Here is a 141,039-nt window from a genome sequence, read left to right as displayed (position 1 = left end):
ATGACTTCTTCTTCTTCTTCTTCTTATTTCGAGGACATGACTAAAATGAAATCGTTTGGTCTAAATGTGATTTTTAATACAAATTTCATTTAAATTAAATTTTAAAATATGGTAAATTCAAAAAAAAAGGATAAAGGGTTGCAAGCCTCACTGCCGGTGAGGTGGGGGACGATGGGCCACCCCGGTGGCTAGCGACTCTCACCGATTGGAGGCGAGAGATACATTTGGCATGAATGATTCTTGGTTTTAGGATTTAATTAGCTAAATTAAAATCTTATGATTGAATTGACATCTATATGATAAATTCAAAACATTCTTGGTCATTATCCCTGACATTGTGCATAGTTGTAAATGCTTAAATATTGTCGACACTCGAGCAATTATATATTCACATATGATAGACGACTTAGAAGCCACCTGGCTCCCATCAACGAAGTAGTTTAATTACTTAAGTTAAAAGATCCTCCTTCCTTTAGCATGTCTCGATCTGCTCTGCATGCGTAAAAGCGGGTATGCGTTAGCATCGGCACGGGACGCGCTTCGAGTCAAAGATCAGCATCTTGACGTAGAAGATCCACAGATTGCCTAACCACTCGGATCGAATCTTAAAGCTGATGGAGACAACAAGAAAAAAGAGAAAGAAGAAGTAAGAGAAATATTAGACGGAAGTACGCGAGTACAGCTTCCACAACTTTCTGGCGATCTCTTTCATTGTCAGGCTGAGAGACATCTTTGGGTGGTTGTGCCGACGGCATGAGTGATGGTCGCGGCCTACCATTTTCCGATTTCAGCTCTATCCTAGGAAGGTTCGAGGAAGGGGCACTTAAATAATAAAGACATATGTAGTATGAAACACTTTCGTTGTATATGTAAGGTTAATCACAACTCTATATTCGAATGATTTGACACTTTGGCTCATTCCTATATACTAGTTTGTTCACTCGTTTAGAATCGAGCATACTTCTAGATCCTAGGTCGACATTTTACATATTTCTCATGCGCTTGATATTTTTTAAAGACATCACTATAAATCTTTACCATTCTATCACATTGTTTTTGTTAGAATCCTATAGAGATCTGACCATCTAATTTTACCTTCACATGCTTGAGGAATATCATTGACAAGGGGCATTAGGAGTCTCCCATGAACCTCAAAAGGTTAGACTATTTAAAAGAAAAGCTCTCACTTCACCGCATCGTGTGAGGTCAATACTGACGCCTGTTGGCATTCCAGCTTTCTTTCTTTCGAAGCCATAGAAGAAAACAAAGAAAAGGTCTTGAATGGAAAGAGAATGTGTCGAATCATTCTAAAAGAAGAAAACACTATAAAAAATCTCAAATTATGTTCACTATCACACAAATATCTCATTTTTTTATCTCACAGAAATTTAAAATTTATATGTGTATAATATATACACCTTGTCACACTTGTATAAATTTGAGATTAAAATTAGGATATTTATATCACAATAAATAACTTTTTAAATTTTAGTGACATAAAAACATCTCAAGATATTGTGTTATAACGGACATGATTTGGGGTTTTTATTATTAATCCTTAAAAAAATATTTCCAATTTCAAGAGCTCTGTCACAACGATCGGGGTCAAACACTTGTCGTTGTGATTTTTTCCTTTTTTTTTTTTCCGTGGGCCCGCATTTCATTGCTAGATTGGACCCGGAACGACCACTTGGCATTGCAACGAAAGGTTTAGGTGTCGTGTACGTGCATGGAAACTGCAAGAACGCACCGTGGCCATTTATTAGTATGCGTCCAAGGGAAATATCTCTTCGTGGCCGTTCCTCGAAGCCTCATTGAATCAGCTTGTCTTCTTGTCAATAGCGAGACAAGACCAATGCCCTACTCAACGAACGTCGTGCCTAATCTTCATGTTTGAGGGAGATATATATGGCCCTTATGTTCATTTATTTATTTTATTTATTTGTTTCGTTATTTATTTTGGCCATCATGTAGGAAACTTCTTGGAAGCTCCCTTTCTGGCTCTCTTGACACATGGGGGTGGGTCGGTCCATTTTTTGTGTTCTTTTGTCTTACAACGTTATCTAAGACATGGCATGTGGCAGTAGGGCTTCCATGGAAAGCGAAGAAGCATTAGATGAGAATGCTGCGAATGCAGAAACGCATTAGGATTGTCAGGTCTGGTCTGATAAGGGTCTCGCCAGATCTGTTAATGATCCGATGCATATCGGTACATCCGATGAAGTCACCAAATAACTCCCCAACAAACCCTACTATTATAGGTTGTGAAGGATAAAAAAAGTCAAGTGGTCCTGAAATAGTTCATCTTTGGATGCGTTCATCACTTATGTTCTGCCGTGTAAGAAAATGAGACCGACCTTTTTGAGGTTTGAGAATCTTACGATATATGTTAATGGTGTCCGGATAACGATTTGTGAGTGATGAGCAATCCTAAAATAGATTATTTGAGTACGTGCGGTATGTTCTCATCCCTCATTAAAACTACATCCATGATCTAAAAAGTATAGATATGAATCAAAGGTGGACTCAACTCAACAATGCACATGCCTAATGGTTCCGCTTAAGAAGAGAGTCGTGATTACTATAGATTAAATGTGAATTTGTATCCTTAGCACGAATAAATTGTGACTAAAGAGACCCGCCAATGCATTGTACGCAGGAGTCCTTCCAAATCGAATGGAAAAATTCATCTAGGTTGGAACGAAAGTGATTGATTAGGGTTTTATGTCAAAATTATACAAATTTATGCGTTTACGCATCAAGAAAACGAAACTCAATTGAAGTTAAGACTCCTTGACAAGAGATCAGCAAATGTCACAGAGACAAATTATGCACACTAGTGTCTAATCAAGGAAATGAAGCTAACTGCACCTAAAGAACCTAAAACCTAAAGTGTTAATATTATGAAAAATCTCAAACTGATAAATTTGTGACAAATTTAGATCAAATTAACTATTGGACTATGAAAACCCTAAACTAGTATACATGTGAGAAATTTGCACTAAATTAATTTTTTGACTACCAAAAACTCCAAACTGTTATATTTGTGATAAATTTACTCTCTATTTTCTTTTTTTTTATACCAAGGATCTGCCCTAGCACACCTTATGGGTGCTCACGGCCCCTACTGGACAGCAGCCAATGAAGACCAACGACTATACCTCAAGGGGACTAGCACGAGACCCTACCACCCATGGACCCCACAAAATTTACCTCTATTAATTTTCATTAAATTTGATTAATTCCACAAAAACCCCAAACCTGCACATCCGTCAACCGACACGTGTCATTCAATTCGGCAATTTGACGAATAAAATTTAACAATAAGAAATGGAAGGTAAATTTGTCACAAGTGCACTCGTTTGGGATTTTTTGTGGTATTAAACTAAATATAAAACCATAAACCCTAAATGTCAAATTTTCTATGTGTAAACCAGGAACAACCATGGTCACTATAATTAATATGGCATGTACTCATGATTGTTGAGGTGTGGTTCATACTTTTTATCGACAAGAAAGTACAAATTCTCGTTCTCTGAGTGGATGGGAGTCTCAGGGGGAAGGGGCAATGCCCCAAGCCACGAGAGAGCTTTATAGTTTGGCCCCATATTTTATTAGTAATTTAGGGTTTTGCTCATTAGTAGGTACTATGTGGCCTAGGGCTTTTCAGCCCCTAGGGTTTTCTTGTTGCCTACATATGATTTCTTTCTCTTATAATTGGGAGTTGTAACAAAGAGATGAGAGGTGCTAATTATTAGAGGTGAGCAGTTCCAAGTGGGGTGAGGATTCCAGGTTCCACCTACAACCTGCTAGTTGGGATAGGTTTTTTAATTTTTAAAAACCCAGAACCTACTGTGCATACGTAAGAACTTGGCCTATCACAAGTTTCAAAGTCAGTTCCAAGGTCTACCTAAATTTGACTTGTATTCTTATTGAATAATTGCAGTAAATCATCATGTTTAATGACTATTATTTGTTATCATCCATTGATCACAACTCATATTTAAATATACGAAATTATGAAATATTAGCAAAATAAAAGTCTCAATCGTGGATATCGTCAAAAATAGAAACTCAAACTAGTGACTTCATACTACACACTCATTATTAAACACCATAGAATGCCCGCAAGATTGCACAAAACATACAACAAGAAAAATACAAAGGCTTGTTTCAATTTTCATATTCCTAATTCCTAATTCCACTGGAATCTAGAACTTCCCCATCAAAACAGGCTCCTAAATTTTGGAACTTGAATCTATCCTGCATATACTAGAATCTAGAACCAAATCTATTCCCACTGGTCCATTTCTCAAGTTCCCTAGTCCATCCTAGAACAATGCTCATCTTTACTAATTATAGTGGAATCATGTGTCAAATGCAGCTCTAGTTTAAGGGTGAATCAAGATAAATCCGGTGTCTTGATTTGTCTTTCTAGCCTTACTCTCTATATATCATTGTATTTGTGCACCTAATCCTAACAGTGATTGTATGCACATTGCAAATGTCATAGAAACAAATTATTCAAACCTATGTCTAATTAAGGAATGAAATCCACTATGCTTGAAAAAGCATAAACCTCAAATCCTAAACCGTATATTAGCAAACTAGGAACAATCATGGTCATAACTATGATTCGTATGAGCTGTAGTCGTGGTTGTACATACACACATTCTTCCTGCACGAAAAGGCAACGTTTAGTACTGTGCTTCAATGACATGATTTTGAAAGCTTAATGAGCAGTTCGTGCAAATATACACAAAGCAAAACCAACTTCAAAACAGCTCCTCGCGCATTATCTAAATGGAAACAAAAAGAAAACAAAGCAGAGTTTTCACTGAAATCCCAGTGAAGATTGAAGTCGAGGAGAACATGAAGAACATATATAGAGAGAGGCCCTAGAGATGCTTCTCTATAGTCACACCATTGCTGGAAATTTCACTATTTTTCCTTATTTTGTTACCTTGCACCACCAAGTTTATGTTATGGCCTTCACTGCCTCCAGACTGAAATTTCCCCATCGTATCGAGATTCTGGTAATAAGCATACGCTAACTTTGAGTGTAACTCGACTATATATATATATATATATATATATATATATATATAGACAGAACTAGCGCCACGCGCATGAATATCATTCACGCGCCGGAAATCGACGAAATCACACCTTGAGAAGTTATCGACTGTTTAATCAGCACATATGTAGCTCTCCACGCAATTGATAAGCACGTACATTCCGGAAATTCTGTGAGTGCTAGTATGAACAAAATAAAGGAGTTAGGGAAGAGAATAAGAACACAAGATTTATAGTGGTTCGGCTTAATCCAAGCCTACGTCCACTCTCCCACGCTAACAGCCTTCTTGGCTGGATTACACTATGCAATCAACAAGAGATTACAACTTCGAGTGCAAACACTTAGTAGTAGATCACACTATCTCACTAAGTCACTCTTTGGTATTTCTCTCATGATTACAAACGCAAACTCTCAAGAGACAAGTATATGATCGAAAGTCGCTTAGACTTTGGAATTATAAATTCTACGCTTCGTCTCTTACTTGCTCATCGGTCTTTCATCTCCTTAAATACTCCTCCACTTCCAAACTACCCGTTGGACAGTATCCTGGAGAATCGTCTTCCAATATACCCATTGGACAGCTCAGTATCTAGAATATTTGGTAGCCGTTGAGTGACAAAGGTAAAATCCCAAATTGATTCCGATCGCACATACAAACGGAATCTTGGTTTCCATAAGTAAAGCTTCTTCGTATAGAAAGATCTTGTCTTCAAGATCCAATTGTCAATCAATTAGATTGAATCAATCAAATCAATCTTGATGTGGAATCCAAACTAGATCACTAGCCTATATGATTGGGCTTGAGTTACGCTCGTTGAGTCCGGATGTAAAGTCGATAGCAATAGACTTTACAATCTGAGTCCGAGTGCGATAGACTTTGAAATCCGAGTCCGAAACATATTCGCTTTCGAACACATTTAGCTTTAAGGTTGGTACCGCCCGCTTCAGCATAGAGTCCGTCTTCCGGTTCATCATTCACGCTCAGTCTGGAATTTGTCGAATGAGCAGACATGTAGAACAGACTTTGATACTAAAGTCCGGCAGTTCTTCAGACTTTGACACGGCAGTCTTCGACTTTGACACAAAGGTTTGGAAATCTTCATAATATACTTTGGACATGTGTTACGTTCAGTCTTTTGGTCGTCTTCACACTTTGACAATATCCTTTACATGTTCTATTATCTGCATGGTCTATTACTTAACCATTAAACATGTTAGTAGCCTTTGATTTATTTTGTCATCTTCAAAACATCATAAGGATTTCTCTAACAATCTCCCCATTTTTGATGATGACAAAACAATCTCTGAATATGCAGATTTGTAAACACGCTTTTAAAGATATTAATTTAAATCAAAGGATATCGAAGATAGCAAATAAATTGAGTATATAGAAAATAATCTCAGCTCAATATTATGCCATAGATAAATAATATCAACCAATCAACACATATGCATATTCATATCTTCTCCCCTTTTGTCATAATCAAAAAGCGATAATAATGGATTCACATAGAGAATGATAACAAATATGTCTTGCATAATTTCTAAAGATCAGCTTTTATAAAGTAAATCGAATATTGAAGATATGCAATATAGCTCACTTCGATCATATATATCAGCAAATATCCAATAAAAATCACGGATGCATCATAAAATGCACGTACCTTTTGTCATAATAATATCAATAAGAGATTTGTTAATGACAAAAGGTAATAAAAAATGCGCTAACCGGATTTTTTAGAACAAATTCGGATACATTTACCTTTCCTTCTATTCATAATAAGATCACGATCAATCCAAAAGATTTTTCCATAATTGATCAATGCTCTCCCTCAATTTGTTGCCTTTTTTAGATGATCACGATTCTTTTCCTTTTCTTTGGATTTGCTTTCTCCCTGTAATCATGACAATATTTGCGAATAGAATTGTTGCTTGTGCACGTTGAACATAATATTTTTCCAGTATTTCCTTTGTAGCAACAACATCTGCAACGATCACTTGCATTTTGAAATTCGAGGCAAAAATTTATTTTCTTCAATTAAGCCTTTCTTGAATTCAACCTGCATCAACTTAACAAACTTCGTATGACGCATAAGGGATTTCCTCAATAAGCAAAAATTTTGCACAAGGAATGGAATCTTTGAACCTCCATAAGATAGTATAAAATCTTCACAAATTTCTGATCAAGCTTTCCAAAATTCATATGGAAGATTCTATTGTGACCTGCAAATTTATATAACAGATAATAATCTTTGCAAAATGTCACGTAATATCTTCCTTTGATTTGCGGATCAACCTTGCTAGATATAATATATCTTCTAAGAATATAGCAAGAATATCCATGAATATGCAGTAATATCTTTTAAGATCAAAGAGATTTCCTTGAGCATAAATTTCAGATATGCATTTTGCAAAAGGAAAATAGATATTTCTGTCACGTGCCAAAATTGCAATACCTTATATTTATGACAGAATATATTTGCAATATAATAAACAATCATCCAAAATCATGATAAATGCACGTAGAAATTTGTAAGGCAGGATGAAAAGAAATTTCTCTTACCCAGGTATATGTTTCAAATATACCATTTGATTAAAAAATCATTACCAATTGTCACAGGAGATATTTTCTGATTGCACCAAAATTTGCGTAGATTCGTAATCATCCTTCCCTTAAAGAATTTCCTGCAATCAACTCATTTCCTTGGTATCCATCAATTTGGATCCTTCCAACTTCTTCTTTCCTTTATTTCCTTGATTTCCTCATCGGATTCGAGTCCAGTTCAATCGACTTTGATTCTCAGTCCGTGTTCGAGCCGACTCAGATTCAATATGCCGTCAAGCATATATTTCTTGCACATCATCTTCTTTTCATTGTTCTTTTCTGGCCATTCTGCTTGTATTTTCTTCCATTGAAATATGGTGGCCTTGTGTTGCTTTGCCCTTCCATAAGTCCTAGTGCCAAGATACTAGCCATAAAGAATCTTTAACTTAAAAGTAAAACACTTTTATAAACCGAGCACTTGGCTCGATACCACCAGAGTGCTAGTATGAGCAAAATAAAGGAGTTAGGAAGAGAATAAGAACACAAGATTTATAGTGGTTCGGCTAATCCAAGCCTACGTCCACTCTCCTACGCCAACCTTCTTGGCTGGATTCCACTATGCAATCAACAAGAGATTACAACTTGAGTGCAAACACTTAGTAGTAGATCACACTATCTCACTAAGTCACTCTTTTAGTAATTCTCTCATGATTACAAACGTTTAAGCTCTCAAGAGACAAGTATATGATCGAAAGTCGCCGACTTTGGAATTATAAATTCTATGCTCCGTCTCTTACTTGCTCATCGGTCCTTCATCTCCTTAAATACTCCTCCACTTCCAAACTACCCGTTGGACAGTATCCCGGAGAATCGTCTTCCAATATACCCATTGGACAGCTCTGTATCTAGAATATTTGGTAGCCGTTGAGTGACAAAGGTAAAATCCCAAATTAATTCCGATCGCCCATACAAACGGAATCTTGGTTTCCATAAGTAAAGCTTCTTCGTATAGAAAGATCTTGTCTTCAAGATCCAATTGTCAATCAATTAGATTGAATCAATCAAATCAATCTTGATGTGGAATCCAAACCAGATCACTAGCCGTTATATGATTGGGCTTGAGTTACGTTCGTTGAGTTTGGATGTAAAGTCCGATAGCAATAGACTTCTAACGAGTGTAAGTGCGATAGACTTTGCAACTGGAGTAAACATATTTCGCTTCTAAGCAGATTTAGCTTTAAGGTCTCGACTAGCCTACTTCAAAGATAGAGTATGTCTTCGGTTCATCATTCACGTTCGGCCCAATTTGTCGAATGAGAAACTTACGATTAGAACGTACTTGACACTAAAGTCCGGCAGTTTCTTTGACAAGGTCTGGAAATCTTCGAATATACTTTGGACATGTGTTACGTTCAGTCTTTTGGTCGTCTTCACACTTTGACAATATCATTTACATGTTCTATCATCTGCATGGTCTATTACTTAACCATTAAATATGTTAGTAGCCTTTGATTTATTTTGTTATCTTCAAAACATCATAAGGGATTTCTAACAAATTCTGGTCCGCAAAGTGTCTGAAACTAAAGCCTGTGCATCCGTAATTCGCTGTTGTATCAGTTACAAAACTACACAGCTGAAGAACATGTATCGTAACCCCACACAGCAAGCAAGCATCACCACTGCGTTGTCGTAGTGTAATTTCTGGGAAGCTTCCTATGCGGTTTTGAGTAGGGTTGGCCTGTACGTTTCCACGATACGCATCTTTCATCTCGTGCACCGATGGTGTCACGTAGTGATGGCTGGTTGTCGCAAAAGACGAGATGGGGCTTCCCTCTCTTCTTCGCAATTCATGTGATCTTGATAGGCTTCAACTGAAGAAAGACGACGGATCGCAGATCAAACTGGGGGTGGGGGGGCACGAGATACATTTTCATTGTTAAAAAACGGAACAGATGTATGCATCATTGTCAGGTAAACGGTCCCCTGAAATTCGGTGCCAGAAGTTTCCATACGCAAGCACAAATTTTCTTGATGAGCATTCTTTAACATCTGTGGCCTTGAAGCAGGGTTGGAGTTCGGTGACTCTTGTCTCTTGCAAGTGACATTGACGGTGATGTTTGGATTCACTTGTAAAAAGCGGGGCGGTTCAGTCGGGAATGTCTAAATTAATATGTAAATACGTTTCGAGTTCATCATACCACGATGTTGTACTCGTACGGACTGTTGGAACCTCTTTAATACTCACCATCGCCGTGACGCCGTCATCTGTGGACTCCCGTACTGATTTTGACGGCTTGTTCAACATTTTAGAGAGCCATTCCTCATCCGGGGTTTAAGAATTACCTTTGCTCCTCTCTCGATTTTTGTTGGGGTGTGAAACCGAGCTAGTTCAATTCATGGAACCGGTCCGGCTTACAAGGTGACTGACCCAATTCCCAATTTCAAAAACTGAAAACTATCTTTGACCCATCGATAACGAATTATTCATAAGAGTGACAATGATTAAAAATATCAAGTTATGAAATCCTAATTCATGTTGATAGAAAGAAGAGACTCTTGTACGGTTCTCATTTCTATATCCTAAATCGGTCAATTCAAACCATGAACCTAAAACTTACAAGGCTAGTTCTAGGATAAAACCTGAAATCAAACCGATTTTGAATTGATTTACCTACAAATCTGAGTAAGTTCTTTTACTCTTTTTTAATAAAAATATTTGTTGATATTAAATATGTTAGACATATCATTTCAAGGAAATAATTGTTTTTTTGCTTGATACATACATATTACATATTTAGTAGATTGAAACAAAAAAAAATAGAAAGAAAAAAAGCCAAATGGGCTCCATGTTAACTGGGTCAAGTCCCAATTTCAAAATCTAAGAACTGACACTAACAGGTTAATTTCTAGATTTGAAGTCTATAACCTATGCACTTTAAAACTGATTACCCCTAGTTTTAATCAAAAAGAATAAAATTAGTGATTGTTCAGCGTGGTTTTTATTACTCAAATGCATTCCCCCTATAGAATATTTAAAGAATAAAATGAGTTAAATGTCCATATCACTTGTTTGTGAGATTTATATACACTTGACATGATTACTCTCCACATATCATTTCAAACTTATTATTTTAAACTTTTGAGTTGTACCTTCTAACATGATATTACAACTAATTATATTTTAACTTATTTCCCATGCTTGTACATGGGTTGATATGTCTTTTAAATAAAGACTTCCTCCTCAATAGCTCTACTATGAAAAATGCTAGGTTCATAGGATACTCGTTCTTAAGCAAACAATTTACGAAACTATGACCTCACAAATTTTGGTGTACTGATTTAAGATTTTTTATAACAAAAATGCAATTGGAATGTCACAAGCATACTGATATAGAATTTTTTATGGTATTATCTCTAATTATAAATTACTTTTCGTGCTAACGATATAATGAAGATTAATCTCTTGATACTAATATCGTGCAAGTAGCCAATCGACGTGTAAAAACATTTGGTATCTGCCTTATCCGACTCTGACTAAATTTCTCTTCAATCAAATGATGGTAACAGATTGGAGAAATTATTAAGCGCTTTGGAGCAAATGCCAACTCCCATTTTGACAGGTCTAGTAATCTCATTATGAAGTGTCAAATAATTATCATTTTCTGTGTTTTTTTCCAAAGTGATGCGTAATGATTGTCCAATAACATCATAGTTAAATTATCTCGATTCGGTTGGATAAACATCCAAATTTGACCGGGAGGAGATAAAAAGAAAAAAGAACAGGGAGTTGGGTTGCGGTTATAATAAAAGGAAGAAAAAAAACTTTCATTTGCTAAAGGACAAAAACTTTCATTTGCTAAAGGACACACTTCATTTGTGTGGGCAAAAAAGGTCAGAGCCAGAGAAAGAAACAAAAAGAGAAGCAGACTGGCGAAACAGTGGAGAAGCCGTGGGTTTCTCTCTCAGCTCTTGAAAAAGACCGCCTCTGGGTTTGTTGAAAATGAAGGGATGTCAAGCGTTCGCAGTGGTAATTTTTTCTTTTTTCTTTTTTGTCAAAAGAAATTTCTATTCATTACCAAAATAATATATGATAAAATCAATAAGAAATCTCAAAAGTTACCCTTATAAGGCAAACTGATAGTACTCTAAAACAACCCAAAAACCAGAAATCAAGGTGTATTATCATAACATAATTGGCAAAGATCATCATATGCTCATCCCTCGTGAACAAATCTATAACTACATCCAAGCGAAACGATTGGTAACCAATATCTAATGTGTGCTCATCGCAAAGTGGTAATTTGTGTGGTGAGTTTTACATATAAATTGAGTTGAGACTTGGGCATAATTTAATTGTGGAAAACACTTGAATGTGATGGTAACTCTAATTCTTCGATTATAATAAATTACTTGCTACTCACACTTTCCATAGATGTATGTATCAACACTTAGATCAAATTATGTAAATCTTTAGTATCCTTTTTATTGTTTATTATTTATTTCTCTAGCGATTTCGTATTGACTTAATTGCAAGATCCGTTAGCATTTCCTCGTTTATTTTTTATAACAATTCATATAAGAGTTTGAGGATAGGATTTTCTAGATTGTATTTTGAAGCTTTTGCTTATCTGATTATTATCAATTAATTATATTATTGCAATTATGTAAAGTAGAAATTGAGAAGTTTAACATGAGGAACAACTTTGGGTTGGAGCATTAAAATATATGCACTATTAACAACTAAAGATTCAGTTGAAGCATTGGAAGGGGAGGATAAGTTGTTGAAACAATGAAAGATGCCGAAAAGGATGCTAATGAGGAAGGCTAGAGTATAATCATTTGCTATTGAGTGGAAGACTCTTGAAGAAGTACGGTCCAGAAACCTATCGATTACTCGGATTATGAGTATTTGGATGTCCGAGTATTCTCATGCGAGTGATAGTAAGCTTGAATTGAGGGCGAAGAGACATAATTTTCGATGACTACAATACTTCGATAGAGGAGTCTTGAACACTACCATCACAGTAAATGGATTGTGGGGTCACTAGTGAGGTGGAGCTTTAGATGGAGATTTGAAGGTAACACAAATAGTGACTGCGATGAGGCCATGATTCTTGAGGTTGATGATACTGAACAACTGACATGGCTGCAGCATATTATAGTCACCGGGAAAATAAAACCACCAATGCATTATGGTTATATAAATGTTGTTGATGCATTGACTGCAGGTGATCAAGTGGAGACAAATGAGCTTTCACCTTACTCTAAAGCAATAGCTAGTACAGAGTCGTTGCAGTAGCTAAGGGTTATGAGCGAAAAGAATGCAATCAGACATGAGAGCTGGTCAAGGTACCTAAGAGTCCAAAGATTGTCAGAAGCAAATGAGTCTACAAATGGAAGGAGGGCATTCTTGGTGTTAAAGCAACAAGATATAGGACGAGACATATTGTGAAGGGATATACATACTGGAGGGTACTAACTACAGAGAGATGTTATCTCTTGTAACAAGACATACTTCTATTCGTTGTATTACTTGCTTTAGTAGCAACACAAGATCTTAAGCTTGAGCAATTAGATGTGAAAACGGCATTTTTTTTTCATGGTGAGTTGGAAGAGCGGATTTACATGAGACAACATAAGGGATATGCTATTCGAGTAAGGATCATGTTTTTGTTAAGTAATATTTATATGGGCTGAAACGGTCTCCTAGATAATGTATGAGTGTTTCAATGTTTTCATGGATAGTTAGGACTATCCATTTAGATAAATAGTTGTGTTTACTCTAGGAGATTGGAGGATGGATTTTTGATAGATCTATTATTATATGTCGATGACATGTTAATAGCAACAAAGAATATGTCTAATATTGATGTGCTGAAGAGGCAATTGAGTGTTGAGTTTATGATGAAAGATTTAGAGGTTGTAAAGAAAATATCAAGTGTAGAGATTTTTGCATGACAAGGTTGTAAGAGTTTTACATTTGTCATAAAAGAAATACATTTAGAAGATTATGGCACATTTTAATATGCAATCTACAAAATCCGTGAGTATATTTTAATGAAGCACTTTAAACTTTTGATAAGTTATCATCGTACACCGAGATGGAGAGAGAGCATATGTCCCATGTTCCTTACTTTCGTGGTAGTGGGTGTATTATGTACGCTATAATATCCATTCGATCTAAAATTTCACAAGCTATAAGCATAATTAGTTATATATAGCGTCTTGGTAGTAAAATCTGTGAGTACACATTTAACGAAGCACTTTAAACATTTTTATAACTTAACACCACAGACTAAGTTGGAGAAGGAACAAACGTCTCGTGTTTCTTATTATAGTGTCATGGGGTAGCATGTATGCTATGATGTGCATTAGGTCTGTCATTTCACAAAGTGTAAGCGTAGTTAGTTGTTATATGAAGCGTCCTAATAACTCATAAGAAGCTATGATGTAGATCCTCAAATATTTGAAAAAGATAACAAAAGTGGATATAGTGTACCGAATGGATAGCAGTTCCAATGAGACCAATGGGTATATGGATTTGGATCACACTGTTGACTCGGATGAGTGCAAGTTTTAGCATGGTATGTGTTTACACTGCAACTGATGCAATTTATTGGAAGCGTCTTTACAAGATCATATTGACTTGTCTTCAACTGAGGTGGAACACACAGCACCGACCTTTATAGCAAAGAAGACGATATGGCTAAAAGGTTTGCTCTCAAAATTTTGGTTGGAACAGAAAAGTGTTAATATACACTATGATAACGACTATGTAATTTATCTAGCAACGTCATGTATAATTTAATCCAGGATGTCAAGGGCAAAGTTGTGGTGAAGAAGATTGTTAATGTGGAGAACCCAGTAGACATGATGACCAAGCCTCTTCCTTTGGCCAAGCTCAAGCTTTGCTTGATCGCAATTGGCATATGTAGAGTAAGCGCTCGTTGGAGTGTTGAGAGATCAATATGGATAATGAATACTCTAACTTGACCTGAAATGTCAAGCTAAAGTAGAAATTTATTAAATTATCTCTAGTTTGAGCCGTTTACATACCTCAACCCAACTAGATAATATGTAAGCTTCAAGAAAGGTAGCTTGAGTTACGGTTAAAACAAAAGGAGCAAAAAGAAAAAATATCGTGAGCTAAAAGACAAAATAACATTAAGGGGCACCTTGTTTTGTAATATCTATTTCACTTCGTTTCTTTATTCACTAGCCTGCACCAGATGCGGATGGGTGAAATAAAGAATACATAGGTTTCTCTCTCAGCTCTTAAAAGGGCGGCCAAGAGGTTTCTTGAGTAGAAACCGCGCACGCAATGAAGGGATTTCGAGCGGCCGCACACCAGATCTGTGCTGTGAGTTTTAAATCCAAATTGGATTATTTATTTGTTAACAACTTTAAGCTTAGGTATAATTTAATTGTAGGAAATATTCGAGCGTGAGAGTGATTGTAACTCTAATTACTCGATTATAATTGATTATTTATCGATGGCTCTCCCCATGGATGGTAATGTGGGTACTGACACGTGAACCAAACCATGTAAATCTTTAATGTCTTTTATAATTTTTCGTTTATTTCTCTAGTGATTTCGCATTAACTTAATTGCAAAGTGCATTAGCGTTTCCATGTTAATTTTTACAACACACGTTTGGCTTCTCACACACCTAAAGTCCCTCAAGATATTTTCTTCTGCCTAGGGGTGATTGATTCTGACCAAGAAACTAATACTTATCTTGGATCCAAGCCAGCTTGGATCTATATTGATACTCGAGCCAAATCACATAAATTTTTTGTATCTTTTATTGCTCTTCGTTTATTTCTCTGATAATTTTACTTTTATTTAATTGCAAAGTCCGTTAGCGTTTCCGTGTTAATTTTTAAACGCACGCCATGCTTTGAATACGCGTAAAATCCCTTGAGATATTTTCTCCTGCCTAGGGACGATTGCTTCCAACCAAAACTAACACTTACCCTAGCAGATTCTAGTCCTTTAGGGATGCATGACAACCCAAAATTTATGTTCCAGAAATAATTTTTCATTTCACTGTTTTGTTGAGAAATCCGTTTGATAAACCTATTCAGTTTTTCTATTTCTGAATAGATTTCTATTCCAAAATAGGTTTGGAAGATAAATCCGAAGTTTAAAATTTTCTACTTCCGATTTCTCTCACTAAATCCTAATTTCAGTGAGTTCTCCCTCATCTCCTCTACGTCTTTGCCTTCTCCTCTTCCTCTGCCTCTCCTCATTTTATTAAAAATAATAATAAATAAAAATAAATATATTCATTTTATTCATTTAAAAATAAAAATAAATTTATTAAAATAAATAAATTATTTTTATTTATCATTTTATTTTTAGTTTATTAAAAATAAACTTATTAAATTTATTAAAAATAATTTATTTATGATAAATAAAAACATATTATTTTTATTAAAAATAAATTTATTATTATTTGCCTTGAGTGTTTTGCCAAATCAATTTTTTTAATTTTAATTTTTATTCATTTTAAAATAAATTTATTCATAAAATAAAATAAAATAGAAAAATAAAATAATTTTTATTTTTATTTTTTTTATTTTATTTTTTTATGATGTATTTGTATTTGTATTTTATTTTATTTTATTCATTACTTTTTTGTTACTAAATCATTTTTATTTTTATTTTTTATATTAAAGGTCGTCGTCGTCGCCGCCACCATCCGAAAAGAAGAAATTTTGTATTGTTATCAAACGAATTTCTATTTTTATAGTAGAAATTTTGTGTCGTTATCAAACTACATTTTTACTTAGAAACTCTTCTAGAAATAAATGAAAAATATATTTCTCTGAAACAATTTTGGAAGTAATGGTTGTCATCGCACGCCCTTAGAACCTGGCGATCCGAACCGGCCCTCTCCACAATTGATTGGGAACCGAGCCTAACTTGAAGTAATATGATTATAATTTTTAGAAAAATATAAAATGCGAACAATTGTGGCATAATTATTAAGGTATTATAAATTTCATAGTATTTCCAAGTTTGAAGCCCTTCTTGACATATCTAGCTTCTTTTAAGCAAAGCAAATACAAAAAAACCTTAAAACCGGGTGAAACTGGTTCTTTATATATAATTGGAAACTATGACTGGTTTTCACATTTTTTATTTAGATACCTACCATATTCCAATGTAAACGAACTTAGAAACCGACCAGGTAAGTCCAATTCGGTTCGAGTCCCAGATCGAACAGGCCGGTTCGCTCGACCTTGCTTCGACCCTTGCGTCGCCAACGAAAGAAGGAGCCAAAAACCCCATGAAACTTCCGGGAAGATTCATGTTCAGTACTGCAACAAGACAGAACATATATGTATATATACACACCACTCACAAGAGTCACACCGCACACAAACACAGACACAGAAAACGCTGTTTCATAGCCTATCCTCGAACAAGTCGAAATGGCGACCCATTCGTGCAACGAGGCATATGTCGTCGAGAATGGCGGCCTTAAGGGATCGAGCAAGGAGACGAGGCCCGCCGGACGGCGCACAACATGTCCTCATCGTCGCTGCGCAAGAAGTCCGACCTTGCCCTTGTCTCGAAGGTCCCGTGCCGGTGCCTGAGGATGCTTCTCGCCAACCTCCAGGAGGTCATCCTCGGGACCAAGCTCACAATCTCTTCCGGCCATCCCTCTCGCCGTTGTCGCTGAGTTTTACAGCTTCGGAAGAGTAAGTCTGACGAGAAAGAGAAAGGAAAAAGATTTTGATTTCTGTCTACTTTCGGAAATAAAACCATATAATCGGTTTTAGGGTGGATCACCCTGAACCAAAAGCAAACTGCGCAGGACAGTTTCCAGTTGGCGAAATTGGGAACCGGCCCCACTTGGTTCTGGAATCAGACTAAACCAACTGTTTTAGGGCGGTCCGGGAACCGGACTTGGGACCGATGCATACTTCTACTTGTAATATCTTTTTCTTTTTTTTGGAAAATAGTTTCATAACATTAAGTAGAACACAGTTTCTTAACAAAGACTTGCGGGGAGCTGAAACTTTCAAAATCCCAAACCCAGATAGAGAAACTTATCTTTTTAATTCCTTCTTTTTTACCTTACTTAATTTTTTAAAAGAAAAAATCGATAGATTGTAAATTATGTTCTCCAAACCTCATTGACAGGATAAAAAACTTTGAAAAGCCCGACCGACTGAAGAGAGTCAAATGTAAAAGAAAAAAATTTAAAATTAATAAGGAAAATGAAATGTTGGACACAAGAGTTGGCTCCATTAGAATACGAACTTCATTATGAATGGGCCTTAGTGATTTTAAAATACGTTGGCTCCATTCCACTGAATTCTTCAATTTCCTTGCCTGCCATATAAAGAAATTAGGTAATTTACTATTTTCAGAAGTTAGAAGTTCATTTGATGCGCTGACCGAAGTGAGTTTGTGCTGCGTTTGCATGCAGCCGTGGGTCTTCGCTTTGAGCCTTCTGGGACTCACCCCTCTTGCGGAACGCGTCAGCTTCTTGACAGAGTGAGTGTTCATACAAATTTATAGTCATTTAATCTCGACCTCACTCATATAATATACATGCAAATATGTCCATGTTTCTAGCGGCATCGATTCTGGATGCTGGAATTAGGTTTCCTGACGCGTGCCCTCTTTGCTTTTCTTGTCATCTTGCAGGCAGATCGCTTACTACACCGGCCCCACAGGTGATTTTCTTGAGGCAGTTCTCAACTTTTCATGCGAACGTCGCATATGTTTGTTGGTTAATTACAAGTATGCGTTAATTAACTAGGTAACCGATAATAGAGATGCGGTTCTGCGGATGTACTATGATATTCTCTTCAAGGACCGAGTATAATGGCAAATGGACAACGCTCTTGTACTGTCTCCACTTAATTTCTGTGGTCATTCTGTAGAGATGGACATTTGTGGGTCGAAAGGTTGGGACCTCAACAGTGACGGGTCAGGACCTCGACGGTGAATCGAGGATCGGAGACCGGTTACTTAGACATTTAGGAGTTTACCATTTCAAGCGCGGTGAAAGTTGGACCTAATCGGTTTTTTCCTTTTCAAGTGAATCTAATTGTGTATGCAATCTGCTTTTGATTGTTTTGCAGTGGAGGGCTTCTGAACGCAACCTGCGGCAATGCAACCGAGCTGATCATAGCCATATTTGCCCTAAGCCAGCGCAAGATTGAGGTAGTGAAGTACTCACTCTTGGGCTCCGTCCTGTCCAACCTCCTGCTCGTTCTTGGCACCTCGCTGCTGTGCGGTGGCCTCGCCAACCTCCGGAAAGAGCAGAAATACGACCGGGTAAGAAAAGATTAACCGCTCGGTCAAGTGCGAACATAGCAGCTTCTGTCGTTGCGATAATAAATGATAATTTCAATCTGGTCTTCGATTTCAACAGCGACAAGCCGACGTGAACTCTCATGCTGCTGCTGGCGTTGCTGTGCCACCTGCTGCCGATGCTGTTCCGGTACGCTGGCGCCCCCGCCACCCCGACAGCGGACCTGACGCTCAACCTGTCGAGGGCGAGTAGCATCGTCATGCTTCTGGCCTACGTCGTCTACATCTTCTTCCAGCTTGTCACACATCGACAATTGTTCGAAGCACAGGTTGGGTGAACCATTCGAATTTCATTTTCCTAATCTTACAGATTACAATTCCTTGATTTCCACTAGTCATTTGCACTTTTCACCAACATGCATGATGCTATTATTTAAGTCCTTGTTGCGGCAGGTGGGTAAGTTCGAATCTTGATCACTTATTTTTCTTCATATTCTATAAATTGCAATAAATAATTGTGAACCCAACTATAGGAATTGATTAATTATTTATTAATTTATGAGGCTAATATTGCACTAACCCTATAGTGGAGAAGATGGACTGTGACGTCATGTTTCCTATGATGGTGTAATAAATTGGTCAAATTACAGGAAGAGGGTGAAGAAGATGACAACACAGCTTCTGGGGAAGAGGCAGTGATAGGGTTTTGGAGTGGATTTGTTTGGCTGGTTGGGATGACCCTCGTCATAGCTTTACTATCCGAGTATGTTGTCGACACAATTGAGGTAATTATACTTTTAATTTAATTTTATTTACTTCCAAAGTGATTAAGAATACTTACCTTTTTCACTAATCACAAAATGTAATTAGTTATACATGTTTAATTGATAATCTCATCAGTCGGCGTCGGCTTCGTGGGGTCTGTCCGTGAGCTTCCTCAGCATAATCTTGTTGCCTATCGTCGGGAACGCAGCAGAGCACGCCGGGGCGATCATATTCGCTTTCAAGAACAAGCTGGTGAGGGTTTTAAATTGATTAAGGGGGTCCGCCAGTCCGGCGGTCCGGCGATGAACTATTGAGCTTTCTTAGTTTCGTGTCGAGGACATTTTCTTCGGGTAAATAACGTAAACTTCTCTCGACGTGATCGCAGGACATAACTTTAGGCGTCGCTTTGGGCTCAGCGACTCAGATCGCGATGTTCGTGGTGAGAATTTATGAATTTTACGTCGCTGATTAGACCCTTTTTTTTAATATTACATCAACAAGCTTTAATTAAACTTTGAATTTTTGATGATTTTCAGGTCCCTTTATGTGTGGTCGTTGCTTGGACAATGGGGATAAGGATGGACCTTAATTTCAACCTTCTTGAGACTTGCTCTCTTGCTCTATCAATCATTGTCATAGCTTTCACTTTGCAGGTTATTATTATAATTATTATAATTTATTTTATTAATATTGATATTTTAATTGTTATTATTAATCATTTATTTAACAGATTTCAATTTTTAATTTTACTTGACGCAGGATGGAACTTCCCACTACATGAAAGGATTTGTTCTCCTGCTTTGCTACGTAGTGATTGGAGCATGCTTTTTTGTCTTAAGAACGCCCCTGAGTGAGCACTATATTCTTTTATCTATTTATGTTCTTTTTAAAACTATTTTGAAAAATGAAAAAGACTAGCTTTTGTCAATTCTTATAACGCCAAAAATCTAAATCTAATTTGGATAAATATTTTATTTAGCAGATCAACCTAACATGAACAACTTGGAGCTCAAACTACCAACTGAAGCAGTTTTCAGAGCTTAATCCAGTAAGTGCAAATTTCACATTCAACTCTTCGTAAGTTACTGTTGAAAGAGACTGATCATGAGCCGATTTTAACGTAGAATTCAGGCACCTGATCGATGAAGGATACGAGGGATCAAATGAGAGAATATCTAAGAATTTGTCGAGAGACGAGGAGGATTTGTAATTCTTTCGATGGTGTTGATTGATTGGTCGGTTCAGTTTCGATCGGATTGATTGCTTGTGAGGAGTGACTTGGAATTTTGCGTTATAAAGCATTTTCCATCTAAGAGTTTGTTCATTCGCCTTGATGAGGGTGTGATCTGAAGGAAGATGGGATTCATGGCCTTTGGTATAGATATGTGTGTGAATCATTTAGGGTTTGGCTGAGTGAAATTTTTGTTCCTCACTTCGACTTGGAGTGATGTGGCAATGCCAAACCGGTGATACAATAAATAATAGTCAATAAAGGAAGTCTCTTCCTGCTTGTTATTTTATTTTAGTTTACCATGTCATTTTTAAAATTATTAATTACCCAAAAATCTTCTTATGTCTTATGCGCTCTAACTTTTCAATATGTGCCTTAATTTATTTTATTGCCTCTTGTGTGGTTTCTAATTCAGTTTGCACAAAAAATGAGATTTCAAAGTATCTAACTTAAGCTTTTGGGTAAATTATCTATCTTGGAATGTGGGAGAATTGAAGTACATTAGTGCCCCAATCGTAAGCCCAAATGAGACGGGTGGGATTGACAACGTGGAAATTAAGATTGAAAATAGATGGAATAGATGAATTTGTCTCCAATTTGGTTATCTTTTTGGAATGACATTACTATACATCCCCATTAAAATATACCCCATCATCTTAAGATAAAACAAATCAATCAAGTTCGGATTCTGAAGATTTCATTTTCAAGTAACCAAACAAGACCTAGTAATTCTGTATTATGGAGATAATTGTCCAAAAATCTCAAAATCTATTATATGACGGTCAATTAAATTATAAACTTTTCAATTCAATTCTAAATATTTTAAAGATTTACCAATATAGTCATTCTCATAAATAAAGGTTAAAAATCGCTTATCGGGCACTTTCTCATATGGCATGGTTGGAAATCACTAACATAAGCATCGACTTTCTTATGTAGCATGGCCAGCATTAACATGTATTCCTCACTTGTGCCTCGCCGACCATTGCCAATAGTCGGTGAACTGGTCAACCCCTTAAAGAAGATCAACAATAAAAATATATATAATTTAAAATTTTAAAATTTTAAAAAAAAAAGATAAAGAATTGCGAAAATCTTCTCATTAGTATCAAACTATCAATGGCTGCATCAACTATTTCAGACTAATTTTAGTCTAAATGACTATATTGAAAATCATCAAAAGGTTTAAAATTAAATTAAGGAGAAATTTCAATTAATGGCTCAAAATAAAGTCGTTTCTCATTAAGAAAAAAGGGCCCAAAGTGCACGCTCAAATAAAGGATGAAGTGGCTAGTTATTATCAAATAAGGGCTTGAACTTGATTTACAACCAAATCTTTACTAGATAGCTTTTTCCAGCAAGCGGGGTGTGGGCAATTTTGTCCAAAAAATTCAGCTAGGTAAAAATGCTTTAAAATCCTCAAACAAACAAAAATCCCAAATTAAACTCTCATTAGTTCTTTGAAATCGTCGAAGAAATCCCAAATTAAACTCTCATTAGTTCTATGAAATCGTCAAATCCGAAGCTTGAACTCTAAATCTGCGATTCTCGATTGTACCATGTTTTCTTCCTATCTTCAATGCTAGATGGAATGGATGCACTTACTGATGAGGACAAAGCTCGTGACAATGGGGCGAGGAGTTATTTTGGGTGGATGAAGGACTTGAGCTAGCATCGAAGAATCCAAGCCCCATCTAAACTCAGGAGGTGGAATTGACATTCCTCCTCCTCCAACCGATAATGGAGCTCGAGACAGTAGACTTTCAAGGGAGGATCGATTTGCTATTGGGGATTGACTTGAAGACTTGACGATTTCACGAAGAACCAATGAAATTTCAATTTGGGATTTTTGTTTGTTCAAGGATTTTAAAGCATTTTTACCTAGCTGAATTTTGGACAAATTGCCCACACCCTTCTCACTTAAAAAATCATCTGGAAGGTTTGGCCGAAAATAAGTTCAGACTTTATTTGATACTAACTTAACCACTTTAAGCCCTTATTTGAGACAACATTTATTATGAACCATTTTTTGAGAAAACGGCTCAACTGACTCTTATTTGAAATTCTCTTAAATTAACTAAATAGAAAAGTTTACAACTAAATTGATCAATGTACAATAAATTTAAAAAATTTGGACAATTATGTCATGTATCATGTGTAGCCAAAATAAAAATAATCTTTCACGATTGATTTGAGCACAATATGCTTCATGTACACTAATGCCCATTGTTGATGCCTCATTTCAAGGAAAACTTCTCATGCGATCTCGGTTTATATTTCAGTCACATAGAAACTAATATAATTACCCAAAAATGACTAAGCTGAAATGGCAATGTGCACGAAAAAATTTGGCGTGGCATGCAATAAGCTAAACAAGTAACAAAATTTTCTTTAAGGCATCAAATAAAATAGTCAGATGGTTCAAATTAAGCAGGTTCAACATTTGACCTAAGGATCAATTCAAACAAAGGTTGTTCCCTAATTTTAGAACTAGGAACTGACCTTATTAAGCTTAGGACCAAGGAATATACAGCCTTATGGGCAATCCATTTCAAGGTCAACTTAGGACCAATCGATTGTTTTTTTTTTTTCTAATTTCATTTTTTATATTCCTAAAATGACAAACATACTCCAAGCAATATGGCTTGGATAGAACATTCTCAAGGTTGACTGGCAATAACAAGATAATATGACAAGTAATTTCTAATGCATGGTACCCATATCAATCGTAAAGCCAACTATAAAGGTATCACTCCTACTTTCTCAATCCAAACAACACGTCACCCGAGCTCAAGAGGGTTAATCAACATTTTGAACACAACCGTAGTCATTTGAGTCAACCGCAACTCATTAGGTCGGTGCTCCACTCCGTCCAAGTCTATTGGGCAAATGTTTTCATTTTGCCAAGGCCTTTTGGATAAAATTGAGCAGATCCCAAACAATTCCTTTGAAAGGCCCGGACCTTGGCAATGTGGTGCTTAGGTTGCTTGGGATGATGTATGCCTCCTAAAGGTTAAAGGAGGCTTAGGAATTTGGAGACTTCAAGAAAGTAACTCTACAGCCATGCTTAAGCACATATGGTTTTTATTCACGTACAAGGAATATCCAGTGGTGTATGGATCCATTCCATTTTCCTGAAAAATAGAAACTACCGGTTGGGGCTAAACCTACTTTTTGCTCTTGGTTCGAAAGAAAATACTAGACCTTCGAGGCGACTTCCACAAGTCCTTTCCATGCGGGTAGGGAATGGTTGTTCCGTTTCCTTTTGGTTTGACAACTAGCATCCCGCAGGGCCGCTCAATCTTTTGTTCTCTAATGGACATCGCCAATCTCGTCTTCCTAGACAAGCCTCCGTTGCTCATTTTATATCTTTCTCTCGTCGATCCTCCGTGCCTGGACATAATAGCCTCTTGGGATGATCCCCTTGTGACATCCTGAATTTTTCAACATGTTTTCTACGAATTAATCGGGCATTTCATTAACGTTTATAGGGCTATTTTTAGAGTCGATCACTCTTAAGATAACTAGACCGTTAGGATAAGCCATTAAGAAATTTTAAGGCAATAGACTTGAAAATTCGATCATGAATCGGCTCGGTCCGTACTTATTTTAGAGGTCATTACGGCATAGTTAAAAATCGATTTGAGATCGAGAGATAGGTCTATTCAACTCGAGATGTGTGGTCAATCGTGGGTGACTCCACTAAATTGGAAAATTTCGTCAATCGATACTAATATGACTTTATTGTCGTTTTGGTACTTGTGTCGTATTTGGATCCTCAAGATTTTCATGACAATCGAGAGTCATCAATACGTCAAGTAGGTTCATTGTGGTCTGAAAATCAACCACGAGTCACTTACCCAAAAAGTTCTAAAAACTATTCGATAGCCTAGGTCACGCTAAAAACACACCGAATGAAAATTAACCGCGAATTCAAGTCCGATTTCAAAATTTGAAGATTCTATCATGTCACAATGAATTTTAGGAATGTCGACTCATCTTTCGAAGAATTTTCAGTGAGTCCAGAATTTTTAAAATAAAATCATGTCGGATGATTCGGAAAATGAACGAAAATTCGAATTGGCCAATTTAAAGGGATTTTTCGTATCCTCTGTGAGTAATTGATGAATGGAAGTTGTTTGGACTTTTTATGAATTCAAATGGACTTCAACTGAATTTGTTTGTTCAGAAAATCGGATTCGAAGAAATATGAATTAAAATTCGGAATTGAAGAAAATGGCCGTTTTGTTGCTCGAGATTTACTGTTCGAGGGAAATTTTGTGCAACAGCAAGTGAAGATCAAGTACTTGAGCCGAGGAATTTTCAGGACCAATTTGGACTAAACAAGAGCATCTGAGACTACCAACGTCCCCACGCCCACTACTCTCTCTCTCTCTCACAGGACCACCCCACCGATGTCTCTCTCCCTACCGTATTCCATTTCTCTTCCTTCTCTCAATTGCTTTGATTTTAGTCAAAGCCTATCCTTACTTTTTCTATTTCTTTTGACTGATGCCTTTGTCCCCACTTTTCTCTTCCTCCGCACGTCTCAGAGCCCTGTCTTTGCGTTGCCTTCGTTCTTTTTTAATTATTCCACCCAAAGTCTGCAGTGTCATAGAAGCAAACCGTTCAAGCTTTGTTCATTTTTTCGGGCCTGCCGCGGCCCCGTTGCCATCGCCGCTTTGGAGAGAATCAAACCCCATTACATCCCTCGTCACTTTGATCTTAGTGGATCATTAATCAAGTGAGTAATCTCACTAATCCTCGCTTAGTAGACTAATTATGCGTAAATGTTGATTAGTATTAATTAAATATGATTATGTGGTTAGATTATAATGGATTAGTGATTATTAGTCAATTGTATTACATATTAGTTAGGTGGTTAGTGTAATTAGCTCGAGGATACTTATATTATTTATTGAATGCATCTCATTTTTCCGACCCTTATCGGGCTTCAATTAGGCATGACAAGCCTAAATTAGATTTTTAGTATTTATTTATTAATTTTCAAAATTATTTATTTATTTATTTATTTATTTTTTCGAAAATTAGGTGGATAGCCACGACGAAATTTTGTGCTGATTGTCATAATGCAGTCCATTTATTTATTTGAGCTCTACATTGTGTTGAATTGAATTAATTGTGTAATTTGAGGAATTATTCCTAAATTGATTGTAATTTATTGTAATCGATTGAAATTGAATGATCGATTGGTAGATGGCCTAGTATGGTTATTTAGCATTAATAATGCTTTGATGAGTTGTAAAGTGGAGAGAATCGTGAGATTGATCTAGGACCTTTCCAAAGCTCCACGGGAGTAATTATTTTCCCAAGATTTAAGTATCATTTTTTGGGCGTGCACTTTTGGGAAGAGGATAGAAAATAAGCATTGGAAATGTGAAAAAGGAAAATAATGTATTTACTCATCATAAATTATTTTAAAAAATTTAAAATTTTAAGTATTTGGAAATAATTAATCAACAAAAAAACTATTTTTATTAACAAATAACAATTTGTATCTAATTATTTTTGTGTGTAATGGAAACGTTTCAGTTTATTCATTTTTATAAGTAATACAAATGATTATTCTTTAAAATATTTCTTTGAATTATTCATTCTTAATGAAATGCATTCTTAATTTCTTAATGATAAAATATTCAAATTTTGAGTAAGCATAAATAGCGACGTTTTTAGTCTTCGTCGCATCTCACGAGTAATGAGTAATCGCCAGCAAATTGTAAATGCATGTAAGCATACGTTTCTCGAGTGTTTTTGTTAAAAAATGCAATTTTTAAAAAGCACTTATTAGGTATTATTATACTTTCGACAGGAAAAAATAAAAATAAAAATATTCAAATGATTATTCATTTTTATAAGTCTGAAATAATTATTCTTTCAAATATATCTTTCGAATTATTCATTTCTTAATGAAATGCATACTTAATTTCTTAATAATAAAATATCCAAATCTTTCAAGTAAAGCATAGATAGCAACGTTTTTAGTTTTATGTCGCATCCCACAAGTAATGAGTAATCGTCGGTGAATTGTAAATGCATGTAAGCATACGTTTTGAGGGTTTTGTTTAAAGGGTGATTTTAAAAAGCACTTATTGGTATTATTATACTTTCGATAGGGAAAAAAAAATAAAACCACTTTGAAAACGAAAAAAAAAGGTTTGACCAAAAAGAAAGAACGAAAATGAAGGGGAAATGAAGTCGAAGGTGGATTGAAGGTGAAGCGACGACTCTGACCACAGAACGTGATTTTCGAGGTGGCCGGTTCGGACCACGAGAGGGATTCGGGTCTTGGGTTGGTGAGCGGGGCGCGATGGCGACGTGAACGTGTTGAATTTCGGCAATCGTGGATTCCATTGTTCGTCAGGTGGTCCTTTTTCTTTTTAACAACGCCAGGTGGTCCTTGGACCTCCATTTTTATAGGGTGTGCATTGGGGGAACCGCCCGAGCCCGGAAGCCGGGCCGGGCCGCCGAACCGGCAGTTGAACCGATCCCAGGTTACGGAGTCCGGTGTTGAAGCCGTGAGAAGCCGTCAGGTTGGGTTCCCGTGGGCGGATCGCCGCCGCCCGCCGGAGCCGGGCCGTCTTGGCCCATAATTAAAAAAAAAAAAAAGCAAAAAAAACAAAAGTCGCAGGCAAGCCCCTGCCCTAATTCGCGAAGCCCTAATCGCGTTTCTTCTTCTTCAACCTCCGACTCTCTCTGTAACTTCCTTTCCTTCTCTTCATCTTCGATTCCACGGTCCCATCAGGTTTCCTTCTCTTCGTCTTGATTCCACGGTCCCACGGTCCACCAGAGTATCACGCCGCCGCCGTACTGCTCCTCATTTATCCCCCCGTCGCGCCGGTCACCACTCGCCCGGTAACCCTTTTGCTCCTCCCTCTGCCAGGAGAACACTTGGTCGCCGGCGAGCCCCTTTCGTCACTCAACAAGGTAAAAGCCCTAATTTGCTTCTCATCTCTTGATTCTCTTAGATTTCTTCCTCGGTTTTTGATTATCTCTGTTTCTTCCTCAATCTCTTCTCCTCGTCTTCGATTCCTCACCAAGCATTCACACCTTGGCCTTTTGCTCCTCCTCATGCTGTCCCAGCTGTCCAGTCGCGCCTTTAGTCTCTCTCTCTCTCTCTTCGCGCGGGAGTGCGTGGGTGGGATGCGAAGGATCTTGATCGAGATGGAATAAAGTGAAAAGAAAGAAAAATTTTACGTTTTCATGTTCGTAGTGTGGGTATACGGGCTTTATCTTGGCAAAGGTTTTATCTTTTTGAGTTTTGGGTATGTGGGTTGCCACTGATCTTGGAATTTTAGAGCTCAAAACCGGACCGGTCAGAAACCAAATTGTTTCGCTCTTGAAAATCAGAATTTTGGCGTCAAAATCGGTTCCATGGATCCAGGCAGCCGGACCGGACAGCAGTCGGTTCCCGTGAGATCCACCCAACAACAGGTGGATCCCAGGTTCAGAAAAATCGGAACCGGTCCTTGCGATGGCGGTTCCGGTTCGTCGAAGCAGCCGCCCGCCGGGCATCTGCGCACACTAATTTTTATACCCTAGAACCCAACAACCCCCGGCCAGGAATGAATGCAATCATGAGGTCGATCCAAAAACCATTATTGCCGGGACGAGTTGGGCCGCTCATGGCGGCTTCGGCCCATCTCGGCTCTTCACTCGCGAGGGCCCGGTGGGCGAGGGCCTTGCCCGACTCACCTTTTGCTTTAAAGCTTTTCAGTATTGGCATCGAGGGGGTTATCCATCTCCGAGCTCCATCACACGACCGTCTTGAGGAGAGCCATGTGTGAGATTTTACAGGAGCTCGACCGACTTTCTAGTGATGACATGTATCTACTTAATGAAGCCAGGTGCCAATATGCAATTACTGTTTAGATGGGATGTTCGGGGCTCTTCAACCACTCGATGAGCTCTCATCCGAATTAGCAATGTCCGTGTTCCGCGGTCCACCAGTCAATTTCAAGCAAACAAATCTATTGTTCTCAAGAATAGGGGTGAGCCTAATTTCAGGGTAAAACCTAGAACGTGAGAACCAGAATCAATGGGAACTCGTTAATTTCCAAGTTTCAAGTTCCAACTCCTAAGATATACGGGGTAGGTTTCAGTTAAAAAATGATAAACAAATTTCGGCGGATGGATTCTAGGTTCTAGGTTGGTGGAACCTAGAACAATTTTTATTTTTTTTAGTCTATGAGTTCGCGATATCCTACGGTATTTCATGGAATTTGATGATATGTATATAATCTATAACTACTAGTTTAAATTTTCATTTTATGACTAAAACTTTTAGTTTGTTAATATTTCGAGATATTTTCGTGTGTTTAAATGTAAGTTATTATATGTGAAAATTTCACATGTCGATAAATTAATAGTATATATGAAATATGGGTAGACTCTAAAATCAACCTGACTAAGTTCTAAAGTATGCAAAATAGATTTCAAGTTTAAAAAAAAAAAAAGAACCTAGATAGGTTCCAGCTTAAACATGTACGGAATCCTGAACCGCTCGCTCCCCAACTCAAAGGTGGCTCCAAGCGAAATGCATGGGTGGGTTTCAAACTAAAAAAGACAAACATGCAATTTTTTTTTTTTTGTTTTTTCTTACCTATCCTACTTTAACTTTTAACTCACCCTCAGATTTTTTAGCGTATCTTTGAACCCCACACCTGCAACTAAACATCCTCACCTCCAACCTTTTGAAGAAATGGGAAATTGAACTCTCAATCTCTCCATTCTCATATGAGAGGAGTGGCCACTGAGACGACCTTAACGGTGGAAACATGCAAAATTGGGTATAGGCCATTATTGGGTGCTTTGGCAGGTTTCCTCTCTCTACTTTAGTACTTAGAATTGTGCGGGCATTGATCAGGGGTCGAGATGTCACATGCGTGGAACAGATTGGATCTAGCGGAGTGTCGAGGCGACGGTTTCGTGGGAATGGGAGAGCGGACCGTTTCAGGGTCCCTGTCCGTCCCTGTCCTCGAATGGATACAAACTCGCGTCCGTTGCCAAAAACGCCCAAAAACACGACGTGGGTTCTCTCTCTACTCGCGTGCCTCACGACCCGGCGTGTCGCACGATCGTCGCTCGCTCTACTGTTGCAAATTGCGACTTCTGAGTGCTCCTTAAAAACGGCGTCGCCCCTCAGTTTAGTTAGCTATTCATGTTCAAAGTACTTCGATATCTTAATGTGATGAACACTTTTTCCTCCGAAGTGACATCGACCTAACGGAACTTTCATAGTAGACGAGGGAAAAGTTTATAACAGAACAACTATATTATGGAGTGTTCTAAATTCCAAGGTGATGATATTGATCATGCCGTTATTGATTGTGCAAAATGTGTGTCGTTAAGAACGCTCGGATATTGATGTTGTAATACCAAATATCCACGTGACATATATCTTCTTAGTCCTTCCTTATATATGAGAGTGGATGATAAAATGAATGAGAGAAAATGACATAAATGATCCATAAATTTTAACTTAATATGCAATATAGTTCATTAACTTTTAAATTGTTCAATGTAATTTATGAACTTTAGATCAATGTGTAATTTGATCGCTAAATTTTAAATTTCTTCTAAGTAGTCCCTTAACTTTTGGTATACGTTTAACTTTTTTTTTTTTCGTGAAGGTAAGAAATATATTGACTTTAAACCAAAGAGCTATATAAAGTTATACAGCAAAAACTCGATCCCATAAACTTGCATTTCTGCGAACGGGCAAAGTCGAACGAGTGAAAGGGCGAGGATAAAAAAAACCAAGACAAGGCAAGGGAAGGAAAAAGGCCAAACAACGGCACAAAAACAAGCCTAAACCAACACAAGAGCAAAGAGACAGCTCTAATGTTGGTACACGTTTAATTTAGTCTCTAAACTATGTGAAAATATTTAATACTACCTTTAAACTTGAATTAATAAAATGACAACATTGAATACTTTCATATTATTTTGATCATGTACTACTAGTTAACTGATCATATTAAATAAATTAAAAATTGAGAGACCACATTGCATGTTAAGTACAGTTCACGTTTTAAACAAATTAAAAATTCAGGGACAACATTGCATGTCAAGCTAAAGTTCATGGATCATTTGTATTATCTTCGCCATGAATCAGAGCATCCCACCTAGATATTGACCAATCCCTTTATGAAATTTCTTTGTCTCGCTATTTCAAATCAAATTTAGGATCACGAGGTTGCAGATGCAATATTTTAAATCAAGTGGGAACCCACAAAAGGTATATCACAAAATTTGAGCCAGCAGAGGCGGGATTACAATGGCTATACATGACATTTCAAACAAAGTACAAACATAATTAATTAATAAAAAAATATCATACGTAGCGGTATCTCGGTCAAAAAGCAGCAGACATAATTAATTAATCAAAAAAATCGTACGTTGCGATATCTTAGTCAGGAGAATGGCGATTACCGCCCACGTTCCCCTTAAGTCTGCTTTTGGAATTTGCCTAATTTTCTTAATCTTAATCTCCTTCTTCTTCAAAACCAAAAAAAAAAAAAAAAATCTCCTTCTTCTTCTTTTGGTTACCAACACAAAACCGGTGGTAGGGACCATCTTCGGTAACAGCAAAATGGAAGATCTCTCGAACCGAGGAGAGAGAAAAAAGGGAAGCAAGCAAAAACCACGCAGCGCGACGTTGAATCAACGACCGTGTCGTCGAGAACGGACGATGATGCTTTGCTTCGCGACGAGGGCGAGAAGGTGAGGATTGGGGCCCCACGAATCCCCAACCCAAAAAAAGACAGACAATTTTACAAAACCCGATGAAAAGCAGAGGGGACATTAATATATAAATCAAAAAACGAGATTATTAAAAAAGAATAACTTAGTCTCCACTCCTCAGCTCCCTCGAAATCCGCGACGAAATATCGCCCCCACCCCCACGGTCCCTCATTGGCCCGCGTTCGCCCGTCGCCACGTGTCGCGCTGTCGGGTGGCGTCGGGGGAATCGGCCGGGGGGCGGGTCCGCCGGCCACCGACCAGGGCCGCCCCCGCGGGCCCCACTCCTGCCTCCTTCCTCCTCCACCTTGCGGCGCTTGCGTCTTTCCGTTCCAACTACCCGCCCTTCGCTTTTGCTAGGGTGGTAGGTGCTGCAGCCCTCGAAGATTCCCCTCCCCGCCCCGACCGATGTTCTTAACGAGGAAGGAAATGATATTATATAAAACGTTTTCAGGACAAAAACAGCATTAATAATCAATGATTTGTCTCGTGATGTGCTGAGGCTAGCCACGATGTTTTTGGTCTGATCTGGGGCGAGATACGAAGTAGATACGGATGGGAAAATCGAGCTCCATCGTGATCTCATCAAGCGCCCATTATCAAAAGTAGGCACTTCGTTTCTCTAAGTGGAAATGAAATCGAGTTAAGTTCGGGTGTACGAGTAATTGATTTTGTCCAAAATGAAAATGAAATGATTTAAAAATAATGGGAGGACTCTTAGAAGTTCCTCTTGTGTGCTTTGCCTTTTGATAGTCAAATCTGAACAGCGATGTCACGTAATTTGGAAGCACATTCCATGTCGAATCTCTCCTTTCATCGATCTAAAAAAAACTTATTTATTTGTGTAGGGTATCGAGAAGATTAAAAAGATTAATTTATGTTTTTATTCAATTGCTTAAAAATCTAGAATGAATAGCAGCGGTCCACAATAATTTTTTTTTTTTTACATCATATGAGAGTGAGAGGTCGAGTTTGAATCTGTTGAGCCCCTCTTTACCTTCCTTATTATTTATTTCCGCTTACTTTTCATCTAACAAATTCCGGTTAGTTGCACGCAAGCAATAATGGAGACAGTGCTGGAATATGGAGTCTCCATCATCAGTGCGGAGTCTCATGATCATAGATGGAGGAGATATCAGTAAAATCAAATAAAAAGGATACTAAGTGTAAAGAGAACAAAAAGAAACTTATGTTTTCAACTAACGAAATTAAGAAAATTATATTGAGGCAATGGATGGAATGTTTGGTATTTTTCTTGATAGCAAATCTTCCATCTATACAGTGTTGGCACTTCACATTGGATCAATATAAGAATAGTTTTATAAGTCGTCGTTTTCATTAGTTGATAATGTTTTATTTCATTTGATTTTAGAATATCTTTTCACCTTTTCCTCTACCAAGCCAAAAAAAGTATCTTGATTTTTGTATGACAGTCGGATAAACATCCGGTCTCCTTCAACTTATTATGCTAGAGGTATGATTTTACACTGGGAGAAGTAATCTTTGGTGAGTTTTGCAATGTTCGTACCTTTTTTGTCCCAATGTTCTTTTTTATCTCATTAAGTTTCATTCTTTTCAAGTAATTAATGTGATTGGCAAGTAAATACAAACCATGTTATTGAAAATTTAATTTGATACGTGTCATAGGTTCTTTTCCTAATAGGTAAACATTTTCAAATATATGATGATTTGATTTGGTATCAAATTAAAGTCAACGGTTTTAATCTTAACAATTTGTCCTCATATTTTTATTATTAACAGCAATTTATATCTAATTATTTTCATAGTCAATTAAAATAGTTTTGATTTATTCATTTTTATAAGTGATATAAACAATCATTTTTAGGAAATTTGTTTTTTTCAAATCATCCTTTCTGCAAAATAAACGAAGTCTTAGGCACAAAATTAGAACCTTGTTCAAGTCCCACAGGTTAAACTAAACCGGAAACGCCCAGCAAAAGATCGGGAACCAAGTTCCAATAGGCACACGAACAAGAAACACGCGAATTTCGTATCCACAGTTGCACACCAAGTGTCTGACAGCATGGCTCTGCATTTGCAGGGAATTTCCAACTTTTGCTGATATTCAAACCCACGGTACAAGTCTCATCATCCACAGATAGGTCCCCGATACATGTTTGGACACACCCAGATACGGATCACATGAAAAGACACCGACAGCGAGAGATGCAGCTCGGCCAATCGGGCCATTCTACATGCCAAAGACGGTCCCGAATTTGACCTCAGTCAAAGACCGCTCCCAACAGTCACACCTAACCGTTGTTTTCCATTTTCACATGCCATGCCACTGCCCGATACCAAAGCAACAACATATCGAGCGCTTGGCTCAGTCGCCTGGTCCTCGGCTCGCATGCCAATTCGCCTAGCCACACTAATAGCTTGATGCCTGCACATCCCAGGCCATGCTCATGACTTGCCCAGGTCATTAATGAGTCATGTTGATGCTGGTGACTCACCCTCACTTCTAGTCGTATGACTAGTCGAATCTTGGACTCGTGACCATGCACGAGTCATGCATTTGTTGTAATAGGAGCCTAATTACGACATGGTCACATGGGTCGAATATAAGCATGAATAAAATCATTGAGCTACTCTCGATTGTGAATCGTCTTTTCAAGTCGCCCCTTTCATAGGTTGGGCCACGACCCTTGCCGGTCATTCGATTCAAGTACAAACACATCGCCTAGTGAAGCATGACCTGCTCATGCTCAATGCTTAGCCGCAGTTTCAAGGCAACCAAAAACATTTCCAATAGAATCAAGGGTCCCATAGCAACCACCAGCATCGATCACACAACTATTAAACACAGTTGCACTATAATAGTTGTACAACGACAATGCTCTGCTTATTCGCGTGACATCTACCGTTATGACACAGAAGTGTATAGTAGTAACCGACATAATACATACATCAGTTTACATTGCTATTTTGTATGATTTAATTTAATTGTGCGATGACTTAGCTCCGACACTAGATTAGTACGCATTTCATGTGTGCACAAGCCTTACAACTTGCGTTCTATTGGATTCATGGGTAAGGCATCATGGTCGTCGGCAGCTGTACCATATACACAGCTGAAAACAAGATAAGATGGGGGCCATCGTTTTACATCATGTCCCTTCGCTTTCCTGACATTCTTGTACCCCGACCATTCAAACAAATTCCTGGTGGGCTAAGCAAAACCGGATGATTGATTCGATGTTTTCACACTGTTCTGGCGATGGGATTTAGCCTACCAAATCGCTTTTATAGGGCCACATAATTGCATGGCTATCATGGATTCTCTCGTCTAGCCAACATATAGAAAACGCCTATCACGCGCGCACACACTCTCTCTCTCTCTCTGAGAGAAGAATAAGATGCTTCATCTGTCCCTAGGGCACGGTTTTAGATGCCGCTTTTGCTTTAGACATCACTTCAAGGAACTAGTCGCTTTGACTGACACCAGTTTGACCGGTCAAAGGGACATGCCCCATCTGCCCCCACATTCCCAATCAGCGAGCCACCACGATGTCTCTGCAAACATCATATGCTGCCACCACTCAGAAAAGTACAGTCGTCGCTTGGAATGTACCGACGTTGAACGTCCCTGTTCTCGTTGTGGATCGAACCGGGCCGTTGTTAATTATGTAATCATTCCGGAGTTTTTATCTTTTCTTGAATCGGGGTCGATGGTGAAGGGCGGACATCGCGGTGCCCCGCTAGAATCCAAAGACGGATCAATGATTGCTTGCTTATTGTGGTTCCAAGTCCAACGACATGATGAGGTTCTTGGAATTGGAATTCGGATTGGTGCATTGGAGATCCCGCCATTCCGAGGGATCTGGCCCATAAGATATAGCAATTTGCGAATTTCATTGTTCGGAAATGTTAGTCGGACATTACCAAATTGGAGAGAGAGAAACCCCGGGACCCTATCAGTATAGGGTGCTTTACTCTTCCATTCCAAATCTAAATTTGGGAGTTTTACTTCCCGATCTTATGAATGTGAAAAGTTTATCTCTTGATCTTAGATCTGGGAGTTTTAGCGAATAAGTACTTTGTCTCTAGTATTGATGATGTTCAAAGTGGCTTCGATATTAGATCTATCATCGTTCAGGAAGTTCCGGCATCTCGCGCTTATTAAAATGCTCATTTTCACAAGTGCCAAATGCGAGCTCATTCAGCATGTTTTTGTTATCTATATGATAATAGTGTTGAGGAACCAAACTTGAGTGCAAACCAGCAAAAACGCAAAACCGTAATTACAAATAAAGATCCCAACATGTACTTATTATTGACGATGATGTGTAAATTAGAGATTAGGCATAAATCCTTTTGTTTGGATGCAATCACACGTCTATTTATTGAAAGATGAGCATGTGCTTACTTCTATGAACCATGCTATGATCATTCAATTTTCAAAGGTGAGCTTGTTTGAAGGCTATCAAATGCACAATCTACTAGTTTTTAGATGCTTAGCATGAAACTAGTTCCTGTTTGCACGGTGGATGTAAGTAGAAGATAAAGTCCGAGACGTAAAATTGCTATATCTCTCTCCATGTGACACCTCTATTGTGAAAAAACTTTGCATATAAATTAATAAATATACTGCATCAATGATGAAGTATGATTGAATTGAGATTGATGGAATTTCATTAACAACGTATGATTAAATGCAAGTTATTACATACTTGCATTTTATCCATTCTAAAGATTTCTTCTAGATATGTCAAGAGTATTTCTTTCAGTACATCTTGACCCATAAACTTTATGAGGTTGGAATACATAACCTGAGGCGTCATCTAAATGACTTCTTGGATCTTAACCATCATGATTAGCCACATAATCATCTAGCATCTCGCGGTAAAAATAAAAATAAAAAAATGAACAAGCTGAGCGGCAGGTGGGCCCATAGCTATTTAACAATGGCGAACTTTTCAATCTTTGAGAGACTATAATGAAAGTTCGAAGATTTTTCTAAAATGTCACTGTGATTCTTTCAGGCCACGGAGCTAGAAGACGACGAAATCGATGCTCTGAGACGACTAAACAGCAGCATCGCTTGCTTGAATCTTGATTTTGGCCAGACATAAGTTTGTTTGCGTTGAAATTTAGAGGACGTGTACTAAAAACATGCAAATCGTCAAGTCGGAGATATGTCTCCTTCCTTTTCTAACATGAGCAATCGGAATTCAACGACAATTCCAACAGCACCCACTTGTCATTTCCTTCGGACGTACGTAAGCTCTGTTCTAATTGCTATGTTATGGCTCGCGGCAATTATAGCGATGGCGATAGCACTCGGTCCAAGTGCGGGAGATTGAATGAGATTGATGGGAAAGCATACGTTCCTTGGAGGGACCATAGAAGCACAGCCACCAAAACCTAAGAAAAAGAAAATCGAGAAATTTTCCACAATGGGCCCTACCAAGATCGATCTTTTTTTTTTTTTTTTGGTCAGTCTATCAAGATCGATCTACAAAGTGAATTTTTTACCACGAACATTTGATTATTCAATTACCAGACATTTTTAATTGGAGAAATAAATGGGATCTACTAAAATTTGAATTTAGGATGTTTCGCTTTGATATCACGTGAGAATTGGTAAAATCGCCATTGACTATTTTAAAAATTAAGTTATTAATTGGAGATGTGATTTAATATTTAATTATTTTGTTAAATTTTGAATGATTAATATCATCAAAAATCTAAAATCGATATATTTTGTGACAAATTTACTTCAAACTAATATTTCGATTACAAAAAAAAAATTCAAACTAGTAAATTCATGATAAATTTATTCTTTATTAGTTTCCGTTAAATTGAATTAATATTATGAAAAATGTAGACATTTGACAAACAGAAGACGAAACTCCAAACTAGTAATTTAACAATTTAATTTAACGGAAATCGATGGAGAATATATTTGTGAAAAGTGTATAAATTTGAAATTTCTGATGTTTAAAAAATTAGTTTAAGGTAAAATTAATTTGAAATGTTTTATAATATGAATCTAATTTCAAAACAACACGCCTTTCGCTTTCGAAACAGTGGCTCCCATTGCTGCAACGAGTCCACATGATCAGGATTCAGCAGGGCCTTCGACGTCAGAACCGAATCGATCGGTCGACAAGCATGCTCGATTGCCGAGTGGCCCACCGAAAAAGCACCAAAAGGATGTGTAGGTGCCTCCTCAGACCTCACACCTACCTCTTTCCCTCCATTGTTTTTTTAATTGAAAAAAACTCCCCTATCACAAATCTCGGCAGCGCATTATTTTATTTGTTTTAAATAAAGTCGTGGATTTTGTTTCGGAACACGAGGAGATTGCGGGGGTGACTCTTTGTGTAAAGACAAAAATTTGAACTTATCGTGCATGACGGCAGGAAGCCAAGGCTAGAGTAAACACGAATGACGTCTTTACATTTGTAAATGATCGATTAGGGATCGAGAAAGACATGATCCTGATTCTAGCTATCGTGCTATTGTGAAAGTGTTTGTACCTAACTTTTATGCACCAAAAATAAGTCCAGATCTTTAAATTATCCATAAATCCTGATAGTATCTAAGTTTGCATGCACTTTTCTCTTGTAACACGTTGATGTGATATTGGGTGAGGTTGGAAATTAGATTTGAATAGAAATCACGATATCATGGAATCGGAATATGCTCGTAATTCCGAATCCTGATGATGTTCCTTGAATTTGGCTTCGCCCATCTTGTCATTATATGCTTCCTTACTATATGCGCCTCTACGTACACACCCTTACGCTAGCTGAGTGTTAAGAAATATTTTCGCTGTATAAGACGTGATTTTATGATCGATTTCATTATTTGTCTGTCAACTTGTCGTTTGGTTTACGTTGGGTCGCTTCGTTTATAAACTTAGGAAAAATGAGTCGATATGGAAAGCGATTGTGCCGAAAATATCCCGGGGGATGATCTCATAGTGTCTGAATCCAATCTACTAGACTCTAGAGCAAGTAAGTAAACTTGTCCGATGTGGGAGAGGGAAAGGGGAGGGGAGGAGGGGGTGGGGTGGGGTGGGGCCCTTTCGATAGTTGAATCCACGCAAGCGGACGACCGCGGTGGGCCCCACAGCCCTTCTAATATCTGAATCCCGCCTGGAATTCTCTATGCTCTCTCTCTCTCTCTCTCTCCCCGTGTCTCCCTCTCTCTCCTCTGGCTGGATTGCTTTATATATAGGGACGAGTTTTCTTGTTTGGCACACTTCGAACAACTGCGCCACACCTCTCTCTCTCTCTCTCTCTCTCTCTCTCTCTCTCTCTCTCTCGTTCCCGACAGATCAAGGTGACGAACTTGCTGTTACAGCTGAGATTGGCGTGTCGTTGCATGGATGGATTCTTCAGGTGTGCAACATCAGGTGAGGATGGAAGAAGCGTTTTCTTATGCACCCTTTTGATGATGATGATGGCGATTGTGTTGTTCTTTAGCGTTTTCTTATGCACTGTTTTGATGATGATGATGGGGGTGTTGCTGTTCTTTCTCTTTCTTCCGAGGAGAGCAAGCACTTTGCTGTTCATTTCGAGAACTAGCCGCGAGATTTTCCCCTCAGAGCCCGATTTGGGTTTCAGATAGAAACTTCACTTCACTGAAATGAATTTGGATGAGTCGACTGATTCAACAAGCTTCGCCCATTTGCTCAAAATTCAAACTTTTCTTTCCCTTAATCTGCTTGGTGTTCGAACTATTCTATTGACAGGAGACATGAATCAATTCAGTGGTGCTTAAAAACCGTGCTTTTCTTGAGCAGGAAATGTCCGGTTCGCTTGAAAGCATGCTGGTCTGCACGAAACCCCAGCAGGACAACAAGAAGCCCAGGCCTCAGCCAGAGCAAGCCCTAAAGTGCCCGAGATGCGACTCCACCAACACCAAGTTCTGCTACTACAACAACTACAGCCTCTCTCAGCCTCGCTACTTCTGCAAGTCCTGCCGGAGGTACTGGACTAAAGGCGGGACCCTCAGGAACGTCCCCGTCGGCGGCGGCTGTAGGAAGAACCGGAGGTCGTCGTCCTCCTCCTCTTCTTCCTCGAAGAGAGCCCAAGACCAGCAGCTCCTCACATCCAGTGCCAATTCGGTCCTCAATGGACTCCCCGGGTTGAGTACTTTCGACTCGAGCGATCTCACGCTCGCGTTCGCCAGACTCCAGAAGCAGGCCAGCGGGCAATTCGGGCTCGATGACCATGACCTTCCAATTCTAGGAAAACCCAACATCCACCCAAGCGATGTTTTGGGCAACCACGGCGGTTTCCTCGATTCTCTCCGGCACGGGTTTATCGAGAGCCATCAGGGCAATTTCCAGAATTTCTATTACGGCCATGGGGGCGCAAACGCCGGAGACCTGATGGAGAATGGCTGCAGCGCAGGAGAGATGGGACTCGGGTACGATCAAGAAATGAGCGGCCCCCAGACGACGGCGGCGGTGACGATGACGACGATGAAGCAAGAGCTGTGCTCCGGCGGGGAAGGTGAGAACAGGATCTTGTGGGGATTCCCATGGCAGCTCAATGCCAATTATGCAGATGGAGGGAACATGATGGGTGATCTTGATTCTGCAAGAGGAAGCGGCTGGAGCAATGGGCTCAGCTCCCCATGGCATGGCCTTCTTAATAGCCCTCTGATGTAGGAACTCAACAAGATTTTCCAAGTTGAAGTGTATGCAATTAGTTTAAGAAGTGGCCAGAGGGCATTAGGGGTTCCTCCTGTTCCAGAATGAATGAATCCATTGTCTTAAAGGAATTTGGTCCTCTGTGTGGTGTGCTAAGGGATGAGATTAGTCTAAAATCATCTCCAATTTTTCTTGGGGTTTTTCCTTTTCTTTTAAAATCTTTAATCTTTCCTTGTTTAATTTAATGAGAGAATGGAATTTCGATTTTCCTTTTCTAAGAGATTGTATTTGTACGGTGTGACTCCAATGGTGGTGGTCAATCAAGTGGTCCAAAACTCAATTTGCAAGTCCAAAGTCGCAAGTTCTGTTCTCCAGCCTACTCTTTAACTTGGAAAAATCTTTATTAGTCATTGAAAGACGAGTTTGTACTTAAGTGTACTCTCTATTTTGAGTAACCCACTAACATCATAATGGGGTAAGGATGATGAATTTGCGTAATAGCATTGTACATATATAAAATCCACAGTCTCAAATCGAAAATTCTACTAGGGGTGATTCATACCTTGTCAAATGCTAGGCATCCTTTTATGGGTTTAAAATTAGTATGTGAATGCATGAGCCAATTATATGTGACTGTTGTTTACGTTTCATGATCTAGGGAACGAAATTTCAAATTTGTCAATCTTAAACTAAAAATTCTACTAGAGGTGATTCATACCTTATTAAATGCTAGGCATCCTTTTATGGGTTCAACAATAATATGTGAATGCATGAGCCAATTACACATGATTTTTGTTCACGTTTCATGATCCAAGGAATGAAATTTCGAATTAGTCGTTACAGCGAAATCACAAGCAAAAACAGTAGATGTTGTTATGGAGAAGTAATTCAAAATTAAAGCTTGAAAAAGTTCTCACGAAATCTATTATGTAGAGATTGGCCGTCGATTCTCTATCCTGCCGAGCTCTTTCCGGGTTTTGGAGATAAGAGAAAAAGCAGGGACAACGAGTGACGTTACAGGCGTTTTGTGCAGCCTGGACTTTTGCTTTACGTACTCTTATCCCCCTGCAGGTCGTTCCAGAAGCGCATTAATGTTTTTCCCTTATAATGCGAGCGGGCAGTTCTCGAGATATTCCGTCATGATTGCCCTGGCTGTTCAGACAAGATTTCGAGAAGATCAAGAATTCGGATTATAATAAGGAAATAATTGTCCGATGATGGGGTCGATACAAGTCGCTCCTTTTCCGCCCGTCCTATTTCTTTTCTTTTAATATATCACGTTTTCTCCCCGCAAAGCATTTCGGGATTTCAGTGAAGCGTGAGCGCACCGATTCCGGAGAGGATTTGCAGTTCCTCCGCTTCCCTTCTTGCTCTTCTGCCCAGACAAGATCCAGCAACAAAGATTCGGGCGTGCCTGAGCGGGCAGCGCGATCTGGCGAGGACTGCTGACTCGAGAACGAGAGGAGGACAGAGTACGAGATTCCAAAGCGGGGGGAGGCAGCCCGAGATGTCAGAATCGGAGAGTGAAAAATAATGCGCAGGACATCTGCTCTGCTTGACTTCAGTGTCTGTCTCCGCTTCTTTTTTTGACTATCTGTCGTCCTCCTGGGTCCGGTCTCGTCTGGATGTGAATTGGGTTGGCTGGGATCGAGGAATGAGTTGCTTTCGATGGACTAATTGTCTGAAGCTGGATGAGCTTTAAAAAGCTCAAAGCTTGAATGAAATAGTACTTAGCTCAAAAATCAAACAGCTAAGCTAGATAGATCAATGTTGTGTGTAAACAGACGTACGTTGAGCTTTAGTACCAAGTGATTAATCCGTGACATGGGTACCGTAAAGAATGCCTCAGGTTGACCTATTGGTGATAAACATTGGCGGACTCGTGATCGATTTGTATCTATATCTGTTTCCATATCTATCTACACGGTTATCTAATTTTGCATAAATTCATGTTGGGCTCCACAATGATGATTGATATTTGGACTTCTTATGTGAGGGTCAGGTCTTTCTCCTTTCGAGGAGTACTTTCCTTGTGTTCTCCACTCATTTTACTTCTAAGTGAAATGTCTGCATGCTCCGTTCAACAAAAGAAACCATAAGTTTTGATTTGTTTTAGTGTTGCAAATTAGCAATTATGAAAATTCTAGCATTTCGCATGGCATTTTTATATGATAACGGTATATGCAGCCCATTTGTTACGCAATCCATCTTCATCACCATTGATATAGGTAGTTGTAGTTTGATACTCTGACAAATTATCTATACAAACGGTAATGGATTTAGGTTGTGTACAAAAATTTTTACCCGGGTTATGTATTTTAAAATTAATCCTTTCTTGTAGCTCTTCCTACTGAGTATTCCATTATTGCCCTTCCATAATCAATACCATGTCCTTTCCATTGGTGAGGAATCACATATAGAATTTCCCTAAAATAACACAGGCCGATTTACCAATAGAATTAGTCTAAAAGGATATAATTTCTTCTCATGTATTTGTAATAAAAAAATTAAATATATTTCATATTTGGATCTTCCAATTTTTTCACGTTTAATCTAGATTTAAAAGATCCATAAGTTATACAAGTTGCTTGATTTCCCTATGACGTCGTATTCGGAAGCTAATCTTAGAAACATTTTATATTTAGGTGGTGTTAGGGGTGAGTATAGTTCAACGGTATAATGTGGAACTTGAGAACCGAACGTATGGGAATTTCTAGGTTCTAGGTTCTAAAGTATACATGGTAAGTTCCGGGTTCCAAAAATAACGAACTTATTTCAACGGATAAGTTTCGGGTTCTTAGTTGGAATAATTTGTAACATGTGTCTGTAACCTAGGACTTGAACAAGTTTTAATGTTTTTTGGGTTCATGTCTTCGCACAATCTTATGATATTTCATGTCATTCATTAATGAGTGTATACTTTAAAAGCACTAATCAAAACTTCCATTTTATGACTGAGATTTTCACTTTATAAATGTTCATATTTTTCATATATCTTTATGGTTAGTGAATTGTAGCAGCAAATTGTGGATATTAAAGGTTTTAATTTACTGTAATCGTTCAATTAATCATATCAATGGAACTTAGATAGATCTTGAAATCGACTTTGAAACTTGTGACAGAGTAGCTTCCATGTTTTAGGATATGCAAAGTAGGTTTTAGGTTAAAAATGAGGAACTATTCTAATGGGTAGGTTCCGGGTTAAATGGAACCTGTATAGAACTTGGAACCGCTCACCCTTAGGTGGTCCCATGGTTCTTCCTATTAGCTAATTCCTTTCATTCCCTTTCCTTTCACGTCTTTTTTATTAGGTTTTATTAATTGATATTAATATATGAAATCTTGAACTTTTATGCGACGTGTCAACGTTTTTCACTTGATTGCCCCCATATTGCCTTTTTGTTGCCCCTAAAATGTTAGGAAGGCGATAATCTTTTAAAATAAGACTTTTGTTTTGTACATTGCTGGTGTAAGAAAATCATCATACAAGCATAGTTCAGGCACCAACACATGTACTAGAAATATATATATATATATATATATATTTACAGACACATGTACAATATTAAATTTTGATATTCCACAGCAAATTCATTTGTTCTTTTTTCTTGATTCTAGTTACATTTGATGTTGCCACTGTTAGCATTGTATCTAAAGAGGTTTCTTAGACTATAGTAATTTTATTTAGTAGCAATTTGAAATGATTTTCAATTGAAAAATATAATTCTCCATAATCCCGTTGTGGACTTCATGTTGATTGGAACCGAACATCAATCAACGTACTCGACGGGTTCCCATCAAACACGCCTTGGTCGTCTACAAAAACCCACAGGTAAGTTCAATTTTTATGGCGACGTACTTCAACTTTTTCACAAGGAAATATATATGAAAATTAAATTGAAAAGTGACAACCGACCACAAAGGCGATAATCCGCACATAAGTGAGGCATGTGCTGATATTTAAATAATATGAAAATTAAATTAGTAAATAAATAATCACATAAAAAGTTAAAAGTTTACTTAAATAAAAGATAACACATCCACAAGCGCGGAAATCTGCACTCAAGGAAAGTATATCTCGTGATCTAGGAACCAAGCGATACCTCTTTGGATGAGAAGAGACGGTTATTTATAGGGTGATGAATTGTAAAAGGCGTTAAAATGAAGGCACTATAGTGAAAGTGTTACAATAAGAAGGGTGGCTAGGGACACAATCTCTTTGATCAATGCAAGGTAACACCTTTTTTCTAATTCTATTTAATTCATATGATCTAAAATTAGTATGCAGATTCTTTTCAACTAAAACATACTTGAAATTCACAATTAAACTATTTTCGGATATTATCCCACTTATCCTGATTTCTTTTTCACCATATCTTTCATGATATCAACGACTAAATACCCGTTCATGTCCCATACCATAGTAGATTTTGTCCCATCGTTTGATTTTGTTAATTAAAGGAATTGCAGGTGGTGATAATCGATGGAGTTTGCCAATATATTTATGAAATAAACTGAAAAGAAATTTCTTCCAATTTTTTTAACTTTGGGGATTACATTCATGAAATTTTCACAACAGTAAGGCCAGTAGCTCTGAACTGAAAGTCACCTCCTTCCATATGGGGTCCGTTTGCCGGGAAGAGAACACGTTCAAAAACCAAAGCAAACTTCTTCTTTATGCGACAACATACGACGACATCAAAGAAGATCACGACATAACACTTGATACTTAAGAGAAACAAAGGGTTGTAGACAACCAAGGACCTGAAGGTTGATGTGGGTCACTTTGGTGTTTGCTGAGAGATTACACGAAAAGATTACTGACTGATTGATGAGGCTCGAAGTTGTCTATGGAAGTTGTCCATGGAAAAGATTTCCAACGACATGAAGAATCTTAGGTAATTGTGAAAGGTCCGGCCTAGGGTTACGAGTTGATATAACTTTCACTTAGTGTGTATTATTTAATTCCAATTTAATTGAACGTTCACTTTAGTCTGATTTGTTTATTACTTGTTCTTTTCAACCTTTGACGGATTGTAGCACTAGGAACAAGATGGATGTTGCTTTTCCTCTTGCATTCTCTTTCTTTGCGGGACCACCCAACAATTGTTTATTGCATTCAAATCTCCATTGAGCTGGTAAAAGTGCATCGCTTCCCGGATTCGTCTGTTATTGCCGGAAGACCGCCTCTCTCTCTCTCTCTCTCTTTTTTCTCTCTCTCTCTGCTATATATGTTTGGCAGGGATGCAATCCTGTCAAAACAAACGGGTGCATCTTCCCTCTTAGGCAACGGAAAGAACAGAGGAAGAAGGAGGAAAAGTTGAAGAGCATTTGAAGATGGGGACAAGGTTGATACCGAAGGCAAGAAGAAGAGGTGGGCATCTGGACATTTCTTTTCATCATTTTTGAGTTCGGTTCATTTATTTTGCGAAGTTCATCAACAGATTTCCTTTGGTGGGTCTCTATGATACATGAATGGTTTCGCAACTTTTCTGGTTGAGGTCATTTGGGCTTTGATTAACGTTCTGATGGTATTATTTGATCATGGGTTCTGGTTGTTAGGTGGCGATGAGGATTTTGCTGCAAGATCATTCAAAGTAGTGTATTGAACAATAGTTCAAGTCTGACGACCTCTGCTCTGCTAGTTGCCCTGATTCCTTGGCAATCGATGAATTTTTAGTACTCACAAGGCCGAGAATTTGCAGCCCTTTTAGCTTACCAAGAATGGCTACATCCTCTAATGAACAACCATCGAGACACGGCGCATAAGTTATTCAAGAACCGAAACGATGAAGGCAAAAGAGTAAGAGGTATCTCAGTAAGATTTAAGAGCACGAATTTTCTCATAGAATCGAAATATAAATCTAAGACTTTAAGAGAATTATTGTCTATGAACAGCAAAAATATGTGCAATTTAGGGCCAATCTAATCATTTGGGAAGCTCCTTCACATCAATATAGGGAAAGCATATTACCATACAAATTTTGAGCTTATCCTTGGACAACCGTGCTACCAGCTTATCTTTATCTTTCAACATGAGACGAGGCTGTTTTCTAGAAGTGACCCGAAGCAACAAACTCATGAACCAAGTCATGTAGATTGAAACCATCAGCATCTCCATTATCTAACAAAGGGAGGAGACTTAAAGTGTACAAATTGCGAGCTCAACCTATCTCTAGCTTCTTCCATGCTGCTATTTTCTTGAAATAACTCCAAACCTATGTCATACCTGGCCAAATTTTCAAGAGAGGACCCGAAGACATCATAAACAACACAGAGTGTAACAATGACTTCACCTCCTTGCCTTTTAAATGATCATAACTCAATTGCAACATCTTATTTATCACCTCACCGATTCCCTCATTTTTAGACATCTCAATTTGTTTCAAAACATTCTTCCATTCAGATAATCCAAAGTCCTCAAAAGGTTTTGCCATTATAAGAACTTGCACATTATAAAGACTTTGTTTTTATCTAAATGGAAGGATTCCTTAAAATAAATAGAGATGTCTAAAAATAAAGGAGTTAGTGAGGTGATAAATAAGATATTTTAATTAGGTTATGATCATTTATAAGGCAAGGTGGTGAAGTCATTGTTACGACTCTGTGTTGTTTATGGTGTCTTCAAGTCCTCTCTTGAAAATTTGGTGAGGTACAACATGGGTTTGGAATTATTTTGAGAAAATAGCAGCATGGAAGAACCTAGAGATAGGTTTAGCTCCCTAAGTTGTACTCTTCAAGTCTCCTCCCTTTTGTTAGATAATGGAGATGCTGATGGTTTCAAGCTAGATGACTCGGTTCATGAGTTTGTTGCTATGGTTGCTTCTAGAGAACATCTTCTCATGTTGAAAGATAAAGATAAGTTGGTAGCACAGTTGTCCAAGGACAAGCTCAAAATTTGTAGGGTGATATGCTTTCGCTATATTGACATAAAAGAGCTTCCCAAATGATTAGATTGGCCTTGAGCTGGACATTGTTTTGCTGTTCACAGACAATAATTATCTTAAAGTCTCATATTTATATTTCGATTCTATGGAAAAAAATTGTACTCTTAAATCTTATTGAGATATGTGTCACTCTTTCACCTTCATCGTTTTAGTTCTTGAATAACTTATGCACTTTGTGTCTTGATGGTTGTTCATTAGAGGATGTGGCCATTTTTGGCAAGCTATAAAGGCTGCAAATTCTCGGCGTTGTGAGTTCTAATAATTCATCGATTGCCAAGAAATCAGGGCAACTGATAGAGCTGGGGTCATCAGACTTGAACTATTCTTCACTGCGCTACTTTAGATGATTGAAACAGGTGTGCTTCAAAGTTTTGGCAAATTGGGAGAGTTGCAAACAGCGAATACCTTTGATCAATATTGGATGGATAAAGGAAAAACCAGGATAAACTGCCTAAGTTGATCAAGTATCTCCAATCTTTCCTCCAACCACTCATTTGGTCTTTTAACTTGCGACCTCAAATGTGCAACGAAGTTTCCTGTCATTTCAGTTGAAGAGGAAAAGCGGGTGGCCGAGATTGGTCTTCTTACCATGTTTTTTATGTGGCTATGACAAGGACCTGTCCAGACCGTTGCGTCGGTCGCTCAAATCCGCAGGTACACAAACGTATGGAAACAGTATGCAAACCAACTTGCGTTTTATCCTGTATGGATAGTAAGGCGAGGTGCTACAGACCAGCAACTCCGTTGGAGACCGGTTATAAGTTATAACAACACCTGAGAAAGTTCATGTAACATCCCAAGATTCACTTGACTCTAAAACCAGATTTGAAATGCCCCTAGAACACACTTCGATCTTCTATCTCCAAATCTAAACCAGCCTGCAAAGACCGACTCAACGCTGAGCGAGAAAACCACCGACTGAGCAAGAATTTGCCACCTATTTCAGAGAACAGAAATACTAAAAAAAAACCATAGATTACACAGGTACTATTCGCCGATGCTACACCATGCATCTGATCCTATCAATGCACTCATATGACGCCGCAAGTGGTTCGTGAGTTCAAGAGATGGCTCTCACAGTGTAACACTTGATCCCAGTGGCACTCAGCTCTAAGATTCCATCTGTTGCGATGCATGTGATGTCGACCCATTCACAGGCACGAAGTATACACTTTACACAATTGATCCAATTTGTGTGTGGAACATGAGATGTGGTCTACAAATACTTGAGAGAGGGGATGGACAACACTTACATGAGCTGCGAAGCTTCGTGGAGGGACATTCCACCTTGAACACTATTCAATTTTCTCCACTGTGATTCTCCTTCAATATGATCTCTCTCTCTCTCTCTCATTCATTCACTCAGTTGCTCTCGACATGACAATGATAAACGAACGAGCGGGCCTTAGCTTATATCAAGATGACCCAAGCTAAAGGCAGAAGCCTACTCACAAGCCCACGGGTAAGCATACATGATCTCCCTTCATGCATTCTCCCCGCGTAATACTCCGAAATTCACTAAGCTCTAATACCAAAATTGAAATATCTTAGCTTTCGCTCAGCTCTGATGCCATTTCTGTAATGCCCCGAAATACACTGTCCTCTCACCGTGCGCTTCAATGTCCCGGAAACTCGATTTTTTATCTCCCTACGAGCAAACATGCAAGCACTGTTCCTACTTCCAAGGCCTGCCTTAACGCTGCCGAGCAAATCGCCGGTTAAGCAAGTAATCCACCACCTCTTCTAAGGCCTAGGAATGCTAATATACGATGGCAGGACACAAATGATACCAATGATACGTGTTATGTAGCTAGTCCACTTGACATAAATAGATGGTAGCACGAGTAGGATTCTAGTGGCGTCTTCCTCGAATTCAAGAGGCGGGTATTATCACGTGGCACTTCTCTTCAGGTTTAAGAGGTGGCTTCCACTGTGTAGCGCTTTGTCGATTGCGGTACTTATTAGTTCTCGCCGTGTACAAATAGTAGTCAATATTCAATGCATGCGACTTCATTTGATCACGTATCTGATATTCGATATTAATCTAGTGTTTGAGTAAGTGCTTGGTAATAAAACATTGTTGAGCAGAAAACTCATTGCCACTGTATGTTGCAGATATAACGTAGCTGAAGGGTTATTGGGGTTGATTGACTTGAAGATTCATTGCCTACATGAACCGTGATAATGCATTCGGATGAAAGAGGATGTGCCTTTCTTCAATCCCAAAGTGTGGAATGTCTATATGGTGTTTGTCACGTGCACGTTAGTTCGATTTAAAAAATAATTTCTGAAAAGTAATTACTTGTATTGCTTACAAAAAGAATGAACAAAAATAACTTTTATGGTCTACATTATTGCTAATGAAGCATCTTTCCTTGGCTAATTATTTCAAGTTTATAACAAATCATTTTTAGGAAAATACTTTCTAAGTTATCAATTTTTCATTAAACAAATGGAGCTAAAAGTTTCATAATATATGAAGATGTTTTTTTTTTTTTATTTATGAAAATCATTTTAGAAGAAAATAATTAGTTTTCGTTTATCTAGTGGTTTAGGGAAAATGATTTACTTCTTGCAGAATGGGAGGTTGTTTTTCCACAATTTATTATTTTTTTCATTCCATTGAAAAAGTTTTTTTGTCGACCAATTGACTTTTAATCATCAAAATATCGGAAAGTCGGAAAATAATTAATTGAAATAGTTTTTTTATTAAACAAATGAATTCTAAGAGTAAATCTTTAGTGCGCTTTACAAGCAATGATGATTGTGCTTATTAGTAGTGCATTCTGCAAGCATGGATGGTAAGGTATGTTTAAGGGTACATTTGTTTAAGTAATACAACTTTTTCGAATTAATTTTCTAAGCTTTCTTTCGTTCAGTTTACTGAAAGTGATTAGTCAACTGAAAATCATTTTCAATTAAAGAAAATGCACATTTTTAAAACGATTTTCCTAAAAAATAATTTCTTCGAAAAGTATTTTCTTTTATTATGAAATTTTGCCTAAAATAAACACGCCTTTAGCGTGTTAGGAGAAGATGATAAAAGTGTGGGATACTCCGGTGGAAGATGCATTGTTTGTGAGAGAGAGGATATGAAAATTTCTTCTCTGAAGCCCGGTTTATTAGATCGGATGAATCGTAATGGTTGATTTTACGTGAAAAGCCCATGAAATCAACAGGCTGTAATTGATTTGACACTGAATATAGATTGAAGTACTTCCAGAAAATGTAGCCAGATATTTCTTTTCGGGATGTTGCTAAGAGAACGACACAACGGTGCCTTGTGGATCATTAATTCTCACTCAATTGGAATGGGCAAATGGTGGAACAAATTTGAAACAAATCTTGATAGAAAATTCTAAAATATCAATCATTATTTTTTTGTGTAAAGAAAATGAAAATTCCCCCTTGGACCATTAAATACTCTGTATAACTATTTAAATATAAAACTCAATTTTATTGCAAAGTACTTGCGACATCAATTTCACCAATTCTAGATGCAATAAAAATCAAATTAGCAACCCACACGTGTATTTTAATCTAATATGATGAGACTTTAAAGAATTATTAAAAAGTAAAAAATTTGAAAGTTGGCTAGTATGGAGAAAAAGTGTGGCAATACAACAAGGAAAAAGCATCGAGGTAAAACAAAATTAATTAAAAAAATTCAATATACTTAAATTTTTAAATAAAATCCATCTTTAGTTACTCACAAGATGATTATAATTTTGATTTTTGAGTTAACTAAGATTGCCATGGCTTGAGCAAAATTTATTAAAGTTTTAGATTATGTAAATTAGGCATTCGACTCTTTATTTTGACAATTGTGTTCATTGATGAATATTTTCATTCACTATCGCAAGTGTAAAAAATGTTTAATTTTAGAGGTGCTGTTAATAGAACATCCAACATTTTTTTGGTCTTACAATAAAGATGTTTAGACATCTTGTAAAGTGTTTACACACTCGCTATATAACAATTTTGTAGACATCGAGGGAAAAAATGAATATAACTTTTCAGAAAAAAATTACTACAATAAGAGAAGATTCATAGCACCAATAAGAAAAGTAAAAGGAAGGTGTAAGTGGAAATCGGATGAAAGAGTTTTCAGGTTTCTTTAAAGAAATTTGTGGCCTGAAATGGGCCGTAACTCTCACGGTAAATTTCCACCATTATTTCGTCATTTCTCTTCTTTTCCTGTTGAACTGTGAAAATGCGTCACCGGCCAGACTGGAAAAACTAGAAACGTGTGGAATTTCATGGGCAAGTTGACTTTTTTAACTTTCATTGACTTTTCTTTTTTGACGATTCATCGTTACGAAAATTTCGAATCATCAAATAATGAAAAATAATTGTTAATTAAATTTTCAAAGTTGGTTAAATTTCAAATAGCAAAGACATTCCATTGATACATCTAAATCGAGAATAATATATCCAAACCAAATTTGAATGTGGTTATAGTCTAACCAACCAAATTTACATTCCAAAAGAATTATATGATTGACTTATATTACACAAAATTAAAGGCCGTGATGCATTTGATCTTGAATTTGGATTAAAATAACGCAAAGCTGCCCAGGTGAGACTTCCTCTGTTATTAAACCCTTTTCTTCTTCTTTTTTGGCAATTCTTCATCATGAAAATCTCGAATCATCAAATAAAATAAAAAGTAATTGTTGGTTAAAATTTCAAAGAGCAAAGAGATCCTGCCGATAAACCTGGATAGAGAATAATATATCTTAAATTTGAATGCGGTTCTAGTCTAACTAACCCAATTTACATTTCAAAAGAATCGACATTAACTGAAGATATATGGAAAAGTAAAAAAGAAAAAGTTCGAAATCTTTAAAAAAGTAGGAGTTTTTCTTTACTCTAACGTAGTAATGTGTACGCATGTGCAGTCATATATATGTATTTTTTTTCCTTTTTTCGTCAACCCGCAAAATCACAAACTAACAAAGATGAACTCTTTAAAGTGCATTTGATAACGATTTTGTTCTCCGCATGGGAATAATTCGATAAAAAATGATTATTTTTTATTCTTTTTGTAAAAAAAAAATTCTAAGCATTTTACGCCGTTTGGTAATTGTCCAAAATTTCTGATTTTGGGATATAATTGCGTTTATCAAAACCGTGCTTTCATTGATTCTGCATTGGCTTCTCTTCCGGCAAAATTCCAAATCAATTTCTTTTAAATTTTAAATACTTTTCTTTTTCCTTTTCTCTCTTCCCTTCTTATTCTTCCGGTGGCTTGCGACCTCATCGGAGTGTTGTTAGCTCTCGGCAAGGCTAGCCCTTGTTGGCCAAGCCTTGTTGGCCAAGCTCGCCGGCTGGCTCGCCGCCACCGGTGGGGTTGGGCGAGCCTCGTTGGTGGTCGAGCTTGCCTCCCGCAAGCTCGTTGGATTGGTTCTTTGGCGACCAACAACGGACGCGGCCAACCACAAGATGGTGGTAGATGAAGAAGAAGAAGAGAAAATGGTAGAAGAAGAGAAATATGGTTTTGATTCTTAGATTTGTTCCGGAAGAATAATCAAACTTTCTTTTTTTTTTATTCTTGATTTTATTCTAAATCTAATTCTAGGAAACAAAAAAATACAAATTTATTCTCAGGAACAAAACTTTTACCAAATGCGATTCTGTTTCCAAACTATTTTTGGAAACAAAAAATCAAAACCAGACATTGTTTGGATTGTTACCAAATAGGGCTTTAGTTGCTCTTATGTAGAGAGAGCTTGTTTCAAGCACTCCCAACACATGTTGGCTATCAGCTTCGTGTGAAGTGGATTAACGTCTACCAGAAGATATTTCGATAATTTCTCCCATTTTGCTTGGAAAGAGGGTGAAAATCGAGGAGGAGAATTTTTTTATATTATTTTTTTTGGAAAAACCCTGCATTTTAAAGTTCCCTTTTTTATTCAATCAAAACCTATTGGCTATCGGCTTAGTGTGAAGTGGATTAAAACATAGGTGAGAAGGTATATCGATAATTTCTCCCATTTCGCTTGAAAAGGAGGTTGAAAATTGAAGAGGAGAAAAAAAAAACTATATATATTTTTAAGAAGAAAGTGCATTTTAAAGTTCCAATTTTTATTCAATCAAACAACATCCATTTACCTCCATAGGGGGAACGCTACTCCTCTCTTCCGTTTGTAACAGAGGCGACGAAAACGCGATCTTCCCTCCACCTCCGAGAAAATACACTGCTACTTTCCCGCACACTTTCCCGCAATCCGCCCGCGAGAAAACGCAGGAAAGTCTTTCGCCGGCTCGAGAAAATGGAAGGCGGAGACCTCGAGGCCGCCGTCGCCGAGCAGCGCCGGGAGATCGTCGCGTCCCGAGCCCTTGACTCCGACGCCGACTACGCCTTCCAACTCCAGATGATGGAAGCCGTCCGCGCTTCCTCTCGCCTTCCCGCCCCTCGGCGTCGGGGTCCCCCCCGGCGGCCGCAGACGGCGCCTGGTTGGTCGGAGGCGACGGCGACGGCGACGGCGACGGCGACGGTCGGTCGCTGGCGACCGCTCTGATGCTGGACGAGATGGAGAGGTACGCGCAGGAGCGCCAGGATCGCGAGCACTGCGAGGCGGAGTTCCGGCGGATGAGGCAGGACTTGGACCGTCGGGTTCACGACATGAGGTTCGCCGCCGAGATCGTCGGCATCCCTGAGGAAGAGTGGCGAAACTACGGCGACGAGTATCACAAGCCGTTCCAGGCCGGTTGCCTCTCCTCTGCTGCATCGTCGTCGTCGTCGTCCGCGAGTAGTGGCGAGTGTTTCAGGGTTCACGTCAAGGGTTTGGTGAGCGAGGAGTGGATTAAGGACGAGAAGGTCGTGGTGGCCGGGCTTGGGGTGGCTGTGTGCGATTTCAAGGACAACGTGATCATCGAGCTGAAGAAGCCTTTGATCAACGACGTTTTGGTCAGCGACTTGGAAGCTGAGATTGAGGCCTTAGTCCAAGGGCTTCATGCTGCGGTTTGCCTGGATTTGAAGAGGCTTAACGTATTGATCAGCGATGTTAGGCTGTATAACTACGTATGTTTCGACAACCCTTGGCATTGGAGTCTGTCTTTTCCCATGAAAAATCGCGTTTTGCTCATAGTTTTGGTGCATTCACTAAGCTGTCGGTTCATCCTGACTGGTTTGAGCATCTGATGCGTTGTTCTAACTTGTAATGCATGATTACTTAGGCTCGGTTTTTAGGGAAACGGAAATGGTCTGGTGATGCTGACTAGTATTTTTGTACAGTAATAGGCATTAAGCAAGGTATTAAAAGTTGCTAATAATTAAGTTGGTAAATTGTTACTGTTTGGTTGATGAGGGACTTTCATTTTTTATCCGACCATAGTTTTTCGCCCTATGTTGCAAAGGAGAAAAAGGCAGGGGTTGTAAACAAAGTGATCTTTCTGGTTCCAGAAATTGGAGTTTTGGCATGAGTTGTTTAGTATCCTCCATCCGAAGAAGAAGTATTCCCAAATGCGATGCATTTCTTGGTGAATCGTTAGAGCTAATTCTGCACAATTACCTTACTTTCCTCTAGACTGTTTCTAGTTCTTCCCTTAGTAATGATACTCTGAATGTTATTCTTATTGGTGGAATGCGAATATGCTAGACAAATATCTATAAGTATGGAACTATCTCAACTGGCTAATGTCATAAAGCTTGGTGCTTCATTGCTCCCTTCATCACTTTAAGATGGTTAGTTAAATACTTTGTTTTTGAAATGGGATATCTTATGGTGAGAAACTGACATCTGTTCTGCTAAGGAGAGCAATGATGCTCTATATTGCAAGGTAATAGCCTCTAGGTCCACATGGTTGCATCAGCTCTTTCCGGCAGCCTTAGAAGCATTTGCTCCATTCTGTATATGATGATGACTCATTTCACTACAGAGAACCAAAACACTTCTGTCACCAATATTCCGCAAATGTAACCTGATTGCCCATCTGATACTGTGGTGCTCTATCTTTTTCTGTCAAGGGAGTTACTATTGATCTACTTACCAGAAAGTATCACACTTCTGATGAAATTGTTTATTTGGAGTAAATAGCAACAACCATATGGCATGAAATTTTTTGTTCGATCTTTTAAGTACGTCAGTTCTTTTTGATGTACATTAAATTGCTATTAGAATTTGCTGGTAGGTATGACTTGTCTATCATTGGATTTTGATCAAGCGATGCTTTGACCAAGGGTTTGCTTCTACTTTCAATTCGCAAACCTTGTAAATTATCTTCACTTTATACAACCCCATCTGTTTTTGCAGCCTCCTGTAGAGGGAAAAATAGAAAGTTTTAATCGGCTTCGTCGATGTTGATTGTGTGCTCTTTAAAGTTCACTTCGATGCAAAATTGCAAATATATATTGATGTTGTTTGCTCCTCAAGTTTCAGATGGCATTTTCATTATTTTGCTCATGATGCTCTGCAGTTGTCCTCTTCTGGTTTGTTCATTGGAGGTGTCATTCTCATGCTATTTTTCATTTATAACTCCTATCGTTATCCACATACTTCAGAAATTGAATGTACTACTGAAACTTTGGTTACATGTTTTTATTTTTCATTTTTTCTTTATGTAATCAATCCTGATAATCAGCAATAACGACAGGTCAGAGGCATCCAATTGCCCAGACAAAGCAAGATTGCTGCACCATTGAATGAGGTTACCATGCTCCAAAAGAAGTTAACGCAGTTTGGTGCAACCCTGGTGGGGCCAAATGATAGTAAATATGCATATAAACTAGCAAGAGATGCTATTGTTTCTCAGATCTCATGGCCTGAGGAGACTAACCATGGGAAGAGCTTGAAGGAAACTTGTGTTATATGTTTTGAAGATAAAAGTGTCACTGAAATGTTTTCAGTTGAGGAATGTCTGCATAGGTATTGCTTTACTTGCATGAAGAGGCATGTGGAAGCAAAGTTGCTGGATGGAGTGATGATTACATGTCCTCATGATGGTTGTAACTCTGAGGTGAAGATTGATAGCTGTGGTGGGTTTCTGGAACCAAACGTTATTTCAATTATGAGCCAACGGATGAAAGAAGCATCTGTTCCTGTGACAGAGAGAGTCTACTGTCCAAATCCCAGGTGTTCCACTTTAATGTCAAAACAAGAGGTTTTAGAATATTCCAGAAGTGCTTTTGTTGGAGCTGAACGTAGCAGAGCTAGAAATTGCATGAAATGCCAATTCTTCTTCTGTGTTGACTGCAAAGTCCCCTGGCATTATAACATGACCTGCTATGAGTACCAGATGTCGAGTGCTACTGCGACTGCTGGAGATGCACAGCTGAAGTCTCTCGCAAGGAAGAGACTGTGGCGTGAGTGTGTGAAGTGCAAAAATCTGGTTGAACTGGCTGAAGGTTGCTATCACATCACGTGCAGGTTTTTCCCTGTTCTTTAACCTCATTTGCCTTTCTCACCGTTGACACTTGATATGTGATCCTACACTCAGTCAGCTGGGCTCTATTCTTCGTTAGGATGTTTTCTGCACACTTTAATTTGGAAATCTCATCTCAGAATGAACTTGAGATTTTCAGTTCGGGTTTTGGTCCTTGGGTGAACTTCACATTTTTAGTTAGGTCTGTTGGTGTGGGTTGCCCCAGATCTTTTGTCTGAGTTCATAGCTCACCAGCAGGCTGGACTGCTTTTGGAGTTGGCCAGAAACAACTAGGACTTCTTCTGGTATACTGCCCAGGACATGTTATAGATCTTTCCACTCGTTAAATTTTGTGCTGTCCAATTTTTTCTATGATTTTCTAATTGTATAATTCTGTCTTGCCAACTTAGTTGTTTAATTCCGAAATTTGGATTGCAATTGATTGCCTTCATAAATTGTAGATGCGGACATGAGTTCTGCTATACCTGTGGAGCTGAGTGGAGGAATAAGAAAGCAACATGCTCCTGCCCAATCTGGAATGAGCGGAATATTATTCGTGATGGTCGCCGAAGGTACTGATGCTACGTGAAAAGAATGTATAGAATCCATAGATCTTAGGTTTCTCTGACTGTCGAGGAAACATTGGCATGGGAAGATCCAAAATTGTGAATAGGACATGGGTAGAAGGCGTTATACTTCACTGCTGATATGTTGATGGGCTGAATTGTAAATTCTGAAAACTGAAAGTTGCCTTAGTTTTCAATTTCTTAGCTACTTTCGCAATCACAGGTACACTAGTAAAAGGTGAATGGTATGACATACAGTTTTTGTTAGTACCTATATCTCGTTTTGGTAAATCCAAGTTAGGAAGAAAAGAGATGGGAAAGGGAAACGTCAGTTTCCTCTTCAGATTCTGGATGTACTCCAAGGTAATATGTGGAGTGGATCAGAGTTATATGCAATGGATTTAGGTGTGAGACTAGCGACAGGGAAATTGAAAGGTGTTTGTGGTGGTAAAATCTGCTTCCAGAAGGTGGATTATGCCGGAAATATCTTTCGTCTCAAACTATTTCCCTTCATCTGTTAATCTTTTCTCTTATCCATTATTCTCGCATGTCAAGAGCCGATGCCTAAAAAGGGAGGTGCTATATAGGGCTTTGCTTTTTAGTTTTCCCTAAACTCTTCCCCATCGATACACTGCGATTATAATGCATGTGTTGCGTGTGCAATCACGAGTAGGTCCGAAGGTTGTGACTGATCTCATCGTCACTTTGGCCTAGAAAATGTACCCGGTTCCGGGCGAAACTTCAGCCACGAAAGGTGGCATGTGAGCAAACCTGAGGAAGCTGCTCCAGTTGTTGTCCAAGTTGTTTGATTTGGATAACTTGGGACTTTGCAAGCATGTGGATTGAGTGGGGGGTGGTGGGGGGCGGCGGGGGCGGTGGTGGTGGGGGTGGTGTGTCTGCATAATTTTGGCAGAATATTCACCGATGGTGCGAAAACTGCGTGGTTAGGTAGGGATGGACCACCCATTATTGAGGCCACTCGGGGCTAAAGGACTGAGAGCCCATGTGCCGTGCGTACTCTCGTGTGTGATTATTTGCTCGAGCTGTCTCGGACTGAATTATTACACTCGTTACCGCCACGGACGTGACGATACGATGTGCCCTTCGTCCCACTCCAAGCTTTTTGATAATGGGATGGGAAGCATTCGTGGACCCACTTCTCGTAGCAAGACGAGCGACGGCGACAGTAGCTCGCAAAGAATTAGGAATGATAGGTTTGACTTCCTTTCTTCTCCGATTAAAGTTGGTGAACGCACTTGAGAATGGGACAATTTCGGAAATGATGACGATGGGTCGGGACCGTTCATCAGATCGGTTGCTCTTCATGGCTAGTATTGATTTTCTCGTCTTGAAAAGTTTTTGCAGCATCCCGAAATGCGGATTGGATTATACAATTACCATTGCTAAACAGAAATGTGTGGGGGCGCATGCATGTAAATGAACGGATAATTACGGGAGAAAAGTCGCGGACCAAAAGTTACCTTCGAATGAGGTGAGTAGTATGATAATGTCTATAGGGGATGAATGGGGTTGGTGATGGCTGGTAAATGGTAATAGGCTATTCTCAGTTTTTTAGAATGTTCAAATTTTGTAAGTTCTAATTTGATGTTAAGAAATAAATTTATCTACAAGGATCAAAGATGCGGCATATGTTCAATTCACCTCGCTATCAAAATGTATTCATATGCTTTGTCCAATTATTTAGGGCTACGGACTATTCAATCTAAGGTGGTTTAACGAAAAAGAGATGTACCCATTGCAGTACAATTACATTAGTCATCAGTCAACGTGCTCGCATCATTATTCCAACCAAAAGTGATTAAAAAGAGAGAGAGAAGGAAAAATAAGGAGGGTGGAATAAGGAAGAAAGTGGGACCCCATCGCGTCTGTCCTCGGCCAACCCCATCCTCCGTCAAAGTCAGCCAATCAGGATTCAGGACGACTCGTCGTTGACCGCAGCAGTTTGCGCGGAGACGATAAATTAGGGGTGAGCATAGATCGCTATAGAATTGGCCATAAAATATCAGTCTGGCTTCAGATTTACGCAGTTACCAATCCGACTCTCCGTTGGAATAAATACTATGTGGTTTGATTCTCAATTTTTAAATAAGAACTGAATATGAAATCGAAGAATTGGACTATAAATTGATAAATCGTGATTGCGTGTATTGAGATTTTTATTTATTTTATTTTACGTATTCAATATGTATTATTACTGACAAATGCAAATTTTGGTTATTGCATTCACTTTTATTTTGTTTAATTAAAATAGAAAAAAAAAGAGAAAAAAGAACTGTTCTGTCCCGATAAATTCCGAAACATTGACAGAGTGGCTCCAAATAACTGGATTAACCATTGAAACCGTTCACTCTCAAACAACGGCGCCGGCGCGACAATTTCGCTGCCCCCTCCCGCACGATCGTCGCCACGTGGCGAAGTCATGGCCGTAAAGATCCTCAGCGGCCACGTCATCCTGAGCCGCCCACCCTGCCACTGCCAGTGCACCAGACCCGCGACCATAATTCCGTTCGGTCTTTTTCCCAGTCTGCGACAAAAGAGTAAATTCATTTCTTTTCTTTTTAAGATAAAATTAATTAATCCCACGCACTTTCTCGTGTCAAGGCAGCGATAATTGTTAAGACACCCAGCAGATAAAAATGACTAATGGAAATATTTTTTTATATAGTGATTCGACGGAAGGTGGTGCATGGGATCCGATTTTGATTGTGAGATTTTAAATCGAACTATCTTCGTTAGGAATAAATATGATTTTAGAATAGAACGTAGAATCCGATAACGGATTGTGAGAACTTATAGATTCTAAGTTCTAAGGTGTGTATGATAGGTTTTAAGTTTCAAAAAATAATAAACATGTTTCAGTAAATAGATTACAAGTTATTTTGATTAAAAACTTATAACCTGTAACTTAGAATTTGGAACAAGTTTTAATGTTTTTATTAGTTTATATCTTTACACAATCTTATAATATTTTATATCGTTCGATGATAGATGTATAATCATAAAGCACCAGTTTGAACTTCAAACTTCAATTTTATGACTGAGACTCTTAACTTTTAAAGACAATGTTATAATTAATGAATTATAGCAACATGTGGTGCTCATTAAATATTTTGATTTATTGCAATCGTTCAATTAATTATATGGGTGGAATTTAGGTAGATCCTAAAACCGATCCCAAACAAGATAGGTTATAGGTTCTATGTTATACATGGTATGTTTCAAATTCTAAAAAATGATAAACTTATTTTAATAGGTAGATTCCAAGTTTTAGGTAAAACATGTATGAAATCTGAAACTGTTCATCTCTAATCATTATCAAATAATTGCTCAGATTAAATGGTGCTCCCTAAGTTTTTTTTTTTTTTTTTTTGAATGATATGTCCAAAATATGTTCATATTTACTGAAATTTGCATTAAGTTATAAATTTTTTTATTTTAAATATTTAATTTATGGAATTTTTCATTTCTTTTTACAAAATTGGTGTACTTTGGCTGAAATTCAAGATTAATTGAGTACCATGTGAGAAAATCGCTTTATAGCTGTGTCTAAAGGTGAGCGATTTCGAGATTGGTCTAGATTCCACTTTAAAACTTGGAATCAACCCGTTTGAGCCGCTTTCTTAATTTGAAATTTGAAACCTATTTGTATAAATTGAAATTTGAAACGTATCTAGTTAAGTTTTAGATTAGTTCTAGAGTCTACTTGAATTTCATTTGGTGGTATCAATTTACACGCTTATTAAGAAATCTAGAATCTATTTGTCAAAATTAATTTCCAACCTTTAGAATGTCAAATAGCTTCCGGTTTCAGTTTGGAACTATGCTCAATTAAAAAAACCGAAAAAAAAACACAAAAACATAAAAATGAAAGTTCAGTATGTGAAATTATAGAAATCAAGGTCAGATTTTCTCATTGCACATCTTTTTCAGTGGAATTCAGTGGCCGGTGGATCGACAGAGAATCAAGGACGCGTCCCACTCAAGAAAAATTCCAAAACCGGGAAAGGGAAAAGCTCCAGGAAAACGATGGAAAAATAAAGGAAGACCTTCTCCCGAAAGCTTTGACAATATGCCGTTCATGGCGGAGAAGCAGCGGTTACGCAGCAGTGCTCATTGATAGCAACTCTCAACTCTCTCTCTCTCTCTCTCTCGGGGTGCGCCTCCCTTTCCAATCCCCATAAAGACGCTGCTCCCTCTCTGCTTGACTCGCTCCCCCTTTCTCGGCCCATTTCCTCCTCCTTTCCAGCCTTTCCAGGCCAACTCAACCACCGCCTACCACCGTTGCCAGATTGGCAGATCCAGCCCTGCCCTCGTCCTCTTTGACTAAGATGGGTTCTGGGTTTGCTTCGAACTGAACTGGGTCGGGGGACGGAGGGTAGAGAGAGAGAGAGAGAGAGAGAGAGAGAGAGAGAGAGAGGGGCGATGAGTTCGGCCGCCGGCGCGTTCCGGGACGGCAGCGCCGGAGGGGTCGGGGGCACCATGGACCACGCGAGGGAGTTCGCGAGAGGGGCGGCGGAGATGTGCGTGGAGCTGGCCAGGGGCTGCCGGGACATCGTGCGGCAGACCCTCGGCAACGAGAACTCCTTCCTCGCCAGGTACTTCGGGAGGGACTCGTATGTCGCGGGCAGGCTCCGGGGCCCGTGCGGGAGGGCGTTCGCGAGGGTGAAGCGCCTGAACGAGTACTTGCCCGAGGACAAGGATCCGACGCACGTCTGGTCGGTCGTGCTGTTCGTCTCCCTCTTCGCCGTCGCAGGTTGGTTGGTGATTCTCTCTCCGGGTTCCTGGTTCGAGCAAGGAAGTTGTTTGATTGAGAAATGCATCGTCACATCTGTGTATCGGTGTCGTTGACCCCTTATGAGCTTTTTTGACTATTGTTTGATCTTTCTGAGAATGAGAAATTGGAGAATTCGAGCGCTTGACTCTTCTTTCAGTGCTCTGAATCCAGTCCTTTTTGGCTTTGTTGTTGATGAATTCGGATCCATTCAATCGAAACCTCCCGAGTTAATGAATGGTCGTAATCATGGGGCAATCTTTCGTTCAAGCGTTGACTCTCCTCTCATTGCTCTCCCAGGCTTTTGATTGTTAGTGGTGTATGTTGCTAGCGTGGTCTCTTGAGATATTGGCTTTGTTCAGTTTTTGCTTCATTCACTTAAGTCTTAAGAATCACAATGCGGAGAGGTGAAACGAGTGACCGGAGACTGAATGATGTGCAGCTGGATCAATCTTCCTTTTCAGTACGTGCTTTGAGTTTTGTCATGAAATTTATATACAGGAACATTAAATTAGGTACACTGCATATGTACTTTACCTATTTTTTATTGAACTTTTGAGGAGATAGATGCCATGGGCAAGATTACAAATCGCACACTCCCAAGGCACAACTGGCAAAGATTTCACTTTTCTTGGAAGAACGAAATTAGTGAATTGGAGTATCAGACGAGCATAACTTTCTCTTCCATTTTAAGAATGTTAGGAAATGGGATGTTTGCAACCAGACAAAAAATTAATTGGAAGTTCAGCTTTTAAGATTTAATGTTCCTGTGTGGAAAAGTGGACTGAATTGCACCTATGTCAAAGGGACACTTAAAGTGAGTTACCAGGTTACAAATGCTAGTACCAACTTATCGATGGGATTGGATTTACTCCAGTGAGAACACTTGAGTTGGAAATGTGTCATAATAAAGCAAGAGTAGTCTCAGTATGGTTTGAGGAATGTTCTGCAAGCGCTTGCAAACTGTTTCTTCATGATGCAAATTGATCTCACCCACATTCTTTTGGCATGGACTTTACTGTTCTGAGAGCATTTCTGATTAGACTACTTTCTTGTACCGTTTTCTTTCTGTTTTAGTGTTCCTTTGGTAATTGTAGTCTTATGGTCAACAAATTGCAGCATTGAGTGTGTATATCAAACCTAAAGCTTCTGTGCCTTTGGCGAAGAAAGTATTCTTACATCCTCCAAGTGCTAGCCGCATATTGCTTCCAGATGGCAGATACATAGCTTATAAAGAGCATGGTATTCCACCTGATGAAGCTAGGTTTACAATAATATTTCCACACCCATTTCTCTCCTCTCGACTCGCAGGTGGGATTCTTCAGTTTCTGCACTCATGTCATTTCAATTCTTTTCTAGTTAGTTTGGAATCTCTTTAGTAGCCCTTAGATTTCGGATTATTTGAATTTAATAGGTGTACCGGGACTTAAGTCTTCATTACTGGAGGAGTTTGGCATTCGATTAATAACATATGATCTGCCTGGTTTTGGTGAGAGTGATTCTCATCCGCATAGAAACCTTGAATCGTCAGCATGGGATATTTCTCTTTTAGCAAATGCCTTAGGAGTCAATGACAAGTTCTGGGTGTTGGGATATTCCAGTGGAAGTATGCACGCGTGGGCATCACTGAGGTACATTCCTGGCAGAGTTGCAGGTACATCATTTCCTTCTTCATTCTTTTTGTCATGTCTTCCCCACTTTTTCTTTTTCAACTCTCTAACTCCTATCAAAACGTGGGTTCTTGGATAAGCACTAGTTTTGAGAAGATTGCAGATCTTTAGGAAAACTGATGGACTACCCTTGGTGCGTTTGCTGAAAAGTACTATCAATTCCCCTTTTACCTGATATGCAGGAGCTGCCATGTTTGCCCCCATGGTCAATCCATATGACCCTCTAATGACCAGGGAGGAGAGATATAGAACCTGGAACCAGTGGACACGCAGAAGAAAATTCCTTTTCTTTTTAGCAAGAAGATTACCAAGATTTCTTTCTTTTTTTTATCATCGGAGCTTTTTGTCTGGAAGGCATGGTCAGATTGATAAGTGGCTGTCATTATCACTTGAAAATAGGGTAAGTCACTTGATTCTGACAACTGATTGTTTTTTTTTTGCAAATTTTCTTTGGTTTTCCCTCAGTAGAAACTTCTGTTACTGCTTTAAATTTCCATATTGCAATTATTACGGATTGGTAGCTTTTGGGTGTGACTAGATTATAGTCATCAATCACATAATTCTTCATCATGGCTCAGAAACATTCAGCATTTGATTAAGAGACTGACTTTTGATGGAAAACTCTTATAAATTCTTTTCAGTGGTAATGATCTGTGAGGATTTAGGTTGGATGTCATTTTACAGGCAAAGAGTTGACTATGATCTGTCACTTTTCCACTATTGCACCTTGGCCCCATGGTTTTCCAATAGCCCATTCAAATTGTGAGGTGTGAACATGATTATAGAGTTCTGAAATGAATAATGGAATTGCATGCAGAACTTGATAATTTGTCATACCATCAGCTTTAGCTGTTTGTTTATCTTTCATAATACTCTTAGTCACTGGCGTTAGTCCAGTCATGATCTCTCCCTGATTTCAATGTTCCATGATGCCAAACAATTTGATGTTATCAATTGAATTCTGCCAAATTATTTAGGACAGAGCATTGATAGAAGATCCGTTATATGAGGAGTTCTGGCAAAGGGATGTCGAAGAATCAATTAGGCAGGGGCATGTGAAACCTTTTGTTGAAGAAGCTGCATTACAGGTGTCAGACTGGGGTTTTAGCTTGGGAGATCTCAAGTTACAGAAGAAACGTCGAGGTAAAGGTGTTTTGAATTGGCTCAAATGGCTGATTTCTCTACTCAGTGAAAAAGAGCCAGAATACACAGGCTATCTTGGGCCAATACATATATGGCAGGTTTGTCATGCATACCTTGAATATGTTATGTCCTCATGGCCGTAATAAGTTTACAGAAATGCATTCAATGTTCATTTATTCGGGTCGTTCTGTTGGCAATATCTAGTGATTGCATTCTCTATTGTTGCTTTATATTTACTCGATTTTTATGCCTGGGTTAATAGTTAAATTTTAAAGGAGACTTTGTCATCCTCTTGGAAGAGATTACTGGTAGGATCATACATCATTTGTCATTGATGATCGTAGGAAAGGGGGAAAACTATTTAAATAAGAGACTTCTAGAATATAACAACATTTGATTCTTATAATTAGTACTTCGGAGCAATGGTTCTTATATGACTTTTTCCTTTTTTTTTTCCTCTTATATTTTTCAATTGTTTGCTGCTCATTAGGGAATGGATGATAAAGTGGTTCCACCAGCAATGACTGATTTTGTGCACCGCGTCCTGCCAGGGGCTGCAGTTCATAAGCTCCCATATCAGGGTCATTTTACCTATTTATACTTCTGCGATGAATGCCACAGACAGATATTCACTACACTTTTCGGAACCCCACAAGGCCCCCTTACCAATAATCCTGAAGCTGATCTAACTCAGAGGGATGAGAAGATGGCAGAGCAGGAAGACATTCTTCTCGTTGACGTCGCCACCGAGTGATTGACGATCAGCTTACGATACAAGGGAGAATTACCATGTACATATAAGATATACGGGGTTTTCTTAGAAAGATGAAATTGCAGACTTCACGTCTTTTGACTCTCGTCTTAGGCTGTCATAGGATAGCACTCTTGCTGAGTTCAGATGGAGATATCGATAGATAAATTAGAATTTGTTCTCTTGTTCTTGAAGTTGGCCGAGTAGTTCAAGTTCCTCTGATTTGAACTGCTGAAGCAGTGTTTACTTCTGTGCAAATTTTGATGTTCTATTTATTCATATCACCATCACTTCCCCGATTTCTCTGGACCATTGTGGCAAAAAAAACATAGGTACCATCGATAATTGTCTGGTTGAGTTGCTCCATGCGGACTTGGTTTATTTCCTCTCACATATATGTGTATTCTATATCCTCCCTGCCGGATTACCAGTTGTGATTTATTGAGGTTAAGTTGGAGTTGCATCCTTGGATCATTCATGTTTTGCTTTAACCTGTTTATACATTGCAGGGAATGAACACTGGTTGACGGTGTAACGCTGATCTTACGTGAGACTTTCTTTGCTCGGAAATGAGCATAATCCGGTAAATGGGGGGCAATGCAGTTCTTTCTTTCTGGAGAGACAGGAGTAAATATACAGTCTGCTTCGAAAAACATCATCTACATCTAATTATTCACAAAGATTTAAGCTTAACAAAATGTCGCTTCTTGCTACATACCCTGGTCGGATCGCTTCGACTAGCTGTTCGGTGGCAAGCATGAAAACACGGAAACTACTCCATTTAGGTCAAACAGTTCTGTTTCTCTGCAGTTGAGGACCAGCAGCTCTCCCATCAACTCGGACCAGCATGCGAGAGCCGTCGTAAGTTTTATACCTCGAAGGCCAATGATCCCTTGGCTGTTCAGTACCGCTGCGCGTCTGAATCAAAACTCTTCCTCTCGTCGAGCCTTCGTCACATGGTTTCTCCTCCTCGAGTCCTGATTGCACGATCCACAGGAGATTGCGGCCTCCTGCATTATAGAGCAAGATGATAGCTGTTGTGACTAGAAGCTGTATCATCCAGGGGACTGTTGCTAACGCGACACCAGAGACGGCGAATATCTTCACATAAACGATGCTCTGAGTGTTGGCGGTGGCGAGGCGAAAGAGGAAGACACCGACCACGGTGATCCAGAGCGAGTGCAAGAGGATCGAGCGGAGCCGGAGGCCTTGTCTGCATAAGCTCCGTCGTAGCTGCTGCCGCCGCCGCTGCTGCTGCACCAGTTGCATCTGCATTGGGTGTTAATGGAGCTGGTGAATTGAGAAGGAGGCAGACTCGAGAGAGTTCAAAAGTCTATTCAATTTTTGGTTATTCACCATTGATTTGGCAGTTTTGTCTATTATTTGATTCCCTTTGTTCCTGTTCTCTCTTTCTTTCTTTTTTTTCTTTCTTTTTTTGTGAATTTTATCTTGAATTTTCTAATTACGTGAAGATGCTCAAATCATGGTCATTTGAGTTAATAAAACTGAATTCCATGCAGAAACAAGAAAGATTATTCTTTAAAAATCAACAAAAATTCACAATATCTTGATTCCCATAACCGTCTCCATGATTTTCTCCAAATAGCACTCCTTGGTGGCCCCCTAAAGCACTAATTAAGTTAACTAAAGCGAGAGAATATTACTTTTTCAAGACATTTTTTCTGTCTTGGCTTCTTCGCCTGGGTGGCTTGTGCTTTGATAAGTATTCCAATGTACCAGTTTTTAAGATAAGTAATTCGATTCTAGCATCGTTTAAAGTTGCCGTTGCTAACTGTTGTCATTAAACTTGTGGTAGGGTCTAGTCAACTTAGATCGGAATTTTTTTAAATATAATTGTAACAACGTACAATTAACCCAAGTTCCGTGTCAACACATGAAAGGTATATAAGCATCTTAGTATAGATGCAGCCGAATCAACAAGATAGGATTTTTCTGACCACAAAAAGAGAAAAAGGTAGGATCAGATTATGAACTGTTGGGTTGGAATTGATGTCAAGGCCATAGTATATATGCTTTTACTTATGCTTTGTCGTAGAAATTGTTTGAGTTGGTTCGTAAAATTGTTCCTGTTTATATACTTGGGGAAAGATTAATTTCAATAGATCATGTGCACTCGTGAGAGCACTATCTCGTATTTAAAAAAAAGTCATTTCCCTAATTTAGCTTTGGTTTTCTAGAGATATGAATTATTCGTCGAAACCCTTCGAGACTAACGAATTTGTTTTTCCGCACATCATACTCATTTAGTTGAAAAAACACAAGAAAAAGGTTAGTACAGATGCTATGTACTAATATGCCGAGCCGTGTAAAAGATTTTATTCATAGGCGCCGTGTCACTTTCGTAAATATGGTTCAAAAGTTATCGGCTGTGATCAAAGGTTCCATCCAGTTGGAAACCCAGTTAATGATGTTTCACTTGTCATAGAGACCCAAAAGTCATAGCTAACAAACGACTCAGTTAAAAGGCTACATTAGCCCCCAAAATGACCCAAATTACTCCCTTGAAAATCTAGAAGTTGCTTTAACTATGAAGAGGAGATTTTTTGTCCTAGATATCTAGCTGTCAAAGGAGTCATATTCAGTGGTAATGCCGTCGCGTCGATGAAAGATCGGGAAATCGGAATTTTACCCGGGAGATGAACTCTAAACAAAAACTACATTTAAAGGAGCAAGTGGAACTACCAAAGCCATACGGTGTGAAGACAGGTGGTAAATTAGATAATTATTTAGAGTTAGAGATGGGCATGATTCTACATAACGTAAGAACAAAACCGGTGAGAAACAGTCGGGCTTCGGGTTATAGAATATGCATAGTAAGTTCTAGATTTTAAAAGTTGGAGAATCTGTTTCGATGGGTAAGTTTAAGGTAAAATGGGGAATTTGGAATCCAGAACCTCGAACATATCTTCATGTTTTTTTTTTTTTTTTTTTAATTTTATATTTTCGCATAGTCCTGTAGCATTTCATAGCGTCCAATAATGAGTGTGTAATTTAAAACTACTAGTTTGGATTTTCATTTTCGATGATATCTATGATTGAAACTTTCATTCTATTAATATTTCTTATATTTCGTGTGCCAAAATATGAGTTGTAATTAGATGTGATTATTCATTGTAATCGTTTGATTAAGAGTACATATGAAATTTGGGTAGACTTTGGAAGAGACCCAAAAACTCATAATAGAGTAAGTTACACTAGGTTCAGGTTCCAAGTTCTAAGAATTAGGCACCTATTGTAGGACTATTCATCCTTGCTTAGAGTATGTAAATGATCGAAACACGATCGTATATGATATGGTTCGAATTGCCAAATCGAACCGAACTAGGGATCTCGATCTAGTTAACTCCTCGGGCGGTCAGCAAAGAACTCGGCCGAGACTCAACCCCCAAGACAAGGCAATCGCCGTAGCAGAACTCAGCTAAGATTCAAACCCAAGACAATGGAAGAGAGGAAGAAGAAGAAGAGGAAGGCAAGACAGCACGCAAGAAAGCCCATAGACTTTTTTTTCCTTAGGATAATCGAAACCATGGACCGCTTCCCTATCATAAAGAGTATGTAATTTAAAACTACTAGTTTGAATTTTCATTTCCGACGATATCCATGATTGAAACTTTTATTTTATTAATATTTCTTGTTTTTTGTGTGCCAAAATATGAGTTGTAATTAGATGTGATGATTCGTTGTAATTGTTCAATTGAGAGTATATATGAAATTTGGGTAGATTATGGAAGAGACCCAAAAACTCATAATAGAGTAAGTTTCAAATTCCTAGGATATACTAGTTTCAGGTTCAAGTTTTAAGAATTAGACAACTTATTGTAGGATTACTCATCCATACTTAGAGTATGTAAATAATCGAAATGCGGTCGTATATGATATAGTCCGAACTGCTAGATCGAATCGAACTAGGAATCGAACTAGGGATCTCGATATGGTTAACTCCCCGGGTGGTCAGCAGAGAACTCGGCCGAGGCTCAACCCCCGAGACAAGGCAATCGCCGCAGCAGAAGTCGGCCAAGATTCAAACCCAAGACAGAGGAAGGGAGGAAGAAGAAGGAGAAGAAGAGGAGGAAGGCGAGACAGCACGCAAAAAAGCCCACGACTTTTCTTTTTTTTCCTTAGGATAGCCGAAACCATGGACCGCTTCCCTACCATCTTTTTCACTAGCCTCTTTAGTAGACCCCTCCCCACTCTCTCTCTCTCTCTCCCCCCCCCGCCCTCCTTTCTCTCTCTAGATCGCCGCGACGGCACGCACCTCTCCCCATCTTTCTCTCCCTTAACTTTCCCCGGTTTTAATCCCCCTCCATTTCGAGAATCGTTTTCTTCACTCCAGGTGTAGTCCCCATCGGATCACTCAAAAAAACCCCACCGAGAGCCCCCCAGTCCTAACCAGACAAAAACTAAACGAACCAGGAAAGGCAAGGCAAGGCAAGGCAAGGCAAGGCAGAGAAAACAAAGAACGAGAGGTACGCCCAAAAAAAAAAAAAAAAAGAAAAAAAAAAAAGAATAGAAAGGAGGCTCCCTTCGACCTCCCTCACACCACCCGCCGTTCCTCGCCCGACCCGCGAGAGCTCGAACTCGAACTCGGTCCGGCCCGGTCGATCCCCCGCCCCGATCCCGCCATGCCCACCGCCTAATCCCCACGCGATCCGCCCGAATTCCGCGTGCCCCCCGCCGATCCGCGTGGAGCCCCCGCCCAGATCTGGGCCGCCAGCCGCCAGACGCCAGACGCCTCGCCCGCCCGCCCGCGCAGGGAATATATTCTTCCCATGGCAATGCCGTCGGGGAATGTGGCCGCGCCGGACGTCAAGGACAAGATTCAGGGCGCCGCCGCCCCCCCCGCCGCCGCCGCCGCCGCCGTCGCGTCCGGTGACGTCTTCGGCCATCTCCACCAGTACGGCCACCGGCCGCCCCCGCCGCAGCAGCAGCAGCAGCAGCAGCAGTGGTTCGTGGACGAGCGCGACGGGTTCATCTCGTGGCTGCGCGGGGAGTTCGCGGCCGCCAACGCGATCATCGACGGGCTCTGCCAACACCTGCGCGCGATCAGCAGCGAGCCCGGGGAGTACGAAGCCGTGTTCGGCTGCATCCAGCAGCGGCGGTGCAACTGGAACACCGTGCTCTATATGCAGCAGTACTTCCCCGTCACGGAGGTCATGCAGACGTTGAAGCAGGCCGCATGGCGGCGGCAGCATCTGCAGCAGCAGCAGCACCACCAGCAGCAGCATCATCAGCACAGGCATTTCGATCCAGTCAAAGTAGGTGGCAAGGATTATAGGAGATCCGGCACCGGGTATAGGCCGGGGCCGAGGAGCGAGAGTTTCCGAGAAGGCCACAATTCCGGCGTAGAGACTAGCGTTAGCGATTCGGGGGCCAACGCCGCAGAGAAGGGCGAGAAAGGGAATGAGAAATGCGAAGAGAGGAAGGATGTTGTCAAGCCTGTCGATGCGGCCATGGCAAATGTGGAGGAAGAGAAAGGTAACGCAGGTGATTAATTTGGTGTAGCGTGCTTTAAATTTTTCCATTGATCTTGTGAGGTTTGATTTCCGTACATTGCATTGGTTTAAAGAACTCTCATTTGATAATCCATTCATGCGGAGATGCTGCGTTGCCTCCTAGGAAGCATGCGAGCTTCTTTATTGATAATGAAATTTGGAGAGTTGGGCCTTCAGATCTGTTTTGGCAAGTGCATTATTGATAGTGATTTGGTAAAACGACTGCTTTATCATGTACCTTTTTTTCTCATTTCCATTAACAGCTTACATTGAGCATACTGGATGGAGTAGTCATGCCAGTTGATTTGGTTGCATTGTGTTGATGTTGAAGGAGCTGATTTCTAGTGTGAGGGATTTCTTTTGCCTTTAGAACACTTCCTTGCTTGGTTGTCATTCAAAATTGTAGGAAAGCTCCTTTCTTGGTAGGTTGAACCTATCTAACCTGCAGTTGTTGTAGGCACACATCTTTTCTTTAATTCATGAGTTTGCATATCTGCTTGGTGTTCTCATTCTAGATAATGGAAGTATTATAAGTCCTTGTCAATTTTGTATGGTAGATCGATGTCCTAGGTCTTGAATGCTGAATGTGCTTTTCAAGTCTTTGTGGTTTCGATATTTCGGGTGCTGGATGGCAACATTACTTTTAATGTCTAGCGCTCTCATTTAGCTTCGTTGCTTGAATAAATGCATACTAACTGTATGCGGCCTTTCATGGTTTTTAACTTTATTTTTCTTTCAGTGTTTGTCATGCCTATGCTTTATACTTATATTTATTCATACTGCACTTTTTAAATAGTACCAACAGAACTGTTCAGCCTGATTTGCCCAGCTTCCTGCTCCATTGTGCTTTATACCGGGTGAAATGTCGAATTGGTATCAAATGCTAACGAAGTGTTCTAATTTGTTGTATTCTTTTAAATTACACTGGAAAATAGATCACTTGATTGGGTAAGTGGTACCACGTCATAATACTAAGCGGTAAAACTGTGGCATGAAAAGGGCACTTCAGTTTATTACATGGTATGCCAGTGTGTCATGAAGGCACTTAAAATACTTGCCTTGATGAATGATGAGGTGCAGCTTTTGCCTTAAGTAATAATGCAAGTTTATTTGACCCACCCGGCACATAGGCTACCACTGGAAATGGATGAATCTGCAACTTGCTTTGCATTCTCTTTGTTTTAATGCAAGCTGCTATATCCCATTAAAATGGAATCTGGAACATGGTTCAAGTTAAAAATTTTCCAGAGAGGCTTCCTTTGAGGCAAGGAAAAATGAAGAGGGTGGAATCGAGGAAAAGTTTCTTCATTCTCCCATGGGAGTTTAGTCTTTGTGTTGATGCATATATGCACATTAAACGATATACTTTTTCTGGTTGTGACCATATATGATACCAGAAATTCTACATGCCACTCTTTTTAAATGGAGACACTTAGAGGTCTGATTGATCCTCATTTTCTTCCTTCACTTGTATGAAATTGGTCTCTCACCTTACTGTAATCCAGTTCTTCTCCTGGCATCGTTCGTCCATCTTTGTCACTGTGACTACTTGCTCTTTGTCTTCCATGTTGAATTTATTACCTCAGTGATTGGATCACTAATCATTACATAACCTGGGAGAACATTCTGGTGACAGTGCCCTGTCTTTCATTTCCTGGGCAGGTCCTGTAACAAAATCTTTTGCTAATATTAGCTTGAAAGATTCAGGTAGTACAGTGATAGTTCCATGTGACGATGCTAAATCTGAAGCTGAGATGACAAGTCATAGTTCTACAACACCCTCTAGAGGTAGTCCTCTCGTTAATATTGATTATGATATATTTTCTTGTTAGTTTGAGGGGTTGGGGGATAGATTGCACTTGAAATAGGGCACAACAATGATTTCTTTAGGCATACTCTGGGCTTTAGTTAGAATTGTTACTTAGGATAAATGTATTATGCTGATTGATGTCTATCATCATGACTTGTCTAATGTCACTTCGCATCTTCTTCTTCCACATCCTTCTCTACTTCTTGTCCCGTGTAAGTCTTTCTGACTGATTCTCCCCCTCAACGTCCAATGAGATCCATAATAATGGTTCAGACTTTCATATTTTATATAAAACTAATTCTTTATATAATACATGTTCTTCGATGTTCTTCCAGACCAAAACTTGAACATGAAGCAGGGTGTTGATGCTGTTTATAAAACTTTTTCCGCGAATGAGTTGTTTGAAGGACGGACGGTAACTCTCTGTTTAGTCCTCAATTGTTATTTCATTAACCTTTCTTTTCCAGCATGAAGGGTTTTACAAGGAAAATGTTATATTCATTCCGACTACTTGTAATTTCCGATACTTTAAATGTGTAGATCAATGTGGTTGATGGACTCAAGTTATATGAATCACTGTTGGATGACAAAGAAGTCAAGAAACTCGTTTCATTGGCAAATGATTTAAGGGCGGCAGGAAGAAAAGGACAATATCAAGGCAAGTTTATATGAAAATGTAGCATCATTCAATTGTACAAGCACCTGTGTGTTGTCATTATTATCTCTTCTCTTAGAATAGAGTGCTATTTCCATTCTTAAAATCTGAACTAGTGTTTTTTCCTATGATGCTCCTTTTGCATATACCAAACCTATTGGAGGACGCTGTTTGACATCTCGTTATAACACTCTCTACGGTTGTGAGCAGTAAAACTAAATGATTTTTCTATTAGAGTATTTAGTTATGGCAACTAAGTTAGTCGAACTACTTATGTGTGGGACTATCAACTCTCAACGAGGTTATCTTGCTACGGAAGTTATTTCTACTGTGGATTTTATCCAGTTAATATTTGATGCTAGAGTAGGATTGGAGTACCTAACAAAAGAATGTGTGAGGCAAATGAAGCTTCTGTTGTTACTGCCTTGTATTCTTCATTTTGTTTCTAGTCATCTTGCTATGGCTTTGCTTACTCTATGTTTGAGTTGTTGACTATTTTCTTTCTCTCTCTTCCTTTGTATATTTCTAATGTACTAGCATTTTCTTTTCAATAAAATCCTTAATTTTTTATAATAAGAAAGTTAACGACAAAACACCACACCACAATGATGATGGTTTGCGTTTAGGATTCTCAATGCATTTCTGTCTGATTTGAGGAAAAGTCAAGTGGATCATAGTTTTCTTTTTGCCTTAAATTTCCCCTTAAATGGTTTCTCAAGAGAGTCATTCATAATTTCTATTTATATCACTGTAAAATGTGTCAGCAATGAAACCTATCAACAAAATCCAGCTTCTTGCGGTTTACTTCCCTTTAATTGCACTTCCGAATCCTAAGTTAACAAGTGAAATTACGTTGAGATATTTCGAGACTTTCCAGTAGCATTATTGTCGACACGTTTGTTAATATTTGTGAGAGCAACAACAATAACAACAAATCAAGCTTTCTTATTAAATGGGATTGGCTTTAGTGAGAAGAATATTGTTTCAAAGTGGAAACATTTGTACAAGTTAGACCTTTCATCACCACTTTGTGTGAAATCATTAGGTATGAATATATTAGATACTTGTGATTTGATTGGTGAAATAGTATCTCTTTCCAAAAAAGTGTATTTTCTTTATACCGCTGCAAAAAGCACTTTGTCTCATGGATAATCAGATTAATGAAATATCATCATCTAGCTTCATAGTTTCGAGCTCTGAAGAATTTATTTATTTAAGTTTTTTAGTTAAAACGAATTACCTGTAAAAATAAAAAAAGAACCTGGAATGGTAAGAACAACTGATTGCAAACTTGAAGAGGGATGTCGGGTCTCTTGATTAATGTTAGAAATAAAATTATTTGAGTTAGTACTGAAGTAGGAAAATTAATCTATAGGAATGCTGCAGATTTGGTTGTTTTCTGAGACTGTAGAATAAGCAATCCTCGTGCTTTATTTGCTTTGGTCATTTGCATTGGGGGGAGGTCTTCAAAAATGAAGGATGTCGATTTACGTCTTCCTCGAAGGGCCAGGAATTGACTTCCGCTTTCATCTTTCTTTAAAATATGAATAGGAATAGAAACTAAAATTCTGAACTTGTTTCGTTAATGAGATTCACACTTCCACTTTTCTCCAGTGATTGCCTTCCTTCTGTAATCAGTGCATTACCTGGTTTAACAATCAGGGGCTTAGTGAAAGTATTGATTGTAGTTGTTTTCTCCCACGCGATATGGAAAATAGAAATCAGGGTTCCTTCAAGTTTAGTCATTTCTGTTGACTTAACTTTTAGGAGGCAGAGAGTTTTCTTTGAAGTGTTATTGGAGATTCTTTGTCACATTTCTAACTACATGTATAAGCAAGCTCCCTTATGACTGCAAATTTCTTTTTCGATGAGAAGCAGGTCATACGTATGTAGCCTCGAAGAGACCCATGAAGGGACATGGCAGAGAGATGATTCAACTAGGTGTGCCAGTTGCCGATGCACCTGTTGAAGTAGAGAATGTCGGAATATCTAGAGGTATATCTACTTATCTGAAGATCTTATTCAATTCTCGAGGATTTTATTTGTCCAAAAAAATAAGATGTGTCATTTGGCTTCTTTGTGTTCAATCTTTGCAGACAGAACTATACCTGCCTTACTGCAAGATGTTATCGAACGTGTAGTTGGCATGCAGATCATGACAGTGAAGCCAGACTCTTGCATCATTGATTTCTTTAATGAGGTAATCACCTTTTTTTTTTTTTTTTTTTTTTTTTTTTTTTTGAACAAGTGGTCACGTTATGAAAAATATTTGCTTCATGCAGGTTGACCATTCACAGCCTCATACTTGGCCTCATTGGTATGGGCGTCCAGTTTGTGTTCTGTTTTTAACAGAATGTGACATGACCTTTGGGAAGGTCATTACAGCAAACCAACCAGGGGATTACAAAGGCGCTCTCAAGCTGTCTCTTGCACCTGGGTAAGCAGTTGACTCTCTCTCTCTCTCTCTCTCTCTCCCCAGCTGTAGTAGTAATGTGTTGGGATATAAATCACGTTTGAGCTCCTATGTGTGGTCGGAAGGGGCTGATTAGCATCGAAGTTATTAAATGGTTCACGTTTTCTTATTTTATCACATCATGTCCGTTCTTGTTGCTCATCGTTTTGCTCTAGACAAAGATTATGCTTAATGGTATCTCACAAATTTGAGAATCTTCTGAAAATTTATTGTAGGTCCCTCCTTGTGATGCAAGGAAAATCATCAGATTTTGCTAGGCATGCAATTCCGTCCCTTCGCAAACAAAGAATACTCATCACCTTCACAAAATGTCAGCCAAAGAAACCCACACCCGGCGAAAATCGCTTTTCGCCACCAACCATAGTTCAGCCTTCTCATTGGGTCCCGTCATCCCAACGATCTTTCAACAATGTTCCTCATCCTGCAGGATCAAAGCAATTTGCATCCACTGCAACGGCTAATGCGTTGCCACCTCCCATTCATCCACCAATACCAGCACCAAACGGTATGCAGCCCCTCCTACTGCCACAGCCTGTTGTGACGGCTATACCTTTCCAAGCCCCAGTATCAATTGCAGCTGCTTCCGCCGGGTGGACGGCGGCTCCTTCACGCCATCCACCACCTCATCCCCCAGTTCCTGGAACTGGTGTCTTCCTTCCTCCTCCCGGCTCCGGTAATCCGTCCTCTCCCGGACACTTATCTACTAATACTAATGAAATTAACCTTATTCCAGAGACACGAGATAATGGTATGGGGAAACTTGATCATAGCCCGAGCGGTTCCCCGAATGGAAAATCAGACGTGCAAATAGGACGGCAAGAAGTCAATGGAAGTATAGAAGCCCAAAGGGATATGGCCAATGAAGAAAAAAATGAAGGTGATGATAAAAGGTTGTCGAGCAAGCCAAGTAGAGCAGCTTAGAAGAGGGAACGTGAGAGTAGTAGGCTGCGAGGAGATTTGAGTCTGAAGCAAATGTAAAGAGCGGCAAAATTTGAGTGGGTAGACACGTCACACGTCGTGGGAGTACGAGGGAAGGAGGACGAGGAACTTCTTGGTTCTCTTTAATTTTACTTCTCTGGTGCTCCTTTCTCTTTTTGTTGTGCTATTATACAACTCCTAGAAAATGTATGGGACTACATTACAAACTCATTAACATTGAGTTACAGAAAATTGATTTGGCCCAGTTGAAGTTCTGGCATGATCGCCATGAGTTGTCTGATCTTCGCTTAGAAGTGGTGCCGTGCGAACTCGACCAAGATGGTGTCCTAGGTGGTCTTCAGTTGCTTGAATTCTTAGGATTGGATTGGAAGTGAAATACCCCGAAGCTTTTATTTATCGTATTTGGGGACTCAAGGATGATATGTGATTGAATCTGACACATCCTGTCCTATGAAAGTAATGCGTAACCTGCCATCGATCTTGTCGCGAACCAGTTACTATTGGCTGCAGAGAAGCACACTCTCTCTCCTTCGGAAAGAAAAAAGTCTAGGACGAGCTAATGGCAAAATCTCATTTGAATCCTCCTCTTTAATATCCCTGCATAAGAAAACACACAAAAGACATCCTTCTCTTGATGGGGCTCTCGCTCTCTCATTTTGTTCAATTGCGTCCCTTTCAAACAGCACGAATCCTCTGCAATGTCATCTGACCTGTTTCATATTTCACCCTACATCTGAAATTTATTCGCGTAAATCACATTTACTTCATCAAGTCCAAGCTAAATCGATGAGCATTGCCGAATGTTGAATAATATATACAGCTCCCGTAATATTTCTATTTGAGCTCTTTCACTAGCAGGCAAAGTTTAGACCCATGATCTTTGGGAATCATATGCAAAACTTTAAAAACCTTGATTCCAGCAACGTTCAGGTCTTGCATGTGCACTTCACTCAAAGTATAGTTAGTTGCCCATAGTGTCATCTATTTTGCAATTTTAAGCTCTATTAGGTAGTTATATTAAAATTCCCTTGTATTCCTGAGGCCACTAACGCAAATCACATCTCCTAGTCCATGCAAATTGCTGCACTAGCATTAGTTATCAAGTTCCGCCCCTTTTGCTTGAAAGGTGAGACCTGAAAATTGAAAGTGATAATTCACTTGCATCAGCTGAAGAAAATTCCTCACGCTGAAGAAATATAAGATTTTCCCCCCTTTTGAGGTAATGGCAGCATGAATTCAACTAAGATTGTAAGAACTCTGATTGCAGTGCTGAAAGAAAATGATCTCACATTCAGCCTGATTTCACAACCGACAAACCACCTGTCTGAGTACAATACAGAACTATCTTAGCCTCGGTCTCATGTCTTTCAAACACAGTCATCATAACCGGCCACGGTTCACCAAAATTGATACGTCAACTGACATTTTGAAGGGGAAGAAAAAGAGCCAAAAAAAAAAGAGTAATGCGCTTGAAATTCATAAGTTAAAAAGAACGCAGAAGCAGAGGACAGAGGAAAGCTTCTTAAAATTGGCATCAGGATGTGGGATGCCACTGCCTAACCCACTCTGTCAAGGAAGCCACATTCCTGTCTATGTCGTCCACGGTGTCACTCTTCAATGCCAGAACGATGTCTTGAGGGTAGCTTTCTTTTGCCTCCTCCAACAGTACTTGGAATATTTCACATTCTACATTGTTTGAGAGCTTCGACCCAGTGTATCCTCTGACATACGAGAGAGACATTAAGTGATAAATTTATGCAGAGATATCAATTGAGCGAGACTTAAGTAAATCAAGTGAGCATTACCTCTTACTCAAGCGATCATAGAGGATAGAGTTTTCTGTTTGAAGCACAACGACGAGATCAAACCATCGCTCAGGGAAGAAGTCACACCCATGGTAATCAACAATGTTCCCGCCTTGTTCCATTGCATCCTCGAGCTCATCACATACCTAACATCAATATTACGGAATGAGCCTCCCATATCGACTACAACTTTGACAAGTCATTTACTGCAGTAGATCACTAAAGATGTTCAAAGAAACCAAGCAAGCAAGAGGATATGATGAAGAAGTTACATTCTATAAAGGACACAGGCAACTTTAAAAAGGTTTCACTACTAGTTCATTTGCACTTGATTGAAAATGGAATCCTCCTCTCAATATTCACAACAGGGCTAGAACATCTTAACCAGATACAACAGCAATTGTGTTCCAATGCATAATGCGACTACGCTGACAAAATCCTGGTAGCTCTCACTGTAAATGCCGAACCCTATTGTGCTACTCATGACCACTTCAGCTCAGCCAGCATCCGAAATTATTTGAACAAAACCATGCGCTGGGAGGCTCATCGATTATAGAGTTAGTGGGTCATCATCAAGAACCGTATCTCCACAACCAATGACGAATCCTTAAAGATCGTTTTGGCTGGTGCGGCGACACCCACAAACTAGAAACACTTCGCAGCTCACTGTTGAACAGCCGCGCAGCCGATCGCCGTGAAAAGATTCAAAATTTACCGTCCTTCCGACTCCTATAAGAAATATTGACATTCACGAATCTTCCAATTGAAGGTTCTCACTTCATAATATCATCTCTACCGTAATTAAACTGAAATCCCCCTCTTTCTACGCCCCTCCACAGGTTTTTCTTCATTCAAGACAGAAAATTCAGATAAACCCAGCTCAAAACAGAATCAACTAAGAACTACGCAGCAGCTCCGCAGAGAATCAAATCAATCGCCCGCGCGAGCTTCTCAAAATAACCGGCACGTCACCCCGAAACAAGCAACCCAACACGCAGCAAGCGAAACGGCGGCAGCAAAAAAATCTCTAGGGTTTCCGTTGCTCTCACCAGGTCCTCGTTGATGACATGGCACTCAAGCTCGTCGTCCCAGCCGTCGTGCAGGCCTTTGTCCTTGACCAGGTCGCCGATGCCGACGTGGCGGAGCTGGGTGGCGTCGGCGAGGGCGGTGGCCGTCGTCGTCTTCCCCGTTCCGGGCGTGCCCGTGACGAGGACGTTGGGCCTCTTCCTCTCCCGATCCTTCGCCATATCTCCCGACCGCCTTCAACCTTTCTTCTCTAGCAAACTGCGAAAGTAGAGAAGAGAGAGAGAGTTTAGCTCAAAATCCACACTTTGCCAATGCTGTGTTGGAATTAGACCGGACCGTCTTAAAAATTGGTCCAATTTTAGGTTTCCGTCGAAACCGGTCCGGTTCCCAATTTCCAAGATGCTTCTTTACTCGGAAATAATTTCATTAGAGTTTAAAAACCTTAGATTTTTTTTCTTGATATTTTTTTCTTTCTGTTTTTTTTTTCTTCATTCCTCTTCAATCTTACTTAGACACTTCATGACTCTCTCTCTCTCGCTCACGACTCACTCTTCTCCTTGCTTGCTCGTGACTTGCCCCCTCTTGTTCAAACCTTACAACTCTCGCTAGTTCCTAACCCACCTTTACTTGCTCACCTTTTGTTTATCTTTTACTTTGAAACATTTTGTTCTTTTAATCGAAAATGCATAGTAGATAAAGTAAAGGAACAATTCAAATGGGCTTCAACATCCAAAATGGGTTGAGGAGGGCTAGAAACCTAGCATTGAGGAAGAGCTCTGCAAAATTGGGCTTTAGTTACCTAATCCGCTGCTTTATTTTGTGACCTAGAGTAGTGGGCTAAACATAAAAAAAGGCATGCAACGAAGTAGGGCCAACAATCTTTTGATAGGTACTTCAACATCCTAAGGAGGTTGGTCTCCATATATGACTAATGACCTATTTGGTAACCGGTCAAACAGTGCTAGATTTTATTCTTTTGTTCAAGTGTAATTTTGGAAAAGAATCGTGTTTGGTAAAATTTTTATTCCTGGAAACAAATTTTTTATTTTATTTTTGAAAGTAAATTTGGAACGGAATTAAGAATAAAAAAAAAATTGATTCTTGTTCCTAGCAATAATTCTAGAATCAAGCCCATATTTTCTCTTTTTCTTCTTCTTCCCTTTTCTTCTTCTTCATCCACTGCCGTGGTTGCCCTCTGTCATCGTTCGCCGTTTGTTGCCCATCGCCGCCGGTTGCCGGCAACCGGTCCGGCAAGCTTGCCAAAGGCAAGCCTAGCCACCGACGAGGCCCACTTAGCCACCGGCGAGGTTGAGCGAGCCTCGTGATCTGGCGAGGTCAAGTCTTAACGGGGCTAGGCGAGCCTCGCCAATGGCTAGGCGGGCCTACATACGGACCTTTTTGTTCCTATAAGAGACGTTTAGGTTTGACCTTACGAGGTTTAAGTTTAACCATCGGGGCTGCTTGTTTGAATGAAAGTTCCCCCATCATTGGGACCCATAAGCTACTTGATTGATTGATTGGCCAATGATTTCAAGCTATAGATCTAAAGTACTCATCATTGAGATAGACTCCAAAATTATCATCCAACTTGTTAACTTCAAAAGAGTAACGAATGACACTAATTCAACACTACTTAAGAGTATCATAAGGCTATTGAACTCCTATTTTGAGTTCAAAATTTATCACATTTTTCAAGAAGGTAATCGATCTGCTAATATGGAAAGGTAATTAATCTGTTGATATGTCTAATAATGTTGACATAGCGAAGAGTTTGGATACTACTACTCGCAACCTCCTAGAAAATTATTTTATATTTTGCTTAGTGATAAAATTGGCATTATAAACTTTAGACATTAATTTTTTTTTTAATTTTGTACCTTCTATTTAAAAAAAAAAAAGTACTCATGACAACTTTTGAATGAGGTAATTTCATTTACAATTAATAATATTTGCTTGTGCATCTAAAACTTTTTGGTTAGACGTTTCATCATGGGTTGCGAGCTCCAAGAAAGGGAGAGGGTGAGGGCCGCATAATTGACGATTTGAGCAGGGGAGCGGTTGACGCCTTCGGATATATGGGGCCTCATGTTTTCATTCTTCTTCTTTTTTTGTTTATGAACATAAAATTTGTTTTTTTGTTCCTGGGAACAACAAAAAGAACAAAAAAGCGTTTGTTTGCATTTTTGTTCAAAATCAGATTTTGTTCTCGGATCACAAAAAGAACATAAATGAGAAACAAAAAAAAAATTGTTTCTTGCTCCAGAAGTACTTTTGAAGAAACACTTCTCTATTTTCTTCTTTTCTTCTTCTTCTTTTTTTCTTCTTCTTTTCTTTGGCCGGTCGCCAGAAGGCCTCGGCCATGGCCGGTGACCGGCCGTCAAGGGCGGTGACGCCGTCGAGGTCGGCAACCTGGCCCAGTGTCATCTGGCCCCCAGGCGAGGCCGGCGTCGGCTGGATCTAGGCGAGGCATGTCGGCCGTCGGCGGGTCGCCAGAGTCGGCGACTAGCCAAAAGAAGAAAAAAAGAAAAAGAAAGGAAAAGATGAAAAATAAAATAAAAATATTAAAAAATTAAAAGAAACAAAAAAATATAAAATCTACCAAACGTATTTCTATTCATTTTTATTTAGAACAAGTTTACCAAACACGTGTTTTGGTCAAAAATTGTTCCGAAGAGAAACACTTTTATTTCTTTCCTGGAACAATTTTGAATAGAAACGTTACGCAAACGCGCTCATGGAGGCACGATTGCGAAGGCTCATGGCAGCGATCGACTGGCGGTGGCCCGGTAACGGGCAAGCAACAAAGGGGCTGATCGATGGGGAAAAAAACCGAAAGGGAAGAAAGATAAAAAGCTAAAAAATGAAAAATTAAAAAGGTGACTACATCTTAACCATTGAATGTTCAACGGCCAAGATGTACTTTGTCGAAAGACCTTAAATATTATCATCCGCCTGATAGGAACATAGTCTAATTTTATTCAATGAGAGTACATGAAAGGGGAATCCATTTATCGATTCCTCATTAAAGGATCCAAACGAGGCATTAACAAAATCACGAAATTGGAATCCACTTATGAATTCCTTCAATTAGCACGTACACATAATTTCAATTTTGGTAATGATTCAACGTAGAAATTTATGACTGGAACGTGCACATAATGACCGAATGGCCAATGAGTAGATAACTTAAATGCTTTATCCTACACGTAAGACCATCCATTGCTACGAATAGTCATTTGGAGCCTAAAATCTGAGTTGGGATTTTGATTACTCAACCATCGATGTTAGTTTCGTCATGAATGTCGCTCCTTTTTATATTTCAACCACTAATTCCATATGGAGAAAAAGATCTCAGTGACCTTATGCAGTGCCTGACCTTTCCATCACGTGGATACTCTCCCAGCAACAAGCAAGCAAACCCTTTTTTGCACTCGAAGCTGTGGTAACGTGGATGCTACGTCCTCTCTCTCTCTCTCTCTCTCTCTCTCCATCTGTCTGTCTGTCTCGCGATTTGGACCACATACCATAATGAGGGTGACCCTCGAGACTATTGTGAGTCGAAGTTGAGAATCAATCGCACTTATTTTGATAGTGCAAAATAGCGGTGATGCGACGAGGGGGAGGCTCCTATACTGGAAGCGCTGGCTGTGGTGGTTGAATATTCCGCTAACGACATGGACAACTTTTTTTTTTTTTTTTTTTTGTGGTTTTCGTGGCCGCCCCTCAGGTTGGACAGCTCCGGCCGGTTGAGCTCCGCCAGCGTGAGCTTTGGTCTTGAAGAAACAAGGAAGACGAGGAAGATGATGAACAGTCATTTTTGAGGGTAAAAGAAAACCCAATTATCGGTGAGGGCAATATTGGAAGAAAAATTCATTAAACCCCCTCAGCATTCCGGAGCATTCCAAATCTTTAGCGTTACAAGTATGGGCTTCAATCTTTGAACCAAGCGGTTTAAATTTTTTAAAGGGCTTTTCGTACTGGCCTTGGGAATGCTGAACCAAACAGCCCTTTAAGCCGACTCTTAAAAGTGACACATACCGTTATGAGGGTGACCTTCGAGACTATTGTGAGTCAAAGTTGAGAATCAATCGCAAGATGGTGTACGGCGTACGGTGATGCGACCTCCTATACTAGAATCGCCATGTTGAATATTCCGCTAACGACATGGACAGCCTTTTTTGTTTTTTTGGTGGTTTTCGGCCGCCCCTCAGGTTTGACAAAAAGAACATTAAAATATCTCTCAGTTGCCTTTAAAAGGCTCAAACGCGCTGTGGCAATTCATCAAGCAAAGAGCACCCGCTTGAGAGAGTAGCTTAAAAACAGAGTTTTGCACTTGGTGTGTGTGGTCTGAGCGGTATAGAGCTGAGAGAGATAGTCGGAACAAAATGGTTTCCCAAATCCCAGTGATAGTGTTCTCCGAGGAATGCACGAAACCGGGGACAAGTTCATGGGAGAAAGCTTGCAAAGTGATCGTGCAGGCTCTTGAGGATCACGGGTGCTTCATCGTTGATCACCCCAACGTCCCTCTTGGCCTTCATGACACTGTCTTTAGTGTCGCCGAGGATCTCTTCGACCTCCCCCATGAAACCAAGATCAAGAACACCAACTTCAAGCCTTCCCATGGCTACATCGCCAAAGTCCCCGGGACTCCTCTCCTTGAGGGCATGAACATCGACGGTGCTGAGAAGCTTGAAGAGTGTGAAAAGTTCACCTCTATCATGTGGCCCTCTGGAAATGACCACTTCTGGTACTGATCTTTCTCCCTTTATGTATGATACTAAAGGTATAAGAGACTTCGATAAAAGAGGTCTCGAATGCTTATTTACCATCTGCAACATCACTTTTAATCGATATCCTGTAACCTTATATCAATATGCTTCATATTAATCTAATGTTTTGATGAACGGAGCACCTTCATCTTGTCTCCGTAGAGAAATTACAGTGGTATGATAAACTTAAGTCGTAGCTTGATCATATAGACAAAATCATTCGAGATGCAGAAAACGAGTTATTCAGTATATATGTTAACTTTTATATGCTTTGGTAGTAAACCTAATAAAAATTATTGCCTCGCATAACAAACGCGTTTGGTTTACAAAATATGACCAGAGTTGGGCTCTCCAGCAGGCTTTTAGCTTATCAAGGGCATCGAGAAAAACATTAAAAAAAAATAAAAAGTTGGTGCGCTAAGTTTGACTACTCCAGTTTAACTTCTCTGTTTTTCTCTGGCTGCAGCAAAACTGTTCATGACTATAGCAAATTCATAGCTGAGATAGAGAAAGTAGTATTCAGGATGGTCTGCGAGAGTTACGGTGTCGAAAAATGCTTTGACCCTTACATCGAATCCTGCACGTACCTCCTACGATTCTTGAAGTACAAAAAACCAGCAGACCTTGACGCTAACGTGAACCCGATCGCTCATACAGACAAGAGCTTTTTGTCCTACTTGCACCAGAACAACATTAGGGGCTTGGAAGTGAGGACCAAAGACGGGGAGTGGTTCACTTTCGAGCCCTCGGCTTTGACATTCATGGTCATGGCCGGTGATGCATGTGTGGTGAGTCACTTATTTGCTCGTGAAAATTCTTCTTAGCACTAGTTTGCACAAGTAAGTTAAAATCATTTCTAATTTTGTGTGGTCCATTCTTGATCAGGCATGGAGCAATGGGAGGATCAAAGCTTGTTACCACCGAGTGGCAGTTAGAGAAGAGAGTCAAGTGAGATACTCTCTCGGGACATTCTCGTACATCTCGGGGATGATCGAGACCCCTGAGGAGTTCATCGACAAAGCACACCCACGGCAATACAAGCCTTTCAATCACATCGATTTCCTTTGCTACTACGACTCTAGTGACAACCGCATCAAGGCCGAGAGCCTTATCAAGACCTACTGTGGAGTTCAGGCCAATTAGCGCTCATGATTAATTCAGAATTAATGTAGTCTTCGCCTGTTAATGCGAAATAAGAAGAGATTGAGGAGACTGCAGTCTCTCAATCTTCTTTGTTCTTTTTTTGTGAAATAAAGAGGTATAGAAAGGTCAAAAGGTCATTGATGCAGAGGTTATTTGAGGCATATTTCTTGCCGCAAATCGGGTGTTGTCCACCCACGTTACGAAATTAATGGAGCTTCCTTTATTCCTTTCCAAAAAACCGATTTGATTTCCTTGCTGCATAAAATGATGTTTTACGTCTACAAGGACATATGACTCAAAAGTCCTTGTCATGTGTTCACTGAAAAGTCTTACATTTTTTTTTTTTTGTAAAGGTAAGAATATACTAAACTTTAGCCAATTATACAAAAGATCCGGCGTCAAGAACTTTCGCTTATAATGCAAAGAGGCAGAATGAGTGGAAGGGATTTGAAGTAAAAGAACCAGAAAAAAGAAAAACAACAAAAAAACAAACGAAAATAGCCGAAACAACCGGCAAAAACAAAACAGAAAATGCCACCATGGCACAAAAGAGCCGTCAACAAGGAGTGGCAACACGTAATAGCAAGGCGAGAAGAAAAGCAATAGCTGGAACAGGAACCGACAGCCGATCCCCGACGGAAACCGGAGAAGCGCCTTAGAGAGTCGGAGACATCACCACTAAGGAGGAGGACTAGGGCTAGTGTGGAAAACGAAAGGGTCAAAACCCCACCCTCGTTGGGGACGCATGTTTCTTGAGTTATCTAGTACCTTACTGAAGGTCAGCACTTCGTCCTTAACGACTTTGATAAGATGATTCTTCAAAGCCAAAACCACAAACGCTTCTCCCCGAAAAATTATACTATTTCTTTTCTTCCAAATTAAATGCCACAAGGCCCCAAAAGAAAATCGAGCAATGGAGTGGAAAAAATCCTTACCATACAGGAATTTCAAGGCCCAAAGGAGGTTCTCTGCCCAAGACCTATTACGCCAAGGAAGATTACATCTACTGGCCCAGAAAAATGCAAGAGTCGCCGAGATAGGACAATCAAAGAAAAGATGGTCGATAGAGTCTGGCGTGACATTGCAAAAGGCACATAAGTCATAATCAATTCTTCCAAAAGATAAGAGGAAATTGGAAGGATGAAAACATTGGCCCAATAGACTTGAACAGAATGTAGCACTGACCTTGTAAGTTGTAAACGACCCGCAAAGGAAAGAAAACGCTGTGTCCATGATTGCACCCTCGAAGTAATGATGTTGACTAGAGTAATGCAGTCATCTTTCCGAAGTCTGGAGGAAATAATAGGAATTCCCAAGTATCGAAAAGGCAAGGAACCTTCTTGGAATCCAAAAAGAGACATGAATGTGCTTCGGGAATCAGGGGGAACCCCTGAAAAATATCTCACTCTTGTGGAGGTTCGGATGAAGGCCCGACCACCGAGAGAACGTGTCAATGCCCACCTTTAATAAAGTGAGAGAAGGTGTAGTCGCTTCCGCAAAAAGTAGGACATCATCGGCAAAGAATAAGTAGGAAAGTCTAGTCGACTTGCACCTCCAGAAATATTGGAATGAGGGGTGGCTAGTTTGCATATTAAGAATTCTTGTAAACACCTCCATAACAAAGGTAAATAGGTAGGGTGACATGGGATCTGCTTGTCTAATACCCCTACCACTTGGAAAAAAACCATGGAGTTCTCCATTCAGCGTAACAGAAAAGTGTGGCGAGCGAACACAACGCATAATAAGTCTAGAGAAATGAAGTGGAAACCGAAAAGCTCGGAGAGTTACCTTAAGGAAGTCCCAGTTAAGGGTGTCATAGGCCTTCCTGAAATCAACCTTTATGGCACATTTGGGTTTATGCGGCTTATAGTGGAACCCAGCAAAGAGCTCTTGGGCTAGCAGAATATTGTCGCTTATACGTCTCCCCTTAACAAAGGCGTTTTGAGTAGGGCTAATAACATTAGGCATAACAGCAGCCAAACGGTTTGCAATAATCTCCGTGATGCACTTGTACACGTATTGCAACAAGCAATAGGTCTGAAGTCATTGATCGTAGTTGCATTCAGGCACTTCGGCACAAGAGTAAGGATGGTGTTGTTAGACTCCTTAAGGAGCTCGCATGTATTGAAGAAATCCAAGACCACCGAGGTAACCGTTGGGCCTACAATGTCCCAGCAATGTCAAAAGAATTCCACTCCAAATCCATCAGGGCTTAGTGCTTTTCCAGTTGCTAAGGAGAATAATGAATCTCGAATCTCCACTTCCGACACGGGATTTGAAAGAAGCGGAATTTGACTGTCGTCTAGTGCACAAGGGATTACCGACCGAATATCATGAATAGTGTTGGTAAAATATGTCTTTAGAAAAGGGTTGAACAATGAAATCGGATCGAGTAAAAACAACTCGGACTTTGAGGCGTGATATCACTTTCTTTAAGGATTTATTTGCCCCACAACGTTGCTAATGGTCACCGGCAAAAATCCTCCAGATACAACAAAGTCTCGGATGAGAATACTAAATAGCAATTCTAGTATTTCTCCAGGGTCTCTCTAAGAAACAATCGAAAAATTGGCTGCTGTTTTTTCAGAAAGAGAACTCGAAAATGACAACTCTTTTCTTTCCGAAAATGACAAGTATATATATGAAACAGTATTGCAACTCTTCATGAAAATTGCGAACAAACACGTCTTTAGAAAATTGTTGGATAAACCATTCGACTCTTCGGAAGAAGTCGAAAAACGAACAATTGCAATCCTTTCGGATAAATTAAAACCGAATAAGTAATTTTCCAAAGGTTGTCTTGAAAAGACACAAATAAAATTGAATAACTTTTTTTTTTAAATAGAATTTCGAATTTTCATTTATATTTCATTTCCGAAATTCTCAAATTAAAAGGCAACCTTTGAACTAAAATATAAAATAAAATAATAAATAACAATGGATTAATGCCAAAATCGCGTAATTATCCGCGCACCAAGACGCGGTGGTATGGTGGGGTCTAGCCCCACCTAATCACTCCTTTAACTACAAAAGGGAAATTCCTCATTAATAAACTAATCCTCCTACTCCCACCTTTTCTATGTGGGACAAAGTAAAAGGCACTCATTTTGTTTTAACAAACAAAATTCCAACAAATAGAAGGTAGGGTATTGTGATTAGCAGCAGCCAAGAGATCACGAAAGTGAGAAACAACCAACTGCTGGATTAGGGGGGGTTCCTGCACCGTATTTCCAACATCATCTCGAAGCAAAATGATTCGATTAAGGAGGTGCCTCTTGTTCACCAAGTGGTGGAAAAATTTGGTATTAAGGTCTCTTCTTCCAGCCATTTAATTCTTGATTTATGCTTATAAAAGCTTTCTTCCTGAAGGCGTAAGTCCGAGAAGGTATTAATGCACTCTCGTTCTTTGGCTGCTAGATCCAAATTGAAAGGATCCAAGTGAAAAGCTTCCTGCACAGCATTAAGAGCTTCACGAGCTGATGCGGTTCTCGCGGAGATATCTGAGTAAGACTCCTTATTAAGGCTCTTGAGCTTAGCTTTAACAAGCTTCAATTTGACATAGAGGATAAACATGGCCGTACCTCTAACCGGAGTGTCCCAGGCTTGGCGGATTATCTAGTTAAAGGTCGGATGTTGGATCCAAAAGTTAAAGAACTTGAAAGGTTTCTTTGTCTTTGGAGTTGGGAAAATCTTTACAACCATTGGGGAATGGTCTGAAATTCCAACCGGGAGGAACAAGGCCTTAGAGAATGAGAATACATTACTCCAATAAGGATTGATGAGGACTCTATCAATTTTTCTCTACTTGCGATTTTCCCGGAGGATGTAGCCCACGAGAATCTACAACCAGTATACCGCAAGTCCTCAAGCTCATCGTATGATGGAAGCCAAGTGGAAAGGCTGTCAATCCTATCCGAAGGGAATCTTATGGCATTGAAATCGCCTGCAACTAGCCAAGGAGCACTGATCCGAGAAGAGCTAGTGCGAATAAGATCTTGCCACAGAGGGCGCCGATGCACGAAGTTGTGCTCAACATAAACCACAAAGAGATAGAAGGAATCACCAGTGGAAAGACATCTCAAATGTCCATGTATAGCTTGGGGGGAGAAGGAAAGGGAGGTAAAATCAGCCAGCATGGGATTCCAACCGATTCAAATTCTCCCTTTATCAAAATGCTCATAGTTAGCAATCCAAATCCAGCCCGGCACGAGGTCACTTGAAATAGAAGGGAACTGAGCAGGAGAAGCCTTCGTTTCCAAAATGCCAACACAACAAAGTATATTAACTCTAATGAGGTTCCTGATCTCCGCCTGTCTAACAGGACCAACCAGTCCTCTTATATTGATCTTAACATAAGTGAAATTCACAAAGTTTTCGTTGTGCATACTGATCTAGAAGCTTAATCTCCCCTACTCTTCACATTTCGATCAATCTACAAACAAGAAATAGCAAACAACTTTGACATTCTTCAGAAAAAATATTGTGGCCAATGAAAATATTAAATCTCCAATAGGAATAACTAAATAGATCTCAATTAGAAGAAATTTTTAGTTTTCTTTGTTCAAAAAGATGTGTAGTTTTCATTTGCTCTTAATTCGTTATATTAGTATTACATGCTATCTTTCGCGTAAATTTGTCACTAGGCGCTTTTGGAAAGTATTTTTCTCCCTCCATTTATTCATCATAAAAGTGAGATCACAGAGCTTGATTGACAATTGACTAAGCTAGTGCTTATAGAGTAGTATTAATGTTTTATGGCTTTTAGCTACATCGCATTTTATTAGCACATCCAATAATGAAATTGAATATCAATCATCAAATTACAGTTTCTGCTATTCCAGTCAAGCAAAATAATTATAAATCTATGTTTCCATACATCAAATATTCCTTAGAAGTCTATGTATTGGGCAAAGGATAGGCATTGCCAAATTAGTGGATTATACGATTCATACCTAACCTACCATCAAATTGCCGCTTCTGCTGTTTCAGTCAAGAAAAATAGTTATTAATCTATGTTTCAATACATCGAATATGACCGACAAAAAAAAAATACATCGAATATTCCTTAGAAGTCAAGTACCGACCAAAGGATAGGCATTGCCAAATTAGTGGATTATACAATTCTTACCTAACTTACCATTTATCATATTTCTTGGTATGAGAATACGTGGAATGCAAAATAGGCAAGTGAATCCACTAATGAAGAGAGTGGCCAATTCTTTGCCTTTATATACAGCTCTCGTCCCTTGATGCTTCACGCCTCAATATCTCATTACAATTAGAGCCACAATCTTACCACTATCCTCATCTACGAAGTTCCATCATCTCCTATAATCTTTTTCTCAAGAAACCTGTGGATGCATCTGAATTGTTATCCAATGTTTAATCAAAGGCATGAAAAACACTCCCAATTCCAACAGGAGATGCATGATCACGCCCTCTAAAACTGAAATATCGGATCAACGATTCACCATAATAAGCCATTCACAAGACTCGTCTCCAAGGTATGAGTTTCCAAATCATTTGAGCTTAACTACTTTTGTCTTAATCCGACTAAATATCAGCCCCATGTGCAAATTGGATGATTGATCTAACTTTCCACCGCTAACTTATTGCAGGTTCGGAGATATTTGTGGATGTTACATTTGTAGATATTCTTGCTTTATCGGCATGTCCGATAGCGACCTTGGATATTGATCATCGATTTTCCGTGTCCGCAAAGCAAAACCATCAATAGTTTATGGTTCATTACAGCGATAATATGTGATTTGATACATCCATTTTCAAGTACCTCATGTTAAACCAAATAAGGGCTCCGTGTAGGGAGTGAGCTTCCCTTCATTTTTTTGCCTCTGAGAAATGAATTTTATTTACACAGCATCCATCTATTTTTCCATATACCGTGCAGATTTTTAATACAGTTCTAATTTTTCCTGTGCTGCTAATGACACGTGATATTAATCTTGAGCGATGATCAAGTTAATCCTGCGACAGTAACATGATCCCGAAGTAATGGCAAGCTTGATTGATCTTTTCTGTTATACTTTTATCAAATCAACAAAATCTGACGTGGATCCTCTATTAATTATGCTGCTTTGAAGTCCCATACATATTTTTCATAAATTCAAAATGAAAGAAAGTTAAATAATACATGCTACATGCTCTTTATATAGATACGATCTCTCTCTACCTAGTTCAGCGGATCTTTCTATTAGTACTTGTCGTGCTTCTAATTTTATGAGCTAAATAGATATTGTCCACAATTGGCTCCATCCTGTCATAAGAATTCCAGCTAAACCATAAATGAGATTCCCATAAAATTCAACTCGTTAAGATTTCTTTTGGCTTAAATTGTGATGGTTTTATTTAGGACGAGTTCCTTTGTCGGCATCAAAGATTTGCAGAAATGCGTGATGTGGTAAGTGTAATCTCCTCTGCTACACCTCAACTAAAGGAAATTCTCGCTAGGAAGAAAAAACAAAGTAGTATATTAAACATTCTTTTCAAGCCTCTAGAGGGGAAACAAAATTGTATTTCCGAGAACCGCTCGGCATTGAACCTCCGGTTACACAAATCTTTCTAACTCCTCTAGTTTCACAGTTAAGGACTGGAAGTACAGAACATCTAAGGCGGCTTTTTCTACCTCTCTTTCATTCCTCTTAAAAAAATCTCACTCTCCCTCCTCTTCACGTGGTTGTATCGTCAATATGTGCCAGTAGGCAACATCCAGAGGAAAAGGCCTTTACTTCCCATAAGACCCACTCATATTTATGTCTGGGCATATCCACACCACGCAATTTGGGCCACTTCAGGTGACACAATGGGCCAATACAACACTAGAGACTTCTATGTCCTAAGAGACACCCTATTCTGGCAATGGCAGCTAAAAGGAAGCAGGAAATTTACAGCACATTGACCATAAGCAAACCAAGCCCCAAGAAAACTGAGGAAAATACCAAGTCCCCCTGTATCTATTCCTATTGTCAGAACATTCGGGGCTAAGCATACCTGGATAAACCTCTATTTTGTACACTCCTCAGCTGCAGACTCGGTGACCTTTGCTCTAGTAGGATCCTTCTTCTTCTCAACACTCTTGATCAATTATGTCCATAACAGCAAATCGACCCAATGGGAGATACTCAGAGAAGGTCCACAGAGTTTTGTGGGGACAATCTCCACAAACCCACTGGCCTGACCAGAAACTTAAGCTCCTTGGAGGACTCCCGACCAGACTATATTACTCAGGATGGGGATCAAGGTCGGGGCATAATTATTTACGATCTGACCAGCGCAGTTCATAATGATAGCATGAGATGTGAAGCTAGCTGCCTCCTCAACAGGATCAGCTTTTTGAGTTAGAAGAAAAAACAATATGCTTTAAATGAGATCTATCAGTACAAGACTTTCTCGGAACTACAAATGCAGTTGCAGAATTTACCGTGAGTCCACCGAGCTAACAAAGATTCAGAATTCAACTGTGAAAATCATTAAAAGATGAAAGCAATTGCTAGTACAGATACAATAATTTTTCATCGTAAACTAGTATCAGATTAACAATGGTAACATCAGAGGATACAATGAATGAAAAAAAGACTTAATGTGACTGGTCAGATATAAAATAGCCTCATTATCGCTATCCTATACATTCTCCGCAAGCTATCAACTGTAATGCCCATCACACTAAAAGGGAAATCGAAGGCAACATATCAAAAAGAGTACATAATAATTGCTCTGCTGGTGTCAGTACTCCGAAATATCTTTCTGTTCACCGATGGCAGGTGGTCTCCCCCAGTTGTAAGTTGTGATGACTCAATGACTGCAAAGAATCAGCAGTTTAATTAAAGTTTGAAATGCAAGGTAGAATGTGTAGTGACTGTAATCTGTAACATGAAAACCTTCTTCAAATAAAGTGAGGGAAAAAAAAAAAAAACTTCAGTAATTTCCATGCAAGTTCAACAGCTGAAGCATTCCAACAGTTTGAACATGCAAAAAATAATCTCTTGACCATTGCTCTGTGATGTACCTTCTAATCATAAATCCTGCTCATCACCAAGCTGAGCCTTGGCTGCTGCCTTCTCTGCTTCTTCTAGAACAAATGTTTTAAGTGACTCAACATTTCTTGGACCTGTCACAGGATTCCAAGAAATGGTTAGCTCTCCCCTCATAATATCACAACTGTCAGTTTAGCGAGGGTAAAAGGCAGGATTTAGGTGATATATTGGATGCAAACAATGTTTTTTTCCTCCAAAAGAAATCAGCTACTAGTCATGTTTCCTCAGTTCACTTTTCAGTCTCTCCTGTTGATTCTTCAACTGTAATTGTAACTTGAACTCAGCCATATTTTAGAGGAGAGAAATAGTCACTATCTACAGATCCTCAACTTCTTTTGCTAGGACTATGACTGAAAACTTGAAGTGAATATAAATGCTCATATGATGGTCTACACACATATGACCAAAGCAGAAGCCTACTTGACAAGCTTCAGAAACAAAATGCTGAGCCAGCTCTATAGGTGGAAATGTATCCGGAAAAACCCACTTATCAGCCTATATACAGTATCTCCAATACTAACACAGATACTTGATACTATACTTGCAGTTTGTTCTCTGAGTCCTACAACTTTCTCAGATTGCATGTATATACTGCTTTGGCACTTCATTTAAGAATTTGATTTGCCCTTTAACATATTAATACAATCTCCCTCCAAGGCATTTAAGGAACACCCACACAGATGGAGCACATATATAAAAAACATAATATTAGCAGATCTCAGACATTAGACTCATATTCCAACCCAAGTTTGAGTACAGGCCATGCACTATTTTGAGTCCACATACACTATTTTTATACCAATGACACGCCATCTATCAAGATTTAACTTCCACAAATCTAAAACTGAACTACAATTATCCTGTTCATGGGTTAAGTATCTACCATTATTAAAGGAATTCCAACGGCCAACATAATGCTCTGCACAAATTTAGCACAGGGAAAGTTCTACAGATGATTGCTTCCTAGAAAAAAAAAATTGTAAATTTAAGTTGTACAATAAGGATCATAATAATCCAGATTCTCTGAAAGTTCTGGTACGCTGTCAAAACATGGCATTTGATTGTTACCTTGATATTTTGCAACTTCTTCTCCATCGTAGAATACCTTAAAAGTAGGATAAGAATGAATGTGAACTTTGGAACAGACTGGCTTATTGGTTCCGCAATCAACCTCTCCGATCTCTATTTCATCTTCACCTTCCATCTCCTTGCCAAGGTCCTCCCACAGCGACCCCAGATTTTTACTAAAATCCATCAATACGATAATAATCACTAAAAAGGCAAGTAAAAAAATAGCACGGCAAACTTTCATCGAAAATCTTGACACAGGCGGGGCTACTTACCAGTGCTTACACCACGGAACACAAAACTTCACGAACCAAGCAGTGTCCTTCTCCTTTATCTGGACAGAATAAAATGCATAAGTACAGCACAAATGAGATCCTCAAATATCTTACAGATGAACCTATCATGCAGCAGATTTCCTAACTTAATTCTTCGGGACCAATTTCATCATCTAGTCTCCAACATCAATTCGGACATCAAAACGGCAAACTCCAAATGCATCATTACTTGAACTGGACAAAACCCAACCACCAAATTAGACATTCTGACTAAGCCCAACTTAACCCTCCTCCTTTTCCCCCTTATTTACGGGGGGGTTTGCAATAACAAACGCTATTAAACTGAACGTCATGCGAAGTGGCGCGATCTATCGGTGAACCTAACCAACCAACCAACCAGATCGAACATCAGCATCGGACAGAACGTCCAAGACACTGAAATCCCGCGATACAGGCGAGAATCACAGGAACCTGCAAATTGAGATCGATTCAAGCAGCTGCGCCCGCTCAACCCAAAACGGGAAGCCGTTAAACGCCCTCGCGATTGCATATATTATCACCGGAAACAGTAGGCTCTACGAAAAACATTCACGGTGCGGAACAGGGAAACCGCCAAGCCGGTACGCCATCGGACAACTTAGGGTTTTGCGAGCATCGATCACCTTGTCGGAGAAAGTGTCGGCCGTTAGAGTGAGGACCTCGGCTTCGGCAGCACGACTCGCTATGCCGAAAAGGAGAACCCACGCCACTACAAGCACCGCGCACCGATTCCCCCTCATGGCTGACGATTCCAAAGCGGCCGATGCAAAGATCGTTCGTTTTCGTTCCCAAAGCCTCTCGCGCCTGTAGATCAAAGACGCCGCTAATGAGATGGTCAAGGAGGAAAAAAGGTACGTGCTCCGCACGTGACTCCGGCCATCTCTCTTTTCGACCTTGTCTATTATTTAGTAGTACTCTATTATTTAGCAAGGGTAATCGATTCCCAATCCGGTCTAATTTCAAAGTAAAATCTAAAATCGGACTAGGAAGACTAGTTAGTCCTAAAAGCAAGAACCAGACCAAACCATTAGTCTGGTCCAGTTCAGTAAAAGTAATTATTTCTTTTTTTTCATTACTTTTGTTATCGTTACTTGGAATAAGATTGATATAGTATTTAGTTCATATTTTACTAATTATATATATATACTTAGTCAGTTCGGTCTGGTCCAATTCCTCTTTGAAACTGGGTACTAGACCTACCCGAATGCCAATTCCACTTTTAAGAATTGAGAATTGGAATGATATTCTTAGGAACCAGACCAAACTGGCCAGTCCAATTCGATCTGAACTATTCCCGATTTGGGCGGTCTCTATTATTTAGGCTGCATTTGGTTCAATTTCCAAAGCTTTCGACCTTAAAAGCCCCTTAGAGAGATGTTGGAGTGTTTAACAAGCCTTCTCAAGGGTTTTTAGTAAGGATGATCGATTCTCGGTCTGATCTAATTCTATCTATGAATCAATTTCGTTTTCAGAATTGGGGACCAGACCAGTTCAATCCAATTTCCCGACAATCTTATGGAATCGATCTTGTGACATCAACATGGGTACTTGAAGCCGTTGATGGTGTGGAGGTCTAGGCGATAGAGATGTAGAAGATGAGGGGGGCGAGGGAGATTGGGGCTTGGCGAGGCGACATTGGAGGAGGGACAATGACTAGGAGAAGGCATTGAAAAGGAGGGCAAGGAAGATGAAGAAGAGGAGGAAGAGGCGGTGGAGCTCATTCTTCTACTAGTTGATCACACATTTCTTATCAAGGGTCTTCTCAAAGTGGAGCTAGATTATTGTGTTCAAGACTATCTCCTTCACTTGCCGGTGGTGCTGGCGACTAATCTCCTAGTTCACCATTGCTACTGTTTAGATGCAGAGAGGGGGAGATTTCGGGGGTGGGGAAAGGAGGGGCTCAAATCCCCAGGAGAATGAGGACATTGTAGGAGTGTAGAAAATAATGGGCAAGTGAGGTGAAGTAACTAAAGGATGACTTTTGAGGACAATACAACTACTTTTCTTTGACAATTTTAGGCGATGAGGCTTACTGTTAGCTTGGCTTAGGTTAGGTTTACTTTTAAGAAAAAAAAAAAAAAAAGTAATCGTTTGGTTCATCAAGTTCCTCCCTTGGAATTGGGAAGCGGACTGCCCAAACCCTGGTTCCACTTGTAGGACCAGGAACCGGACCGAGATCCTTAAGAATCTGACCAAATCGATCGGTTTGAGTCAATCCGAGTGGTTTCCGATGGAGGTGATTCTCGTTGCATACCCCTAGTTTTTGGCCAAATGCTAGCATTTAGAAGGCTTCAGCATTTGAGGGATGTTGAAATAGAGTTATAATTTTTTTTCTTCCATAACTATCATTACAAATTCTTTCGTTTTTCAATTTTGCCCCCAATTATTATTGTATATCTTCTTTGTGTGAAGGCTAACGAGGTTAGATCGCCCAACGAAAGCCAAGAGGCCGATGACATTGCTAAACCAAGGCAGTGATTGCCTAGGTGCTTGAGGTAAGGCAACCTTAGTTGATGGCCGCTCGCGTCAAATTTGGCTCATTAGTAACTTAAGCCCTTTGCCAACTTCAATGAAGGGTCTAGGTGTTTTTTAATAATAATAAAATACAGCCAAAGTCTTTTTTTTTTGTCAAACACAACTTGAACCCAAAGTCGCTTTGCACAAAGTTTTTACCAAATATAATTTGCATTTCCTCAAAGGATTTTGGCTTTCAACATTTGCATTACACTTTCAACCTAAAAAATGACACAAATAATGACCAAAATTTAGCCAAACGTATAATGTCACCTTTGAGCTTTTAATTCATTCAATATGGTCATTGAATTATTATAAATATTCAATTAGAGAAATTCATCGATTCGATAAAGGAACAGACGAAACATACAAATAAAAAGAAACACGTATGCTTTGAGAATATGACATAATCATATTCAAATTAAACAATACATGTACATCATAGCTCTCTTTTAGGTAATCCTACAATATACATTAAATTCATAATGCTACTGATAACTTTTATCTAATAATATAAATAACCTCCATCAAAATTTATTTGCTATCTTTGAATTTACAAACAAATTTAACAAGAGATATTAATTACAACTATTACGTCAATAAATAATAAGCAATTGATTAACCTTTAGGTAAATCCTTAAGTTCTTATAATAAATGAACTTCAATATATCTATGACATCAATAAGTATAACATATCAATTTTAGTTATAACATCAAATGATCATGGATAATTGAATAGAATATGTTAAAACTTCAAAAATTCAAGAGGCCTTAAGGTTCAGCCACTTGGTGACTAAAAAACCATTCATAATTGAATTTTTTAAATTATAATATAGAATAATTATTTCATAATTTGATTATATCTAAATGTTAAGATTTAATCACTTTCATGATAAAATTGTCATTAAGGTATGTGAATCAAATTATATATCATAATGCCTTAAGAATATATTTCAATTCATATATAAATATATGAATACAGATAACAAAACAATTAACATGCTGGAAAGTATGAAATATATATACACCAAGCGCATTAAACCCAAACAATAATTTACGTGCAGTTTCATTAAACAATTACATGAATTAATCAATTCGACATCTTATATGTTCCTTTATACAAGGTTGAGAAGAGGATTTGACATTCCCTATGAGCTGGTACTACACTAGATCATAGATCGCACAAGGCTGTATTGTAAGTAATTTGATAACTTAAAAGAGAAGGAGGATTAGGATCACTCGATCTAAACATATGTGTTGGGATTGTCGGATTCCCAAAAACGAATTCGACACTAAATCGAATCCCTAAAACGAATGCGGAAGACGAGCCCGGGAAATTCACATGTATCACCGATCCTAAAGCACACCACGGAATCGAGCATATCTTGTTAACCACAAATTAAACACCGACGCCGATAAGAGGAAGAGAAACCGATCCCGTTCGATCCGATGACGACAATTGGCCTTGAAGGGAAGATAGATTCGCCTTTTGCTTACCGTTTTCTTTTGGACCGTTTCAAGGGAGAGAGGGAGGAGGAACGTACGTTAAAAATGCCAAAAGGTGCGTTCCTCCCTCTCTCTTTCTCCTTTATACGTCCCTCCAAGAGTTAAACGTACCCTTCATCATATCCCTCCATCCATGGGCCCTAATCTTGTGGGGCCGGACTTTTGCCAACATAGGCGAAACGGGCCAACCAGCCCATCACATAAAACCATCAATATGGAACAAAGTTTTGTTAGGCCGCACGATATCGAACCTCATCAATCATCCATCCTCTTCCCTTTGGAGTATTTGAGTTGACAACACAAATGCAGAGGTACTTCAATTATGCAGCTCAACATTAGGGGGAAATATGGCTTGAGGTTGACAATGTCTTCTTAAATTGCAACCTATTCTAACCTTGATTATCTCTACCTCAAAGTACTCAAGCCAAGATATATATGACGAACTTGGACGTGGGAGTCCAGTTGTGAAATGGTATAACATAATTTGGAGTAGTGGCATTAGCAAATATCATTTTATTGATTGGATAATTTGTCGCAATAGACTACCGACAGCAAACAACAGTGATTGTAACACAATGGATGACTTCATTGATACCTAATGTAACTTATGCAGGGCTGATATAGAAAACAGAACACATATATTCTTCCAGTGTGAATGGATAGGCAACATATGGCGCGATATCCTTACACAACATGGGGATTAGTTATTCATTAGGAGGATAGCATGAGAAACTTCGATGGAAGATCAGTGCAACAAAAGGGCAAAAATTTGGCGACAAGACGCCTCAAGGCATCTTCCTAATAATAACAATATATTGGACCGCAACCAAAACGGTTTCAAAACAAGTCAACGATATTCCTATTGTCTTGGCTAAGGTGCGTAAAAGAGCTTCACTCTATTAAAAAATTAGATCTTTGTCTATGTCCACATTATATTAGCTATAATGTGGAGACTCCTGACCTGATCTACTTTATCTCCACTATAATACTTACATTTTTCAATCTGTTTTTTCCTTTTCCAGAGTGAAACACACCATACGTCACGGCATTTCCACCTGAAAACGTCGAGGTAAGTGGGATTTGCCACCCGCTCACAAGCTAATCAAAGGCTGATGCCGCCGCTCCTCCGTTTGCCACGGTGAGCCATGCATGCCCTACTGGAGACACGAGATGCTTTGATTATAATGACACCTTTCATAATACGAGCAATGATAAGAAAGTCTGGCCTCGTGAATCGGCAAGCTAAGCGCCACAAGGTCCCGGCCCAGACCGTGTAACACCAAACAATATTCGCACTCTCGTGTCATATTTATCACTGCAGAATTTTAGGGACACATTCAGCACAAGGAAAGTTAAGACACAGGCAAGATCAGTGGAAAGGAGACGGCGATTTTATTGCACCAGACAGACGAAAGTCGTGTCCAAAATGAACCCGAAAGTAAAGGCTGATAAACGCTGCTCAAACGTCAAAACAAAAAAAAAAAGCATGACAAGAAAAACTGAAGCCTAAACAGAAACTCCTCCAAAAAGCCCGTCTCTCCACCAGGCGCCTCTATTACCTAATCTAAACCCATGACCGTCTCACTGCCAAAGGTCCTCCGTCACTTTCTCGATCCTTTCGTGTTTAACCCTCTCCTCCTCTTGCTGCTGCTGCTTCTTCGCTTCTGAGTCATACGGCGGCGCTGCCGATGCTGAAGGCAATATGACGGCCTCGCGCTGAGCATCGAGGAACCGCCTTATGGTCGTCTCGTTGCTCACCCCGAACGCGGCAGCTAGTTCGGGCCCAAGCAGCGTCTGGAGGACTGAGTTTCGGCCCACCAGGAACTGGGGCCTGTTCCTCCGGGCTGAGGTAGTGAACCCGAAGAACTCGAGCGGCCCACTCCTAGACGAGATCTGGCAGAACGGGAAGTACCTCGGCACCATGAACACGTCTCCCTCTTGCACTTTCGCATTCACCGCCGACGACCCATTAGGGTACCCAATCTGGATGGTGCCCGCTCCTCTGAGCACGATCCCATATTCTGTGGCCCTTGGGTTTACATGAGGCGCCATCATTGATCCCTGAGGATGCAAAATGTTTTCAAAGAGATCATGGATGAATAGTTAAGATCAGCACATACACGTGATGTGAAGCATCTAATGTTGATCAAGCAAACAATCAATAGAAGCTTACTTGACTTATAGACAGTCGATATTTTTACAAGTTAATTTTCGTCCAATGAGTAACTATGCTTAATGCAATCGTACTACCAAAGGAGTTAAGCTGATTACCGCCGTTAGATTGACGAGGTAAACTCCTACGCCTGAGTGCTTGAGAGGTTTATAATCGGACTCGTCAAGGGCAACACTCCATCCATAGTCGTTGCGGAAGTCGGGCCGTCGATCGTACAGATTGTAGGAGTCCGGTCCTTTGCCAGTTCTCCATCTTCGGTCATCCCTCTTGCCTTCCCTTCTACGGTCATCCCTCCTGTCATCCCTCGTGAAGACCGAGGTCAAGAACTTAATCCACGACCACGCTTTTTCTTCTTCTTCTACATCCTCCTCGTCCTTGGATTCTCCGTGGAACTCCACCATTTTCTTTAGGTGTTGGAGCCTATCTTGTTCTTTCAGCTGCAAGAACTTAGACCATAAGCTCGGTGGTTGACGAGTGTCATCATTTATGTACATAATAGGTCCCTCTTGCTGCCTGGTCAGTATATCCGTTACTTCATCTATGGAAACCTGTGAAGGCATCAAACAGAGGATGCATTTGTCAGCTTTGTAAGACCCCTGCACAATCCGCTGTTTTTCGATTACTGCAACGAAGTATACTCACGTTAAATGCGGTTGCAAGCGTTTTGGGTTCGAAACCGGTGAGTACAGAGGTCGGGTAGCTTCCTCCACCAATGAAGAATGACTGCAAAAAAGGACAGAATTCATAACATCACCCATCTACCTAAACCCATGGCTTAATGGATGAGTATAGGGTAATGATTTAACCTAATAAATTGTCCCGTTTCTTGGGCATTGTTTAGATCTCAAGACATGTTTCCCTAAGTGATTTGTTAATGGAGGAAAAATCATTTTAATCATTGCAAAATCTAGCAATATGTGATTACATGATAGGGTTTGGGGTTGGGGATGGGAATGGGGATCATCTCCGGTCCAATTCTCATAACATTTGCTCTTGAGTTTATAAGTCGAACGATCACGATATCGATCCAAATGCTCCGTGACTAAGATGAACACGAACAGCGTGATCTCCACATGACAACAATCATTCTTAAAGAGCACCCATCAGAGTTCTCAAGGAATCATTCCACTTTCTAGACAAGCTTTGCATCAAAAAATCTTACTTGGGTCACACATGGATTTTCCAAGAAATTAGTAATTTAGTGTCACTTAGACCATGCAAATTTATACAACACGCACCTGGAAAGTCCTCAACCCCAAGCTCTCAGAAGTGTCGATGCTGGTGATGATGTGAAGCCTCTGACCTTCCCCAATGTTCACCAAGTAGAATGCTGACCCGGCAGGGACCCGGTATATGTCCCCGATCTTCAACCGCCTCTCCACCAGCTCATCATTGAGGATTGCACCAATTGTAGCCTCTCCTGCAAATCGCATTACAAATAGCATAGAGCATTTTACATAAATATAAGTATATCATTGGCGAGTTTTCCGACTGCTTGAACTCACGACGAATAGGGTTTGTCTAACAACAAAGTTCTTACACTGTTCAACCTCACAAGCAATAACCTCCTTAAAATTCTTATCATTTGCCCCATTTTCAACTCCGAATTATCCGAATCTAGACCAAATATGTACCAGTTCAAATCAACGAAAAGATCAATCCAAGACATGCATGACCCGGGTCTTGGCCATTTTACCTCGGCGGACGAAGAGGATCAGATTGGAATCGAGGTACTGAGGCAGGAAGAGGGTCTGTGGCTCCATGGTGATGAAGCCGATGTGCATGGGCCGATCGACGATCCGGCCGCCGAAGCTCCTCACCACCTTCATCTCGCCAGCCTCAGTCTGGAACACGTGCTCCGAGTCATGCAAGAGGAAGAAGTCCTCCGCTTCCCCTCCGCCTCTCTCTCGCCTCTTCCATGCCCTCTCCTCCTCCCCTCTCTCCCTCCTCCCCCATTCCCTCTCCTCCTCCCCTCTCTCTCCCCTCCGCCATCCTCTCTCTTCCTCCTCCTCTTCCTCCCCTTCCTCCTCGCGGTAAGGCACGGAGGACGCGCGCAGAGCGTTCGAGAGGACGAGGAGCGAGAGCAGGAGGAGGGCCAGTGACGTTGTCTTCATGGCGGACGGAGATCACTTCCAGGGACCTGATCAGTTCTGCTAAGAAGGCGGTGAAGTGCAGTGATCCGGGGTGAAGCGAGGAGAGTATAAGAGGAGGAAAGGGGAAGAGAGAAGGCGGGGGTGGCGGGGGTGGCGGGGGCAGGTGTCGGCCATGCATGTTTTTGAGGAGACTGGTGGAGGCTTCCGTTGCGAGACACCGTTAGCAGATTTTTTTGGTTCTTTTCCCCCTGCGAGAGAAATATCAGGTTTGTCTTCTGGACGGGGTCGCGTTGATATTGGTTGGTAATTTTTATTTTTATTTCGGTTTAATCCGGAAAAATAAATAAACTATTAGAAGAAAGGATCAACTTCCATCATCAGTATATAACTACAAATTCTTTCCGTTTTTAATTTCTTAGGAGCCTCTAAATGCTTAATTTGATCCTCCAATACTATATAAAGGTGACAGTATTGAGTGGATTTGGTTAGAGATACAAGGGTGTTGGTATTAAGTAGGTTTAACTAGAAATGTAGGCTAGTCCAGTTACTTGTGAGCTATTCAGGCTTGACTTGGTAATTTCGCAGCTCGACTTGGTTATTTTAGAGTTCCAAGTTCGAACACTTAATCAAATCGAGTGCAAGCTTGAAAATTTGACTCATGTAATTCCAAAATAAAAAGGCCTCTATCAGAATATTAACCAATTGGATCGAATTTTTTCACGTAATATCAGATCTGGTCCTTCTCTTGAATTTTATACTAATCCATCTGTAAGGTGTTGTCCCTCCATGCCTAGAGTTTGATTTTCATCTGTAGTTTCCTTCCATACGATCACTTAGACTTTTGGATTTGATATTTTAATAGATATGCAGGAGAAAGAATGTGCATGTTGGGTAAACCTAGTTATGTTGCATACATGAGGAAAAAAAAAGGTGGAAGATTGTAAGAAAAGAACGAAGATAAGGAGTTTAATTCGATCCCGAGGCATATTCTATCGTCATGTCTCTTAAAAGTTGAAGATAAGCGAGAGTCAACCTTATAAATCGAATAAAGAGATCATGAGCTCAAAAGAAGGAACCACTTCGAAGTATCGACATCCATGAATCAAACATCTTTCACATTCTAGGCCCAATGCAAACATGTCATGAAAGATCTCTACCTAGTTTCGCCCTAGAAAAGCCATAGTGGGCTTGGATAATGCAGTCAAGGATTTCCAAAGCCTCCAAATGCAGGGGTTAGAACTCTTCTATGGCCAGATCCATTGAATCGAGTCTATTTTGATCATTGATCATGTGACCCTTATGTAGAGAGTCTATGTAAAATTTATATGATCAATGGCTATGATGAGGTTTCACTACTCCATGAGCGAAATTTGATGGCAAAACTCACAATTTGTTTAGAAGGAAATTGGTTAGTCTACTTTGCTGATCATGGAAGCATTTTTTTGTTGATTAATTTTCCTAAATGATTCCAAGTTAATAGAGGGAAATGGGAAAATTATATTTTGTTGATCATAGAAGCACACGTGGGTATATTTGCAAATGGAGTGGGGGACTCGGGGACCTCAATAGAAACGAATGGTCGAGGGCCAAAAGCTCTGGGGGTATTTAGGACAGATATGGACGTGAGAAACAAGTCGGGCCTCACCTAGCTCCTTCCACTGTTGTCGGCTGAGTATATGTGGCTCAATACTCTTTACGGCCGTGCTGATTCATAAATGCATCATGGTCTTCATGGTCTTCAAGCTAAAATTGCATGGCGTGCCCCAAAACGTGGCATGGGGAGGTTCCATTGTCCCGTATTGGTTCCTACTTGTTACATCTTGCCGATTCATTTCATCTCTCATCCAAAGATAGAAATAATGACTTAATAACGCATGACCGTGGCGGTTTCGACCAACTAGTCGACCCTTGACATGTGTTTCGCTCATCTCGACGGGTAGATTGTTGTAATGGATCGTGATTCTAACACCAGAGTTGTTTGGTCGAAGTCACTGGACAAGACATCACTTTGAAATCATCTCATTGAGGGTGCAATCACTATTTGAGAGATCAAATGTATGTTAGTCCTTGAGGGTGATACTAACGCCACTTATTAACCCATCTAATCCACTTGTCACACAGAAAGGGCACCATTTATCGATCATTACATGACGGCTAACTAAAGAAACTACCCATAAATAGAAATTAAGCACACAGGTACGGGCTCTAGCCACTTCTCTCTAGTTACTCCTCAAGCTTTGGTAAAAGTCACTTGACAAGACACCACTTTGAGATCGTCTCGTTAGAAGGTATGATCACTATCTGAGAGATCAAGCATACATTTGTCCCTAAGGATGATACCAGCGCTACTTATTAGCTCATCTAATCCATTTGTCGCTCAAAAAGGCCATCACTTGTCGATTATTACCTAATAACCCACTGAAGGAGCTACCTATTAATAGCAATTTAAGCTCACAGATACAGACTCTGCCACTTCTTCTCTCTAGTTATTGCTCAAGTTTTGGTAGGAGTCATTTGACAAGACACCACTTTGAAATCGTCTCATTAGAGGATGTAATCACTAGGGTAAGATCAAGTATACATTGGTTCCTAAGGGTGATACTAACGCCACTTGTTAATTCATCTAATCCACTTGTCACCCAAAAAGGCCACCACTTACCAATTATTACCCGACAGCCCAGTGAAGAAGCTACCTAAAAATAGTAATTTAAGGTGACTGGTATGAACTTTGGCCACTTCTTCCCTCTACTTACTCCTCAAGCTTTGCTCCCCCACTTCATTCGTTATGTTTGATTTTTGCCGGTCAAGGAATCATTTTTAATTGTTGAAAACGATGCCAAGTTAAAAGAGGGAAATTTAGAAATTATTTTTTGTTGATCATGGAAGCACACGTAGGTATATTTGCAAATGAAGTGGGGACCTCAATAGAAACAAATGGTCGAGGGCCAAAAGGCCTGGGGAAATTTAGGACAGATATGGACGTGAGAGGCATGTGTGTGGGCTCACATAACTCCTATAGTTGTCGGATTAGTACGTGCCTGAATAAGTTTTATGGCCGTGCTTGGTCATAAATGCATTATGGCCTTCATGACCAAAAGGTCTGGGGGAGGCTCCGTTGTCCCGTATTTGTTCATACATGTTATATCATGCTCATTTAATTCATCTCTCATCTAGAGATACAAAAAATGACTTAATAACCGATGATCGTGGCGGTTTTGACCAGCTAATTGACCCTTGGCACGTGTTTCATTAATCTCGATGGGTAGTCTGTAGTAATGGATCATAATTCTAAGACCAAGTTGTTTGATAGGAGTCATTTGACAATATACCACTTTGAAATCGTCTCATTAAAAAGGTGCAACCACTATCTGAGAGATCAAGCATATTGATTCCTTAAGGTGATACTAACGCCACATATTAACCCATCATATCCACTTGTCACTCAAAAAAGCAACCACTTATCGATCATTACCTAACAGCCAACTCACGGTACTACCTATAAATAGCAATTAGACACACAAGTAGGGGCTTTGACCACTTCTCTCTAGTTACTCCTCAAGCTTTGGTTGAAGTAGTGACAAGATACCACTTTGAAATCGTTCCATTAGAGGATGTGATCACTATTTGATAGAGCAAACGTATATTGGTCCCTAAGGGTGATACTAACGCCACGTATTAACCCATCAACTTACACTAGCCGTTGTTTATCCATATTATTGGAGTACAAGGCATGTTCCCACTCCAATTGTTCGACCGGTTTTACTCAGGAGCTGGCCTAGATCGATGGTTCAACTTGGTAATCGGAGTGATTAAATCGGTTCCTAGGTAGAATCAACTGCTCTGGCCTTGGAATGAGGAACCAAATCAGTTCTCCCAACCATGAAACGGTTGATCAGGCCTGTTTGCTCAGGTTCTTGAATTGAATTGGACCTGATTTCCATCCCTAGTAGTAGTTTCAAAACCAAAGGTGCATTTTTAGAAGTAAAGCAAAATGAGGGAAAATAGGGACATAAGTGGGCTTATTTTTTAAGCTAGTTAGAGCACACAGAATAGCCAAGGTCTTTCAAAGTCCAACACGTCTGTCCTAGAAGAGCCAATCTTTACAACAACGAATCCCGAACTGTAGGTTACTTGACCCATCCATGCAAACTTCATTTGATACTTCATTCACTTTGGTCTAATCTCACTTTTGCTATTTAGCTAGGTATTCTTACGGTTGAAAAGCTTTGTTTAGCTGAAGAAGCAGTCAAGGACATGTTGCTCTTAATCTTTCATAACCACGACCTAATTTCAACACTAATCCTAATCAGTTTTGAGTAGTCACCGCCATTTTTCGGTTCATTTTGGGGTGCAGAAGGAGGTACGATACTAATTTTTTGTGTCTTTCCTTTTTGTCGAGGTGAGACGAGAAAGTAGAGAGAAAACAGCTTTGTCCTGTTTGGGTGGTACAATTGCAGAATCAACTTTTTACTACTAACAAGGCCAGCACGTTCACTTTAGATGTGGTCCTCATTAGGGGAAGCGCTTGTTCGCGTATGATTCCATAACTGCGATCGGCACCCAAACCGTATGGAATATCTCTTGATCCAGCATTGACAGTCGATCTCCTTGATTGGACCATCTTTAGCTTGAACGACGAGTTCGTCCTTGCTTAACATCAGCGAATGTGGCAGGAACCCAAGGTCGTTGATTACTGGTCTACACAATTCAAGTCAACCATTTCCAAGTGAACCAAGGCATTAAAGACTAAGTACTTGAAGTGGCTAGAAAAAGCAAAGGACTACTAACATGCTGGACCTTGCAATGAGCATATCTTCCACGTACAACAGCAAAATAATATAGCAATCATCAAATTTTTTGAACTACCAAGCCTTTGATGTGGGAGGGGTGTCAAAATATGCTCGATCCTCTTAATACTATCTGGGGATGGCAGTTTGACTTCTCGATCCTTCTTAACTCATGTACATTATAAATTTCAAGTTGGAAGGCAAAATAGGAATGCTAGCTATAATGAGGTTTGGCATAGATCTACATTTAATTTGATGGCCCAACAATCGAATGTTACCGGTAATATTGAATGTCGTATATCCTTTCAATAAGACATTATTATGTATTAGTGAACTAATTAATTGGAAATACAAAGAGAATGTAACATAATAAGCATAAAAAAAGCCCTACACCCATTGCATTAGTGTTAATTTAGTCATAAATATTTTACATTTATGTTAATTAAGTCCAACTAGCCGATTTTAGCTGAAAACTAATAACATAAATATTGATCGTCCTACATGACACAACTGGAGTTGGCATAGGCTCATTGGCCATAAAAAAAAAAAAAAAAAGGAAAAAAGAAAAGAACAAAAATAATTAAAAAAATCAGAAAAAAGACATTTAAATTGTAAAATTTGTTTACATAATCTAGTCGCACCATGTAGGACAATTGACATTTATATTAGCAATTTCTAGTCCAAATTGCCCGAATCAACTCAATTGACACGTATGCATAATGTTTAAGATTATATTGATCCAAATGAAATGTTTAAGATTGAATTGGTACCAATATAATAAATTTAGAATTTTTTTTTTTTGTACTTTCCCCCACATATCAATAGGTCATAGATGATATGCGAAACCAACTCAACGTGAGGATATTATGTAAATCATGTTTATAGAAAACAAGCTTGAGTTACAAAGTTAGGTTTGATCAAGGGCAATGTCCAACTCTATCTATTCACTCGACTAAATCTACCCGTTCCAATCCAAGCATGAAGGCGATGGTCAAGGAATTTGTGATTCACCTCAAAAGAAGGATCTAATTATAAAGCAAGTATGTCATGAATAGAATGATGTCAATGATTTGAGCCGTTAATTATTTGTGTTTAGACATATCAAATTTGATAGCTCATATTGTTTAGTCAGTCGCCTACTGGATAATGGTTTCATTCTTTACTATGTACCTAGATACCACCTAGAGAATGACGTTTTGATAATTACGAGAAGTATGGGGGGTAATGTTGAAACGATGCTAGAACTTTTAGTCGTATTTTGATCTGATCATTTAAACTTTTGTTTTGGTCGAATTCAGAATTGAGTTCTCACATTGAGATATAACCGGAATAGAGGTGGATTCTGCAAATTTTTGAAGTGAAGACCGACTTACAGTCTAGAGAGCAAGTCGCTGGAGTTCCATGGAATATATAAGGAGCTCAAAATGCATTTATCTTCCAACGACGACAGCCAGAACCGAACTTATGGTCGATGCTGCAATGAATAGAAATTGCGTGAGATGGGACCCCGGTCACTTGGTAAAGGGAGAAAGCAAGGCCACCTACCTGGAGCGTGTTCTCTGTTGGAATAAGGATCGCTGAAGATAAATATTGATGGCTTTCTACTAGAATCAGCTTCTGAAGGAGCAACCATTGGTGTTTGTCAAAATTCAACTGGTAATTTGGTTGATGGATTTTCTAAATCAGTCAAAGCCTCATCTCCTCTAGCCGTCGAAGCCGTAGCTCTTGTAGAAGTCAATCTTGCACAAAGCAAAGTCCATGGGATCTTAGGACTTTGATTGAAGATTCTAAGAAATGCTTGGCCCAACTACGCTACATTCAAATGTCCCATTGCCCTCATGAAGCCAATCAAGTAGTAGATTGGATTGTAAAAACTCACCTACAAAAGGCTTTGTCCTCCAGTTGGATTCTTAACCCACCCAACCCCCCTACTGGATATCTTATGTTCTATATATTTCCCTTGGTCAAAATGTATTGGTTAATGTCGTGAAATGATTCTTTGCGACCAAAACCATCGATTTGGTCCTTTCTTTGATTTGAATCGATTTGGCTAACATAGCAATCCAACTGAACCACCACACCTACATTTGCAAGCGTAATCGGACTTGAAAATTTATAAGTGAGAGAGAGAGAGATGCTATGTCAATCATTAACTAGGGATGTGTCACGGGCCGATCAATTGGGATCGTGACCGCGCAGCGACTCGGGCAACTATGGATCACCCAAGTCAAGCCTTGCTCGATCGAACGCCTACTCGCTCGCTTACCCGGATCGTTGAGAGAGAAAGTAAGAGAGAGGAGCTCTGGAATGAAAGGAACTTTATATTGCTGAAAAGATTGGATTGGATGATTACAAATGAAAGAGGACATCCCTTTTATAGTTGAGGGCATCGGCTTACAATCGTTAATCTACTTTTCATCCAGCGGGCGAGATCGTACCGCCTTAACTACCGACATAATGTTTAATTACCTTCTACCGACATAAATAACGGAACAGAAATCTAGAGTATGACTCAATGACGGTTTCACCCACCCTTGGAACCTTCGGGGAGAAGACTTGGTGGGAATTCGAGTGAGAGTAGGAGGTCCACGGTGAGTTGGGATCGACTCTGGGGAACCTCGCGGGTCGACTCTCTTTAGGCCCGTGACATTCTCCCCCACTCAATCGAGCGACGTTCTCGTCGCTCTCAGCTTCTCGGGCAGCCTTACGGGCTTTGGCACAAGCTTTCCTATTCTTGTTGCGTTTTGCTCGAACGCTCATGAACGAAGGGCCGCATCCTTCGACAATGAAGTCGGACTTGGCACGCGGCTTGGTTTTCGGCTTGGACGGAGCACGCGGCGCGCACTCAACCTCGGGGAAGAGCGCTTGGATGGGCATGTCGTGTGTGGGAGTAGGATCCAACTCGACCTTCGGCTTCACCTTGGACAGCTTGTTGATGCGCATCACGGCCTTCAAGCTCTTGTCGAGGCGTCAGATTGACGCGATGGTCTTGGTGTCGACCACCCCTTCGATCATGGGGATCATCGACAGGCACTTTTGGTCGAGGATCATCATGCACTTGGTCCTCATGTCGATCATCGCTCCCACACTTTCAAAGAATTGCATGCCAAGAATGAGATTGTAATCGTCAAGAGGGATTACCTCGAACGCCATCTTGCCCTTCCACCTGCCAATCTTGACATCCACGTCGGGTGTCGCTCCTATGAACATATTGGATGCGCCGGTGTTGACCAAAGCGTAAAGCGTTCGGCCGCCCACTTCAACCTCCACAAAGAACATGTCGGTATTTGGTGCGATTCCTTCTTCTTTGGTCGGCGATTGGGCTTGGACCGAGTTGATCATCCTCACAGCTCCAATCCGAATCTGCCGCTTATCTTCTTTGGGCTCCTCCTTTTCTTCATCAATGGCAAGGAGGGCATTGATTCGACCCTTCTTCGGACATTTTTGGGTCCAGTGTGGACCTTGGCAAATGAAGCAAGGAGAAGGCGGGGGTTGATCGAACTTACTCGCGTAGTCCGCCAGTGGTCGACCCCTTTGGAAGGATGGCTTGGGAGTTCCTTCTCCCCATGGTTTGGCTCGGCCGCTTTGCTCATGCATGCCCCAGGGAGTGCTTCGTGCTTCATCCTCGCAAGGTCGATCCGACCTCCAATCCCTTGTTCGACTCCTTGGTTCGGTCTTGGTGAGGTTGACGAGCGACTCAGCCACGCTTAGAGCTCACGCAAGACTACTCACGTCCCGTCTCTTGAGCTCGAGAAGTGTCCATGGCTTCAATCCATCCATAAACACTCCAAGAGCCTCCTCTTCGCTTAGGTTACGAATCTGGAGTTTGAGCTCTGTGAACTCCTTCACGTACTCTCGGATCGCGCCTCTTTGCTCGAGGCGATGGAGCTTGCTACGGGCTTCTTGCTGAGCGAACTCGGGGAAAAAGTAGTCTCGGAACTCTCTCACGAAGTCGTCCCATGTGCACACGGGATTGGCGCCGCATCTTATCTCATCACACCTGTTGCGTCACCAAAGCATTGCCGTGTCAACAAGGAACATGGAAGCGGTTCGTACCTTGGTCGACTCGTCGTGTATGTTGACGACACCGAAGTATTGCTCCATGCTCCAAACGAAGCTGTCCACCTCTTTGGCGGATCGTTCGCCTTTGAACTCCTTTGGCTTGGCACCTCAAGTTTGGGCACCGCTTGGGTAGGCACAGCACCATTGGTGATGCTTAGCTTGCACAGGGTAAGCTCGGTCTTGAGCTCTTGGATCTCCACTTTCATGGCTTCGACCTCGTCCCTACGCGGAGCTTCTTCCTTAACCACTTGGACGCGCTCCTTCAACACATTGATCAATGCTTCGAGGGCTTCGTCCTTGTTGTGTAAGGGTGCGGTAGCTTTGTTGAGGCCGATCGTGAATTCTTCACGGAGCGAACTCTCAACCTCCATGATTCGGTCTCGCACATCGTCAAGACCTTCCATGAGTTCGAGCATGGCGCTCCGGACCTTCCCGATCTTCTCATCGAACGCAACTATGACGTCCATTGAGGCGTCTCTTTTCTTTGCTCAGCCACCAGTCTATTTGGCTTGCGCGGCCTCTCCATCCATGACAGCTTCTTGCCTTGACATTCTTTCGAACAGTTGGTGCTCCTTGGTCTCTCGAACGGATCTCTCTTTTGCTCTGATACCACTTGTCACGGGCCGATCGATTGGGATCGTGACCGCGCGGCGACTCGGACAACTATGGATCACCCAAGTCAAGCCTTGCTCTATCGAACGCCTACCCACTCGCTTACCCGGATTGTTGAGAGAGAAAGTAAGAGAGAGGAGCTTTGGAAGGAAATGAACTTTATATTCTTTGAAAAGATTGGATTGGATGATTACAAATGAAGGAGGACACCCTTTTATAGTTGAGGGGCATCGGCCACAACCGTTGATCTTTTTTCATTTTTTTTTGGGCGAGTTCGCACCGCCTCAACTACCGACATAATGTTTAACTACCGTCTACCGACATAAATAACGAAACAAAAATCTAGAGTATGACTCAATAACGATTTCGCCCGCCCTTAGAACTTTCGGGGAAAAGACTTGGTGGGAATCCGAGTGAGAGTAGGAGGTTCACAAGTGAGTTGGGATCGACTCTGGGGAACCCCGCGGGTCAACTCTCTTTAGGCCCATGACAGATGGCTGAGTGTCACCGGAATCTCCATGAGGAAGATTGACCCTCATTGGAGGTTAGGGCCAGTCGACTCTTACCAGACAATGCTGCCAGTCACCGAGGACCAAAGAGGGCTGTCGGTCCTTGCGTCATAAGTGAGTTGCCCCACAAACTCTCCCGCTCTCTCCCCATCGTACTGGCGGCTGCACAGCCTAATTGGATTGCCATATCAGTTTATCAAAAACCCAAAGAGGATTAATCCAATCAAATCTCTCGAGGGTTGGATCGAATCATAAAGCTGAGGATCCACTTTAAAATGCCGAACGAAAAGCAATGATTTGATTGTCCTTTTCTCCACCGGACCCGAGACTAGAGAAAAGAAAACCAGTAAAAAAGCTCAGCTGCTGCCACGCTTCGGTGGGGGCTTTTAATGCAGGCGAGAGCGAAAGGAGACGCCTTTTCCACCCTGCGTTGTCCTCTTCTACAGTTCTACCCCACACCTATTCCCTCCTCCCTCCTCCTCCTCCTGAGACGAGCGTGATCGCTCGAGAAGGAAACCCTATTCCCACCTCTTCTTCTTCCTTCGTTCCTCTCCCCGTTTCTCCTCCCTTCCTGCAAAACAAAGGGAAGAAGAAGAAAAAAAAATGCAAACCATGCTGAATCTCAACAGCTCCTCCGGCCTCCCCCTCTGCGTTTCCGGGATCACTCGCGCCCTCCCTCTCTCCCGAGAGTACTCTCTCTCTCTCTCTCTCGTCGTGAATCTTTAGTCATTTTAGGAGATAAAGCTCGGTTCTTCTTCTTCTTCTTTTTCGTCCTAAGACTGTGGGGTTTGATCCGATGACGCAGGATGCTGGATCACGATCGCCGGACGAGGGCTATGAAGAGGATGAGGTCCCGATACGGTCGGGGGTCAGCCGCGCCCGGCGAGACGGGTCGCGAGACGGCGGCTGAGGCGGCGACGCAGCGCGGTTCGATCCCGGAAGGTGGCGATCTCTCCGGAGATCTGGCCGTCGGCGGCGGCGGCGGCGGCAGCAGCAGCAGCTTCGGACCCTGTACAGCAAAAGCCGCTTAGCTCTCGAGATTCGCTCCCCACCACCACCGAAGATCTTGTGGGTTTGCCACGGCCAGTGCCATCCCTACTGATCTCTTCTTCTTCCTCCTCCTCTCTTCTTCTTCTTCTTCTTCTTTCATTTCCAGTTTCTATGGGCTTCTGTAAAAATCGGTCAATACTTTTTTTTGCATGTGAAGATTTAGGGTTGCAAAGTGCATTCTGAGTCGAAATCTGTGATGGGCTTTTCTTCGATTCTGAGGAATGTTTTTGGTTTTCCCGTTTTTGTTTGTTCATTCGTTTCGGTCGGGAGTCCTGTCGGAGATAAAATTATACAAAATTTGATTCCGCTATGAAGGGATGGAGCCAACCATGATGTCTGTACTGGCTGGCCCCCGCTCGAAGCCGATGTGATATATACATAAATATATATATCTTAGATATACAAAATTAATCCACTCATTTCCAGTTATTCGACGTTGAATATTATAATTAGCCAACTCAAATTTCCAGTAGCAATTATATTTATTCTAAACTTCTGTATTTTGTGAATCCCCGAACAGAAACTTGTAGAGTTGAAATGGTCCTGAAGCTCCAGGATCTGATAATTTCAAGCTCTGGGCTTGAAATGGAGACTATTCTAGGAGCTAGGTTCTTTCGAAAGATCAAGTGTTAATTCATACATGGATTACTGAGTTTTGGTTGGGATTTCGAATCGAAAATAGGTTTCGTACGTGGGATCTCAAAGACTCGAAGCGGTCCCTCCTTGAAATTGAAGCAATTTGTCTGCGGCACGATCGAATAGCCCAGTACATGTAATGCAGCCATTTGCGGCGTGGTGGATATTGGATAATACTAGTGCAGCGCTACGTAGGGTGGCGCATTAGCTCTTGAAAAGACAGTGAAAAATAAGATCTAGAGCAAATGGATAAATCTTTAGGTGAGAGCCGGTGGAGCAAAGCACCACCTACTCCATTGCATTCTTCTTTTTTCTTTTATCTTTTTTACCTATTTTTCAATGTACTTTTTATTAATTAAGGTTGACGGGACGCCTAACGGCATAGTGTCATATCTGTTGAGAGGATAGGATGTTTTGTCCATTTCCGCGTTAAAATTGGCTGAATAATTGTCAAATTGCATCTATTGCGAAAAAGGTTTGGTTTGTGTTTAGGTAATATATGCTTTCTTTGAGTTTACAAAATTTGGTGCTTTTGTCCCTAGAATGTGCCCAATGAACTGACTATGTAAGAGATCCGGATTGTGTTAATGTGTTTAAGGTGAATTTTTCCTTTCTGTGAGTTCATTCTTTTTAATACTGAATGGGATTTGCGCGAACACTTCAAATATTTAACATAATAAATATTATATTTGAATTGTATTCATCAAATGTTGGATTAAAATTTCATTGAGGAACGTTAAGATCAAGTAATTGTCTTTTGCAGACAAGGGTAGTAAATGATTTTAAGTTGACCGAAACCCAAATTACATATGTAGAAGATTCTTGTCTAGTAATCTGAGTAGCGACCATATGTGAAATTAGCCGTGAGGGTACTAATATTTGATGTCACTTTACAATTCTTCAACCGTATCATTAAGAAACAAACATGATTAGAGTATAATGATAAGAAACTAGTGGTTTAGGTTGAGCATTTATTTCACTAAAATCTTCATGATAAAAAAATAATACCATTTTATGAAAATCATTTTTAAGAAAAATAGTTATTTTTCATTTATTTGGTGATTTAAGAAAAGTGATTTTTTTCTTACTAGAAGGGAAATTGTTTTCCCTAGTCTTAGCTTGTTGTTTCTATCCCAATTTAAACTTATTGTTTTCAATATGTGGAAAGCGTTCTTCGTGGATCAATTAATTTTCCGTCATCTGAACATCACAAAGTTGAAAGACAAATTCTCAATAATAAATTTCCTTAAAACAAACGGAACCTTTATCAGAGCTTTTGATTTATGCAGGTGTCTAGTCGAGATATTCAATTTTTCGTGTTCGTCAAACTGAAGACATGAACTGATCAACGACAACGAATTCTAAAATCAGAATGGTTTGCGGGGCAGGGAAATGTGATAGGTTGAGCAAGATGATGTATTGTTGCTTTCTCAAATGCAGATCCAAAGTTGCTCGAGCTCTCTACTTTGCGCTCCGTTCGGCAAATCTTATTTCGGATGGTATTCGCTTCTCCTTGCTAGTAATTACCATCCACACGCATTTGATCTGTGGAACTTTTTCCTTGCACTTCCAGAAATTAGGTCTCTTTTGGTATTCTAGTCTGATTTGATACAGCCGAAAATCATAAAAGACCCAGTGCACATCATCTTCAGCTCGATGTCATGGTCGAATTCCATTCGAGGCCCGGTACTCCCAGTTGCAATGCTTGTATTGCTGGCGGGGAAAATTCCCAATGTAGCAAATGGAGAGCTTCATTATATTATGTTGCACTTGACATGATAAGCAATCCTCTCCTTCGCTGCTTTAACTTGGTTCTGAGCTCTCAGAGACAATTTTTCCCTTCCCAGCCCCTAATCCATGAATCATCCTCTTCACAGACCGAAGATTCGCACTCCCATAGGACGCGCTTCCTAGTCATAAGGAAACTAAGGAGAAAAATTCATGCTCCAATATTTGTTTTCCTAAGACAATGTCTAGGAGGTGTGACGTTCGATTAAGAGAGAGGATTTAAACAATCACCAGAGAAGTGAAAGGAAAAGAAATGAAACTGTATACATGAATTAAATCATCAGTATGACCATGAAATAGACGCATAGGATAAATCATCGCCGGCAAAGGAATTAAAACACTTCCTTTCATCTGCATTTGTGAATATCCGCATTATTCTTCTCTATATCAAGAGTTACAGACTACAAGATGGAGAACATTTAATGTACCTTACTTCTGGAAGAAGGATCAATAATTCAATCCATGATTGATGCCTTACTTCTGGAAGCTGAGGCCATTGCAACTCCTCTGAACAGGCCAATAATCCCAGATACATTGCGTTAAGGCACTTGCACTTGCTATATCTATGAAACACATGTTAATTCCTTAGAAATAAGGAATATTCCGCAAGTCGGCCCTGAGAGGACCGAAAATTTAACTTCCAGCAGTGTAGCTATTCTTCACTAGAGCTGACAGTCTTGAAATGTCTGAAGCTCTCACAACCGGGGCAGTTATGCAAACTTTCGTGAATATAAATATCACAGTCAATGCAGAAAAACTGTTTGCATCTTGGACATTCAACAGAAAGGCTGGGCCTATTTCCTGATAAGAAGCAGCATACATACAGAACATAACATCTATGATTAGCTCCATGTCCAAAGACATCAGAGAATAAGAAAAGAGTCAGGAACATTGAAAGATCATAAACCAACATAAAATAGGCTCACATACAACCAAGGATCATAATTAGTGAACATGCTCAGATTAATTGTTTGTGAAGATCAAATCTTAAGGCAGAAGCTGGTAGTATCACATGATTGCAGAAAAACAGATCTAGGTTGAACAAAATAAAATAGCATATGGCCCCTCAGATAAGATCAAAGAAACATGACCCCAATGTATGTTCTAGGAGAGTAGTCGTCTAAAGAGAACAGGCCAGTGCCTGATGTGATAAAATAGTGGCAACCCCTTCCGTGTCTTTCATCACCACGCTGTACCAACATGCCAGCTTACATGTGCCTGTTAGCATGGCTTCTCTTCCAGCTCTATGTGACCAGATAAGCACCACTTGGGACATACTTATAGTCCCCAGGCAATCCAATCCATCCGTTCCTCACTATATAGTTCTTAATCTTCTGACACACAAATTTGGGTAGCTCCTCTTAAGCAAGTAAATAGTGAAGTAGAAGGATAAATTATCCTTTCATGCTATGCTATTATATTTGCACAGATTAGGACCTTCTCTAGCTCTAACAAACCTATAATAAAAGGCATGCTTCAAGGCAGACATAAGCACAAAGTCTCTTTCTTTCACACCTTCAATATAAAGTCCACAAGTGTCAGATTTTGCTTAATCATGCCCATCAATATTACACACTGAAGGAAAATGCACCTCAATATCAAGAACTCGGTCAATCAGCCAGAAGAATTTACTACAGGGCTATTTTCTCTATCCCCCAGCATGAGATATTAAGGTCCACAGTGGACGGGCCTTATGGAAGGTGGAAGTAAATATTTTCCTAATGTCCCGCCTACCTCAGGTCATGAATATCAAGAACTCAGTCAATCTCACTTCAAAAGGAATAACTACAGGGCCATCTTCTCTGTCCCCCGGGCATAAGATATTGCTGAGATCCATGGCGAACAGGCCTCATGTCATGAAGGTGAAAAGTAAACTCTCTTACTTATGTCCTACCTCCGTCATGTCATGAATATCTTTGCAAGTCTAAACAGCTTTCCTCAAGTTTCTACTTTTGATTCAAGCAGAATAAAAAGGAAAAGCAGACACCCTACAGAATACGCCTCAGCACTTAATGATGAGAGACAAGCACTAGAGCAGATTTCAGGACCCCAACAACTAATAAAATACTGTGCTGATCTAGTGGAAGGTAATGTGATCCCATGCTTATTAAATTCGCAAGTAAAATCAGGACTGGGGTGGTCATGAGATTACTAACCAGGATTAAGAAGACTTTGTTGACATCCAAAGCAAGATTTGGGCAGCTTGTGCTGAGAACTACTGAGGCGTACGGGAGTAACCTCGTCAAAAGGTGCAATAGGAAACAGATGATGGTACGACCTCGCCAAATGGGGAGAAGAAACAAGGGTGAGCCCACAAATACGACATTCTGTTGGTAGTTCACATACTCTTGCTTTGCATCTTGGACAAGTGTATCCTCCGCCCCTAGCCTCTTTATGGCACAAACAAATTGAAATTACATTTTCTGCTGCTCTTTGGGGGAAACCCATCTTGATCAAATTAGCAATTGCAAACTCTGCTATTGCTGGAGGAGGAGGTGCATGCTCCAGGATCAACTCCTTAAAGTGAGACTGCATGAGTAAATAAAGATAAAATGTCTTACGTAAGTATCCATCTATATTTTTCATGAGACAACCGAACTAATAGATGGGAATCACAATTTTATGAGCAATGATCCAAGAAAGCATTGCATCTCATTAACCCATGCGCAAAAATGGAACACCAATGAATCTCCCCACTTCCTTGTCTATCATGTTTCTTGTTCTAAAACGATTAGCCAAGCGCTGTGGAATCAGTCAGAATGGAGAAATACTTAGATTAACTTACCTCATCCACCGCAACAGAGTATAGTCCCCCGGTTTCCTGGCAGATGTGTTTGCATATGAAAATTTCAGCAGAAAGACCAATAACAGAACACCTGACTTTTGACTTTTTGCATTTCTGAATGGTCTCCATAATATCTCCAGGGTCACAAGTGCTTAGGGCTGAATTCAATATCAGCACTTCCCGATGACCGTACGATGGAATCTGTTCCAGATATCCACAAACAAGATCTAAGGCATTCTGCAACGAGGAATCGCCCGAGCACTCCAACTTGCCCATCAGAGCTTTAATATGGGATTCAGGACTTCCACCGAGATCCGTCAAGCAATTAGCAACCCCATCTTTTATGGTAACTAAACCTATTTGACTTAGTGGATTCTGGTCGAAGAATTCCCGGATAAAAGCCTCGACATTTTTCGCAACGACGGCCATACGGCTCGGTCGAAAATCCGTCTCCGAGGCAGCCTACACAGAAATTTTTAATTCATGACTTTTCAAGAGAATCACGAAACGCAGACAACAAAACAAAATTCAATGACCCAGAGCCATCTCCAGCATAAAGGACGCATTTTTAGTAGTGCTCGGGTTTCCCAGCCATGTAAGAAATGCAAAATTCTAAAAATTGGCAGCTACATATCAAGGGTAATAGTTTGTTTCTTAGATCAATCAATCAACCAGTCCGAATTCACTATGGGAATGCATTGACATGAATGAGAAAGATTCAGTTTCCTTTACAATTTGATACTGGCAATTAAATGCTGCACTGCAATGCTCTTCAGCTAAAAAAGAAAAAAAAGAAAAAAAGCCAAATTTCGTCATCGTATAAATGGCCCTCGGAGAAGCAGCACGAGATCATTTACCCTGGAGAGGTCGATGACGATGCAGAGGTACCGGATCAGGCCCTTCTGAATCCGAGAAGCCGCATTGCTCGAAGCGAGGGAGCGCAGGCGCCTCCGGTACTGGGCATGGTAGAGGGCCTTGTTGTCGATCGAGCGGAGTAGGCCGGACTCGTCCTCCTGAAGAGACTCCCAGGACCGCTCGTCGGCGTAGGCCCGCTCCCACGCCTCGAGGCCGCACTCGTCGACGTCATCCTCGTCGTCCTCCTCCTCCGCCTGCCCGGCCAGCCGCCTCCCCTCGCCGTTGTTCATGCCGCCGCCCGCGAACGGTGGTGGGAACCCCGCTCCCCCCCCTTTATTTCTCGATCGCCGGAATCGCCGACGGCGGACCCGATCGAATGTGGATCAAGACCGAGGCGGCGGCGGCGGCGGCGTGTTGTCTAGAAGAAGCGTTCGCAGTGCTCGACGTTTTGCTTCGTTCGAGTCGATGTCGTCACCAGGACCTCTTCCGATCGGCGCATGCAGCGGTGGGAAGTTGAGTTACTGAAGTGTGATAGGCGCCGCAAATGGGGAAGAGAGAGAGAGAGAGTTATTCGTGACGATCGAGCCCTAATTGCAAAAATGAGGGGTTTAAGAAGCTATATAGTTTTTAGAGTATATATCATCACATCCCTAAATCGAAACACTTTACCATAGTTCTGAAATATTTTTTTATCATATTCATAAATCACGATAGTCTGGACATAAGGAGGAACTCTGACATCAATTAGATTATAGTGAAATCTTTGTAGTGAAAATGAGTTTTATGCACCATGAGAATATGATTCACTCGAACTTGACTAACTTGAAATTGACACGCTTAACCGAGTCTTTCCGAGAAATTAGTTAATATCTTATTCAGCCAAGTACCATATTTGATAACGGCATAAATAAAACAAGTCGCTAGTAGAAATTAATGACTTGAAATGAGAGCCACAAGCATTAAAGCTGCGTTTAGTAGTTGAAATAAAATTTGAGATAAGATATGATATCATATCCTACGTTTGGTGCTCGCTCAAGACAGGATAACATTGGATATAAGAGGATATTAACAAGATAAAATTATCCTATTGGAGAAGTGTGGATAAAAAGATAGACAAGATTTATAATATTCTCGAATAACAAACTTATTAAATTAAAAAAATTGAAATTATATTTCAAAATAAATAATATTTGAATTCGATTTAAGAAATTAAAAATTAAAAAATATTCTTAATTAATCTTATTTTCTTTTATATATTCAACTTTAATTCTTTTTATAATAAACATTCAATTTATAAATTAAATATTTATATTTATTATATATATTTTTTGTATTTTATGTATGTTAGTACAATTTACTATTTGATAAAATTTTATTAAAGAATAATGAAAGGAGAAAAACGAAATAATAGAGAAAATGATATAAAACAAAGGAAAAATAAAATAAAAACAAATTAAGAAATAGTGTTATCAGAAATTTTCACCATCTCCATTTATAAACATTTAAATTCATTTACAATGATATGCCGTTTATAAAAAAATGTACATGATATAATATGAACATATTTGACTTTAATAATATGATTCACCAAACAATGGACAGAACATAAAAAAATCACAATATTTCATATTCTATCATATCCAAACATATCTTGATTAGAATTCCGAGCGACCAAATGTAGCCTAAGTTATTTATTGTCGACTGTTGGGTTAGCAATGTTCTTTTTGTCAACGAGACTTATATGGTTAGGACACACAAGGTACGTAGGACCATAACATTGATGCAATACTAACATTGTGTCCAACGATTCCACCGCAGGTTTGCTTTAGGCGTTGTATCAAGAAAACATTTCCCAAAAGTCTTGACAATCAACGAAGGTTTTAAGGTTCTAACCAAAGCAGTGAAGAAACGTTGCCTGAAAGTTACGCCGAGTTGTTAGCATGCTAAATTACAATACCCTACAGCGGGGGTAATCCAATTCGCGTTGGACCACTAAATACGGTCGGACCAAAACTGTGCAAATGTGGCGGCTCATTCACAAGAAACCATTTTTGAAGGCGGGCGAGCTCTGAATCGAATGTGTGATCCTGCCATGATGCCGGCGCATTTGCAAAACTGTTTCTCTAGTGGTTCCCGAAACAAGATCTCAGTTCTCATTATCCGCATTGAAAACAGGGAGGAGGCTCAAGGCTGACGAACCCAGATGCATGCCACGAACTATACCTCCATACCCGACATTTATCCTGTGGCATAGGAGCAAGATAGAATCCCACATTGCTGTCCTTCCCTGCAAATAAAAGCCAGAAGTATTCTTTTCATTACATCATGTGAAGGAGGACAAATTACGTAAGCAGAAAGTTTTCGCGGCAGGCAATAGGATTATGCCATTTACAAAATTCAGCAGGCTTACAAACACATTGGTGGATTGGGCGTGCAAAACCTTGACTCTAGTAATGTGTCAACTCAGCCCAATAGTCAAGGGTAACGCTCCCCCATTTCATTAGTGGCACCATAGATCGCACATTGATACAACGAGATCAGTGTCAATAATTAGACACTCATCCTACGGTGTGCTTTGCTATTGTTTTAACCATCATACTCCAGAAAATCCTAGCAATAATGTCAAATTGCATTTACCCTAGATAGTCAACCCTTCTGGATATTTAAATTGCAGACCAAGATATCTTGAGCTTACCTGAAGAGAGAATTGCAGCTTCTTATCCCAATACAAGGCAAAGACAGGAGGATTTTGTTTTCCTACAACCAGGATACAAGCTCCTGGATGAAGAACAGAAGGGACAGTTGATACGGCAGCAACATACTTCTCTGGAAACCTCTCTTTTGGAGGCAAAACTCCCAAAAACAGGGGATTTTTGCTGGACTGTGCTCCAGTGTAAGATGTAGGATCAACATGTAGCATCCACTTGGGGTGCTCCAAGAATGCACAGAATAGATACAAGAGCAGATGAGAATCAGTGGGGACATCAGGAGTCCACTTCTTTTTCATCTGACCATAAACCTCTCCACTTCCGAGAAAATCATAGTTCTTCACGCAGGTTCCCACAGCAAGCTCTGTTCAAGAGGGAAAGACACCGAGTCTAAGTTGTAAAGTCCAGGATCTGGCCACTAAAAGGTAAAAACATTCTCTTCTTCTTATCAAGCAGAGTCCATGAAAGGCAATATACCTTTGGAAAAAAAATCTGCATACCTCGTATTCTCTGTACCACGTAATCAGCACGAACACTGCTCTGGGGTAGCACACCTTTAATCAATTCTCCCTTTAGCAATGCCTGAAGCCTCTGATGCTCAGTTACAGCATCAACACACTCCTGCATCAGAGGAATCAACGGATTTTGCAGAGGAGGCTGTTGCAAATTGGCTACAAGCTGCTTTGCTGCATGAACAACATAAAAAATAAATAAATAACCAAATAAAGCTAGTAGAAACAGATGGATTTAGCCATTTTAATTAACACAACAAATTGCATGCCATTCTCTCACCCGCAAAACAAATGTAATGCGGAAATCAATGATACGATAAGTACAAAACTTAAAAAGCCACATTAGTGATTTGGCTTCACGGCACTCTCTTAACAAAAAGGAAGAGAAACCCCGCTTAAATTTCTCCAACAATAAAACCTAGAGGAAAGAAGCATAATTATTTTATAATTTGGTTAGAGACAGGTAAATGTCAGGGCTTTTTTAATGCAAAAATCGATGATACAATAAGTACAAAACATAATGAGCCACCTTAGTGATTTGGCTTCACAGCACTCTCTTAAACAATAGAAAGGAAAATAAAGTATGAACCCAGCTCAAATTTTTTTCCAACAATAAAATAGGACCAAGAAGCATAGTTATATTATAATTTGGTTAAAGACAGGTGACAGTAAGGGCTTTTTTAATGCATTAATCCCACATGGTAACACTCAGGAGCTTGAGTTCGCAGAATTGTATAAAAGCAATTAGGGTGATACTTACGCGTGGCAGCATCAAGAGCTTGAACAAGAGTAGCGCGTAGCTGGTGAAGAAGTCCATCTTCATCCAGAGTATAAGTAGGTGACCATTCTTTACTCCTGTCAATCTGAGAGACAGTAGAAGTCCCAGATACACGTACTTCTCCCACTTGACTGACTGTGATCGAAACTCCAAACTTCGCTGCACCTTCCATCACCTAAAATCAGCATCAACTAAAATCAGGATAGCTAAAGCTATGTCTAAAGGATGGTGAAGCTAGGTAAATTTTTGCTCCTGATATTTGGGGTTTGTCTCAATTTGTCCCTCAAAGTGAATAAATTCTTAGAATATGCTTAAAATGTTAACAGACAGTGGAAAAATATTCAGAAACTTTGTCACTAGACCACTCATGATTTCATTGCCATTTCAGAAGGAAATATTGTCGTTATTGAGTGGTTAATTCATCTGAATTGGGCTCTGACCTTAAATTTTAATAACATTCTTAAGATTAAATTTTGTGGATGACCAAGTGATTGAATGGGATTGTTGAATGGCATTATTTATTTAGGTGGTGATGAGTGGGCCTAATGAGTTTTGGCGCCTAACTCTAGCCATCACATTCTGATCGGTAGCCAAAATTTGGGATAACTGCAACCAGCCTGTTATATCTAGAGTGAACCGGGAAAATTGTAAGAATGGGTAAAATGATGCTGTGCCCAACTATGGTAAACCTTATGCCATTAAGAAGTGAGGTAACATCATTTCCTTTCCATTTTCCTACATTTTTCCCAGTGGATATCTATTATTATTCGTTTCATTTTGTTCAAAGCAATCTCAAGAGGTCAAACTCAACCAAAAAGACCACTAAAATCTCCACAGCCAGATATGAAGACTAACCCATTAAACATAACACGTGAAAGCCTAGTAAAGCTCACCAACACATCCCCAAAGGCCCCAGTCTAATCACATATGTTACAAGAGCACCTTGTCAGTATCTGAAATCTCCCAAATTTGTTGTTGAAAATGTACATCACTCACTCATTGCCAACATAAATTGAAAAATCATCTCTTTTGGTACATATATGGACAATCTTAATGCTAAATATACATCCTGTGAGCATAGACAAAACATACACTATAATTGAAACTGCAGTGAACTACCTTTTCATTCAAATGGACATTGAAGTTCCTCATGGTCCCAGGGATGACTTATAAGCTTTAAAATAAACAATATAATCATAATTCTTCTTGATATAGTTGTTAGCAAAATGGGCTGTAAGGATGACAGACCTGAACGTGACTGCTTTCGATCTTTTTAAGCAGAGGGTTGAGCAAAACTGAAGAAAACCACTGCCTGAGATGGTCACGCCACAACTCAATTTCAGGGTAGATACCGAGGTGTTCAAAAGCTTCTACTGCCTCTTCCAATGACATTGGTGAAGGAAGGTCACCCTCTCCTTTCTTGGGAGGTGTGCTGAACTTTTGAGAGCCAGGAGACATCCTCACTGGCCTCAGAGGAGTGCTTCTTGTAGTTCCAGAATTATTAGCCGAACTGACTACAGTGTTTGGACTTGTTATGCCAAAACCCTTGATCGTAGGAGGTGGAGTCACCAATTTCCCAGCTGATTCAGAGATCTTCTCATCAACTTCCGCCAAAAACTGTTCAAGTTTCTCTTCTGATCTGATGTCCTTCATAGGAGATGCTCGATTACTCAACCATGGACTTGAGACAACAGAATCAGGACCAGGTGAGTGTTGAGAGGAAGGTAGCGGCGAGACAGCTCCAGGCACAAGATACAAAGAAGAAGAACCTGGCGATTTGGATGGGGTGCCGATTGGTCTACCCTTGCTTCCTCCGCTAGAATTCAATTTATCCATGCTAATTCGAGATGAACGATTTGAACTGGTGATAGTTTGATGAAGTGGGACAAGAAGCTCCGAACTAGGTGTTGAATGGGTTTTGGATTTGGGAGGCTTCTTTGATGGTTCAGACCCAACCTGATTGGCCCTCGGCTTTAACCCCAAAAGTGCTAACTGGCGTGTTGAAAGAGTAGGTTGATCCTTGGTTCCAGTAGAGGGGGATACAAAAGGCGCTCCTCTTTTTTTGGATATATGCAGAGATATTGCTTTAAAGAGCGCAAGCAGAGCCCCCAGAAAAAGTACAGCCACAGCAGTCTGCAGGATCTTGGCAAGAAAATCTGGAGGGGGAAACGGTATTATCCAAAAGCACCAAAAATCAGCATGCATATTAAACAAATATAAGACAATAAGGCTCAAACAGAATGACTTACAAGCTGTCTCCTCAGACAGATTTTTGAGCTTCAGATAGTCAATAAACCCATCCTCCCTTCACAAATTCAAGGAAGTAACTAGTCAACTGCAGAAATTGAAAGGAGAAGGATGGCTACTGACATTGGACAAGAACGGACATTTCTCACTGGGGATAAAGCATCAAACCTTAATACTAATATGCATTCTCTGGCTGGCAATCAAACAAATAGCTCAACATAAAATGGAATTTCATGATAGTTCATTCTGTCAAATAATTTCATTGCCCCGGGACCAACCAGCTTCAGCCTTACACAAGGGATGAAATTGAGTATGGTTATGGTGGATCCGGGGAGAAAGGGGCAAAGGCAAAAGCACTGGATCCCGGGTGTTTCATTTGCAGCAGTCCCCAGTCCAAAGAGAGAAACTCAATGTCTTGATTGCTGAAGGACACGGGTGCCAGCTAGGGTGGTGTAAGCTAGAGACATCGTCAATCATATTTCTACTTCATTTCTCACTCTTGTTGCTTTGAAAATCATCATCTAGTTTTGTTCAGATCAGGTTCAAATACCCTCAATTCAGTAAGAGAAAGAAATCAGCTTCACAATGCCCCAACTAACGTCAAGGCAAATTCTATTTGCACCAGGATTCACTTTCCCCCAATCAAAGGATAAACTCAAAACTCTTCAGTAGTTTCAATACCTTCGGAGGCACGCATAATGTCAAGGAAATACTACTTGCACTGCAAAGAGTAACCATCAGACCGTAATGTCCATCAGTTCCAAAATCCTGGAGCTAAGCTCCCCCTCTAAAACCCCGCTCAAAAACCCTAAACCGTCCCAAATATTCATCATTTCTCTCTACCAAGTGCAAACGAAGCCACGGCAATTTCAAGCACCAAAAAGAAAAGAAAACATCAGTCGTACTACAGCGAGATAGCAAATCAGCGCCATTGACCTAAACCCCAATGCAACGAGCGAAACGTGACCAACTGAAGCACGCAATAGGACACGATTCCCGGTCGGAAATGCAAACGTGCAGGCTCACGAAGACTGTCAGCCGTCCTCTAGCTTCCGAAATCCGGATCACGAACCAGGAAAATAGACGGCAAAACGCCCCCGCCGGGGGCGCGGCGCGTACCTGGAAGAGAAGGAGAGGAAGGCGAAGGCGCTGGCGGAGGAGAAGAAGAAGGCGGAGAGGAGGGCGAGCTTCGAAGGCACGAGGCTGTTGGCCGCGAGGGCGGCCGCCAAGGCCGGGTTCTGGTACACGACGAACTTGCTCGGCTTCGCCGTCGCCTGCGGCGGCGATGCTTTGTCTCGGCCGCCTCCTTCCATCTTCTGACCACGAGCGAGCGAGCGACAGAGAGAGAGAGAGAGAACGGTTTTCCTCGTTCAAGTCATCGGTGACGACACGAGGTCCTCGCCGCCGCCGCCGCCGTCGCCGCCGGTCGAGCGCTCTGGTTGGAGAGCTCCGGAGAAGCAGCAGCAGCTCCTAAGTCGGATTCAAAAATGGAGCCTCGCTTTTCTTTTTCATTTTCATTTTCTCTTTTTACGGAGGTTCTGAAAACCGATTAAAGAACAAAAGCCCCCCCCAAAAGGAGTTTTTCCATTTTCCTTGTCTTTTTCTTTTTAATTCCTGTCCAAATCTTCTTTTTCCTTTCGCAGATAAAAAAATTAATCTCTTCTTAGTTTACTATCGAGAGATAAGATATAACTTAACACGGTAAAGATATTTCTTTTTTGGTTCAAAAAGAATTCATTTATATCAAACCTGAAAACTAACTGATGAAGTTTGTACTAATCGCATGCAATTTTAATCTCTAGATTATTTCGTGCGTAATTATTTTTTATACTAGCAATATTTTTTTCTTTTTAATGTTTCGAGAGCTAACATAAATCAAGTATAGATATAATGAAATTACGATTGCCGTCAGTATTCTTTATTGCACGTAATCCATTTTCTCTTTTTTATGATACGGATTTTTTTCTGTGACTTTTTTTTCCATTTTAGATGAGTAAAATCTAACCTACTGTTGAGCTTATCATTGAGATGGACTCGAAAGTTATTATTGAACCCATCAATAAAGAGACCATGGTGGATAGCATTGGACCTGTTATGCTGGAAAACATTAGAGGAATGTTGAACTCTTATTTTGAGTAAATAGTACAACATAACTTTTGGGAAGAAGTCCTACCAATTGGGTTGCCAATCCTTTTAGAGAGTTGATTCATATATTGTTAAGTGATAAAGTAGGATAATAGATTTTAGATGTTAATTTGTATTGCATTTACTTATATTTACCAAAAAATAAAAATCCAAACCCAATGAAAGATATCAACTATAATGTTCGTGATGATTGAGCTCCACTACCTCATCGTCGAGGGAACAGGTTCGGATCTCCAGATATTCGTGACTTAAGTAGAAGTCCTAAGAGTGGTTTACTAAGTCAGTTCCCGAACATTTACGTATAAATAACGGCTTACAAGAAGGCCCCACCGGTGCTACCGAGCACCAAAAGGTCATGTGATCTCCGGCAATTCCTCAGTCATCAAAAAAAAAAAAAACCTTAGTCAAGGTATAATTCATGATTCTTCAATGAAGGGCCTGCAAGTTTCGGTTCTCGGCATAGAGATCAAGCATCAAACCAAATGTATATCCCAAAGACAAACATCTGAAGTCTGAACTGTGTTATTAAACTACACTGTGCTATAGTTCACTTCAGTTGCGCTAGCATCTCATATTTCAGACATCTCATCATCGCTCAAAAGTTCTAGCGCGAAAACTAACATATATATGTATATATCGATTCTTGGACAAAACCCAGAAAGCAAAAGATTGCTTAATTCGAAGCCAAATACACAAAAGACCGACCGACTAGATGATATTGCAATCTCAAGACTAATCCACCTATTCCTCCTTCAAGTCGATGAGCTCGTCCTCTGTATCCTGATGTTCTCGATCATCATCACGGTTGCTTTCGATGCTCAGCCTCACACTGGCTTCCCTGCAATCTGGATTTTGGGGACCTGAATTGGGCTCATCCTTCAGGATTCCATAGCCGAGAGACAGGTTTCTCCACTCTTCCTCTTCCGATAAGTGCAGGTGCCGTGACAAGTAACGCTTCAGCTCGATGCGCAGGTTCCGGATGGGCTGACAGATGCAGAGCACGAAGGAAAGGACTAAATCAGAAACCGATGAAGAGGGCATCATGAACATGAGGGAACCAAAATTATGACTACTTCAGATTCACATTTTAGGTTATAAGTGCTTGAAATCGTAAGCTTTTAGACCAAATACTATATGTTTGCCCAGAAATTTAAAATCTCAAGCAACCATCTTCTGCAGAGTATTGCCACTCTACAGATAAGTGAAACTTCCATGAACTCATTTGCCTCCATCAGCAGAGATGATTTACCATCAGTTGCAGTTTAAAAGATTAGAAGTTCTTCTTAAGCTGCTTTTGCATGATTGCTATCAGCTAAAAAGACTTGTTTCCTGCTGCTGCCATGCCCCATGATTATAATAGGGTATACACGAACGATCTCTAATGCTAATGTTCCCAGAACATGCATGAATTATACAGTTTTCTTCATGAAAAACGTGTACCTCGGCCTTGCATTCCAGAGCCATCCGAAAGAAACTCGCCGAGACGAAATGCTTCCCGACAGGCTCTGCCAGCTTGATCTGGCCAAGCCAGTACGAAGCGGTCTCCAGCCGATCGAACCTGCACTTGCTGCAATTCTCGGCTGTGTAATAGGGCGTCCCGGACCTCCTCGGCTTTGCCACGGCAGCAAAAGGCGCTTGGACCGGGGTCCGAGGCCCGACCGCGCTCTCGTCGCCCAAATTCTTAGGCGATTTCTCTTCGAAGCAAACGCTCTTCTTCTTCGGCTTAGGGTTCGCTCTCTCCGAAGACGCTTTCTCCGCGGGCGCATCGCCCGAATTCTTAGGCGATTTCTCTTCAAAGCAAACGCTCTTCTTCTTCGGCTTGAAGTCCGCTCTCTCAGGAGACGTTTTCTCTGCCGGCGCATCGCCCAAATTCTCAGGCGATTCCTCTTCGAAGCAAACGCTCTTCTTCCTCGGCTCAGGCTTCTCTCTCTCCGGAGACGTCTTCTCCGCAGCCGATGCTAGAGCGGCACCGACGGTGGGTGGGCTTTTCGGCGCCGACTGGACCCGTTTCCGGCCAACCCCCGTCGAGGGTTTCGCAGCGGGTTGTTTCTCCGTCGCCGGTTTCGCCGGAACGTTGGTGTTCCGCGACGTACCGAACACGCGCTTCTGCCTGGAAAAAAGAAAAAAAGGGAGAGACCCCAACAGGGCGTAACTCAAAAGAACAAATCGAATTACGACCTCGAGAGTCGCGGCGGCGAAGAATCACCCACCTGGAAATCGGAGGATCTCTGGCGGCGACGGCCTTCGACGGCCCGTTCGCTTTCCTGCCGGGTTTCTGTCTCGGCGGCTGAGGCTTCCCTGCTTCGTACGGTAAGACCAACGTGACCGGAGGGAAAAGAAGTAAACGTGGCGGAAGAAGGACGAAGAGAGGGCGTACCTGGAACCTGCGCGGGCTGAACATCCATGGCGAGAAGCGGCAAAAGGGGAGAGAGAGAGAGAGGATGATGGGATTGAGGATCGCGATCGATGAACGGATGAAGGATGAAGGAATGGAGGAGTTGATGCTTTTGCGCTTTGAAATTGAAATTTGGGTGAAAATGGCGGAAACAGGTTCTCGCGCTCCTGTGGGCCCCGTCCGATGGTGGGCTGGGTTGGTGACAGGATTGCGCTCCTTTGGGCTAATATGTAAGTACCCAATTTCCACACTTGTCAACAAAAGTAGGGGTGAACAATGGTCTAGGGTAAACCATGGAATCGGACTGGACCAATTTTGATCCGGTTCTAGGGTCCGCATTGTAGGCTTCTGATTCCACAAGTTAGGAATTGATCTCGACATGATAGGTTTTAGATTCCAAGTCTATAACCACCTCAAATTTCATACCTACCCACCCTAAAACCACTCACCCTTGACTTGCATATCTTTCATGCTCATTCAACAAAAGTTCATGTACTTTTTTAAGATGAGCTTATTTGTCCTACAATACCGAAAGTCACAATCGCTTCCTAGCTAAATGGTGTGTTCTACAACATCTGGTGGCGGCCAATCTGTCTCCAACTCGGTGAATGCATGCACATTAAATAAACTTTTTTGAGGACATGCATTGTTTGATCTCCACCTCTCTCGAATAATTAAATTCTTTCAAATTGTCAATGGCTTTCAACACTTCACGTAACTTAGCTAAAGATTCCATAGTTTTTTCATCTTTTATGGATTGTTACTTTTGATGAATTGGAATTTCTATTGTTGCTTTAACTTTCATTTTGCTTGTCTAAGGAATGAGTTGGACACTTCCGATTGCTTTATATTTCTCTTTGTTTTGTATAGTACTTCTTGCTATTTTATTGCTCTTCTATTTTGCTATAATAGTTATTTGTCTTGATTGTAAATAAGGAGATGTTTTACGATAATTTGTTCTTTCAATGAATAAAGAAAATAAGAAATATTGGCTTATTCCTAGGTAACTTAGGACCGGACCAAATCGATAGGGTCATTTCCAAATATGGTTCCAAAGTCTACATGATAGGTTCTAAATTCCAAAATATTAGAAACTAGTCTCAACAAAGTAGGTTCCTTGGAACCTATCCACTTTGGAAACGGTTGATCCTAAAGAAAATTAAGGGATAACAATTTATTTTTTTATCATTCAGTAACTTAAAAAAATAAATTTGTTGTTTTTCAACGATGAAAAGTTTTTTTCATATTAAATGTCGCCTATTGCTACTATCACAATAACTTTTTATCAAAATCAAAGTTAAAGTAACTTCATCATTTTTCGTTGTAGTGTTATGCATCTCTACTTGTGTGAAATCGTTGGAGGAAAAATTGTTCCAAATTAGATTTTCCTTTTATGACTAATGGTTTTTTCTTTTCTATTTAAGGGTTTAGTTTTCTTAATCTCACGCAAGCGAAGTGGCAAATTTAATGATTGCTTGATGTATTTAATCGACATTTGACTTTTATTTAATATAATTGAAAAATTGCTGTCTCGTAAGGTATAGGCAAGAAGAAACTTCTTCGATATGATAAAATTCCTTCATGCATGAAATTCGATATATCTAATATCAGAAAGTTTGATCTGTTATGGTAATTTCGTCAAGGAAATATATTTTTGAATATGTTCTATTTTGTAACTTTTTTCAGCTTTTGATTGCAATTGGAAATGTTATAGGTTGGATGGTTATTCATAGAATCGATTTAGTACGTCTATTTGTTATCTAGATAATGTCTACCTTAACAATTTTAAATAGTTTATAATCACGACGTTTAGGAGTGGAAGATTTTTCTTTCGAAACAAAACTTTGTTTTTATTGTCTATTATTTCGGTCCACCCGAAACCAGGTAAAAAGGGCCCCAAGACCGGCCCATTCATTTCGGGCCACGGGATTTCGAGTAGGGCCGAGCTTTCAATATTTTTTTTACACATCATTATAAAATGAGCTATCGATTGGGGTAAGTTTCGTGGTGAAAGTGAAACACTATTTAAATAAAAATATGGAGTAATACGATAGAAGAGATTCGAGAAGAAGAGAGAGGATTTTCAAAAATTGATGGTTTGTATAGATACATGGAGGAAGAAGAGATGGAATGACATAAAATGGATTTATTTCTTCGCTTGAGGGTAATTTCATGTAACTTTTCAATCCATTTTACTTCGTTTCATAATATAAGGTTGCTACAAGTCAATTTTATTTCTTGGGTAAACACTTGCATTTTTATTTTTTATTTTTGGTTGGTAGACACTTCATTCAATTGACTTCAATGACAGGTAGATTTAGTAAAAGTAATTGGTTCCAAGATGGATTAGTTCCCATCTTAAAACTTGCAACCAAAGCAGGTAAGATCGGTTCCTAATTTGTGAAACCAAAAACTGGCCCATCTAGTTCTAGAACTAAACTGGACTAGACTATGGGTTTGGTATGGTTCTAGGGTCGGTGATTTCTTCTTTTTCTTCTTTTCTTATTTTGTTTCTTCTATTCTCATTAAGTGGAAGTTTCCAACAGTAAAAGAAGAAGAAAATAATTTACTAATTAGGATTTTCTTCATGATAAAGAATTAAAAATGTTTGAGAAATCCTTCCTTACCAAAAAAAAAAAAAAAAAATGTTTGAGAAATCCTAGCTGGTTTGTCGATCCATACTGTTTTTGAAACTGGGAACCACCCATAACTTACCGTTTTAGTCCATTCCAATCCCATCCGGTTCTTGGGTTGGATCAAGACCAATATATGCCCCTAATATTTATTATGTCTGCATGTCTCTTTCATTTGGACCATCTATGACGAACATGAATAGCTTCTTTCCGGAAGCCTCCAAGCCTTCGTGGTTAGGGCAGAAGGTCCTAATACCTCGATTTTATTCTATCAATGAGTCTTCGTCATTGGACCCGCGAATCAGATCCGGTTTTGGTCCATGAAATCATTAGCTCCCCCTCGATTTTTCTTGATCGGATCCTGTTTAAGGGAACGTCTCTAACACGATCCCATTTCTATTCATCAAACTGATACAGGTCTCTATGATTTTCCTTCAAATGAAGATGCAAAACAACTCCGGTATCTCCATGGTTATGCTTGTCTCGCGGGACGCGTGTGAAGCAAGCTCAGAGCGACCAGAGGCATACCCAAAAGAGGACCGCGTTCGGGTTCGGGTTCGGGTTCGGGTTCGTTGTCGAGCTCTCTAGCCTTAGGGTGCGTTTGGTAACGTTTGTTTAAAAATTGTTTAAGGGCAAAAAAAAAAAAAAGTGTTTACATTTAGGGAACAATTTTGAACAAAAAAAACGCGTTTGGTAAACTGTTAGAAATATAAAAAGAATAGAAACACGTTTGGTAAGTTTGTATAATTTTTTTATTTCTTTTAATTTTTTAATATTTTTATTTTTATTTTCTATTTTCTTTCTTATTTTTCCTTTTCCTTTTTTCTTTTTTCTTTTTTTTTCCTTTTTCCTTTTTCCTTTTTTTCTACTTTTGGCCGGTCGCCGGCCTTGGCCATGGCCGGTGGCCAGGCCGACGAGGGCCGGCGGCCTCGCCCGGCCACGGCGAGCTCGCCGGCCCCGGCGAGGCTTGGCGTCGCCGCTGGGCTGGGCGGCTCGGCCTCGCCCCATTTGGGCGAGATCGAGCTCGCCCGGCCCGGGCGTGAGGTCGGCCTCGCCGCGCCGGGCCGACAGTGACCCGAGCCCACCGTCGTCTCCCTCCACCGCATCGGCGCTGCGCTCGATGCCTCCTCGCCGCCACCGCATTGGCGACCGCCCCTCCGCCTCACGCCCGATCGACGCATCTGCGGGTCTCGAGCCTCCATTCGCCACCGCCGCATCGGATCTCACCGCGCGTGACCCACGACTTCGAGATCCGCTCGATCGTCGACCCGCGCCGGCCCACGACTCGGCCGGCCGTCCTCGCCGCTCCTCCTCTCCTAGACGTCCGCCGCTCGAGACCCCACCCGAGCCCCGCACGCCGCCGCCGCCGCCGCCCGGCCCGCGACCCAGCTCCGTCACCCACTCGCGGTGGAGACGCTCGCAGCGGGTCGTCGGCACCGGAGGGACGACGGTGGAAGCGGATGGTCTCGAGACAGGCGGGCTGTCGGTGCCGGAGAGTGGGAGGCGCCGAGAAGACGACGGTGGAGACGCTTGCGGGAGGAGAGGCTCGCGGGAGAAATTCCCTTTTTGTTCTTTTTGTTTCAATGTGTTTTGAAATAAAGCTAAAACACAAATTTGTTTTTTATTTCATTTTTTGTTGTTCGCAGGAGCGAAAAAAGAACAAAAAAGAAACAAACGCACGCAAACGCATTTCTGTTCCTTTTTTGTTCCCAGGAACAAAAAAACAGAAATTTCTGTTCTTGGGAACAGAAACACGGTGCAAACAAACGCACCCTAGGTGTCCTGTTGCCATCGTGTTGGTCTAGAATTAATTGCCCGTGAAGGTCCCCTCTTAACTCCATCTCTCTTGCTTTACGGAATCCCTGCATTGGTCCCCCTCGATTTAGAAGTCCATGTCCAACAGCAATTGCACCGGCCTGGTCATCATCCTGACTGCGACCGGCGAGAAACTTCGCATGGTGTGGGAGAGGACCAGCGAGTTGGGGTCGGTCTGCAAACGCTCGGACCACGTCATCGAACTTAAGAGATCGCGGTCTTCAACCGACCATGGACCTCTACCGCGACGCCTAGCGGCGACCTGATGTGGACTATACGAAATGGAACGACGGAAGAAGCAACGGAGTAAAACGCATCCTGGAATAGACAAGGACTCGACCCCTGATAAACACATTTCCTCAATAATATTCAAACCCCCGAGATTCGCCTAATTAGTTTGCATGTATGGATAATTCAATATCAGAAGTTAGAGATTATGGGTTCAAATTCACCAACTGTGTGTGGACTATTTTAGATCAGGACTATCTACATAAGCCAAAGACCTTTACTCAAATGATTTATTGAGTTCGCAAGATATATAATGAATTTTCAAATCGTTGAGTTATACACATGCTAGTGAATGCATGGAAATATTCTTGTTTCATTTGTTATTAGAGTCAAAAAGAGAAAAAGTTCGAGGGCAAATGAATTTGTACCGAGAACAATGACAAAATTATCAATAAGAGAATTGAGAGGACGATCGTAAATTATGGCATGAAGTCCAAAATGAGTAGGCGAGCTCAAGATCAAACTATTATCGATGAAATGGGGCCGGATATGCCCGAATCCTTAGATCCGATGAATCCCACGGGGAGCCTACTTTCGTTTAAGAATATACCAAAACTTTTCCTCGAAAGCATTCTCGAGAGACGGGAGGGAGAGCCTATTGGAGTGACCAGACCGGGGTTCATCTTGCTATACATTCACTTCGGTCAAGGATCTCCCTGGCTTGAGCAGAAATCTCCGGTCTTTGCAGGTATTAAAGTGGGTCTGCTGACCGACCAAAAAAAAAGTAGGTCTGCTGCTAAATCAAGCAGCAGGCAACACAGGCTAGTCACCCTAGCCTCTTATTTCAGTTGCACCTCCTGGGCCTTTGGTCACTGACAGCAACTGGTCTTTCTGACGTGCGATGTCCGACGAGTGGACCATGTGAAACCCCGGTAGATTTTTAACTCTGAAGACTCCAGATTTTCCATTCTTTTTCCCCGACAAACTCTTATGTTTGTCTCACTTCTGGATGCCATCTCTTTTACGACAGTAGATCATGCGCTTGCATAGGTATACTTGAAGTCAAGTTCTTCATTTTCCTTTGAAGGGTATGGCACTTGGCAGGCCTTCTGCATTACGTTTGGAAGGACCGAACACGAGTCAAATTCCAAATAAAATTGGGAAGACATGAAATTACTTGCACTCGATAACATAAACTCGTGATGGTTCACCTAATTTGCGCAAACATGGATTCTCCCTTTTTAATTAAGCCAGTCTCATTGGGTTAATGATTGTCTGAGCATCATGGAATTTCCAGCTCAAGAAGTGGCCTACATTCAAGTCTCACTTATCGCGTGCGACAAGTAACTCGGTCACATCGTCTACGAATACTTTTGTTGCTAAATTATATCTGTCGAGGTTCTCCCATTCAGGAAAAAGTGCGAGATTATGACGAGGAAGAGGCTTCATTGTATTGTCTACGAGACTGTCCGTTCAGCTGAATCGTCTGGAACCTAGTTACCTTGGCAAAAGAAACTCGAAACAGGTCCACTTCGAAAGCAACTCTCAGTCGCTCGTTGGAACTATCGCCAACGCGCATAGCTTTCCCCTGTAGTGTGTGGCTGGAATCATTTCCAGGAATCTGTTTATCAGAAACCCTTTTGGAAAATCTCCTGCATTAGGAGAGACGCCAATAAAACGGCGAATGGTCTTCTCAAATGGGCCCTTGGAACTGCAATTGTAGGCGTTGTTTCCTTATTTTCCCATACCTCCTTGTATTGAACGAGTCATTTTGAAAGAATCGCAGTAACTTTCTTTCCAAAAGGAAAAAAAGAAAAGAAAAGACAACATTAATTGCTGCAATGACAAACCAATGGCTGAACTTCGAGTCTTGACGGTTGGAGCTTAGGCCCTGAGGGCTGAACTCGAGCCCACCCACAACGAACTTACTTTCGGATTGATCTTAAGTCCCCCAGCCGGAGGACCCTTTATTCTGGAGGCTACACCAGGGTGTTGGGGCGACCGAACCAACGTTCTGGTGCATGTTTCCCAAATGTCAAACCGCAACGGCACTAGTACAACAAGGCTAGTCTCTGGATCGAACATGTCGAAACCAAGTCCTTTTTCCCTGGGAACTTGGGTTCATGGTGATTGAGCCAAGGACCAAGATGACGACAGTCGCGTATGTGAACTTGTGAGCCCGCCCCAAGTCGACGCTGGACGAATTCGGGTCCCCAGTCATTGTAGAGGTGGATGGTCGAAATCAATCCCTTGACAAAAAACTGAGGACTTTGAGGATCACATCCACCTAGCCTATAAACTTTTGCCGATAATATACGTCAAAGAGTAATTTCCACCTCATGTTCAAAACGTGTATCATGCGATTGCATAATTCTTTTCTTTTTTGGTGAAAAACTCTAATGACTATCACCAACAAAAAAAAAAAAACTCTAATGACTATCACGAGTTCATGATATAATCGCAGATAAGTTAGAGACAAGAAACGAAGTAGGTTTAGTGTCAAGTGGAGGATGATTTCGAACTTTGAGAATGCCAAGGAAACGCTCCACTCATGGTTTTTGGCATCAAATACAACCGAAGATCTGGGCTATTTACCTTCTAACTTATGATTTGTAACTTTACGTTCATCGTTCGAATTTTCAAATAACATAAACTTGTTAATCATTTCTTCGCGTTCAAAATATCAAATGCTTTCAATGCACGAATGATTTGGTTTAAAAAATTTGTTTAAAAGTCACATAAAAAGTTTTTTTTTTTTTTTTTAAGTATGCTTTGAGTCTTCGAACATTGAACATGTTTTCCAAAAAACAGAAAAATCGGACTATCAAAAGCTTAGAATTTGTTATGTTTGCTGTTTATTGACCGGGAAGATCCAGACCATACCATCTACTTCGTTCAATTTCAAGAACACAAAAATTCAAGTCCGATGAGCAAAGATTCCGAGATTGCAGTTTAGGATAAGCCTATTCACATTTTCGTTTTCATCTAGAAATAAGAATAACTAGTTTTGTCCTCGCAAAAAAAAAAAGAAAAAAAGGATAACTGATTTTGACTGGAGGCGTTGCGGCCGGAAACTGTGGTCCACATGGGCGTTCTAAATTGAATTCGAGTGTTTAATTTGACAAATTGCACTCTGCTTAACCAATAATTGAAGCAAACGACCACGAATCTTTAGATGAGTAGAGGCACGGCCGGCCGACGACGCCGATGATGAGTCCTTGCTAGTACTTTCGACTGTTTGAGTCCGACTCATGTAGCTATATTCATCGCTCACCCGGTGCCACGTAAACCATGTCAGCATCACATGTGACAAATGTACATTCATTTCGTTCAAGCAACTGTTCTAGCGTCAAGCTTGGCGTGTTGGCAAAATTAGTCAAGTGAAAAACAATCCCGTATGCTTCCAACGAATACAGGGTATGTTTCCAATAGGGATAAACGAAGTTCCAATTAAAAGGAACTCTATGAAACAAAAATCATCTCAACCAAATCAACTCGATCTACCCGGCCGGCTGATTGCTACCCCAACCCAGCATTGTCAAGTTGAAAACTTCTCAGTATCTCCTAATTTGGCATTACCGATCTAAAAGTCTCGATCCGAATCATGTATTAGGAACGGATCAATGCCAACCATTGTTTTTTTTGGGACCCCCAGGAAAAAGAAAACAATCCTCGTCCTTTCCCGGATCACGTAATGATCGGTGTTCCAAGGTAAAAGGACACGACCAGAACAATGATAAAATAAAACCCTCTTGTCCAAATCAAGGGTTGGACACGGAATGCGAAGATTGCAGTTGAGGCCTACCCTAGGAAAAGGCATCGGTAGCTATCGACAGTCGATCGTTCTTAAACAACATAGTAATACTCGGTCAATTGGTCATTATTCTGACCCAATCCTGACATATATATTATAGTTTTTGATACTGTTCGCTGCACAATGGAAAATATGTCTGTTTTTCTTCATTTTGAGTAAGTTAAGTAGAAGATAAATTGGAATAACTCTCGATGGTTAATCGTTCTTAAACGTGGTAAGCTCGGTCAACGAATCCGAACGATATTCGGGCCACACGTCACTTTGGTCATTATTCTGACCGAATCCCTACATGTAAAATGCCATCACATTGAATGAAAACTACAATATTGGACGTACCCATTTGTCCACTAGATGCAACCTGACCCAGATAAGTGAAGAAGGAAAACATTGGATCAAGTTGGTCCCATTAAATTAAATATAGTCTGGTCAACGTCAAATTTTAACACTAACCACATTCCCATCTCTCCAGCACGCATCTCAAGTCTCGCATGTTTGGAGGATGTTTTCCAAAAAAAAAAATTGTCTAAAAATTTTTTAATTCATTGTACAGTAATTAATTCAGTCATAAATATTTTAATTATGTCAATTTAGTTTTTATCATTTACCAGTTAGTTATAAACATTTAAATTACATAGAAGATGTTTCCATGTCACAGAAATATTCACTCCATGTTCTATACCATATCTAGATTTTTCGTTGAAGTTGCCCTTGACAAGCACGAAAGAGAAATGATATTGAGGAATTTGAAAAATCAAAGTCTAGCTTTTTGCAATAGAATTATGGCACATTGTAGTGATACGAATTGCCACGAGTAGGTAATCTAAATTCGTATGCTATGAACATATTTCCAGATTTGATGCATATGTGCTAGGACAACACTCCTCAAACCCTAAATTCTGCCTCTTCTCTCTCTGGTTGCGCAATACTACGCCTGGCCCCTGCGGTCTGTGTCACTTATGTGGGCACATTACCGTCGATGGTGGCCTTCACACACTATGCCATCACCGCCGCGGCGATAAAGCTTTGAGGTCGCCAACCAGCTCCGGCTTGTCGCCTCCCACTAAGTTCTAAGTATCAATGAGGGGCTCCAGAAGAGGTGGCTCCGCCGAATCAAGTGGTCACTGTTGAGTCTTGGCCGGATCTCAAAGGCGATGGAGACATCTCCAACATCTAGAGACGACGATGTTGAGACACGGCTGGTGGATAGTGTGGTGGCAATAGCGCTAGTCTAGAGGTGGCGATGGTGAATCTGCTAGTGGCGAAGTGGTCGGCAACAAAGCAGAAAGATAGGAGAGATGGCTAGG

General features: G+C 40.2%; 12 protein-coding genes, 1 non-coding gene and 1 pseudogene across 21 annotated transcripts; 7 read left to right on the top strand and 7 right to left on the bottom strand.

Moving 5' to 3' along the window:
• The first annotated feature begins 17,063 nt into the window (after positions 1-17,063).
• LOC120288979 lies at positions 17,064-20,829 on the top strand (annotated as a pseudogene).
• An 18,042-nt stretch (positions 20,830-38,871) lies between these two features.
• LOC120288973 (dof zinc finger protein DOF5.3-like) lies at positions 38,872-40,372 on the top strand. Its single transcript, XM_039303330.1, has 2 exons — positions 38,872-39,044; positions 39,435-40,372. The coding sequence occupies exons 1-2, from the start codon at positions 39,018-39,020 to the stop codon at positions 40,305-40,307; spliced, it is 900 nt and encodes a 299-aa protein (XP_039159264.1). The 5' UTR covers positions 38,872-39,017; the 3' UTR covers positions 40,308-40,372.
• A 13,272-nt stretch (positions 40,373-53,644) lies between these two features.
• Positions 53,645-57,584, top strand: LOC120288980. Its single transcript, XM_039303339.1, has 3 exons — positions 53,645-54,263; positions 55,835-56,607; positions 57,064-57,584. The coding sequence occupies exons 1-3, from the start codon at positions 53,760-53,762 to the stop codon at positions 57,179-57,181; spliced, it is 1,395 nt and encodes a 464-aa protein (XP_039159273.1). The 5' UTR covers positions 53,645-53,759; the 3' UTR covers positions 57,182-57,584.
• A 3,544-nt stretch (positions 57,585-61,128) lies between these two features.
• LOC104421690 lies at positions 61,129-65,888 on the top strand. Its single transcript, XM_010033735.3, has 6 exons — positions 61,129-61,942; positions 63,080-63,271; positions 63,375-63,614; positions 63,813-64,030; positions 64,608-64,871; positions 65,264-65,888. Exons 1-6 carry the CDS (start codon positions 61,612-61,614, stop codon positions 65,525-65,527), a joined length of 1,509 nt encoding a protein of 502 aa, XP_010032037.2. The 5' UTR covers positions 61,129-61,611; the 3' UTR covers positions 65,528-65,888.
• A 189-nt stretch (positions 65,889-66,077) lies between these two features.
• LOC104421689 lies at positions 66,078-66,853 on the bottom strand. The gene has a single exon (XM_010033734.3). It carries the CDS (start codon positions 66,797-66,799, stop codon positions 66,311-66,313), a length of 489 nt encoding a protein of 162 aa, XP_010032036.2. The 5' UTR covers positions 66,800-66,853; the 3' UTR covers positions 66,078-66,310.
• A 2,856-nt stretch (positions 66,854-69,709) lies between these two features.
• On the top strand, positions 69,710-77,173 carry LOC104421688 (RNA demethylase ALKBH10B). 6 transcript variants are annotated; one of them, XM_010033728.3, is made up of 8 exons: positions 69,710-71,029; positions 72,700-72,825; positions 73,183-73,262; positions 73,388-73,505; positions 75,381-75,497; positions 75,599-75,702; positions 75,785-75,939; positions 76,191-77,173. In XM_010033728.3, the coding sequence occupies exons 1-8, from the start codon at positions 70,315-70,317 to the stop codon at positions 76,894-76,896; spliced, it is 2,121 nt and encodes a 706-aa protein (XP_010032030.2). In that variant the 5' UTR covers positions 69,710-70,314; the 3' UTR covers positions 76,897-77,173. The 6 variants fall into 6 exon arrangements, with proteins under 6 accessions (XP_010032030.2, XP_010032033.2, XP_010032031.2 ...); XM_010033731.3 differs by having other exon boundaries at positions 69,711-71,020; positions 72,745-72,825; XM_010033729.3 differs by having other exon boundaries at positions 69,711-71,020.
• Positions 77,174-78,175: 1,002 nt separating this feature from the next.
• On the bottom strand, positions 78,176-80,045 carry LOC104421686 (adenylate kinase isoenzyme 6 homolog). The gene is made up of 3 exons (XM_010033725.3): positions 79,769-80,045; positions 78,720-78,865; positions 78,176-78,635 (listed from the first exon to the last, which is right to left on the bottom strand). Exons 1-3 carry the CDS (start codon positions 79,964-79,966, stop codon positions 78,449-78,451), a joined length of 531 nt encoding a protein of 176 aa, XP_010032027.1. The 5' UTR covers positions 79,967-80,045; the 3' UTR covers positions 78,176-78,448.
• Positions 80,046-84,043: 3,998 nt separating this feature from the next.
• LOC104421687 (probable 2-oxoglutarate-dependent dioxygenase AOP1) lies at positions 84,044-85,798 on the top strand. The gene is made up of 3 exons (XM_010033727.3): positions 84,044-84,492; positions 84,981-85,302; positions 85,400-85,798. Exons 1-3 carry the CDS (start codon positions 84,131-84,133, stop codon positions 85,655-85,657), a joined length of 942 nt encoding a protein of 313 aa, XP_010032029.1. The 5' UTR covers positions 84,044-84,130; the 3' UTR covers positions 85,658-85,798.
• Positions 85,799-93,144: 7,346 nt separating this feature from the next.
• On the bottom strand, positions 93,145-95,935 carry LOC104421685 (protein disulfide isomerase-like 5-1). The gene is made up of 5 exons (XM_010033724.3): positions 95,714-95,935; positions 95,052-95,110; positions 94,777-94,952; positions 93,681-93,782; positions 93,145-93,473 (listed from the first exon to the last, which is right to left on the bottom strand). Exons 1-4 carry the CDS (start codon positions 95,828-95,830, stop codon positions 93,688-93,690), a joined length of 447 nt encoding a protein of 148 aa, XP_010032026.1. The 5' UTR covers positions 95,831-95,935; the 3' UTR covers positions 93,145-93,473; positions 93,681-93,687.
• Positions 95,936-100,691: 4,756 nt separating this feature from the next.
• On the bottom strand, positions 100,692-112,692 carry LOC104423511 (vicilin-like seed storage protein At2g28490). Its single transcript, XM_039302801.1, has 8 exons — positions 112,220-112,692; positions 111,882-112,163; positions 111,451-111,486; positions 102,980-103,386; positions 102,522-102,703; positions 101,926-102,006; positions 101,382-101,831; positions 100,692-101,171 (listed from the first exon to the last, which is right to left on the bottom strand). Exons 1-8 carry the CDS (start codon positions 112,690-112,692, stop codon positions 100,692-100,694), a joined length of 2,391 nt encoding a protein of 796 aa, XP_039158735.1.
• An 869-nt stretch (positions 112,693-113,561) lies between these two features.
• LOC104421684 lies at positions 113,562-118,980 on the top strand. 2 transcript variants are annotated; one of them, XR_005547044.1, is made up of 5 exons: positions 113,562-114,035; positions 114,152-115,293; positions 116,322-116,531; positions 118,560-118,682; positions 118,786-118,980. It is a non-coding gene; the product is annotated as an uncharacterized LOC104421684 (transcript). The 2 variants fall into 2 exon arrangements; XR_005547043.1 differs by having other exon boundaries at positions 113,564-114,035; positions 118,560-118,980.
• Positions 117,060-121,053, bottom strand: LOC104421682 (general transcription factor IIH subunit 2). The gene is made up of 4 exons (XM_010033722.3): positions 120,463-121,053; positions 119,606-120,067; positions 118,977-119,349; positions 117,060-117,621 (listed from the first exon to the last, which is right to left on the bottom strand). The coding sequence occupies exons 1-4, from the start codon at positions 120,748-120,750 to the stop codon at positions 117,473-117,475; spliced, it is 1,272 nt and encodes a 423-aa protein (XP_010032024.1). The 5' UTR covers positions 120,751-121,053; the 3' UTR covers positions 117,060-117,472.
• A 1,184-nt stretch (positions 121,054-122,237) lies between these two features.
• LOC104421681 (transmembrane protein 209) lies at positions 122,238-128,220 on the bottom strand. The gene is made up of 7 exons (XM_010033721.3): positions 127,825-128,220; positions 126,708-126,763; positions 125,707-126,614; positions 124,441-124,633; positions 123,669-123,854; positions 123,156-123,532; positions 122,238-122,747 (listed from the first exon to the last, which is right to left on the bottom strand). Exons 1-7 carry the CDS (start codon positions 128,016-128,018, stop codon positions 122,607-122,609), a joined length of 2,055 nt encoding a protein of 684 aa, XP_010032023.2. The 5' UTR covers positions 128,019-128,220; the 3' UTR covers positions 122,238-122,606.
• A 1,094-nt stretch (positions 128,221-129,314) lies between these two features.
• Positions 129,315-131,371, bottom strand: LOC104421680 (translation initiation factor IF-2). 3 transcript variants are annotated; one of them, XM_039303282.1, is made up of 5 exons: positions 131,228-131,371; positions 131,061-131,151; positions 130,291-130,960; positions 129,486-129,834; positions 129,338-129,453 (listed from the first exon to the last, which is right to left on the bottom strand). In XM_039303282.1, exons 1-4 carry the CDS (start codon positions 131,253-131,255, stop codon positions 129,592-129,594), a joined length of 1,032 nt encoding a protein of 343 aa, XP_039159216.1. In that variant the 5' UTR covers positions 131,256-131,371; the 3' UTR covers positions 129,338-129,453; positions 129,486-129,591. The 3 variants fall into 3 exon arrangements, with proteins under 3 accessions (XP_010032021.2, XP_039159216.1, XP_039159217.1); XM_039303283.1 differs by having other exon boundaries at positions 131,061-131,148; XM_010033719.3 differs by having other exon boundaries at positions 129,315-129,834.
• Positions 131,372-141,039: the final 9,668 nt, after the last annotated feature.

Source organism: Eucalyptus grandis, chromosome 10, assembly GCF_016545825.1.
Source record: "Eucalyptus grandis isolate ANBG69807.140 chromosome 10, ASM1654582v1, whole genome shotgun sequence".
Taxonomy (NCBI): domain Eukaryota; kingdom Viridiplantae; phylum Streptophyta; class Magnoliopsida; order Myrtales; family Myrtaceae; genus Eucalyptus; species Eucalyptus grandis.
Note: the sequence above shows the minus strand (reverse complement) of the source record. Positions and strands in the feature narration are given on the sequence as shown.

Excerpts from the sequence above, each read along its gene's own strand:
- LOC104421680 (XM_010033719.3), bottom strand. The coding sequence starts at position 131,255 with ATGGATGTTCAGCCCGCGCAGGTTCCAG. Across the intron at positions 130,961-131,060 it reads AGAGATCCTCCGATTTCCAG|GCAGAAGCGCGTGTTCGGTA; the intron begins GTGGGTGATTCT and ends TCTTTTTTCCAG. Across the intron at positions 129,835-130,290 it reads CTCTGGAATGCAAGGCCGAG|CCCATCCGGAACCTGCGCAT; the intron begins GTACACGTTTTT and ends TGCATCTGTCAG.
- LOC104423511 (XM_039302801.1), bottom strand. The coding sequence starts at position 112,692 with ATGGACGTCATAGTTGCGTTCGATGAGAAGATCGGGAAGGTCCGGAGC. Across the intron at positions 102,704-102,979 it reads GATCCTCTTCGTCCGCCGAG|GAGAGGCTACAATTGGTGCA; the intron begins GTAAAATGGCCA and ends TGCGATTTGCAG. Across the intron at positions 101,832-101,925 it reads CGCTTGCAACCGCATTTAAC|GTTTCCATAGATGAAGTAAC; the intron begins GTGAGTATACTT and ends ATGCCTTCACAG.
- LOC104421682 (XM_010033722.3), bottom strand. The coding sequence starts at position 120,750 with ATGAACAACGGCGAGGGGAGGCGGCTGGCCGGGCAGGCGGAGGAGGAG. Across the intron at positions 119,350-119,605 it reads ACTCTGTTGCGGTGGATGAG|TCTCACTTTAAGGAGTTGAT; the intron begins GTAAGTTAATCT and ends TTACTCATGCAG. Across the intron at positions 117,622-118,976 it reads ACAAAGTCTTCTTAATCCTG|GAAATAGGCCCAGCCTTTCT; the intron begins GTTAGTAATCTC and ends GCTTCTTATCAG.
- LOC104421690 (XM_010033735.3), top strand. The coding sequence starts at position 61,612 with ATGAGTTCGGCCGCCGGCGCGTTCCGGGACGGCAGCGCCGGAGGGGTC. Across the intron at positions 61,943-63,079 it reads CTCCCTCTTCGCCGTCGCAG|CATTGAGTGTGTATATCAAA; the intron begins GTTGGTTGGTGA and ends AACAAATTGCAG. Across the intron at positions 64,031-64,607 it reads CATTATCACTTGAAAATAGG|GACAGAGCATTGATAGAAGA; the intron begins GTAAGTCACTTG and ends CAAATTATTTAG.
- LOC104421681 (XM_010033721.3), bottom strand. The coding sequence starts at position 128,018 with ATGGAAGGAGGCGGCCGAGACAAAGCATCGCCGCCGCAGGCGACGGCG. Across the intron at positions 124,634-125,706 it reads TCGAAAGCAGTCACGTTCAG|GTGATGGAAGGTGCAGCGAA; the intron begins GTCTGTCATCCT and ends TGCTGATTTTAG. Across the intron at positions 123,533-123,668 it reads CGTGGTACAGAGAATACGAG|AGCTTGCTGTGGGAACCTGC; the intron begins GTATGCAGATTT and ends CCTCTTGAACAG.
- LOC120288973 (XM_039303330.1), top strand. The coding sequence starts at position 39,018 with ATGGATTCTTCAGGTGTGCAACATCAG. Across the intron at positions 39,045-39,434 it reads CTTCAGGTGTGCAACATCAG|GAAATGTCCGGTTCGCTTGA; the intron begins GTGAGGATGGAA and ends TTTCTTGAGCAG.
- LOC104421689 (XM_010033734.3), bottom strand. The coding sequence starts at position 66,799 with ATGCAGATGCAACTGGTGCAGCAGCAGCGGCGGCGGCAGCAGCTACGA.
- LOC104421686 (XM_010033725.3), bottom strand. The coding sequence starts at position 79,966 with ATGGCGAAGGATCGGGAGAGGAAGAGGCCCAACGTCCTCGTCACGGGC. Across the intron at positions 78,866-79,768 it reads ATGTCATCAACGAGGACCTG|GTATGTGATGAGCTCGAGGA; the intron begins GTGAGAGCAACG and ends TATTGATGTTAG. Across the intron at positions 78,636-78,719 it reads TATGATCGCTTGAGTAAGAG|AGGATACACTGGGTCGAAGC; the intron begins GTAATGCTCACT and ends CTCGTATGTCAG.
- LOC104421687 (XM_010033727.3), top strand. The coding sequence starts at position 84,131 with ATGGTTTCCCAAATCCCAGTGATAGTGTTCTCCGAGGAATGCACGAAA. Across the intron at positions 84,493-84,980 it reads TCTGGAAATGACCACTTCTG|CAAAACTGTTCATGACTATA; the intron begins GTACTGATCTTT and ends CTCTGGCTGCAG. Across the intron at positions 85,303-85,399 it reads TGGCCGGTGATGCATGTGTG|GCATGGAGCAATGGGAGGAT; the intron begins GTGAGTCACTTA and ends ATTCTTGATCAG.
- LOC104421685 (XM_010033724.3), bottom strand. The coding sequence starts at position 95,830 with ATGAGGGGGAATCGGTGCGCGGTGCTTGTAGTGGCGTGGGTTCTCCTT. Across the intron at positions 94,953-95,051 it reads GTTCCGTGGTGTAAGCACTG|TAAAAATCTGGGGTCGCTGT; the intron begins GTAAGTAGCCCC and ends GATGGATTTTAG. Across the intron at positions 93,783-94,776 it reads AGAAGTTGCAAAATATCAAG|GTCCAAGAAATGTTGAGTCA; the intron begins GTAACAATCAAA and ends ATCCTGTGACAG.
- LOC120288980 (XM_039303339.1), top strand. The coding sequence starts at position 53,760 with ATGCTGGACGAGATGGAGAGGTACGCGCAGGAGCGCCAGGATCGCGAG. Across the intron at positions 54,264-55,834 it reads ATGTTAGGCTGTATAACTAC|GTCAGAGGCATCCAATTGCC; the intron begins GTATGTTTCGAC and ends CAATAACGACAG. Across the intron at positions 56,608-57,063 it reads TGCTATCACATCACGTGCAG|ATGCGGACATGAGTTCTGCT; the intron begins GTTTTTCCCTGT and ends CATAAATTGTAG.
- LOC104421688 (XM_010033728.3), top strand. The coding sequence starts at position 70,315 with ATGGCAATGCCGTCGGGGAATGTGGCCGCGCCGGACGTCAAGGACAAG. Across the intron at positions 72,826-73,182 it reads TTCTACAACACCCTCTAGAG|ACCAAAACTTGAACATGAAG; the intron begins GTAGTCCTCTCG and ends ATGTTCTTCCAG. Across the intron at positions 73,263-73,387 it reads AGTTGTTTGAAGGACGGACG|ATCAATGTGGTTGATGGACT; the intron begins GTAACTCTCTGT and ends TTAAATGTGTAG.